General features: G+C 38.8%; 5 protein-coding genes across 9 annotated transcripts; 2 read left to right on the forward strand and 3 right to left on the reverse strand.

Annotated features, from left to right (window-relative positions):
* Positions 1 to 1,938: 1,938 nt before the first annotated feature.
* traf6 (TNF receptor-associated factor 6) lies at positions 1,939 to 14,410 on the forward strand. The gene is made up of 7 exons (XM_079590306.1): positions 1,939 to 2,255; positions 2,958 to 3,259; positions 8,974 to 9,124; positions 10,795 to 10,953; positions 11,347 to 11,418; positions 11,547 to 11,624; positions 12,023 to 14,410. Exons 2-7 carry the CDS (start codon positions 2,958 to 2,960, stop codon positions 12,890 to 12,892), a joined length of 1,632 nt encoding a protein of 543 aa, XP_079446432.1. The 5' UTR covers positions 1,939 to 2,255; the 3' UTR covers positions 12,893 to 14,410.
* LOC306986743 (proline-rich protein 5-like) lies at positions 14,249 to 21,707 on the reverse strand. Its single transcript, XM_079590321.1, has 8 exons — positions 21,556 to 21,707; positions 20,132 to 20,212; positions 20,006 to 20,054; positions 19,843 to 19,900; positions 19,659 to 19,759; positions 18,548 to 18,688; positions 18,364 to 18,463; positions 14,249 to 14,732 (listed from the first exon to the last, which is right to left on the reverse strand). Exons 1-8 carry the CDS (start codon positions 21,591 to 21,593, stop codon positions 14,533 to 14,535), a joined length of 768 nt encoding a protein of 255 aa, XP_079446447.1. The 5' UTR covers positions 21,594 to 21,707; the 3' UTR covers positions 14,249 to 14,532.
* A 5,236-nt stretch (positions 21,708 to 26,943) lies between these two features.
* Positions 26,944 to 50,898, reverse strand: trpm5 (transient receptor potential cation channel, subfamily M, member 5). Of its 4 annotated transcripts, none has more exons than XM_079597689.1 (28): positions 50,800 to 50,898; positions 50,204 to 50,244; positions 50,012 to 50,108; positions 48,507 to 48,574; positions 48,277 to 48,427; positions 47,984 to 48,164; positions 47,735 to 47,901; positions 46,749 to 46,926; positions 46,595 to 46,659; positions 46,286 to 46,471; positions 46,109 to 46,205; positions 45,880 to 45,998; positions 45,451 to 45,789; positions 45,230 to 45,373; positions 44,777 to 44,900; positions 43,537 to 43,682; positions 43,344 to 43,456; positions 43,148 to 43,246; positions 42,806 to 43,067; positions 34,056 to 34,174; positions 33,843 to 33,975; positions 33,587 to 33,761; positions 29,773 to 29,941; positions 29,126 to 29,304; positions 28,782 to 28,914; positions 27,924 to 27,996; positions 27,505 to 27,595; positions 26,944 to 27,339 (listed from the first exon to the last, which is right to left on the reverse strand). In XM_079597689.1, exons 3-28 carry the CDS (start codon positions 50,036 to 50,038, stop codon positions 27,227 to 27,229), a joined length of 3,651 nt encoding a protein of 1,216 aa, XP_079453815.1. In that variant the 5' UTR covers positions 50,039 to 50,108; positions 50,204 to 50,244; positions 50,800 to 50,898; the 3' UTR covers positions 26,944 to 27,226. The 4 variants fall into 4 exon arrangements, with proteins under 4 accessions (XP_079453815.1, XP_079453814.1, XP_079453817.1 ...); XM_079597690.1 differs by having other exon boundaries at positions 27,106 to 27,385; positions 50,800 to 50,885; XM_079597688.1 differs by lacking the exon at positions 50,800 to 50,898 and having other exon boundaries at positions 50,204 to 50,601.
* A 1,588-nt stretch (positions 50,899 to 52,486) lies between these two features.
* Positions 52,487 to 54,145, forward strand: cdkn1ca (cyclin dependent kinase inhibitor 1Ca). The gene is made up of 3 exons (XM_079595599.1): positions 52,487 to 53,226; positions 53,354 to 53,441; positions 53,647 to 54,145. Coding segments are annotated over exons 1-3 (624 nt in total). The 5' UTR covers positions 52,487 to 52,691; the 3' UTR covers positions 53,648 to 54,145.
* A 3,777-nt stretch (positions 54,146 to 57,922) lies between these two features.
* On the reverse strand, positions 57,923 to 98,547 carry kcnq1.1 (potassium voltage-gated channel, KQT-like subfamily, member 1.1). Of its 2 annotated transcripts, XM_079596311.1 has the most exons (18): positions 97,982 to 98,547; positions 91,189 to 91,279; positions 81,312 to 81,438; positions 81,104 to 81,182; positions 80,885 to 80,981; positions 80,042 to 80,182; positions 79,807 to 79,917; positions 79,625 to 79,720; positions 79,416 to 79,517; positions 79,108 to 79,246; positions 78,977 to 79,003; positions 78,666 to 78,719; positions 78,433 to 78,559; positions 67,884 to 67,959; positions 64,611 to 64,705; positions 64,333 to 64,379; positions 64,081 to 64,142; positions 57,923 to 59,799 (listed from the first exon to the last, which is right to left on the reverse strand). In XM_079596311.1, the coding sequence occupies exons 1-18, from the start codon at positions 98,254 to 98,256 to the stop codon at positions 59,584 to 59,586; spliced, it is 1,962 nt and encodes a 653-aa protein (XP_079452437.1). In that variant the 5' UTR covers positions 98,257 to 98,547; the 3' UTR covers positions 57,923 to 59,583. The 2 variants fall into 2 exon arrangements, with proteins under 2 accessions (XP_079452437.1, XP_079452438.1); XM_079596312.1 differs by lacking the exon at positions 78,977 to 79,003.
* Positions 98,548 to 122,190: the final 23,643 nt, after the last annotated feature.

The raw sequence follows: 122,190 nt of genomic DNA on the forward strand, positions 1-122,190 counted from the left end.
AGCAACTTCATCACTTCTGGTTTGACTAAATAAAGAACATGTCTGTGTTCCTGAGCCCTCTCCAACAGAGATGCTTTTATCAAAGCATTCGAACACACAATCCTTCTCTCTGTATATGTTAAGCCCAAAAGGTTAGAATCTGATTTTTTTTAATGACTGCTTGTTGCTTGTTTGAAACTTATCGGATGTGTGGTATTTATGTAAAAAAAGAAAAGAAAGGAAAGTGCGGTATACATCAGAATTGTTGTGTTTGACAAATCACAAGGCACTAGGCTAGCTGGCCAATCAGAGCATGCTGCTTTTCAAAATCATAACCAATTTCAATATTATTACTACTTTTAAACACATTAAATAATTGTACTGATCTCAAACATAACAGACACACACATGCGTCAAATGTCTGATGAGTAATTCTATTCGTAATGAGGATGACAAAATACAACCACATGTCAAAAGTGCCCGTTGCTGAAGAAACACCCAGGCATGAAATAGTCACTCCTGCTAGTGAGGAGGTAGGACTCAAGTCAAAGATGTGCAGTTTCTGTGACGCACAATTCAAAGGTGGACCTGAGGATTTGGTGGTTCACTGGGTCTCTTCTGGCTTTATAGCTATGCATATGAATAACCATTTGTTCATTTTATTTATTTATTTATTTATTTATTTTTATTTGATTGCTCTGGTATTTTAGTATGACCATATAAAATTACACAATTTAGCATTGTCACTATTCCGGATATTCCAGAGCCACATTTTAGTCCTCCCAATTCTGAGACTGATACACGGTTATACACGAATGACATTCCTGACCAAGACCTATAGACCTCACAACTGATGTCAGCAGTTTTTTTTCTTTTCTTCTGAGGACTGAGCATAAGTACATTTTTTGCCAGTCTGTTTGTAGCCTGATCACAGCCCACATAGTATGTCAAAGTTTGGGTAGGTGGGGGTCACACTGAGCTTCTATGTCACTTATGAAAAGCACATTTTATAAACAGCAAGGTCAACAACCTGCATATAACAAGGCTCCTTATTGACCAACCCCAGGATGCAGAGCACGCCTTCTTGCTCAAACAGAAATCTGTGCAAATGTTTACACAGACCTTTACTTTTAACAGACTTCCAGTTTTGTTTTGAGTGGTTAAGTGCAATTTGGGGAAACCGCAACATGATTTTGATCACAGATATGCCACAATGTCCTGTAAATACATTGAAAACAAGGATATAGGCCTAAGCATGAATGTGACCATTAATGTAGCAACACATGCCTTGTTTGCTTCCTATTTTTCTGTCACTCAGCCTTTCATAGTTTAGCCTACTTTTGAATAGCTTAATAATTTATTTTTAATTTTACAAAAAAGTTTTTATATTTATTTTTCAAATTAGAATGACCAGTGGATCATTTCAGCTATCCTCTTTAATACATTGGCTATTGTGTTCAGTCAAATATACCAAACAACCCCATACAACTAACAAATGGTTTATCAAAACATAATTTTTATATGATGGACATTTTAAACACATTATTGTAAGTGTCCTCTTTTTTTTCCTCAGTATTTTTTCTACAATACCCGATTGTCAATGAGTTTAGGCCATTATTGACTGTATAAACTATAGCTTTGTCCCAATTAAGAGGCTGCATCCTTTGGGACCATTTATGTTTGGGACACAGGCGGGTATATCGTTGGGGTTTGAATTTTTTAATGATTTTAAATCATGTGATTTTTAATGATTTTAAATCATTATGTGATTTCCTATTCAAATGTGAGGTTAACCTGATTAAGAAAATGCCATGTGGTTGGTCAGTCAACTGTGTTCCCTTTCAGTTAAGTTATCATGTGGAGCCAACAACTCTTGGATAGGTTTTTGTTTATTTTTTGGTACAATGTACCAAAATAGCAGAGTGATGTAATAATCTCAAGCAAGTTCTTTACTGCACTGCTGTCACCTTGGTGAATAACTTCTCGGCTTTGGAAATCAGAGGTAACCGCGCCATCTCGTGGATTTCAATATTCAGTTTAGTACTGCAGTAAAATCACGTCACAAAACTCGTCTTCTGCTCTACTCGGATGGCCTCCGATCTGAGGCCAACAGAGACGTCGACATCACGGTGATTCTCGCGAGGATACGGTTGGGAGTGCAGGTCTGGGATCAGAGTCACGAGGGAGTTTCTGGGCCAGTGACGTTGCGCTTATGCGCTGAATGTTTGGAGTCAATACAGGAAGCATAGTAGACAGCGAGGCCGGACCGAGCCAGGGTATGTAAATTAAAACTATTACGGAAGATTGTCATCTACAATCGAATCATATGTTAAACCAAGAAGATTGTGGTATTATAACAACAAAAATGTCAGGTTATAATGTGTGTTTCACAGGTGACGGCAGGAAAGTTGCTGATATAACGTTAACCGTCGGTTGAGACTGGTTAGCTAATTTCGCCCTTTTAACGTTAACGTTACTCCTATTGACTTCGAATTTAGTTTAATATTTAGATGGAAGATAAGTTTAACCTTTTACAGATGTACATTTTACTTTTACGATGTGCAATGTGGGTATGTTGGACTAAAAAAGTACCTTTCCACTTGTTAAGAGAGAAAAGTTTCTCCCACAAATCAGCCCCGCCCAGCATGCTCGTGAGGAAACAGTACTGCTAGCTAGTTTAAAGATGAATACATAGGCCTGTAGTTTCTCATCCCATGCCTTCCCTCTTTGCATTAGTATAGCGGAAATCCACCTAATATCTGTTCTGTGACCACATCCTCTGCAATTAAGACTTTGAAAGCCTACATATGGAGATGTTTTGAAAACCTAGAGGTCAATTTCTGTGTAACATCCAGATCATATGAAAAGCACCATGTATTTGGGGGGCCAGATTTGTGTTTTGCTGTTATGTGTGTTGTATGGACGAATATCTATTATTTTCACACATCAACAAATAACACTCTCTTGATGTGATTCAGATGGCTTGCAGCGACATGGAGAAGTCCAGCCTCGATGATGACTGCTGTGGGGGGGACGAATACACCAATTGTGCATTAGCCATGGAGAAAGAGAGAGATTCGTATCTGAGCCCGACAGAGAACCCCTCCACCATCAGTGTCTCTTCTAGTATTCCCCCTGACCAGCAAGGCTATGATGTAGAGTTTGACCCTCCACTAGAGAGTAAGTATGAGTGCCCTATCTGTCTAATGGGTCTCCGCTCGGCAGTACAGACACCATGTGGACATCGATTCTGCAACTCGTGCATCAGGAAGTCCATCAGGTTAGTGTATTTGTCACTTTCAAATTTGATCCTGTGAAGCCTACTGTATCATATTTGATATGCAAATTGCTACGGCCTCTAAATGATCAACATGACCAAAACTTTGCTGCAAAACCTGTTGCACACAATCTACTACTTTATTTTGTCTGATTGATAGTTTATACTTTTTTTAGTTAGTAAAAGTCATTTTGGTTTGATTCAAAAAATGTTTTACAGCATTAGGTCATGGTTCACATGTCTTTTTGCTGTGAATACTTTAATTAATTTTATGAAGAAAACAAAATTATTTTTATATTGTTAGTAGTATTTCAAGATAAACACCTACTTGACTAAAGCTACTTATTTAAAGGGATAATTTACCCAAAAATAAAAATTCTGTCATTAATTACTCACCCTCATATCGTTCCAAACGCATAAGACTTTTGTTCATCTTTGGAACAAATGAAGATATTTTTACATACTTATGGATTTGGTACGACATGAGGGTAAGTGATTAATGACACAATTTTTATTTTTGGGTGAAATATCCCTAAGTAATGTATTTTTGCTCAGTTTGAGCCTCTGAGTAAAATTGAGGTGTTTTTTCCTCCTCGGATTTGAGCTCCATATTCTCCCATATACTATATGAGCCATAAAGCCTGATGTATCAAATATGATAATTACGGAGCCCCTAAGGGACGTGGTGGTGGAAAAAATGTAAGATGGGATTTTTTTTTCATTCGCAAAGTTATTTGCGCGCACGCAAAAGCTGTTGTGAGCTTGGACCAAGGTTATAATCGTTAACGAAAACTAGGTGGGAAAAAACATAGTCGTTAACTGAAATAAAAATAAAAACGAGACATTACATAAAAACAATAACTAACTAAAACTGTAATGTGTGCTTGGCGAAACGAACTAAAATAAAATACAATGATGGAGTAAATGTCCTTAGTTTTCGTCTTTGTCAACGCTATTTAAAACACGCAACCTATTAGTTCAGCTGCATTTCGTTTCCCTGCTCTCCCCACACACACACACACAGCCCCTCCCCTCCGTGAACACCTCCATGAAACGTCCAACGTCTCCATAAAAACGAGTGTTCGTTGAAAGCAAGTTTGCGAAAGGTTGGTATCTCGTGAACACCTTTACAAAATCACACATTAAAAAGTGGTATAAAAAATATTTTTAATTCTGAAATCTGAATACAATTTTGTCAGTAGCTGCGTTTACATGGACCCTTATAATCGGATTGAAGGCTCAATCGGATTGAAAAACCTTCATGTAAACACCTTAATTGATCCGATCGAGCTCGATCCGATTGAAATTTCGATCGGATTGAAAGGGGTGGTTTATTCCTTTTGTAATCCGATCAAGAGAACATGTAAACACTTAATCGGACTGAAAACCAAATCTGAAAGGAATGCGCATGTGCAATGACAGCTACCGAGTTTATACAGTACGATTGCGACTCGCATTGTCAATGGTATTGGTGCTCTCACCCATGGGCGTCAGTTTGGTTTGAAATGTGCTGGGGACAGAGACGCATTTTTTTCTTTAAACACTTGCATTTTCCTATCAACAGTGGAAACAACTTTAAATACTCAATCTTTTCTGGTCATACAGAAAGGAATAATGCATCAGTCGCAAGTACTTTTATTTGGGTAAACTCACAATAACAAGAAAACGTTGTGCTTTTGTAAAATAAAATAAAACAAACAGGGCGCGCTATAATTATCTCCATGCGTGAACTGGAGCGCGTCTCAATAATAAACTGAAATACAGTGTATAGCCTCAAAAATATGATGAATATTTCTATATAAAGCTCGAAATGTCCACTTTTAAACTAAAAAATTTTAATCGAAAGCAAATACCGGCTGATTAGGCTGTAATCCATATGAAAGGTGCATTTCTCTCTAAAGGCGCATCCACTTTACAGCGGAGATGTATAGATATGTTTGGAGCCGACACTGATTTAGAAATATATATTTTATTAATAAACAATAAAAATGCCTCATTATTTTTTCAGACATATTATCATTAGTCTGCTTTTGCCGGTGCTTTGCGGCAAGATTTTTGCTTGAGCGCGGAATAGGCTATATTCCTCCATGCACCCAGTATTTAAGCAGAAATTAATATAAACGTGAGAAAAAATAAAACGAGCTCCACAGAACATAAAATATTCATTTTATTTTATTTTTCGTGTTCGCATTTATGAGGAAAAAACAATGTTACGGACGTGACTGCTCTGAAATCGGCACTAAAATATGCTTTAAAACATTCACAGACCTCAATCAGAAAGCACAAAGCCTTTCTTTAAAGTGAATTTCGTTTTGTAATAATTGTATCTTAATTTTAATCAATGTTTCATCAACCAATTGCCTGGATTTATTAAATAATAAGTAAAGCAAATATATCTATATCGCGCTCGTCGTCTCCTAATTAGCAGCTGGAGTTCGTAAATGTTAAATCTGATAAAAAAATAAATAAAAATAAAAAGCAATGGTAAGAGGGTGGCTGTTATGCGCATCGTGGAACGGCGGCGGGAATCGTCTAGTGGACTGATTGTGCATAACTGCGCATGTCTAAAACGATCAAATCAGATGTAAAGCTTGTGACATGTAAACGCGCACATCAACCCGATTACTTTATTTGTCGTCCATGTAAACACCTTGTTCGGATTCTTTAATCGGATTGATTTCATTCGGATTGAGCCATGTAAACGCAGCTAGTGTGTTAATGTCGACCCGAGAAGCGATTGCGCCTTCTTTAGAAAGTTAGTCGCAAGTTTAAGATAAAATGCAGTTGGGTTGTTGATGTCAAAACACTATATAAGCTGTGATTAAATATTAAATAATGTTGTGTCATTTTCGATAACTACTGTCATCTTGCCTGAAAAACAGAACAACCACATATCTGAAGCAACGAGGTTTTCTCAAGATCAATAAGAAATTTATTGTTTGACTGAAGTAAAGCCATCTCTCTCTTTCTCACCCACACACACACACACACACACACACACACACACACACACACACACACACACACACACACACACACACTAACAATTTGTAAAAGCAGTATTTGAAACAGCTGATTCATTAATGCAAGGTACTTGCATTCTTTTGTTTACCATGTTGGACACAAGTTGATGTAAACTTAACATAGAAAAGCAAACCATATCAGCCTCCAGCTGAGACGGTGCAGTATCTTGCCAGTTATCTGGATGTACTTGAAGTGATCAAAATATTCACTGTTAATTAATGATGTCAAGTACAACATATGCAGTATTGTATTGCTATTCAACTGCAATGATTTGCCATAGAGCTGCAGCACATGCGTCTAATGCTGGGCAGTCCAATTCATTGAGTAGCCTAGTTAATTTTGAGATGGTTCCTCTAAATGTGTTGACCCTCTAGAGTTTATTTTTATTTTTTCATGTTTTTTTCCCTCAGATTAAACTCCCTGACACTCTGACAGCAATTTATTGTGTGGCTCAAAAATGGGTTGAATACATGCTGTTCATGTATGTCTTCTTTAGTCTGTTGGCTATTTAGGTTTTTTTCCTGGCACACGTCACTTACACACTTTGCACTTACTGCGGAGTCTTGTGTAGACTGTTTACATATTGTGTGCCCATATGTGCATTTTATGTACTGGTGTTATTGTTGAATACCTATTTCTAAAAGTGTTTTTTTTTTTTTTTTTTTTTTTTTTTTTTTTTTTTTTGAGTTATTATTACACAATACTTCTTTTCTGACCTTTTTTTAATCTTGCCCCTGACAAATAACCCAAATTACAAAAAAAGACGACATTTAAATGACTAAACCTAATAAAAACTAAACTAAAACTAAGCATTTTCAAAAAATAAACTAGGCTATACTAGCAAATCCACTTTAAAAACTGAATCTGAAAACAGTCAAAACTAAATCAAAAGTAAAAACTACGGTAATGAAAAATGCAAAACTGTAATAACCTTGGCTTGGACAGGCACTTCCTGTTTAATGTCCCGCTGGCAGTGCTTCAGAGCTCCGTACGTTAAAGGGATAGTTTACTTTAAAATGGAATTTCTGTCATCATATACTCACTCTCAAGTTGTTTCAAACCTGTATGAATTTCTTTCTTCTGCTGAACACAAAGGAAGATATTTTGAAGAATGTCAGTAACCAAACAGTTAACTGGTCCCATTGCCTGCCATAGTATTTTTTTTTCCTACTATGGAAGTCAATTGCTTCAGTTAACTGTTTGATTACTGACATCCTTCAAAATATATTCCTTTGTGTTCAGCAGAAGAAAGAAATTCATACAGGGTTGAAACAACTTGAGGGTGAGTATATGATGACAGAATTTCCATTTTAAAGTGAACTATCCCTTTAATGGAGCGTTTTATAGTGTTTGAACTTGGACTAAAATATAAAGAAATGCGATCAGTGCTTAACTCCGTTCACAGAACTAAGTTCAGTGAAGTTGGCAATAGTTCTATATTCACATACTAATATATTCACGCTATTCAAAGTTCCCGAATATTCGTGAGTTAAACGTTGTTAAAACACAAACGACATCTGTTTACAATCACAGTAACCTAGACAACGAGCTACAACCCAATTTTTTTTTTAAACAAGCTTTAAAATATAAATGTGTCTCTAAACAGCCGATTGAGAGACAAGTCCGAATAAGGGGCCGTCTGCAAAGTGCAAATCCCTAAACCCTTCTGCACATTTTATATTATTAAACATCAATAGCTTCACTGTGACACTGTACCGTCACCAAATTCAGTTCACACATCTATCCTGCTGGTTATATTACAATACTTTATAATAATTATTTAATTAAAAATTATTTTTATATGATTATTTATTATGAAACAAAATCAACAAATTCACCCTTTTTAGAAAAAATATTCAATAACGTCACACTGTTATACAGTGTAAAGCCATCAAATTATAATTATTATGTGCAATTACTTCCAAAACTAAGTGTTGTAGCCTATTTACATTAGAGTATTGATGTGTGAACTTAATTTGGTGTGTTACAGTGAAGTTATTTAATATTTTTCATAATATAAAATGTGCAAAAGCAGTGTAGTATGACCAGTGGGATACCATTGATGTGTAAACTGAATTGGGTGGCACTACAGTTTGTAACATTGAAGTTAATGACTATTTTTGTAGTCACGTTTTTTGGGTTATATTGCATTCTGCAGACGGTCCCTTCGGACTTGTCTCTCAGCCGCTCCTAAAGATCCATTTAGCCTATATTATAAAGCTCGTTTTAAGTAAAATTTGGTTGTAGCTCTACGTTACTGTTATTGAAAATAAGTATAGGCTAATTTGTGTTTTACCAACGTTTAGCTCACGAGTTATTGATTCCGAGAAGTTTGAATCTGTGAATATAGGCTCCACCTTGAGTTAAGCACTGACCGCATTTCTTTATATTTGAGTCCAACTTCAAACACTATGAAACGCTCCATTAACGTAGGGAGCTCTGAAGCACTGCCAGCGGGACATTAAACAGGAAGTGTCTGTCCGAGCTCACAACAGATTTTGCGTGGGAACGCAAATAACTTTGGGAGGGAACGCAAAAGTTTTGTGTGAGAACGCAAAGTTTTTCAGGGGAACGCAAAAGTTAAAAAAAATTAAATAAAAAATTCTCCAATCATAAATGTTTTCCACCACCACGTCCCTTTAGGGGCTCATAGATGCTCAACAAAATATAACACTTTTTCTTCTGCCTGGCAGGGACACGGGGCAAAAATGTCCAGTTGATAATGAGGTGCTGCTCGAGGAACAGCTCTTCCCTGATAACTTTGCCAAACGAGAGATCCTCTCGCTCACCATCAGATGTCCTAATGTAGGATGCAGTGATAAAATGGAGTTGCGCCAACTGGAGGTAAATTTGCTGGTGTGACCAATACTGTATTCCTGCAGTACAAGAGGATGTAGTTTTAAGGACTGCAGTTCTTGGACTGCATTTCTAGGACCCCAGTTTTTTTGTGACAGCGCCACCTAGCCAATTCTACTCGAACAGAGACCTGATTCAAACTTCAAACAGCTGCAAAGATGACCAATGGGAGTTATTCTTTTTATTTATATTATCTTTCCACTTTATTTATAACATAAGAGTAGGAGCAGCCATTTTAAACTTGAATTTAAACTTAAATGTATTAACATACTAATAAACACACTAGTTTGTAGCGCAGTTGTTTTACCCTTTACTGAACTTTAAGTGGGTCACACATCAGACGTAAAGTGCCAGGCTTGCGCTGTGGCTAATGAATCGAGGTCTCGCACAAACACTGAAAATAGTCCTTCCAAGAAAACTGAATTTAAAACCAGAATATAGGGGCTCATATACTGAAATTAGGTTAAATATATCAAGCGGGTTACCAACGGTTGTGTTTAGGGGTTGGTTAGGACAATATATAATTTACATTTCAAGTCCCCCTGTAGTTAATATTTGTATCACTTAATACTCTTAGTATACGCAGATCCATTAAATGCAAATTAGCCTTGGCTCCTCTCAATCACACCATCTCAGAGATCCACTCGGTCAACTCGTCGAAGTATCAGAATGGTAATTTATTTTATGCATCGCTCTCTACAATGTCGGACACAAAACCGTAATTAATAAGATTAGCCTTTTCTGAGTGCACACGTCCGTGAGTATTCAATTAAGTTGTCTTTCACATCGTATTGCGCTTTAACTGTCAAATACACACAAGGTTATGTAAAAAACACACAAAGTTCACAAACACAGTCGGTTATGTCAGTGAACGTAAACATCAAGTAAAGAAATTGCTTGTGTATATTATATCTGTGTATTAAAGCGACAGCAGCGTAATATACACTACGTATTCGGATATTCGGATATGCATTCGAACATGAGGTGAAATATCCTTAATCGAACTATAAATAAACTATCCGGTTTTTAAAGTGCCATGTGTAGCGGTCTATGATTAGACCGTTTGTTTTTTATTTTATTTTTTGCCATCTCATCCAGTAGCGGGCGCTCTAACGTATTGTAGCGTAGGCCCATGACCAAATCAAGCGAATAATAGCCCCAGTATAGCACCGCTGTTTTGAAAATGAAAGATAACGCACAGAACGGCCAGCCTGAGCGGACAATTACGACCCCAATTCATCTAAAAAGCCGTGTCTGGAAATATTTTGGGTTCTACACCGTAGATGGTATAGTAACCGTTACAGATAAGGTTCTTCTCTCAACATTGACGCACAAATACCTGTGTGTGCTAGGCACGTCTGTGTGCGCTCCGAACTTGTGTTCTCTCTTTTGCATAAAAGGTCCCCTTTAACTTTCTTAAGAATAATTTTGAAATCTTGCCCCAGGTTTTTAAATATGGTTAAAAAAAATACAAGAACAAAAATCTGTTACAGAGCCTAACAATCTGACTTAAAATCTTGTTATTTATTAAAACAGTTCAATATGTTATGCATCGACGACTCGAGAAAGACCTTTCATCAATGCCATTTCAAACTGATTAGTCATAAACGGTCGTCATGGCGGCAACTTGTTTAATTGTTACATTCTTTCTCCCTCAGAGACACTTGTCTCAGTGCAAGTTTGCCACAGCGCCATGCCCTCAGTGTCTGGAGGCTGTTCGTAAGAGCCATCTGGATGAACACAAGAGCCAGCAGTGCTTACAGCGGCTCATGACCTGCCCTGCCTGCGCAGGGAGTTTTGTGTTTGCTACCAAACAGGTGAAAACCTTTAATTCCTTTTCACATACTGGGTATTTTAAGACTGGCGTAAAATTGTTTTGAAAGTAAATCCATAAGCAGGGATTATAAAAATGTTGGTATTCTATTAATATTTTTTCCCCTCATCTAACTTCATTGTTGTGTTAGTATTATTTATTTACTATTGAAGTATTAATACTTTGAATTAGGTTTTATTTGTATATTTTTTTGTTAATTTTAATTTTAGTTTGTTTTAGTCATTTTATGTGCTTTTTGACATTTAATAATTTGTTTTTTAAAATGTATATTTAGCTGTAATTAATTGTTATGCCAGTTTTAGTTTTATTCATTAAAGTTAACAATAACAACACTGTGTAACATTAGTGTCTAAAACTTTTTTTTCCTTTTGTGTAGATTCATGAACAGATTTGTCCTTTCGCCAATACAGTGTGTGAATATTGCGAAATGGAGCTTATTCGGGATCAGGTGTGTCAGAGGATTTGTCACTAATATGCACTTTACCTGAGGCACAACAGTAATTGACTCTGTTTGATACCTAAAATTATACATTATGGAACTATAAAGCTGAATGAATCTGTTCTTATTGTTTTCAGTTGGCATTGCACTGTGACACAGACTGTCTGAAAGCTCCTGTAGCCTGTACTTTCAGCACTTTTGGTTGTCGTGAAAAGGTGGGCCATGAGATTCCTGTTGTATAACACATTTCTATTTCAAATAGATACTGAGCTAAGCTCACTGGTCTATTGATCAAAGATGCCTGAAAAAAATTATATCAGTTTACTTTCCAGAAAAATACTGTTTACAACATTGATCATAATACATGTTTCTTGAGCACCCACCAGATCAACATACTGGTATTATAATTCTTTATGAAGAGTAATGTCTGCTGAAAAATCAGCGTTGCTTTTAAAATATATTAAACTGGAAATCAGTTATTTTATATTGTATTAATATTTCATGTTACTTTTTTGTACTGCATTTTTGTTCAAATAATTGCAGCCTTGTTGAGCAGAAGAGATTTCTTTTAAAAACATTTTAACCTTTTTAATTCTTTGGAAATGTGTTGCAGATGCCGAGAAATGAACTTGCCCAGCACATGCAGGAATTTACACAGATGCACATGCGCTACATGGCTGAGTTTCTGCGTAGCCAAACTCTCAATGGCTGCCTAATGCCGTCGGTTGCCGCCCACTCTTCGTCAGACGAACGTGGTGCCTCTTCCCGGGCGGCAGATTCTTGCCAGTGTAAACAGGAGCTGATAAACCTGCGGGAGACTGTCTTGGAGCTGGAGGGTCGGCTGGTGCGTCAAGACCAACAGATCCGGGAGCTGTGCATTCACAATGAAACACAGAAAAACCAAGTCACCGAACTACGCCGAAAGCTGAGCTCACTGGAAGAGGCCACCCGAGAGCTGGAAGCCCAGCAGTACCAAGGCATCTACGTGTGGCGCTTGGAGAACTTCTCACTCCACCTGCGCAACCAAGAGGCTGGTCAGCCCATAGTCCTCCACAGCCCACCTTTTTACACGGGCCGGCCGGGGTACAAACTCTGTCTCCGACTGCACCTGCAAACCCCCAGCGCCCCTCGCTGTTCCAACTACATCTCGCTTTTCGTGCACACTATGCAGGGTGAGTTTGACAGCCAGCTCTCCTGGCCCTTCCAGGGTACGATCCAACTGGCAGTGTTGGACCAGGTCGAGGGGCAGCACCATGTGGAAGTGATGGAGACCAAGCCAGACCTACAGGCGTTCCAGAGGCCCACCGTGCAACGCAACCCCAAGGGTTTCGGCTATGTTACTTTCCTGCACCTACAGGCGTTGCGGCAGCGTGGGTTTGTGAAAGAGGACGTGCTGTTGGTGCGCTGCGAGGTCACACCACGATTCGATGCTAGCCTCAGGAGGGAGGGGGTCCAACCCCGGGGCCCAGAACCTTCACTTTGAGTTCCTACATCGCTCCTGCATTCTCAAGTTCTCATAGACACTGCTGAAACGAAGAAAATACCAGCTAAACCTTTTTTTAGACTTTCATTATCAGGCTAAGTAATGACGGTTGCATAACTCCCAATGCCTGTCTGTTGTGAAAATGTTTTTATATACAAATGTTTCGCAAGACATTATAGTGCAGTGCAATCAATCAACAAACTTCTGTATGATTAGCAATTTCACTGAATGTCCTGTCAACCAAGCTAAAGGGTGTAAAACATTATGTAATGGTGCTGCTTATGCTCAGTGTTAGCTTCCACAAAATCATTTCACAAAACTACATTAAACCGCTCATTTTTGCTGCCTTACCCACCAACGCAACAGTATGTGCTGTGAGTTTAAATAAAATGTTTTTGCTCTTTTTTTTTTCTTTTTTTTTCATAAAGTACATAATTTTCAGTGATTTGACAAGATCTGACGATTCAAAGCATCAATAGTACAGAGCAGCACTGTTTACTGTGGCTCTACTGAATATGGTGCATCAACTTCAATTAACAACTTCAAAATGTGCATATACTTAAAAGAGTAGTTCACTTTAAAATGAAAATAACCCCATGATTTACTGGCCCTCAGGCGTATATGACTTCTTTCAGACGAATACAATCGGAGTTATATTAATAAACACCCTGATGCTTCTGAGCTTTATAATGGCAGTGGATTGCAAACATCAGATTAAAGCTCAAAAAAGTGCATCGATCTATTATAAAAAAACTCCACACAGCTCTTGGGGTGTTCATAAAGGTCTTCTGAACCAAAGCGATGAGTTTGTGTAAGAAAAATATTCATATTTAGCACGTTACAAAGTAAAATTCTAGCAAATGGCAAATCTGATGGTTGCAATCCACTGCCATTATAAAACCCGAAAGCGTCAGGGTGTTTATTAATATAACTCCGATTGTATTCGTCTGAAAGAAGAAAGTCTTATACACCTAGGATGGCCTGAGGGTGAGTAAATCATGGGGTAATTTTCATTTTAAAGTGAACTACTCATTTAAGGTCAATCATGTTAGTGAATTTTTGACAAAAATGGTATTGTCAATAGTGTAATAATGGATTAAGCACAAGTTGATGGTCATGGCCGCGAATCCACGTGACAAATTTGAACTGCCTGGGGAATCTTTACAGCCTCGCACAAAATTTTCCAATTGCGTGGATTTGTATTGAAATAACTGGAAAATTCGCTAAACAACAGTAAATGTGACCGCACATTTAATGCAGATGGCACCACTAGTTACCTTACTTAATTTGTGTCCAATGTTGGTTACAAGTGTGAATGTTCTACTTGCTTAATTGAAAATCATTGACAAAATAAGTAGAAGTATATTTTCTTTAATCAGTTGGACTAATGTATGCAAGTTAATCTGATAATTGAATTGACACTGGAAATCTGACAAAAATCCTTTTTCATATTGTTTTGTTTTTTTCATCAAAATATTCAGTGCTCAAATGTGTCTTTATAAATTATTGTTAATTTCATGTTTCTGTCTTTTCCTGCACTTTTAGTCCCCACAGATGCTTTCATAACGTGGCAGATTTCAGAGATGTGTTCTAGTCAATCTATGGTCTCTCAGCTGTCTTCTATCCCAGAATACATTCTGCTAGTAACTGAGCAGCTGAATGTCAGAATGAGCATTCGTCACGCTGTGGCGGCGTAGATTTCCCACTCGCTCTGGGTACACCTCCCCTTCCTGTTCTAATACAAGGGACAGCAAAGAGCCTTCAGAGATGTAATGAGTTATCCTTATCTCAGGATGACTCTGGTGTGCTCTTGTGGTGCTTTGTTCAACTTCAGTGCAGCCTAGAGGAATGTGAGAAAGTCAGATTTGTAGCCAATGGTAAAGTCTGTTTGGTTTAAAGGGATAGTTCACCCAGTAAACTATAGTAAAATGATCTTATTTACTCATCTTCATATCCCATGATCCCAAACCTGTATGACTTTATTACATGGAACACAAAATGTAAACAAAACAAAAAAAACATGAGACACTCTTTAACACAAAGTGACTGTGAAATTAGTAAAACATGGACTTCAGAAGTCATACGATAGTTTTGTGTGAGAAGATTGAAAATCTTTACAAAAAAGATTTTCAGAAATGTTGCCGTAGCAACAATTAAAATAAAGTTGTTAAAGTAATAACAATGTATAAAAAAATAAAGCTAAATAGAAATAAAATCCCAAAAGCACAAACTAAATTTAAATAAAAACGGAAAATATAAAAATAAAAGCTGTCAGTAGCCTATGTAAATAATACTAAAATATTAGTGAATTAATTAATTTTTCGAGTTAGATCTTTTCTGTGAATCGTTGATTCAGCTTGACAAATCTGAATGAATACAATGGCTGCATCTGAAATCTCACTCTTGAATAGGTAGCCTACTTTTATTTTTTAAGTAATTACTTTTTTAGTAATTTACATTCGCCGTATTGTCATGTGACCTGTCAGTTGCGTTGCTTCACTGCCTTTCATTACTCCTCCAATGGTCTCATGTGATGATAAAAAGCTGTGTCCATCGGAGGACGGACTTCAAAGTCCTCTTCAGTCATTTCAGACCGGAACATTTTCTATTTGTAATTTTTTTAAATCACAGCTTCATCGGAATCGTACGAAACTTGGTGACACTCACTTGTATGGCATTTGGAATGTGAACACAAAAATAAATTGAGGGCATGATTCGAGCAGGCTAAGTGGTCGTAAAAAAAGTCAAACTTGTGCTCTTCGGTCAAAAATGACCAACCATATGAAATGACCGGGAAATTGACAAAAACAAAAATTCTCTACAAATCGGCCACAATGCAGAAAAAAAGTGCTCAGCAATGAGGGGGTGAAACTAAAACATCAATAGTGCAAAACAGACCCACCCACTCTCACACACACATACACAATTATGAACTGAGGTTGAAATTAGATCAGATCCAGATGGATTAAGCTGTAATAATAATCATATTTAAATACTGATTAATATAATTAATAATAATACATATATTAATTATTAATAATTATAATAATAAGCTGTGATAAAGCATTCCTGTCCATTTTTGTCAACTTTGTATTGAATTTTAATGACTGTAGTTATAATAATGCTAAAACGTGTACACTTAACATTAAAATGTATTATATATATTTTTTATAAACCTTGACAAAAAGTATTATTTGAGAAATACATTCAAATCTACATCTTAAAAGTAAGTAATTTTGTCCAAAAACAATTAGAGAATTCACAAGCCTCTCCATAGAGAGCTATACAGGCATCTAGTGGTAACACCATGAAATTACATGTTTTATTTTATTTTCTATTAACAGATGGCGCTATTCTGACTTCAAAATTTTTATTTAAAAGGCCTTTTTTTCAATGGCAAAAATAAAGCAGAATTGCATAAATATTAATAAGTAGGCCTACCATCAAATCCTCTCAAAATACAAAAATAAATTATATTGGTTTTACTGGGGTGGAGGAAGTTTAATTTGTAGGTGTCCGATCACTTCTGACTGGGAAGATAACACGTGCTACACCCAAATGAGGAGTAAAGTGAGGCACGAGCCTTCAAATTTGGACAGCCTTCGTCGCACCGCGGTAAAGCAATGGACTTTATGCACAGCTACACTACACTACTTCCTGAACTTTAGCCAGCTCCTTTGTTTCCTGTCTGCCATTATTGGACAAACTGATTAATCCAGGTGTGTCTGATTATTGTTGTTGGTCAGGCACACCTGGGTTAATCAGTTTGTCCAATAATGGCAGTCACCGGTTTATGAATATTGTGAATTCTGATATAGCCTACTACTCTTTTCATGTACGTTTTTTTTTTTTTTTTTTTTTTTTTTTTGCCTTCTAGCCTATATAGTAAGGAAGTATGCGATTTCAGATGCAGCCAGATGCAAGTCTGAATGATTTATTCACAGATTCCATTTCTCGAGTTGAACTCGCTGACTCAATGATCCAGTCACAATGGTTAACAGCCCACTATGTGGATGATTATCCATGAATTAACAACATAAATTTGTGTGTGTTCGTCACACAAAGCTACTGTATATGACTTCAGAAGACTTGAAATGTCACGCATGTGTTGGTTTGGAACAGACATGTGGGTTTTGAACATGAGGAGTGAGTACAAAAATATTTTTAATGTGGTGGTGGACTAATATTTTGTTGTTTTGTAGTTGAGGAAATGGCATAATAGAGTGATGTAGTATTTTTGTAGCCGAAACCTGGAAGTTAGCATCACATTGGTTCCCTCTACAAAAACCCAGTAGGATTTTTCCATAGGCTTTTGAATTATCAAAAAAAAAAAAAAACAGTTCTGTGTTCAACAAAAGTTTATAGTTACACATTTTATTTCACAAATGAATGAACACAACTTTTATGAATTTTGAAGTCTACATACAAACCGGCTATAAACGAACTACACCACGGTCGCCTGACTTCAACATGTCCACCACCAAGCTTCTGGCAACTCTTTATTTTAGTCTTAATGAAAAAAAAAAATTAAATCTGAAAGTGCGAGTTAGAATAATTTGCAAGAAAAAAAGGTACGCAAGCTGTCACTGGGGCTGTACCCTTTGTAAAAGGTACACTTTTGTACCTTTTAGGCACGAATATGTACCTTTTAGGTGCAAAAATGTACCTTTTCGGGACGAATATGTACCTTTTTGGTACAAAAGTGCACCTTTTAAGAAGGGTACAGCCCCAGTGACAGCTTGTGTACCTTTTTTTCTGAGAGTGTGTGATGGAGAAAATGAGTTAACCTGTTCTGTGTGATGCTGTTTGATGTCCCAGACAACATCGGCACTCCCATTTAGCAACTGCCAATATGTAAAAGCTTTAAACATCATGAACAGGGCATAGGGTATTATTACTTGTGTGTTGTATGATGACAATTAGGCATGAAAATATCTTGAGCTTGTGTTCACCACAGACCTTATTTCAGGCTTTTAACCAAAAAAAAACAAAAACAAAAAACATTGACTTCAGGGCGATCGAACCAGAAGTTCTAAAATGCTTAATCGTTTCTGGGTTTTGGCCAACGCTATCTCACGACCAATTCGTACGAATTTGTACGAGTGATTAAAAGGTGGCTAATTCGTACGAATTTGTACGACCTCACTCGTACGAATTTGTACGATTTGTCTAAACCCACGTGACGGTTGGGTTTAGGGGCGGGGTCAGGAGTAGGTCATTCGTATGAATTCATACGATTTTGGCAAATCGTAAAATATGTACGATTTAGCAAAAAACGTACAAATTCGTACGAGTGAGGTCGTATGAATTGGTACGAATTAGCCACCTCGTAAAATTCGTACGAATTGCCGTGAGATCGGGTTGTTTTGGCCAACAAAAATACAACATCCCTGCAGCACTCTAATGTGAAAGCATTTTGAGATGGCAACAAAATAGATTCAACCACAATGAATCAATGTTGGTTTTCCTACTTGTGTGCCTGCAGTTCCATAGATAGGGTGTGACCACTAGCGCCACCAGACTTTCAAGCTGGCAATATTCCTTTGAAGGGCCTCTGGATTCCTGAATTCCCTACGCATACATAAGAACAAGACATGAAAAATAGAGATGGTTATACAGCTGGCTTTTCAGCATGGGTTTGCAGTTAACATTCACCTGTAGCACAAGGAGCATCTGTGTGATGGATGCTGGGATGAGAGACAGATTCTTGCACAGTAGGTTACCCAGAGACAGCTTCATTAGGACCAGATCCCTAAAGCCGAGGAGAGTCATCTGTCTCACTGTCAGCTCCTGCCCCTGCATACAAAGAGAAAGACACTGAATACATTTCATGCAAAATCCATCAATATAACTAAACAGGAAGTTTGCATAAACACTAAATCATTCTTTAAAGTCGATGTAATACTTCCCGTTTCTTTGCTTCTGGCTGTGACAGTTATTGTTTTCTTTGTACATTCTAAATTCTTTATTCTAACAGTACAATATTGGGGATCTGCAGCATGAGTTCATCCCATCACAGATATCATGATCACACGGGATGAACTGCAGCAACTGAAAGACTCTCTACCTGATCTGTGAATGCCCACACCGGACACACATTCACAGCAGCAGCATAACAACCTTCCAAAAATTAAAATCATCCATCATCCATCCAATTTACTCAAGTCAACAGCCTTCTCCCAAATTTCGTCAGGCGTGGCATCTCCCCAGTCAATCACTTTGTCCCACAACATCCAGTAGTCGTCGTCAGCCCACGAGATGCAGGACTGTAAAACACTTTCCATGTAGCTTCAAACTTCACAGATGCACAACTAAGACATGTATCGACATGTATAAAAAGGCCATATTGCTGGTCTGCTTCGGGGATCTAGCAGTGCTCATCAATGTCAAAATAACTGATGGTCAATCAAAGACATAGTTATGACCTTTGATAACAACACCTTGCGTGTTCATTACAGCAATCCACTGTTCTACAGACCCTCTTGCGAGTAAATCACTTGCCTATGTGACTTAATTTAACACACACACACACACACACACACGCACACACACATACACCAAACTTTTGAACGATATTGTATATAATACCTGTACAGCTTCTCATGTATCTGGATTCAAAGTTTAAAAGGTGAAGCTCATTTCAGGTTAGTCTGGTTGATATGTGCAACCTCTGGCCTTGTGGGACACTTTTGATGTTTCAAGACCTCACCTAAGTGTTGGAACCTATATTCTAGACAGGGAAGGCCAAGCTCACAAACAGATTTACCTGCAGAGGATATAAAATAGCCTGTAAAGTAGGTAGGATCTCAGAGAAAAATCTGTCCCACACCTGGGCCAAAACAAAAAGCTGTCTCTCTCCAGACTCTCCTAGGGGGGGGAAAGGGATCACGTTAAAGGTCTGTTTCATGATAAACACTCATGCACATACAGTAGATCCACTAGAGTCTCACCTTCATGCTTTTGTATCTCATCCAAAATGATCGATAGACCTTTGGTCAAAATCTGATTCTGCAATCAATCAAGTGAAGCGATATCAGCATGTTTTTCTTCTACCAGTAATCCATTTATTTATTTTTAACCAGAAAAAAAGCATCATGCTCTGGGAACTGACACCTGGAAATACTCTTTGATAAAGAAGCCCATATTCGCCCTTAGAAGCCACCTGCATGGATGAAAGCAAACAACTGGTTAATGTAGTTATTACGCATTTTTAAATGTGACTTCATGAAGTGTTTGTACCTGGTATTTTGACTCAAGGAGTACAGCTCATTCGGCTGTAGTTCCTCTCCCTTGAACACCTTAATAACAGCAGCAGAGATACTAAAGAACAAACAGCATTATGTATTTGAATGTTTTTGAAAATTTAAATAAGCCAAAAGAAATACAAGAACCTTTAAGGCAAATTCACACTGCGCTGACAAAAGGCAACAGACACTTGGTTGTATTTTGTCGGATTAGTGTGTTATCCCTGTCGGAGTCTGTTTCGCTGAATCGGACTTAGAATGTCTAAAAAAAGTGACGTGCCGTAATCTGGTGACCGTCGGCGTTGGACTGCATGGGCAGTGTGATTTTGGCCTTTATTAATATTTACATGTAAAAAATGTCTATACTTATTTGTAAGAGCAATGCTGAGACCCTGCTGGATGGTGTCAGTGGATGGAGCTGCTGAATGGAGGTCTGTTAAAGTAAGTGTGCAAAGAAGGAACTTTCTTTTCATAGCTCAGCCATGTAACATAACAAACTGCTATGTCAGTTCACACCAGGCCATTTCCAGGATTTTAGAGCTGTGTGAAAGTAGACAGGTGGATCTGACACATCACTGTTCGAGAATCTACTTCCTGTGGTGCACCAACTTCCTGTTACTAACTGTCCTGTTCTGTTTACATCAGTTCACTCATTAACCTCAAATCAACTCGTCACTTTGTGTCTTGTTCATTTTAGGATCTGGCACACTGACAACAGCGCAGCATGATACAGCAAAATAATATTAGAAAACTACAATACAACAAGAACAAAATAAGTTGTGGTGCAGTGCACTGTGCACATGCTCATGATGTGCGAGGATCAATGATACCCAGGCTTGAGTCTGATCTGGGTCATGTCCTGGTCATATTCTCCTTCTCTCACCCCCATTTTCCTGTTGACACTCTACGCAGAACCTGATTTCACCAAGTGCAACATGGATCAACATCTTTGTTGATCCTGGAACAGTATACCAATCAGATTTGAGGGACAAGTTTACAGTTTTTGTCAAGTTTAGGCTTACATCAAGGGTGCTACTCCATCAGTGTTATTCATCTATATAATTTCCCTCTGATTTTAAGGGATTACTGGGTATGACTAAATTTTCTGACAAAATATGTTGACCCAGGAAATGGAATGCGTATAACTCTGCAAAATCAGGAAGTGCGACACTGTATGAAATAAAGGCAACATATAGCAGATATTTTGTCTCACATTAATATATTGCTGAGATACATACAGTTTCCCATTGAAAGTTTTTTTCAGCTTTATTCTCAACCATTGTTAAATCAAACTATATAAAGTATTAAAAAAAAAACAGTATAAATAATTTACGATATTATAGATTTAGTCAAATATTTGGCACAGAATTCTTTGTTCCACATATGGTAATTAAGGAACAAAATAAATATAATACATACCGAGCCTGTCCATCACAGTGCAGAAACGAGTATGACATTAGTCCCTTTTGGCTTCACAGCAAAATCTAGAGCAGGTCTTCTTAAAAAACACTGTGGGTTCACAGAGTGAATGTGTGCTCACTTAGTGATATACTGACTGAAAACAAGACTTTTCTAAATTCTTGTTTTCCCTTGAGGCTGGCTCCGACTTCCCTTCCGCACATTGGGTAAATTTGCCTAGTCAACTGGTTACTGATTCATTAGCTATGAGAACGGTATTAGTCATTCATGATAATGAATAATCAGTGTTTTCCTGTGTGAAACTGTGTGATGTTTACACTCTCAAGGATGATAAGAATATCTATACACTACTGTTCAAAAGTTTGGGGTCAGAATAAAAAACAAAATACATACAATTCAGCAAAGGTTGCAAAAGTGACTTTTACAAAAAGTCTATTTCAAATAAATGCCGTTTTTTTTTTTTTTTCGTTTCATCAAAGAATCCAAAAAAGGATCATGGTTTCCACAAAAATATTAGGCAGCCCAACTGTTTTCAAAATTGCTAATAATAAGAAAGTGTTTCTTGATATTAGAATGATTTCTGAAGGATCATGTGACTCTAAAGACTGGAGTAGCCTAATGATGCTAAAAATATAGCTTTGCCAACACCGAAAAATTACATTATATATTTAAATAAAAAAAATATTACATTATTATAATAGATTTATATTATATATTACAATATAATCAAATAGAAAACTGTTATTTTAAATTGTGATAATATTTCACATTGCCTATTACTGTTTTTTTATCAAATAAATGGTGAGCATAAGAGACTTAAAACACATTTTAAAAAACGTACGACCACAAATTTCTGAATGGTAGTGTATGTACATCTAGTCTATTGAAATGAGGATGTCAAGAGCTCACACTATGTAGTATTCATACATTTCCTCAATGGTAATTCAATTGAAAATGGTAATTTTACTGAAAAAATGGTGCCAGGTGTTGATAGAATACAGAAAATTCTAATATTCTTCTAACTAGAAATATAATTACACAGTTTCAATTACTTCAAGTGCATTACAAAATTATACATTGAAAAAATATAGTTTTATTTGTATAGTAAAAGATATAATGATAATTATTATATAGTTCACCGATTCTTGAGATAAGGGACAAAAGTACTTTTGAAAAGTGACAATCAAAAAACTGATACTACATTAATTTGAATAAGATACCTTTACAAACACGGGTCTCATCTATCATACCATGAAAAGGAATAAAAGAGCCTCGTCCCGCCGAGACCGCCCTTCCAGAGCTTTTTCACGTCATGCCTGCCCAGCCTGAACTTCACACCACACCTGAGCCCTCGCCTCCAGCCAAGATGGTCGCCACCACGCCTGAGAATCGGTCTACGGCAAAGATTGCCACCACCGGAGCCCTCTGCAAGGTTGGCCGTCGCCTCGCTGCCCGAGCCCTCAGCGGAGATGGTCGCCGCTACGCCTGAGTCGGTTCCTGAGCCTGAAATCCCACCCAACCTCCCTCTCCCGCCTCCTCTCATCATCCAGCCAGTATCCTCATCTCCTCTGCCTCCTGTCAGCCCCATCACTACACACCAGTGGAATGGTGGGCTCGCTGAGACATCTTGGATAGTGGATGCCTGGGATCCGACTCCAGCCACCGCGTCCAGGATTCCACATCAGCCCATCAGTCCACTAGCTCACCCTTGGCTCCTACCTCCTTCATATCCGCCATGGCCCATCAGTTCACCAGTTCCACCAGGCTTCCTCGTCCCCCCGGATCCGCCTTGGTCGCTCGTCGACCTTCCATCACCTCTGGACTGCACTTCTCTGGCTTCGCCTCGTCCCTTTGTCCCCCCGGCTCCATTAGACTACTCACTCCCTTCTACTCCTTGGTCCACAGTCCCTCTGTCTCCACCGCGCCCTTCTGTGTCCCCGTCTAAACCCTGGCCCAGCGAACTTCTGTCTCCTCCCCCATCGATTCTGCCTCAGTCACCCCTAAAACCTCCTGCCCTTCAACCTCCATGGCTCCTCCCTCCATCGGCTTCACCATGGTCATGATTCTTCCCGCTGAATACACCTCCCTTCTGCCTGGACCCTCTTCTTCTCCCTGTCATCTGCCTGCCATCTCCAGCCCTTCCATTACCCTTCAAATTGCACAAATTAAAAATACGCCCAATGGAAACAAGTAAATTTCGCGAGAAATCCCATTTATCGCGAAAAAGTTTTTACGCTCGCATGAGGTAGTTTTTCAGGCAATTCGAAAAAGAAACATTTTGCAAAACTGCACTGGAAACAGTTTTTGCGTATTTAGTAACCTGACGTGGATGACGCGGTATGTTTGGACCGAATACGAGACATATTTCTTTATTAAATTCATAAAAGACAAAAGAATAACGGGGAATACTGGATTCTAAACCTCAGAGAAATGCCACAATCAAGACCTCGAAGCAGATATGAGGGAGGAACACCCAGAATCTCCTCATATGTGTCACTCACAGTATAAGAGTCTTTCCTTGCCATTAATGATTGGATAACACGCATACGTCTCCTTCGATTAATAATAATAATGGCTAAATGCAGTGGCTGGGATATACATACCAACGTCCGTTGCCATGATGCTTGTAATGATTATCGCGAGAGGAAAAAAACTAGGTTTTAGTCACATAACATCGGTTAATGGAAACGCTGTCATTTTGCAATCGTTTTTTTGTCGACATTTAGAAAAAGAAAGAAAAAAAGTTTTGCGCAAATCTGTAATGGAAATGCGCCTACTGTTAATTCTTTCTCTCTGGAACTGTTTCTTTGTCTTTGCAGTTTTGCAGGTTCTTTGTCTTTGTCTTTACAGTTTTTGTCTAGCCATGTCTGCCTACAGTACAGATAAAAACAATACTTTTTATTAAAGTTATTATTTGGCATTTGGGTGATATTTAAATCAATTAACATGTATACTTGGATCATATTATCATGTTATGTAGTTGTTATACATTACTTAATGAGTATTTGGGAGCACTTTTCCACTCTGTCAGCTTACGTCAACACCGTCAGACAAAATATCTGACAAACAAGTTTAACGTCTGACGGAGTTCACAAAACAACATGTTTTTTCAACTTAATCATGTCTAATAAATGGTAGCCATTTTGATTTTCCTCAGTTGCCAGCTGCCACTAAACTAAACCACCAAAATACCAACTTTCTTGATAAAAATCATCCCTACTTTGACGACAGTGTTGACACATAAAAGCTGTGTGACCACAGGGATTTAAACTTTTTTTTTTTTTTACAACTTACGAGACCATGTGTTGGACTGCTGCATCTATCAACAGAAATAAGTTAAAGGGGTCATGACATGGTTTTTTTTATTTTATTATTATGTTCCCTTAGGTGCAATTATAGTATTACTATAGTTTTTTTTACAAAAAACTTTTAAAATGTAGTGATTTATGACCTTTTCCCACCCTGTTTCTCATCCTCTGATTCAAACAGTCTGTTTTGGGGGTGTTTCCCCTTTAAGAGTTCAGTGTTAACGCCCACTGTTATGATTGGCTAACGTCAGTGCCTATGCATCAATTATTAACGCCCCCAGCCAGAAGGTTTGCGGATTCGGCGCAACTGTTTAATAGTGGGTGATGCATGCTAAGCGATGGCTCTTGCAATGATAAAACCTTATTATGTTTGAGCCGGAATCAGAGGAAAATGAACCATCACCACAACAACGAAGACTGGATCAGCCCGTGTCCACATGGAAAGTGAAACTATTTTGAATTAATAAAAAAAAATTAACCCGAGACACTTGAAAACGGATTATTGTTGCATAATTATCCTATAGCTTCATTTGCTAACAGTTTAACATTATTTAACTAATTCCAATGAAATGATAGGGTGTACCACGGACAAAAATGCATGCACAGACAGGCCATCTTTGAAGATGCAGCATTGATAAAGGCAACATTTTTAATTTTCTATCACATGTAGGCCTACTAGAAAGGCGACATATTTTCAAGATTCTCTTATACAAATGTGTTTATATTAGCCATGGTAAAAAGTAAGTTTGCGTCGTCGTTATTGAGCCCAGAGAATAGTCGGCACGGACTTATCTTTGAGCAACAGTTTTCTGGCAAAGCCAAGCATCATATTGGGATTTTTTCCTCAAAACAGTCATCCTTAAATGTACAGAACACTGCCGTGACTGGGACGTCCGCAAAAAATAAAGTGCATCCATTTTTCCCTGACGACTGAATCTTTCAGCGTATTTAAAAAGTAGTTTAAAGTTTTAAATACATTACTTACAGTTTGCGTCGTCAATGCTGAGCCCAGAATAGTCGGCACGGACTTATCTTTGAGCAACAGTTTTCTGGCAAAGCTCAAAACAGTCATCCTTCAGAACAAACGCTTAAACTAACACTGCCGTGACTGAGACGTCCGCAAAAAATGAAGTGCATCCATTTTTCCCTGCCGTCTGGATCTTTCGCAGCGTATTCAAAGATGTTGTTTGTCCACAGCCAGGAACAGCACATCTGCGGCATCGTACTTTCCCTGTACACAGACCCACTCGCTGTCCGTCGACTGAACACTTGTGAGGCGCGCAGCGCGCGGGCGCGACAACGATACGAAATGAGCGTAGTTGCCTTGCGCTTTAAGCGTAGTTGCCTTGCGCTGGAGGCGGTCTTATGCAAACGCTGGTACGTCACTTCGTACCGTGACGTCACTTCTTACCATGGATCCAGAACGAGCTGTATTTAGAGCTTGATTAAATAAATGATTCGTTTATAATGGGGAGGACGTCTTAAGCTATGAAACTTGCAGGACGTTTTAATGGTACAAAGACCTCTTATATACCAAAAGATCCAGGCAAATTTGGTTTCTCATGTCATGACCCCTTTAAAGGAGGTCCTCAGGGTTAAAGCTGACCAAAATATGCCTGATTTATTTTGAATTTGAAAAATATCTGACGAAGTTGATATGAATTGATGACAGATTTTGAGAGGCTGTTGTTAATATATAAAATAATGCAATGTTCACTAAGTATTTTCTGATATTTTATTAAGCAATCCAACTAACCTCATATTCATATTTGTGCATTTTAAAACACTTTCTTTTTGCAGTTTGATACTGTGACCTCTACGGAGGACGGGTTCATTTGCATACACTCTAAAAAATGCTGGGTTGTTTTAGCCGTTGGGTTAAATTTTTTAATTACATTTTTAACCCAACATTTGGGTTTGTCCATATTTGACCCAAAATTAGGTTGAAACAACCCAGCATTTTTTAGAGTGTAGGCTTTCATTGTACAGTGCCAGTATTTTTTTAAATGACTATGCAATAATATAAATATATACAAAACTAAGGGTCTAAACATACACAATCTTTCAATATCCAACTTTTAAAGCCTTTAAATTAAATAATTTATTGTTTTTAAGGCAAAAAAAAAACATTTTGATGGAGGACATGTTTTGTCCCTAATTTCAAGAATCAGTGAGTTCTGTATAGCTACAAAAGAGGTGTAGGTTTAATGTACAAGGAAATCACGGTAAAATCAAAATATTAATCTGCACAGATTTTGTCTTTAATTTTGTTGCATGGTGTCTCAATTACAATGACATACTATAACAACTGATATCCTATTACTAGTTAAATAAATTAAAAAAAGCATAATAACATAGCCAGATCACTGATCAATGTAAGGCAGTTTCTTTTCGGCACCATATGCTGAAAATCCTGATGGCTGCTGTCTTTTGGCTTCCTGTGGTTGTGGGTTTCTGGAGCTGATGGCAATGGACCCTGTGAAACACACAGGTAGCGTAGTGTTACCTTGAGAGGACAATGACTGTGAGACAATAGAAAGAAGACACTCAGACAGAGTAAGAGAGAGAACAAATAAGATACAAAGATAAGGAACAAATCACAATATGAGGAAGGGCAACATAATAGTAAAGGAAGCCTCACGTGGGGCTATAGGCACGTCTCTGTCACACTTCAGAGTACTTTTGTGGAAACACTCCGCAATCCAAGACAACACCTCTCCACAATACCTCACCTACAGATAAAGTTACATGTTCAGTAAAGTCATTTGGCAGCATGAACTTAAATGAGAAATCTCAACAGTTATTAAAGTTGACATGAAACGGAAGTTGCAAAAGTCTTTTCTTCCCTATTGTGATGTATATCAGAGTGAAACAGCTTCTCGAAAAAGAAAATATCCATTGGGATCGTCCAGTGAATCATTGGATCTTTGTGGTAAAGATTACGAGGGCACATTAATTTTTTTTTATAATAATAAAAACTGCAGTATTCCATAAAAAAATAAGATTTGTCAATTTTGATTTCATGGTGACTTTAAGTCAGCAGTTACTCCTTCACTTCACCTCAGTCTCAACTGTTGCCATTCGCCTTTCTTGATCCTTGAAACCCCCGACCAACCTCAGCAAACTCTGTACCCTATAAAATGATACATGCAAAAAGTAGATTATAATAGTTATTCATACACTCATTCAGCATTGACTTGCATGTAGCAGAAATCTCAATTTAAGACAATGTTTTGATACATGATACATTTCCATATTGATTATAAAATACAGTCCATCACGATATTTTTAAGGACACAAAACTCTGGACTTTTGATATCAAAGTCTACTAAAGGAGGTAGAGACTTTTTGCATTTGGATTTGCAACTATAGCCTTCCTGGCGATGTTCTGTTTAAATCTAGATCATATACGTACATCTCTTTAGCCTAATGCTTCTCATAAACTTGAAATTTAAATAGTGCCAAATACATATGATTATACTTTGCCTAAAATCCTATGAACTGCAGCTATGCTAATTCCTCTCCTTTTGCTTCCCTGTTTTTACCTCAGGTTTCTACCACAAATTGTGCCAGCTCCAGATTGGAGCCGACAATTACGTCAGATTATGGCAACTTTGGATCGACACGCAAAACTTTCAAATATTATACTATATACTACCCTAGCATCACAATTATTACATTTTATTAGCTTAACTAAACATATGAAGTTAACCAACCACATAACATGCTATATTATAGCTCTATATTACTGCTATATGAACATTACTTTGATACACTTATATCTGGCTGGTAACAGAATACTTCCTAAATTGTAACAATGAAGCAAGAATTCTCTGCTTTGAAACAAAAAGTATTGTGGAAAGTGCTATACAAATCCAAATCCATCTCATATGTGTATAGCGTTTAAACGTGACTCACTTTGAGGAAGTGTATCTGAGTCTCTCTCCACTGCTCTCCCTATGCTCTCGTTCCAGTTTAGCCAGGTAGTTCTCCTTCTGCACCGTCTCCCATGTCATCAGCTTCTGGTCCAGGCCAGCTGGTAGTTCCCTCTCTGACCACATCAAGAATAGAGGAACAAAAATTTGAACACAGATTCTTTAAATTATCTTTGCTTTTCCCGTTCCACTGCTTTAATTGTTCCATTTTGTCCTGTGCTCTTATTTTAGACTGGAGTTTGATTGACTTCATCAGAAGTATTATGAATTATCTAAATAATCTGTGCAGGAAGTAGGCCTACACAGTCAGTGTGACGACTTGCTTACCCAGCAGATCCTGCTTGTTTTCTGTCGTTTTGACGAGGCTGAGGAGAACTTGAGAGATGTGGCTGATGATGATGAAGGGTGGGGCTAGTGCCGGGCGGCTGTGGTATTCAACAATCAGGTTATAGCGCTGAAACTTCCAGAAGATGTCCGCATTCTCCTGCACCACCTGGAAGGTGTAGCTGCGGAGAGGTGACATGTTTGGTTGCATTTCAAATAGCATTTTGTGACATTGCTTATGAGAAGAATTGTACAAGCACGCACACACTTTTACTGGAAAAGTGGGTTACACTTTATTATGATGGTCCCCTTCTGAGATTCTATTGATTATACGTAATTGTTCACCTACATGTCAATTAACTCTCAGTAGAGTATTAGTAGACTGTTGGGTTAGGGTTAGGTGTTAGGGTTTGGGTTGCAAAGTTACTTATAAAAGTAAAAAGTGTTAGCAGATATTAAGCAGGCAGTCTACTTATACTCTAATGAGAGTTAGTTGACATGTACAGTAGGTGCAAAGTTATTTAAAGTTATCAAAATGTGTATAGTGGAACATTGAAATGTTTTTTTTAAATTTAAAATTGTATTTTACTTTTTCACAGTGAAGAATCTCCAAATAGAATCTCCCAGTTTTGTATTAGCAGAACTCTGACCTGAACATGGCAATAAGAAGGTTGAGCAGCAACACATTTGTGACCAGCAAATAGATGACGAGCAGCAGAATGACCAGCCAGTTGGCGTATAAGTTTGGACAGGGTGGCAGAGTCCCTAAGATGATCTCCTGCACATCAGTAGTGCAGTTATCGTTTGACATCTTTGCCGCTGTGAAGATACATGGAGAAATATAGTCAAAAATAAACTGCAATAGCTCCACCTAAAGGTCAAGTCTAATAACTACAAATAGATGAAAGAACAAATGTTGACAGAACATTAAGTATTAAACACTATAAAATTGATATCTAGTCAATTTGGTTACTGGTATTTACTTCAAACCAGTGTTTTTATTGTTAAAGGGATAGTTCACATCATCATATTTACTCACAAGTTGTTCCAAACCTGTATGAATTTAATTCTTCTTCTGACCACAAACAAATATATTTTGAAGAATATGAGTAACCAAACAGTTGATGGACCCCGTTGACTTCCATAGTATGGAGAACTATATATATATATATATATATATATATATAAAATATCAAAATATCTTCTTTTGGGTTCAGCAGAAGAAAGAAACTCATACAGGTTTGGAATAACTTGAGGGTGAGTAAATTACATAATTTTCATTTTTGGGTGAGCTATCCCTTAAACTAAAACTATTAAATATATTTAAAAAATAATTATATTATTAAAAATTATATATAAATATTAACTGAAAAAACTCAAACTTAAGATTTGAAATATTGGGTAACGCTTTAGATTACAGCCCGGAAAGTACTGCGTAATTACAATGAAATTACAGTGTAACTTTCGGTAATTACAGTGTACCTATAAAGTACTTATGTGTAAGTATAGGGGAACAATATGTAAAGTCTTGGGAATAAAGGGGTAACAACCAGGAAAATACTGCGTAATTAAAACTAAATTACAGTGTAACTTTCGGTAATTACAGTGTACCTATAAAGTACGTACGTGTAAGTATATAGGGGAACAATGTAAAGTTTTGGAATAAAGGGGTAACAACCAGGAAAAAAAAAAAATATTTAGGCAAATTATTAAGTATTTTAGAACTACGGGGTACTTATACTATAATACAATCTTACTTTTGGGAGCAATTTAGCGAGTAGGCTACATACACTGCACCTTTTTGTAATGTATACAAATACATAAAGGCTTTTTTCAAATTACGGGGTAGCCTATATATCAGTGCATTTATAAAGTAGGCAAATTTGTTTTTATTGCAAAGGTGCACTGATTAAGTTGTTTCAAGGCAAGTAAAACTATTGCAATTTTTTTTTTTTTTTAAATGCTGGGGAAATATACTCTTGTTTCATGTAGTTACAGGGTAAGTATGACATAGCGGGCCGTAAATTAAAGTGGTGCTTCTTACCCTCTTGTTTCTTGTAGTTACAGGGTAAGTATGACATTGCGGGCCGTAAATTAAAGTGGTGCTTCTTACCCTCTTGTTAGTTACAGGGTAAGTATGACATTGCGGGCCGTAAATTAAAGTGGTGCTTCTTACCCTCTTGTTTCATGTAGTTACAGGGTAAGTACAATAAAAACACATGTAAACACACAATCTGATATCACTTGGAAAACTTTATTTGAAAAACAACTTATTTTAAAACGGATTTACAACACTTTCTCTTGCTTGGTTTCCTCCTCCTCTTGTTCCTCTTCTTCTTTCTTTCCACTGATAAATCTTAAGAAGGAATCCCATGTCTCTTGCTATTCTGTATTATGTGTTAAAAGAAAATACAGTACAGAAATGTCCTCACCATTTACTCATCTTTTACCCTCATGTCATCCGAGATGTATGAATTTCCTTCTTCAGATTAACACAAATTTTTTTTTTAGAAAAATATATAATCTCTGTGAATGCATAATGCAAGCCCATGTGTTCCTAAAAGTTGACATCAAACAGCACATACAGCAATAACTAAAGTAATCCATACGACCCCAATGGATGAATCAATGTCTTCTGAAGTGAGACGATAAGTGTTTGTAAGAAAAATACCAAATATTTAAACATTTTAAAGACTATCGCTTCCGTTCCGACCAACTGTCACTTGCGCGTGCATGAGAGGGTTGAGTTCACGCTTGACACGCGTGACGTAAGCGCGCCGAGAAACCGAATGTCGATTTTTTTATTTTTTTTATTTTTTATTAATGCTCACAACAAAATACAAACAATAACACATAATAATAATGAAAAACAAACAATACAGAAGAACAGAGACGGCAGTTTTCGCGCGAGTTTCACATCTAACTCCCGCGAGAACGTAATGAACGCGTGAAGCTTCACCAAACACGAAGCCAAGCCGACTCTCATGACATGCACTCGCTGGACGCTGGTGACAGTTGGTCGGTAGCGAAAAGATGAGTAAATTACGAGAACATTTCTGGGTGTACTGTATTTTCTTTTAATACATAATACAGAATAGCAAAAGACTCATTCTTAAGATTAGGCTAATCAGTGGAATGATAGAAAAAGAAGAAGAGGAACAAGAGGAGGAGGAGGAAGTAGGAAGCCATGCAAAAACGTATACTTTCTGTCAGGACTTTAGTATTTAAAATGAAAAGTTGATTTTAAAAAAGGAATAAAGAATAATAAGTGTAATATGTTGTAAATCTTTTTTGAAATAAGTTGTTTTTCAAATAAAGTTTTCCAAGTGATATCAGATTGTGTGTTTACATGTGTTTTTATTGTACTTACCCTGTAACTACATGAAACAAGAGGGTAAGAAGCACCACTTTAATTTACGGCCCGCAATGTCATACTTACCCTGTAACTACAAGAAACAAGAGGGTAAGAAGCACCACTTTAATTTACGGCCCGCAATGTCATACTTACCCTGTAACTACAAGAAACAAGAGGGTAAGAAGCACCACTTTAATTTACGGCCCGCTATGTCATACTTACCCTGTAACTACATGAAACAAGAGTATATTTCCCCAGCATTTAAAAAAAAAAAAAAGTTGCAATAGTTTTACTTGCCTTGAAACAACTTAATCAGTGCACCTTTGCAATAAAAACAAATTTGCCTACTTTATAAATGCACTGATATATAGGCTACCCGTAATTTGAAAAAAGCCTTTATGTATTTGTATACATTACAAAAAGGTGCAGTGTATGTAGCCTAATCGCTAAATTGCTCCCAAAAGTAAGATTGTATTATAGTATAAGTACCCCGTAGTTCTAAAATACTTAATAATTTGCCTAAATTTTTTTTTTTTTTTCCTGGTTGTTACCCCTTTATTCCAAAACTTTACATTGTTCCCCTATATACTTACACGTACGTACTTTATAGGTACACTGTAATTACCGAAAGTTACACTGTAATTTAGTTTTAATTACGCAGTATTTTCCTGGTTGTTACCCCTTTATTCCCAAGACTTTACATATTGTTCCCCTATACTTACACATAAGTACTTTATAGGTACACTGTAATTACCGAAAGTTACACTGTAATTTCATTGTAATTACGCAGTACTTTCCGGGCTGTAATCTAAAGCGTTACCAAATATTGCACTTGCAAGTAACTGCAATAAGTCAAAAAGTTGAAGTACTACAATTACTAAAACTTATAGGAAATATTATTTTTTTTAAATAACAAAAATGTCAAAATCACATAAACAATTACTACAATTTAAACTGAAATGAAAACTGAAAATATACAAATAAAAGCCCATTAAAAATATTGATAAATACTATAATAGTATATAAATAATACTAAAATAACACTGCTTACAAAAACAATGAGCAACAATGTGCTCAAAGCAAGAACATATAAAGAATATATAGTGTACCATCTATTTCCTCTAGAGGAATCTGTCCAAATATATGTAGATACGGGCGGTACAGTGCCCTGCGGAAGACCCAATCGATGCGCGGGTCGTTGGGGTGCAGAAGTGCCTGTGTCGTCACTCCATACGCTATCAGCCATACGGTCAGGAAGAACAGGAAGAAAAACACGTCCTTGATCTGTAAAATCATTTAAAAAAACGCATGGGGTTAAATAGATGTTTGTTCTGTCTATAGTTGTTCATTTTAAATCATTTGTACCATTCTCTCCACAATGATGATTTTGGGCCCAAGTTGCTTATGAATAGCAAAAATGTGAATGAGTCTTAAGGTGAAAACCATGAAGTCCAAAGCAAGAACAGTTCGTCCAGCATCATAGGTGCTTGAGGCCATCCTTAAGACAAAAATAATTCAAATGAAGCACAATGCTACTCTTAATGCTGCTCACAAAACAGCACTATTTGATCAAAATACCTGCATGACAATCCCACCACGAAGAGACAGATGGCCACCATGTCACATTTGTTCCAGTTATCCTCCACATATAGCTTCATCTTCTTCAGAATACTCATGTCCTCATCCGTGAAGAAACTCTGTGCATCAGAGAGTGTCAAATATCATACATTGAATGGCAGCTTTGCACAATATTGTACTCTGTTGTTCTCAAAAAAAAAAAAAAAAAGGTTGTGGACTTTAGGAGGTCCAACTAATTTCTCCCCTTAAAATCCTCCTTTAAGACCAATATAACACCAAGAAAAGGTCTCAGCAAATAATTTACTGATTGAAATGCTCAGTGTTTAGTCCTGATGAACCAGTTCTACACCTCTGTCATTGAATCTGTCCTCTCCTCATCCATATTTAGTATCATCACACATGAAGAAGCCACACCTTTGTTGATTGGCTGTCATATACATTTCCTCCAGGACTCAGACAATGAGTAAGAGTCTGGAAAATGGGTAAGTGAGATTACCAATGAGTGTTTACATCCTGGTCACCACATCTTTTCGAATCTCTACCCTCAAATGATCATTTCAGATCCATCAAAACAAGAACAAAAACAGTATAATCCCCTGAGCCGCAACTCTTATAAAGAACTTCCCAGAATCAGATATTCTCCTTAACCCTTCTCCCGTTTTTGTTGGCACTGTTTGTTCAGCTGCTTGGGCACACTGACCACTTTACTGGCAAACTGCATTTGGACCTGTTATTTCAGATGAACCCATACACTCCACCCTGTATGTGTTCATTGTTAGTATTGTAGTGTGTATTGTATATATTGTGTGCATTTTCCTGCACTGTATTGTAATATATTGTAAATGTCATATTGCATTGTACTGTTTTGATTAATGTATTTGTGATAAATACATTTCTATATGATGATTTAAAATACATATTATTAACAAGCATGTTGTCTGTAATCGAAACATGCCAATGGCTAATTTATACTGGACAATGAATTGTATTATTATTAAAAATCTACATTTAAAGCAGAGAAATTACAGTTCTGCACCTTGTTCGCTACTTCAATTCAAATCAATTTTGAATTTATAAGTCATTCCTTATTCCAATCTTAAAGGTGCTGTGCAAAAGGCTCAAGTGATGTGAGTCTGGACAGAGTATGTACTGCGAGTGTTCGCTCAGACCACGCCCCCTTTCCGACATGTTGCGACATGCCCTAGCTTGCAGAGAACGGCTGTCAGTTTAGTTTCAGTTTCATCGGTTTATTAGTTAAGCTTCAGATTGTGTTCGTGTGCGTCAGTGATCACAAGTAAGTTACAATTATATCATATAGATAAGGTAATATTAGCGATATTATTATGGTTGAGTTTACAGTCAGTGATAGCCTTTATCTCTGTTGTATGTGTAGCTTGTATGGCATTCTTATTGTGGTTCGCTTTTCATGACATGTTTAGCACTGTTTATTTAAGTGAATAAGGAGAGTTATTAGCCTCAATTGTGTGTATGTTAGTTAACATATATGTTTATTTCCTTTCTTTTAGAACCACACTTACACTGTAAAGTTCATGATAAATAGTGCCTGTGCATCTGTATTTCAAAGCATTTATAAAAACCTTCAACGAATATTCCTGCCTTCCGTGTCCTGACTAGACACCCCATATTGGTGACTAATTTTCATAACCAGTAGAGCCCCATTACAATTTATGGTCCTTCGAGCCGGATTAGAGTCAATGATATGGCAACCAGTAAAGAAGGAATCAGCCTCCCTGTTTCACCTGTGCGCCCCAAACGCTCAGTGCAACGCCCAAGATATCTGGATGATTTTCTAGTTGAATATACAGATCAGCATAGCTTAGCGCAGATGCACAGGCACAAAGAGGAGAGGGAGCTACTCAGCCCTGCTAGAAGCATATCAACAATGCAGAATGCAAATGAAGCCATTGTTCATCAGGCTTTGGAGACAGCACGGCAACAGAGTGAAACGGCTAAGAAACAAACAGAGCTTTTGGAGCTTTTCCTACAGCACCATTCCCCTCAGACCTCAGCTCAGTGTTCAAGGAGGTCATCACGGCATCAGACCCCAGTACGCCAAATCTACCCAGACAGAGGAGGTGAACCACAGCCTTCCCCAGCCCTTGCTCCTCACCACCACAGAACTGAGGATCACCCAAGTGTAGCTGCAGAACTAACCCATCAGCTAGAACAAATGACACTTCCTCCGTCTCTCAGCCGAGTCACTCAACTCCATCCGCACACACTCGATCCACGCTATGATGTTCAGGCTATCAAGCAGGATATTGAACATGATCCGCCAGCTCACCTTCAGACCAGCTATCCCAAAGGGTCACCCCAGGGCCCACAGCAGTCAGTAGGCTTGTTCAGAAATGCCTCATCACATAGCATGCTCTCGTCCTACCCCATATCAAGTAATTGTAAGCCCAACGCAGCCGCACCCGGCAGCCAACACGGGAAAGGTAGGGAGCCTCATTTGGAAAATCCACATCTGGTGCCACCTGAGCCTCATATCTATCTCCCACATGTGGCTCCTCCCAGATCGCTACATGGAAATCCAGCTCTCGATCAGATGATGCCTTTACCTGTGCACCAGTCAATACATCAGCCTCCTTATGTACCCCAACCCTTCTACCAAGGAAACCCAGCCATGTTGGCCCAATATCCCTCCACCGGGTATCAGTATGCACCCCCCAATATAGAAGGACCAACATTTCCTGACTTCACCAAGGAGGATAGGGCTCAATATGTGGAACTACGCCTTTCCCTTAGCACACTCCTGCATCCTTCTCAGTCTGAACATTACAAGTATGCCATCTTGCTGAAGCATGTCAAGGTTCCACATGCACATCGCCTCGTGCTGGCTCATGCAGAGTCTAATATGCCCTACTCTGAAGCTCTGAAAGCACTGGATGAACGCTATGGACGTCCATATCAGTTTGTGCTGAAGGAGATAGAGGACATGGAACACCTACCCCCCATCCGAGATGATAGGGCTCTCGACGAGTTCTCCATCAGAGTGCAGTCGCTTGTCGGGATGCTGAAAGCTCTCCGAGGTGAAGGCCATGAGGAACTCCACTGCGGCTCCAATGTGAAGCGTCTTCTAAGCAGGCTCCCCAAGCACCAGCAAGAGCGATTTCGTCGTCAACAGTATAGGAAGGACCCTGATAAATTGAAGCTAACGCTCACTGATTTTTCAGAGTGGCTGAAGGGAGAAGTCAGATGCTTGGACATTGAGCCCTCACTTCATGCTCACAGTGAGAAGGACAAGAGAGAATTCAAGCAGCAGAAGTCCAAGGTCAAGATCACTACTGTTATGCATGGGACAGGTAGTTCCAGTAACCATCCAGTCAACATGCCCTCCCAAGCAGCTCCTTCTGTCCGAACCCAAGGGAAGGGTAAGATATACTGCCCTTACTGCGAGGCAGAACACTACCTCAGCCAATGTGAGAGTTTCGCTAAGCTTACCAAAGCAGAGATGGTGGATTGGATTAAAGTCAAGAGAAGGTGCTGGAGATGCGGACGACCTCATCTAGCCTCTGCCTGTGACCTCAAGAAGCCGTGTCGCTTTTGTAAGTCAAAACACCTTTCCGTTCTTCACGAGGTCAACCAGAAGGAGTGAGAACGAGCCCACCATCACATCGACAGCAGAGACTCACTACCTGGATCAGCCAAATAGATATAGCCAGGTACTGTTAAAGATTGTCAGAGTCAATTTGCAATACCAGGATAAAGTGATTGACACGTATGCAGTGCTGGATGATGGCTCTGAGAGAACCATCTTGCTTTCATCTGCAGCACGCCGCCTGGGAGTACAGGGTCAAGCAGAAGACCTCACACTCCGTACTATCCGCCAAGACATCAAGATACTGTCAGGCTCACGTGTGTCCTTTACGATCACTCCAGCTTCCCAACCAACGAAGAGGTTCTCCATTCAAGGCGCATTCACAGGTGAACACCTAGGCCTCTCTCAGTACAGCTACCCAGTTACCCAGCTCCAAAAAAGATATCGACACCTACGAAGTCTGGCAATCCCACCCATCGATGGAGCTCAGCCAACCCTCCTGATTGGATCGGATAATGCTGATCTGATCGTTCCGATTGAACCAGTGCATCTGGGTCCCCCTGGTGGTCCTGCAGCAGTCAAGACTAAGCTCGGTTGGACACTCCAGGGTCCAGCAAAATACCTACAGCAACAGCTTCCAACCACACAGTGCTTGTTCACCACAGTTTCCTCCCCTTCTGTTGAGCTGTTCAGTCAAGTTGAACGGTTGTGGCAGTTAGATACACTGCCTTTCAAAAGTGAGAGGTTAGTGACCAGATCCAGACAGGACAAGTACTCAGTGGACTTATTAGAGGCCGAGACCACCCGTGTAGAAGTAAACGGAGTGCATCGGTACGCTACACCCCTTCTACGAGTCCCAAATATGCCCAAGCTGCAAGTTTCAAAGGAAGTAGTGATGAAGAACCTGCGAAACACAGAGAAGAGGTTAGTACAAGACCCACTGCGTGCATCTACCTACCAGGAGGAGATCAAGAAACTGGAGATTGCTGGGTACGCCACCAAGATTGACTCCTGCGAGGTGGACTCATCAGAGGAGTCGTGGTTTCTGCCCCACCACATGGTCAGACACAATGGCAAGGAACGGATTGTTTTCAACTGCAGCTTCCAGCTTGGCAGACAAAGTCTGAATAACTACCTCCTTCCTGGTCCAGCCTTAGGACCCTCACTCCTTGGAGTCCTCCTGCGCTTCAGAGAGCATCGAGTCGCAGTAAGTGGAGACATTAAAGGGATGTTTCACCAGGTCCGCCTGCTGGACAGAGACAAGCCCTTGCTGAGGTTCCTTTGGAGAGATCTAAAAACGGACGAACAACCATCAGTATACCAGTGGGAGGTCCTGCCGTTCGGGACGACGTGCAGTCCCTGCTGCGCGATCTTTGCTCTTCAGAAACACGTCAATGAGTCAAGTCAACCAGGGGAAAATGTCCGCCACAGTGTAGAACAGTGTTTCTATGTCGATAACTGCCTGCAGAGTCTACCCACCGTAGTAGAAGCCAGAAACCTTGTGACGAAGCTTAGAACTCTTCTAGCTGCAGGTGGCTTCGAAATTCGCCAGTGGGCCAGTAACCAGCCAGAGGTGATTCGCAACCTGCCCAAGGAGGCCAAGTCTGACAGCAGCGAAAGATGGGTTTCTCAGACGCACGGTGAAGCTCAAGAGATGACGCTAGGCCTTAGTTGGCACTTCATAGAAGACACACTTCATTACAGGCATCGCCAGGTTGCCCCAAGCCAGACGACCATGCGAAATATCTATAAGATACTAGCAAGCCAGTATGATCCCCTAGGTCATATCCTGCCCTTCACAACAAGGGCCAAAGTTTTGGTCCAGAGACTGTGGGCCAAAGACCGCGACTGGGACGACCCAAACTTACCGGTCGACCTCCTGCAAGCCTGGACTACATGGGAAGAAGAGCTCCCTCAGCTCCCAACAGTCAGTCTCTCCCGGAGTTACTTTCCACTGGACGTGGATGTAAGTGCCATCACCCTCGAGCTTCACGTCTTTTGTGATGCATCAGAGTCCGCCTATGGGTCAGTTGCTTACCTACGTGGTGAGGATCCTCATGGCCATGTCCATGTAGCCTTTGTGCTGGCACGCTCAAGAGTGACACCGAAGAAACAACAGTCAATGCCACGCCTTGAGCTCTGTGCCGCCCTTACCGGAGCTCAGCTTGCCCAGATGATCCAGAGAGAGCTCACCCTTCAGTTGACGGACACAGTGCTATGGTCTGACTCCACTACAGTACTTACCTGGATACAGTCAGAGTCCTGCAGATACAAGGTGTTTGTAGGGACTCGTGTCTCTGAGATTCAGGAGCTGACGGATCACCGGTCATGGAGGTATGTGGACACACAGAATAACCCCGCAGATGCTATCACCAGAGGGATGACACTATCCAACCTAGCCAAGCCAAACCAATTCAGCCAAGGTCCTGCCTTCCTTCGGCTACCGCGTGAGAGTTGGCCAGCCACAACTTCTTTCGTGGAGGTCCCAGATGAGACAGAGATGAAGAGGTCTGCGTTCTGTGGCATTATGTCAGTCATTACTGCTCCAGAGATCCCAGCCGCTGAAGACCATTCGACCTTTGAAGATCTCCTTGAGGCAACGAGTAGGTCACTGCATGGGGCGGCCTCTCAGTCAAGCGCCCTCAGTGCAGATGACTACGCAGAAGCAGAACTCCGAATCCTTCAGAGAGCGCAATATGATAGCTTTCCAGACGAAGTCAAGTGCGTAAGAACAGGGAAAGCACTTCCATCCAGCAGTCGGCTCTTGTCACTTGCTCCAGAGTACGACGTCTCTAGGGGCCTTATCCGAGTAGGCGGTAGGTTGCGCCGTTCTACTAGTCTGGAAGAAGATGTCGTACACCCAATTGTGCTAGAACCTAAGCACCCTATTACCAAACTCATCATACGACAGTATGACAACAAGTTACTCCATTCTGGATCGGAGAGGGTCTTTGCAGAACTCCGACGCAAGTTTTGGATCCTCCAAGGCCGCGAAGCTGTGCGTCGTCATCAGAGATCCTGCCCGGAGTGCCAGAAATGGAGAGCAAAGCCTGCTATTCCTAAAATGGCAGATCTGCCCCCTTGTCGTCTCCGCCTCCTGAAGCCTCCATTTTATTCAACAGGAGTAGATTGCTTTGGCCCATTCCAGGTCAAGCGAGGTCGGAGTACGGAAAAGAGATGGGGAATAGTTTTTAAGTGTATGACCACCAGGTGCATTCACCTAGATGTGCTGCCCAACATGGATACCGACTCATTCCTTATGTCACTCAGAAGGTTCGTGGCTAGACGGGGAACTCCCTTCGAGCTTCTCTCTGACTGTGGGACTAACTTCCGCGGAGGAGAACACGAGCTCAAAGCAAGTTTCGAGGCCATGTGCAAAGAGCTGCAGACCAAGTTGGCTAAGCACCAGATCCGTTTCCAGTTCAACCCACCAAATGCACCTCACTTTGGTGGAGCCTGGGAGCGGGAAGTCAGATCCATTAAGGGTGCACTCTATGTTACTCTGGGAGCTCAGACAGTGACCGAAGAAGTCTTGCAGACAGTTCTGATTGAGGTAGAGGGAATCCTCAACTCCAAGCCACTGGGCTATGTGTCGACAGATGTAGCCGATGTGGATCCCGTAACCCCCAACTACCTCCTCATGGGGCGGCCTGACTCTTCGCTTCCTCAAGTGGTGTACCCTGAGTCTGAGATTCTCAGTCGGAGAAGATGGCGGCACAGTCAGGTGTTAGCTGACCAGTTTTGGACCCATTTCATCGGAACTATTTACCTTTCTTGCAGTCAAGGCAGAAATGGCTAAAGGACACAGAGAACCTCACTGTCGGTACAGTGGTGATGGTAATTGACCAAAGGTTACCTCGCGCATTGTGGCCCGTGGGACGAGTCACAAAGACCATTAAGAGTGTCGATGGTAAAGTGAGGACTGTTGAGGTGCAGGTGGACAAGAGGACCTACACCAGACCAGTGGCCAAGCTCATTGAGCTGCCGGCCATCCCGGATAATGCCTCGACAACAGCTCCTGTGGATAGTTGAGCCTTTCCAGGAGATAATTCACACCGTGAATTATGGGGCGGCTGTGCAAAAGGCTCAAGTGATGTGAGTCTGGACAGAGTATGTACTGCGAGTGTTCGCTCAGACCACGCCCCCTTTCCGACATGTTGCGACATGCCCTAGCTTGCAGAGAACGGCTGTCAGTTTAGTTTCAGTTTCATCGGTTTATTAGTTAAGCTTCAGATTGTGTTCGTGTGCGTCAGTGATCACAAGTAAGTTACAATTATATCATATAGATAAGGTAATATTAGCGATATTATTATGGTTGAGTTTACAGTCAGTGATAGCCTTTATCTCTGTTGTATGTGTAGCTTGTATGGCATTCTTATTGTGGTTCGCTTTTCATGACATGTTTAGCACTGTTTATTTAAGTGAATAAGGAGAGTTATTAGCCTCAATTGTGTGTATGTTAGTTAACATATATGTTTATTTCCTTTCTTTTAGAACCACACTTACACTGTAAAGTTCATGATAAATAGTGCCTGTGCATCTGTATTTCAAAGCATTTATAAAAACCTTCAACGAATATTCCTGCCTTCCGTGTCCTGACTAGACACCCCATATTGGTGACTAATTTTCATAACCAGTAGAGCCCCATTACAGGTGCACAAGAGTAAAAATGTGAAAATCTGCTAAACCTTGTGCTGTTCTATTACTATTATATTATTTATCAATATTTTAAATGAGCTTTTATATTTCATCTGGATTTTGATTCATTTTGTTATTTAGTAGTAGTTTTAGAATTTTCTGTTATGTCATTTATATATATATATATTTGGATTTACTTAAAACAAAACTTTATTTCAGTTTTAGTTTAACTAGTTTTAGTTCATAAACTTATTTTATTTCAGTTAGTTGCCAAGGTAAATTTTCTTAATTTAGTTTATGTTTTTCATCAAATATTTATATTTTATTTTAGCTTTATTTTAAATGAATGAAAATAATTTGAATCGTTCTGAGGAATCATCATATTAGAATTATGTTTCTGGTCATTTTGGATAAATCAACCTCTTCTATAAGCTGTATCAAAAGAAAACCATACAAGACTGCGTAACCATACACACAAGCACAATATAAAAACAACCACACACACACACACACACACGTTAAATTATAGACCAAAGACATTTAGTCGTACTTGTCGGATTTCTTCCAACACCAGGGTAAAGACCCAGAAGTAGAGGATGATCTCAGCTGCAGATGGGCCGTTCGGTGGTGGGGGCCGGAAGTCCAGGAGGAGCACGTAACTGAACAGAATGAGGAAAGCAAAGTACATGATGACATTCCCCATGAACACAGTGACCGGAGCACTCCAGAAACGATTCCACCGTCGAAGCACAACATGAATGAAGGTTGCACTGCATGTCTGGACTGCAGGGTCACCGCCACCTTCAGCGACACTGAGGAAAAAAAGTTATTTAAAAGGATACTTAAGCTTTACTGTAGTTTGTATCTATTCCAGTATGAAATAGAGACTTACACTGGGTCCTCGTCTGAGAGCAACAAGGCTCGCTCTGTTTCCAAACTGTCCAGCTCGTCAAACGGCTCCCCGTCACCTTTGCTCACTTGTTCCGTTGCACTGTGACACATTCACACATTATACGCTCATAATGCTCAATGAATCAAAAATATGTTTAAATGCCATACATGGAATTAATAACAGCAAATATCCCCACTTGAACTTGACGAGACTGGTCCAAATGAGGGGAGGGATGAAGAACGTGAGCACAAGTCTGGAGATGGCAGTGTCTGTCCTCATGGCTCCCCACCAGACTTTGGTCAGCAGGGCCTGTGCAAGACAATCCACGTAAAGTTAATCATAGGGATAAGGCTGGCATGAAAATGCAAGAATTAGGCATAAGCTGTTACCTGGACACCATCATGAGCAAAAAAGCATTTGGCATCTGCCACAGTGGCGAGATTCAGGACGGTTGCTTTGCTCCAACAGCGTGTTTTTCTCACCAGGAGGGAATAGGCTCTGTCTTCACTGTTTGAATAACACTCACTGAAAAGATCTGTCAGAATAGTGCAGGTATCAGAACTGAGCGTTCTGGTAGTTACAATTAATATAGGCTCTTCACAAAGCTTAAAGAAATAGTTTATCCAGAAAAGAACATTTTTGTGTAATTTACTCAACCTAACGCTGTTCTTAAAGCTACACTGTGTCATTTTTTAAGTTGATTCTTAGCAAAAAACACTTTGTTCTTTCAAAATGACATGTGCTCATTAATGTATAATTACTTCTACCAACTAATCAAGTATTCTCGTAAGCGTAGAATCTGCCATTTATAATACATACGGGTGAGCTACTCGAATAGCGGAAGCCATGTTGCGCCTCCATCTTGAAAATACATTAGCCAAAGAGGGACATACCTGGAAATTCAAGCTTCGCCTTTCGCGTTTTTACACTCAGTGGCACCGTGACGAATGTGAGGGGGAGATTACTCGCGACTGCCGGCAGATTTGAAATAATACGGCCACCGTGGGAGTTAAAACGCCCTCGGAATGGGAGGGGCTAGAAAGTAATATTCAGTTGGTAGTCATATACGATACCGCTAGATGGGAGTAATTCCTACACAGTGTAGCTTTAATGTGCAAATAAACCTGCTGAAAAATCCAGCATAAACCAGCATGAATTCCATGTTGGTCCAGGCTGGTTTATGCTGGTCTAACTAGGGGACCAGAATAGTTATGCTGTTCTCTAGCACAACTGAGCTGGTGAAGCTTGTCTCAGCATGTACAAAACACTTATGTTGGTGACCAAGCAATACAGGAATTTTCAGCAGGGAAAGTTCACCCAAAAATGAAAATTTTGTTATTATTTACTTTATTCACCCATATGCCATTCCAAACTATGCCTTTCTTTCTTCTGCCAAACATAAAAGAAGGTATTATGAAGAATGTTGGAGGACCATTGTATAGACAGTTCTCAAAATATTTTCTTTTTATGTTCTGCAGAAGAAAATAAGCCATGCAGGTTTGGAATGACATGAAGGTGAGTAAATGATGACAGAATGGTCATTATTGGGTGAACTTACCCTTGAAATGTTTGACTGTTTGGGTTCTCCACTTGCAGTGAGTCTGTGGTTGGTAGTTGTGTGATTCTCACCCATAGCAAACTGCTCATACTTGGCATTCTTCATACTGCGAGCAGACTCTGCTTCAGTAGCCAGATGGGCCATTTCCTTCATGATCTTGCAGCCCACCAGAGCAGCTGCCACGGCCTCCGGGCCCTAAAACACACAAATGCCTATTAAAGACGAATGTAAAATAATACATTTAATAAGTACTGTACATAAAGTAGAAATGAGCAGAATTATTAACTGCAAGAATGCAAAGACAAGCAGTGAATTCATTCAGTGTTGATTCTCAGCTTAACAGGACTTTTTCCATGCAAATTGCTCTTCGTTAATTGACCCTTGTAAAGTTACAAGGTTATAGCTTCTGATAAGGTCTAAAGAACAAATTGTGAACATGCAAATTCAATTCAATTCACATTTATTCACAAATGGACTTAGTTCATGGAAATGAGCTTATCGCTCATATCAGTTTATTGACCCACCATGGCCCAGAAGTAGTTGGCCATTTCCTGCCTATTCTGCAGAATAGCCCAAATGAAGAGGTCTCTCCAAGGGTGCTCACAACGTCGGTCCATGTCTGGGAGGTTTTTCTGGCTGTGGAAAAGACGGCCTTTCCCCATCCTGTCCTGCAGCAGATACACATCATATAGCAGAATGGTAGCATGGTGTGTTATGTGTAAGTGCATGTTAAAGGCCCACTCACTGCTGGAAGTTTTTGGTAGAAACCCTTACAGGTGTCATCAAGAAAGTCTTTAAGGACTTTGGAGACCTCGTGGAAGGTGAAACGAGGCCTGCGGTCACCCGGTTCAGTGTAGGGGTGTCCTGACACCCGTTTGTTGGCCAAATGAGCCTGTTTCACTTGAAGCTTTTTCAGGAGCAGAGTGTGAATGAGGTTTTTCTCGGACACAGAGCAGTAGAGCTCCTGAAGACGGCCATAAGTTAGGAACTCGTTTATGTTCACACCGTTATCAACAAACAGACGCACAAAGTCAGGTTTGTCATTTATCATTGCCTCCATCATCACCTCCTCCAGGTCCTGCGCCTAAAAGAGAATAAAGAGATATTGTGTATAAGAATCCAAAACAAATATTGATCATTTAAAACGCACAAAACAATATTGTTTTATTCTTACACTCCATGCCACATCTCCACTGAAGATCTCACTCTTAGCAATGTCCACCCTGTTCCAGGCCACAGCCAGTTTCAACTCATCCAGGAAGTCCTGCGCTTCCTGACTCTGACTCTTACACGCTGAGCCCAGACAAAGACAAGAACAATTACAGACTCACCAACATCAATATACAGAAATATAATTGCTCTTAGTTGTTTGCTTTAGTTAGTATAATATAATGATTCCTCACCCTTAACCAGGGCTTTGAGAATTACTGTGTCCAGTTCGGAGTCCTGTTCTGGGTCATGCACTGTCAGCAGGTGACCGTAGTCCAATATTCTCTGGATCTAATAGACAAAATCTGAGACTTTACACTATATATAAACGAAAACAAAAAACCTATCATAAAACAAAAGTTTTCCATTACCAGTTTGACCCAGGAAGTGATTTCAGTGCTGTGTAGGCCCTTAGAGAAGGTGTTTGTCAACAGCTCTTGGACCATATCAGCATCCCAGCATCCTTTGTCCATCAGGGTCACTAAAATATCAGCGACTCCTCCTGAGCCAGCTAAAATCAGCCAGGGTATTGAATTCTGAATATTCTTGTACATTTTCTGTAAGACGGGAATAAAAGTGGATATTACCAACCTGGGAGAACAACATGCCACAATAAAACGCTTATAATATACTGTATAAATTCATTAGATATGTTTTATTAATAAAATGTTAAGAGTGACCTGTAATATCCTTGGCTCTCCATGGACCAGAAGACACAAAACTGGGATTTCTATACTGCCAGTGCCTGTTAGAACAATAAATTCAATTGAATCTCAGAGCACGAGAAGATACAAATTGAAGAGACGGTTGAAAACAAACTGAGTCTTAACTCACCCCCATATCCTGTGCGCTGCAGAGAGATGTGTTTGAGCATCCTGACTCTCATCTCACCCGTGGCTCCAGGTCTCTGAGGGTCCTCGTCCACCAGGATCAAATGGGAATGATTGCAGTCCAGGGAATACACTGCACCGTGGGGAAGATCCTCATACGGGTACTTTGCTGGATGATCAGGCTAAACGAAAATAAAAATGTAGAAAAATTAAACAATGTTGTCTTATAAAAAGTCATGTAAAAAGTAAACATTAAAATCATTAATGAAGTTATAGAGTTGGAGTTGTAGGCCAACACGGAAGTTAGCAAGCATCACCCTGGTTCCCTCAACAAAAAGCCAATAGGAATTGTATGCAGAAAATAAGCCCTGTGACCAACAAGGTTTATGATTTTTCCACATTTTGTTCATCAAGATAATTCTCACAACTTTTGTGAATTTTGAAGGCTACACATAATTAAAAAGCTAAAGTTAAGCAATAAACACTAGAGTGACTTCAACGCGACAATCCTTTTAATCTTTATTTAAAATCTACAAGTTGGAAAGTTCGAGTGAAAATGGTAGTAGTAGTTGGGATCTAATGGTTAGAGAGTCAGATTGGTAACCCGAAGGTTGCTGGTTTGATTCTCAATACAAGCATGAAACAACACAGAACCCCCCAATCGCTCCCGGGGCACCACAGTAAAAATGGCTGCCCAATGCTCTGGGTGCGTGTGTTTACGGTTTGCAGTTTGTGTTTGTTCACTACTCACTAAAACTCATATAAAAAACATATTGACTTCGGGACAATGGAACCAAGTGCAAAAAATGCTAACTGATTTTCATGTTTTATAGGACTCATTTCTGGAGCTCTCTATTGCATAATAAAATGTCCACATGCCTTTTTCATGCAACTAAATCATATGAGATAAACGAAAACATCAAAACGTTGGGGTAATTCAGGTTGATTGGGCCAATGAACCTGCATTCACCCCTCTTGAGAAGTCCCCACCTTTGCAGACAGCAGCAGCTCTCTGTTCTGAATCATGTTCCAGGGAGCAATTCCAATGGCCACCACTCGCACCTTAGAGGAAGTGCTCGCTAGAGAGTGGTCTCTTACGGCCTGACCCAGGTTCTTGGTGATGCCAAAACGCAAACCACTGGTGAGGATCCACGCCCCTATGTAGGTCAAGGGTCAGAGATCTGTGACAATCGAAAAGAGATTATGATTTTTGTTTTTAATGAACAATCAATAATCCACCTGTGCTTTGTGCCGCCTTCACGAGGCCTTTCCTAAGTGTGTCCCTCAGCCAGGGCTTCAGCTGAGCCACTTCATCACCTCCCATTAGTGCCACCACCAGATGAGGAGGGGCCAGACCCCACTGCTTAGTCAAAATCTGATAGATTTCGGCAGGATCTGTGGAGCTGTTCACCCTGACAAACTGGACTGACAAATGAAGTCTGTGAATAATGCGCACAAGCTTAAACCCATCAAGAACAGTGATGATTTTGAGTAAAAACAAAATGGTTTTGTAAAAGTCTGTCCTTATATACCTTGCCCTTGGTCCGACTGACCCCGACAAAATCAATATCTCCCAAACGTCCGGCCGTCCAGTGGGTGTTATCGGATCTCTCATTGCTCTTCTCTCCAACACGAACAACGGCCTCTGTAAGTGGGTTGTAACACCGACATCCCACTGGAGAACTGCAAATAGGGGCAGAAAAGGTCAAGCATTTTGAACTGTTAAGTATTTATTGGTGATAAGTCGTGCCACCAGTCTCACCTGTGTTCTTTGGACTCACTCAACAGTTCCCCACAATGCAGACACCTTCTGCCCTGCCGTAACACCCCCTAGAGACAGAATTAAAATGCATCTGTATTACAGACCATTCAGGTGCAGCCACAGGAGCGCTGCTCTGCTCAGTGAGGAACTTTATGTAAAGCAGAAGCAATTTTCATTTTCTTTCTTTACACAAATGCAAACTTTCCCTCCCTCCTGGTAAAGGCCGAGCAACACATGAATTGGGAAACTGACCTGATTTTTTACCAACCTGAGGTTAAGTAAGAGTCAGCCAGAAAGAGGTGAAAGACAAAACAGAAAAGAAAGACTTTACTGGAGAGACTGTATGAAGTTTGAATATGGAAATATGCATAAACATAATAAAACACCCTTAATTGTTTACTGATAGCAGGCACAATTTATCATCCACAGAAGATCTCAATGCACTTGTCCTCTTGGACTTATTTGCATCCTGGTCAACAGTGATTCGAGGTCAGTTCTCCTCATGTGGTTGAAGAGGCACAGACCGAAAGAGTCATAGTAAAAGCAGTCAGGAACTGAAATGCAATGCTATAAAAACATTTCAGGAGGTTAACAGCGTGTGATTGATGTAATCAGATCTGATTAATGTCTCTTTTTAAACAATTAGTTTTTATCCAAATGCCACGAGGGTTCAGGTATAACTGCCACCTTGCCTGCGTAATGCCAGCCCTTTTTATTGTGAAACCTCCAATGTCCTAATGGTTGCCCATTCATTTCATTGTTTTCAAACAAGAGACATTTAAACACGCAATTACTCAGTCAGCCAGCAGTCGTTGAAAAGTAGTTTTAACTTTATATAAAAAGATTATGTTAAATTGATTCTTGGAGGATGTGGCCAGGTGTTGATTTAATGATTTTTGAATAGGCTACCAATGACTTGTATGCAAACATGATTGATGTGTGTGGTTGTGCGTGGTTGTGTGTGGAGAGCTGCCCATGATTTGACTAGGGAAAGGAATGGAGTGTATGAGAGATGAAAAAACCATACGAAACACAGCACACACACACAATTATTTGCATTAAAGGTTACACAAAGAAATGACATTATATCCATCGGGAAACAAATCTCCTATACAATGACACTTTGTCAATTAATGATGTTATCATTATTTAACGTTTTCTACTAAATTGTCGCTTTATCTTTTAGATCTATAAGAAAATTTATTTTCTTCAGAGTCCAATTCTTGTAGGCTACTTGAAAAAAGTCAATTCATTAAATTTACAAAATTAAACCAAATTAAACAATTACCTTGACATTTTAGAAACATGGCTGTGGAGGTATAATAATTTGACATGCTAAACTTAACAATCAAAATGATTGCCTTAGATAAAATATTTGCTATTTATTTGATTGCATCTTTATTTTACTATAAAAGTATTTTTGAGAAACTGTTTAGCAATTTATAAACTCCACAGAAATAACCTGCAATCTGACGCCAGGTTTTGCGCTGAAAGAATTCACTTACCAGAGGAGTATCCTGATGCCCCAGCATGATATCTGGATGTCGGTTTTGCGCTTGGATCCTCTGAGCTTATAGTAGGCCACTACCGGCTTGGGCAGCTCTAGAGTGCCACCAGGAAGTGTATCAGGAGGTTTATTCGGACAAAACCACTCCCTAACCAACCGCTGCTACATCATGCTCAGCTCAACCACTTACCTGCCTTCCTCCGATCTCCACAGACTCCACCATAAACATTCCTACAGGAAAATATCTTCAAAATCAGTCATTTCCATACTATTATTTTTTTTCTTCCTATATTTACTCATTTGCTTTGGACTTTTGACATTTTTAGGCTAGCAGTTTTACAATGCACTGGCTGGCTAAAATTAAACGTGGTGATTAACACAATGTTGTTGTTTTGTTTTAAAATAATACTTTTCAGAATTTAGAAAAAAGCCATGTTTTTAAGAATAAAACGGTAGATGGCATGAATGATAGGCTAGACTATGAACGAATACCCCTCTGTACAAATCCTCAGAATAAAGTCTAAATGGGAATACATTTTGAAAGTTTTGTGTAGGCCTAATTGTGCTATAGAAGTAGACATTTCTGGCTCAGTATGAGGGGGGGGAAAACTATTTAGAGAAAGCGGCATTTAGGCTAATTGAAATCTACAGGTGCAAATGGATAAAGTGCACTTTGCCTAAAATGTCTATTTTTGGATGTTTTCTTTCTAGTCTGAAAGAAGTCCTGTTATGAAGGTGAAATAACAAAAAAATCCCTTGAACCAAAAAATGGCTTTGCCTGTTTACATTGCTTATGAAAATGTATTTTGTCACCAACTGAAGGTCCAGTGTCTCTGACGTTATGGCTCCAGTTTTAGAACAGTTGCTCGAATCAACCACTGGGTGTCAGCAACTCCAAGGAAAATTGAGCACGAAGATCAAGAAGAATCTTGAGGTCGTCCTTCAAATCGGTTCTACAACAGGCCGTGTTGTCTCATGAAGCATATCAAGAAGCTGGTCTGAAATCAGTTTCCTTTATATCGCCATACAAAATAGCCATCTGACTAGCCTACTTGCAGCATATAACTGCATTTAAAAACGCGATGTTATACATAAGGTTTTTTCAAATTAAGAATGTATCTGGAAAATCATATCATAATGTGGAACGAGATACTTTACATATTAGGCTAAAGTCACAGATGTGGAAGTGGAATAAATAAGTGTAAGTAAATAGACCTAACGTTACAGCAAATATGCAATGCTTGGGTTGCGATGAGAAGACAACATTCACCAGTTGGATGTGTGCAGCAATCGTTTTTGTTGACATTAGCCTATCTTTGGAAACTTTACATAGCCTACATTCTGGATAACGTAGGCCTATTTATGCAACACTTAATTATCATGTTTTGTTTGGGTGGTTGTAGTTGGTTGCGAGTTAGGCCTTTTCGCCTGGGTTCTTTGAATTTCGTTAAATTTTCGTTTGCGAATTTTCGTTTCACAAGAGTGTACAGCATAACCGTAAATCATAAAACATATCAAAATAAATGTATACTAGTAGCCAACATATTAATATAATTATTAATAATATATCGGGCCAGCTCTCGGCTGTCCGTTTGCAGCATCAGCCATCTTGCGGATGCCCATGACGTCATCACCGCTCGTGTGTCGAGTCACGTTGGTTGAGTTTTGCGCGCCATTGGTGGACCCCGCCCAGATCAGGCGTCGGAAATGCGCTAGAAATATTTTGACTCTGAATTTAGATTCAATGTTTAGATGTGTGCATCATTTCGATTTCGATATTATATTCCGACATTAAGTGTTAATGTCGGAATATCGAAATCGAAATAAATTTAACAAATAAATATAACACAAATAGGCTACTTTATGTATGACTATTTAAAGTAGCCTAGGCTAGGCTACTTTATGTAGGCTAAGTGGCAAATTAGTAACAATTAAAAAAACATAAATTTAACAAATTATGACTAACCCTGTAAGCATTGAAACTGTGGCATAGGAAAACACCATTTGAAATATTTGTTTGAAGTCTAACTATAAATGTAGTTTAGAATCATGCAGCAACATTCGGCGCCCATGGCATTAAAATATGATTCCATTGAAGCAAAACTATAATTTGCATTGAAGTAATTAATGTACTGACCCAGACATTTTCAATGAATAGTGGCTACTTCAGACTAAACCCAGGGAGACCAATTATTCAGAATATTCAAATGTGTATAATAATAAATAGCCTATTAATGTCATATCATAATAAAATTTGTATTGTTGTAATATTTCTGTTGCATAAACTTTAATTTATTGTTATTGTATAGGCCTATTATAAATAATATGGAGAGACTATGATGTGTTTATTTTTTTTCATTTATTTAGGAGGGTCTACATAATTCTAAATTACACATTGGTAGAAATTACGTTTTTGTTTCTTCTTTTTTCTGAGACAATAATTTATTTAATGGCTTTTACGCATGGGCCATAATTTTCGGACTGTGGTTTTCTAAATGAGGGGGTGACATTGCTGATACTGGTGGGGGGTTTATTACACAGGGCGTGGTGTCCGTCTAGCCAATCGGAGGCCTTTGCTCGTACAAACGCTGGCCTTTAACCACCGGCAGAGATATAAACAGACTACAAACAACACGAGCTAAACAAGCGTCAGCTCGCGGCATTGACTTTCAGGCATCATGGCAAACGTGGACGTATCAAGCAATCTGGAGCGTCATGTTGCACGGAGAACCTTTCCTCTTCTCGCCCGCACAAAGGTCTGCCGTAACCTTTTCGGACCCGTAGATCACGAGGAGCTGCACTGTGAAATGACACGCAAACTCCAGGAGATCTCCGAGCGAGACCAGACCCGGTGGAATTTTAACTTTGAGACCAACTCGCCTTTGCCTGGAGATTACGAGTGGGAGGCGATTTCAGAGGACGCTATGCCATTTTTCTACAAGGATAAAGTGCAAAATAAGAGAGCTCGCGCCGCGGCGTCTGTTAACGCAACAGGAGACGCGTCCAGCACTGCTGACTGTGGGTTACACGGGATTTCCAGGAGTCCGGTAGTTCAAGAATCCGCGGAGGTCCCAAGTCGACCCAGCGAGCTTAACCAGGAGAACCTCTCTGGTGCACTCAACTCAAAACCAGCTCGCGCTTCAGTCCTCAGAAACAGGCGAAAGAGGTCACTCATCCCAGAGGCCCCCAGAAACAGCACGCCGCAAATTACAGGTAAATGCACTGAAACGATTTAGCCTAAATAAAAAAATAACGGGCAATTTAAGTGTCTCGATTTTTTTTTTTAAATGTGATCTTCAGCGAAACATGTCTAACGAGACATAACATTGATTTCCACCAGACTTCTTCCCGAAAAGAAAAAGGACCCCGGAGTCCAAGCAGGATGAACCCACCAGCATTGAAGTCACGCCACGCAAAACAATAAGATGGTACGTATCCACATATAACTGTCTATGTCATTGCATTGGTATTATGATAATAACAATTATCATTAGCCTACTGATTTCATTAAAAAAAACGTGTAAGTGATTGGCGACTTTTTCAGTTTAATTCACCTCCATTTAAATGTCTGTCCCCAGTGTAAAGCTGCAGTTTGGAACAAATGTTAATTTTGTCGTTTTCTTTGCTTTACAGATGTTTGCACTCCATGCGTCAGTCCACCTGTGTTTATCTGCAGAGCGGATGAAAGAAAACAAGGGGACGAGAGACATTCACTCTCTCTCTCTCTCTCTCTCTCTGAACATATGTAGCAATACAGAGACTTTGTTGCAGTGTTACAATGTCTAAACGGTGCAATTTTATATTTCTTTTGTTTCCACATGTGTAGCGGGCTAGGCCACAATGCTCTAAATAGACTAGAGCAATACTTTGTTTTTGATTTTATTGTTTTTTAAATATACTAACTTATTTTATTTATGTTCACAATAGTCGGTTACTCTATTATTTACAGTTATTGTTATTGTTTTTAATTATTTCGGCCATATTTTAAGTTGTTTTATTTAAGTTTTGTATGCAGCATCATGCAAAGAATGTTTCTGAGCCGTGTTTGTTAAAATATATTCTGTAGCTCACGTTGTACCTTTGAATCAAAGTGTAAATTAAATTATATTTTTGCTAACCTGGTCGCATTCACGTGTGTTCTTGTGAAAGTCACATAGGTAATTGCATTATTGTGGATCATGGGATGTGGGTAAACGGCAGGGAAAAAAATATTTGCCCTACACTTTTGAGGCGTCAACATTTTGCCCGTGACAAAAAGAGTAGAGTTTGGCCTCTAAACAGGAGGGACTCAGCTGTTCCGCCCTCTGTGTTTGTGGGGAGGGATATGCGGGCAGCTGCGTGCTATAGGGAGGATTTAAATGCCATTTTCTTTCCATAATGAAGGAGGCAGGTGCCCTTGGAACCCCGCTTTGTCCACATAAGACCTTCATTTTCAGCACCCTCTCAGCTATCCCGCTAATGAAACACTTACCAAGACTCGAACAAAATGGGCTCCTTCTATTTACACGCCAACCACCTGCCTCCCCTCCCCTCCCCCTCCCCCCACCTACACACTATCTGTGAATAACATTTACTATAGGCTAGATACCACCACACGCCAGATCTTTATAATGTCATCGAGTTAGGGGAAAAGCTAATGGAAAAAAACGAGAACAATAAACTATAGATAAAATATATTCGTGTCCAAAACGAAATGTAATTGTGAGCAAAATAGGTAAGCTAAATAAAACTTGCATGTATAGTTAAAACTGGAATAGGCTGTATCCAGTTGGATTTTTAGATCATTTTTTTTGTTGTTGACAATTTTACTTTCGTTTAATTTTACCAGGTTATCATTTCTACTTAAACGTACACGCTCTTTAATTATGCCACATTTGCTATATTTTAAATGACGAATAAAAGCAATAGACTATCAAATGTCAAATAAAATAATAGGTAACACTTTATTTTTGTGTCCTTGTTTCACGTTACATGTAGTTACTGTAGTAATTGCCTATAAATGGTGTATAATTGCATGCAACTAACCCCAAACTAAACCCTATTCCTAATCTTAACCTATAAATAGACATAAATGCTATTACTCAGTAGCCTACTTAAATGTATAATTACACTGTAACAAGGACACCTTAAAAAAAGTGTTACCAAAAAAAAATAGTAGGCCTATGAACAGCTATAGTTTGTATTTAGAGTAAAAATATTTGAAACGGTGATCATAGACTGGAAAGTGACCGATAGATAAAGCTGGAAGAAATTAACAAATTAGTTTATTCTTTGGATTTTACACTAAAAACAGGAAACTTTGGGCCTTTAACAACTCACATTTTGTCAAAAAAAAAAAAAAAAGCTTATCAACGATCTTTTTATAGGCGACTCAGATTTCCCCCCTTTCATTTCTGTCGTTCACGTTTGGGCTAGGTGAAGAGTGCCAGTGTTTCGCTATAGATATAGCCTTTCTCTAAAGAAGTTTCCCTTTTCCATGACCATCTGGCACCAAAAAAGGCGAAATGGAACAAAGGCAGCTAAAGGCGTAAGGCGAAGCGAGTGCCATCGCATTCACCTGCAAATGAGGCTTTGTGCTCTCACAGAAGCGCTCGGTGCTCACAAATCCTGTTTGCTTTTGTTTCTAGTCCGTATCTAGTCGTGTGCGAGAAAACAGAGATACTCCAGTGCGTCATGACAGCGACTGGCCATCATTCAAATGAAGAAACGAACAACGTTTGGAGACAATTGCATAAAGATTGTTCGGTAACACTTTAAATAAATATGTAAACATACAATGTGCATGTAAACTTAATTAACAACAATAATAGGCTAATAATAATCATCAATTAGCCTTTACTATTACAAGCAGGCCAAAATATAGGCCTACATAAGGTAGCCTAATAAATTTGTAGTCCCAACGCAGAAGCTCCCGGCGAGGAACACATTTTGCATAAAAGTAGGCTACATAAAAATAAGCCTTGTGATCAAATTCTTCTAATTATCATAACGAATTTTTATCTTTCGCGTGTTAAAATATGATATAGCCTACCTTTGAGAATATAGGCTACTTCTAAAACATCTATGAAATTGGCTTAATATTACACAACCTTGTTTCATAGGCTAATTATTAATGAAAAACGTGGATTTTAATAAACGAAATTATGTGACTTGAAATGTGAGGAATCCCCCAGGGTTTGACTGGACCTCATTATTTGAGCTTTTACACTTAAAATCATTATGTCCAGATTGACAGGGTTTCCAATATGTTCCGTTATAGCTCAGCTGGGTTTCCTGACCAGATGGATTACCTCCTCAGGCTCATGGGACCGCGACTTTTATCAGCAAATCCCACAGAGACGCATTCATTCAGCCCATGCAGTCTGTACATCATTAAATCAAGTTAAGAGTTCAATTCGAATCCTTTTATTCTGACTGAAACATTGGTTAAATCATGCTCGTTTATTTGACAAAAAAAAAAACAAAAACAAAAAAAAAACAGGAAATTCTGTGTCTGAATACAAAATACGCGGCATTAGCCCCACTATTAAAAATAAAGGTTGACATCTTTGGTTCAATGAAGAACCTTTAACATCTATGCAACCTTTCCATTCCACAAAAGGCTCTTTATAGTGGAAAATGTTCTTTATATTATTAAAATGTTCTGCAAACAAACAAAAAGTGGTTATTTTTAGAACTGTGGTTCTTTGGGGAACCCAAAATGTCATCACTGCGAAAGACCCTTTTTAGAACTTAGTTTTAAGTATAAACTACTAAATATGATCAAGTAGGCTAATTAAAATAAATAATTTAATTAGCCTTGTGCGATCTCATGAAAGTGCGTATCTATAGGCTACCACGAATGTTATTTCTCGTACCATTTATAAGCCTACGCCAAAAAATAGTGTTTGCGTGCATATGATACGCACTTTATGGCGTGTATTACGCACGCATTCCCCACCCCTAATCCCACCCAAGGGTTTTCAGTGCTTAGCATATGCACGAGAATGGCACGAGAAATAACATTCGTGGTATAGATACGCACTTTCATGAGTGTTGGTAAATACTATGACTATGATGATGTCTTTAGATATTTTTTTTTTTAACCCAAAAACTACACTGTAAAACATTATTTTCATGATTTATCACAACATTTTTATTTTTTTGTCAAATCAACTTTAATTAATATGCCGCGATAATTAATGTGGCAGCCTAACAGATAAAATAATATTTAAATAAAATAATAAATGATTTAATGAAATAAAATAATATTATCTCCTTCCTTGTATTAACTCAATGAACTTAAAATTTTAAGGCAACCGGGTTAGGTTAGGTTACTTTTTCAAGTTAAACCAACAAATATTTTTCTTCAATTTTAGTTAATGAAATAAAAACAAAGTTATAAAAAAAGGGAGTCATACTTAACAAATTCATGTTCCCCACTTAATTGCAGTTCGTTTATTTATATACAGAACGTCACTTTCCCAACATTGCTACCCCTTTTGACACAAACACCTGCAATTTGCAGCAAAACCATCAAGCCATTCATCTCTGTGTTGTAGCCCTCTCCATTTCAGAGCTGTTTCTCTTTCACTAATAAAACCCATAAAACTAGCGGAGGCACTGGCAAGCTGTGTCTTCAAGGCTGGATACACCTCTATGGGTTCACTAGCTTGGATTAATGGCATTTGGTCCCAAAGTTTGCTCAGCGGTCCCAGAGACAGTGACAGCAGTACGTCCTTTTAAACGTAACAAAGGCTTATCATTTATCTGGCGGCATATGGGCCAGACCCCCTCTGTAGCAGGCCTGCTCTATGTGGTGTCTGCCAATACTGTTGTCCTGTCCATTCCATTGTTGACATAGTTGTCCTGCCATGAAGAGGTATACTCTGAAGTGTCTTATTCCTCTGCCCTTTTGGGACATTTTTTTGTGGAATATGGCGTGGATATAGCATATGGCGTATGGTTTTATTTAATTAAGATGAAGTCAAGAGGAAGCCGACATCCTGGTTTGCCACGTCAGCTTTTCTGAGATATAATCCTATGCCCTCGATTGCGGTAGCGAGATAATAAAGACAAAATTGTCATGCCTTTCATGAATATGTGTGACGGAATGTCTGATTTGTTGCACATATTACAGGTGACAATGGCCCATGCGAGAAGCTGTGCGCGAACAAAGGCGGAGTGGACAGCCGTGTATAAGGTCAAAGGGTGCGCATGTAGTCATCCCCATAGCAACAATGCCCCTCACCCCTGAAAGCAAATGTATGACAATAAGATCAGAGGTCACGGTGCTCCCCATATGGTCGTGTGCTGCATAAGTCATTGATCTGTCGGGATGCTCTAAAGGAATTCTGAAAGTGTCACCGAAAGACTTTTAGAAAAAAAGACAACAACTGCTCCTGAAGGCCATAAATGCCTCCACACGGGCATAAATAGCACCATTCTGGCCTGACGGTGGAGAAAAAGAGCGGGAAGCCGAACTGCCCACACACTTGTGTTTGAATAGCCAAGGCGTTTGACCCCCACGGAAACATGGTGGAAATTAAAGCACTGCAAACATGAGAAAGAAGAAACAAGACCTTTACTTATGAACAGTGAGAAAAAACGGCACTTCTTGAAAATGGGTTTTACTAGTACAAACAATCTTATTTGGAGGCCAAATACAAAGGCAAAAAGTTTTCGTCATCGGTGTCATTGGTTCTTAAGCTCAAAAACTTATCAAAGTCATTTGCTTGACTAAATTCCTTCTGTATTTGGCGCAGACGTTTTGGGGCTGTTTTTGCTGTAATGGATTTTACTGGAGAACTGAATTAGTAGTGTTGTTTTAGGATACAGTATTTATTTCACAATTTAAAAAAAAAATAGAACATTCATATTAGTGAATGAACATAAATAAAAAACCTGATTGCGAAGACGATAGTGAAAAGTCTTTATCCAGTTGAATTTAAACACAAAACTGTGTGTTCTAAAAAGCTTATTAGTGATTCATAAACACAAGCAGCACACATTTTGTTCCTGTCAACAGTAACCATTTAAAGACATTTGTCAATAACACTCCAAAATAACATCATAATTATTCACATCCGCACTCCTAAAAATAAAGGTTCTTTATTGGCATTTATGGTTCCACGAAGAGCCTTTAACATTTATGAAAACTTTTTTAAAGAGGAAAAGGGCTCTTAAAAGAATATTATAAATGTTCTTAAGAACTGTTCATTAAAAGATTCTTTGGGCAAAACTATGGCATTGCTGCGAAAACCCCCTTTTGGAACCCTTATTTTTAAGAGGGCAAACCGCTCACAAAAGTATGGAACTCTCTTCTTTTAAAAGAGAACGACTGGATAATCAATATCAAAAACTCAAGTCTACACAATCGTATGCTAAAAATATGTATATTGCTTTACGTGATGCTTTGTAAGAAATTCGACCGTCTGACAAAATATAAAGATGAACAGAATTAGTCAGACAAGAAGATCTTAAAATCAGCTGATGCTAAACCTGAGCCAGACCCAATATCTTACATTAACTCCAGCCAAAACTGATCGAATATCAGGCACTTTGTGATTTAGTGGTCCTTTAGCTTTAGACTCAGCTGTCCTCATGAATAACAGTTGGTGTGGACAGTTGCTCCAAGCCCGGCAGGCTGTCCTGTCTGTCCGGCACTGACAGGCTGAGGGTGGCCGGTTGTCGGTGGAAGCTGCCACGCTGCTCCTTCCCTTTGGCCAGATCCCCCCGTCTCTCCCTCGCCAACATCAGGTTGAGAGATTCGGCAATGCTGTTAAGTGTCCTGTCCATGTGTGTGATCTGTGGGGAAACGAGTGTGTGGTCTCAGCACATCTTTCAAAACACTGTCTAAAATAACGTCATCATGGTGTCTGGGTAAATAACGTCACAAACAAGAGACGATGTGTCCATACAAGCCGTAAAACACCAGCAACTGATAAAAGGTCCCATCTGTATAAACAGTCAGAATAAATCCATCCTTATATATGCTGTAAATGAGATTAAACTTTGATCAAAGAGGTGTTAATGAATAGTCGAAAAAAGGTCAGTTAAATGTAAAGATTAGGCCATGCTGTTTTGATAACTGAATCACATGGTTGAACTGAGTGGAGACTATAATACAGTCAGAACTACACTTATTTGAAAAAATCATGACATCTTATGCCATATGTTCATATAATAACTATAATAAACCATTTTTAAACATGTCAGAGCACACTGAAAAATGTTCACTCAGAAACAGACAGTAAATTTCACAATTAATTACAAAGAAATACCAAGTAACACATTGAAGTAAAAGTGAACTTTTAAAGCAGAAAGACTAACATTGTATTTTCTAGTAAAACGTAGTTCAATATTCTAACTTCAAAGCATTTTTTTACAGTACTGTTTATGTAACTGTCTGTGTGCCCAAGAAGCTATACATATTTTAAAACCAGTGGGAATTGTTGTTAAATGTTTAAAGGGATTCATGTTTGAGAGGAAGAAAACTGTCAGAGAAATACTTGTAATTCTTCATTTTACAGTTGGGGAGCCAAATGTCATTCCGCTGGGTTAAAGCTAAGTGACGTGTGGAGCCAGGGCTGTCTACACCCCATTAGAAATAACCAGACGACTGTCTCCATGCTGGACCACAGTTTACACAATGATAGTGGCACCACAGTCACATACAAACACATGGACACATGCACAAACATATAGCGTACGGCAGGAGACTCGCGCATGTAAACATATGCAGTCGCTCCCCATATAGACATGAATGCAAACATGCACACTACGAACCACAGAGAAAAAACAAGATCTTGAGTCGAAACTCATAGGGATAGTTCACATAAAATGAAAATCCTTTCAACATTTACTCACACTTACGAGTTTGTCATAATACTATAAAAGTTTACATTTACTGGTTTTACTTGCAAACCATAGAACTAGTTTATTTTAAGCTGTCTGTGTTACAGTGTGGTTACACATTTAAGTACAGAGTAATTAATTAACTACATACTTACTTTAGTGTTAGTGAATTAGGGTTAGTTGCATGTAATCAGAGGTGGACAAAGTACACAACTTCCGTACTTGAGTAATAGTACAGATACTGGTCAAATATTACTCCATTACAAGTAAAAGTTGTAAAAAACGATTTTTACTTGTCAATGCATTGTTTTATTATTGTTGCATGTAATAGGTAAAGTACCTTATGCCTCTTAATCTATGCCTACCTACCCTCATATCATAATCACATTTAGTTCTAGAACACAGTTCCAGTTCCATTAAGATTTTTTAATCTCAGTTGTAAGTCGCTTTGGATAAAAGCGTCTGCTAAATGACTAAATGTAAAAGTAAATGTAAAGTTCCAGTAGTGGGATTGAAGAAGTGTGCTCAATAACGTCCACAATGGTTTCGGACACCCAAATGGCTGTTCCCAGTTTTTTGGCTTTTATGAATATGTTAGCCTTACTGTTATCTATAAGCTAGTGTGCTCCAAAACAATGACAAAATTCGCATTTAGAAGACCAAACCCAACGTTGAAAATTAAAATCAGGTTGATGTCAGAATCCAATGTCAGATTGATGTTAATCTCCAACGTTGGACAGACGCTGTATTGTGGTTGAAAATCGGGTTGACGTCAGAAACCAACATCAGTCGAGTTCTGACGTCAACCAGACTTTCATTTCAACCAAAATGCAACCCAAATAATCCCTGACGTTACTACTTTCTACTGAAGGACCTTGACAGAAATGTAGTGGAGTAAAACGTACGATATTTGTCTTTCAAATGTAGTGAAGTAAAAAGTTTCCAATTATACTCAAGTAAAGTACAGATACTCAAAAAGTGTACTTAAGTACAGTACTCAAGTAAATGTACTTTGTTACTGTCCACCTCTGCATGTAATTATGCAACATTTATAGTAATTACTATAGTAACTACATGTAACATGTAACAGGGACACTGTAAAATAAAGTGTTACCCTATTTAATATTAAATACTAGAAAGCCATTCGAATAAATTTGAAGGGGAAAAAATTACATTATAAAGTCATACAGTAGCTACATTGCTCCTCATAGTCTAAACAGACTGAATGTATTTTAAATATTTGTTCCAAAAAAAACATTTACAGCACTGTTCAAAAGTTTGGGGTCAATAAGATTTTTTAATCTTATTGACTTTTTAAAGATTTTTTAAAGAAATAAGTTGTTACAAAAGATTTCTATTTCAAATGTATGTAAATATATTTAAAAAGTATTAGCAGCACATGTTTTCAACACAGCTAATACATATTTATTTAGCAACAAATCAGCATATTAGCATGATTTCTGAAGAATCATGTGACACTCAAGACTGGAGTAATGATGCTGAAAATGTAAAATTACATTTTTAAAAATATTAAAATATAAAACAGTTATTTTAAATTCAAATGATATTTCACAATAATACTGTTTTAAGCATAAGATGATTATTTATGAAACATTAAAATATCTTACAAAAATCCAAACGTTTGAACAGTAGTACATGATTAAATAAATTTAAAAAAGCTTAAGGTAATATTAAAAAAAGGGATGACCTAAATGTGAAGAGAATCCAGTCAGAGTGGAGGCAGAAGACTTTGTTAGTGATGCAATAATGAGTTTCTACAGATGGGTGTTTGCATAAAAGTTAAGGCTATTTGTTCCTGTTTATGCCAGACACTGCCTGCTTCCTGTTTACCACAGAATTATGGGAAGAAGAATGACACTGTAAGGGGCAGGGTATCCTGTCCACAGCCCACAGCTAATGAAACATTTTCAAGCAGTTCTTTACGACGTGTCCTACTGGGAAATACTTGTAATTTGGCTACTCACTGCATCAATCACTAGCATTGTCATAGAGATATGGCTAGCATGATGAAGACAATAAAAGTGAGTCAATGAGACCGAAAACAATCCTTAAGTCACCTAATTTTGACTTTTTGTAGGCAGCAAGATGAAACCTTTTTTTTTAATCGCTCCCTAAAGATATGTCAGCTATGAAAACAAAAAAATATTTTTTTTCCTATTCTTTCTCAGTAAAGAATTTTAAACAGGTTGAACAGGCTTTTTTCTGGCATTTCATAAAATGAGTCAATTTGCTAGTTCTGAGAGGGAGAAAGAGAGCAAGCAAATCTGAGAGACAGAGAGAGATCATGTGAACAAGTGTGTATGCTGTTTCGAGTTCGTGTCTAGGATGAGAGCTGTTTGTAAAAGGATTTATGGCTGGAGTGGCAAATGAACAGGAGTAGACAGAGTGTTTGTAGAGCTCCTGAATCCCTGTCATTCTATTGGCCATGGGAGGCCCCACACACACACACACACACACACACACACACACACACACACACACACACACACACACACACACACACACACACACACACACACACACACACACACACACACACACACACACACACACACACACACAGTCAGAAAGCTGTTCTTTTTAGTCTTAACACCCTTATCAGCACACATCACTCATGTAGAATGTTTGAGAAGTCTTCAAAAAGTGATATTTGATTGAAAGCAGAGAAAGATTTCTCCAGGGTAAGGCTGATGAATGGAGCTTACAGATCTTTATCTATAGAATCCTCGCTTGAACCAACGGTGTTGTGCGCATTTGCACGTACATTAAAGACCTGGAACTTGTTATTATATTACTAATGATTAACTTGTTGGAGCCGCTTGGTTTCTACACTTATTGCTAAATTTCACGAGCATGTGATATTGTCTGAAGAGATATTTCAGATACTGGAATCCAAACAAGCAAATGTGAGAAAAAGCACAGATTTTCCTCAATAAAATGTTGTTGGCTTTTTTATTCATCTCTATATTCGGTGGGCCCATTTTTCTTTCTTTATTTTTTTTTACAACTTTTGGCCTATTGTGGTTAACGCACAAAGACGTTTTTACAGTAAGCAATGTGAGTTTTTGGGGTTTTATTCAGATACGGGAACCCTCGATAGTTATAAAGGCAAAGCATGTTTTCCAACACAAAAAAAATGGTTTAAATGTCTTTCTTACTAACTTTAGCTAAACCCTGCTCTGGCTGTAGGACAAATATTCAAGTGCTTACCTTCTCTTCCATCCTGTTGAGTCTGGAGCCAATAGTGTTTGTGCCTTTGTCTTTCAAGCGTTCTACAGAAGACAAAAATAGAGCCAAGAAAAACATAATAAAAACCCTCCATAAACACGAATGTGCACTACGACTACAACACAACAATAAACAGCAACATTAAGAACAACGAAGGGGTCAAACTGTAGCAAAAACATGGTGTGGGGTTGAGGAATGTGAGAGCAGAGAGGGTAATGAATGACCTAGCTTTACCTGAACTTGTCTGGAAGAAGGACAGCTTCCCTAAGGACTGATCCAGTCTGTTATAGCGTGCGGCACGTGAAATGTTCATGTACAGAAATGGCAGATGAAAAGTGAGAGGAATAGTGACAGAGATGGATGTACTCTTAACTCCCCAGCTTTATTTACCCAAAGGTCATGAAAAACTCATTTATATTGCTATTATTCCTATAAAATGTCATGCATGTAAGTAAACACTTTTCCTAATACGCTTAACTGCTGCTAGGTGATAAAGTGAGTCCTCATCCCACCTTCTTTGTAGCTCCTTGATGCGCACCATGAGGTTGAGATGACCCTGAGAATACTGCTCAATGACATCCCTCACATCGTACGGCTTACGCGCTTGCTGCAAAAACACACATACATACAAAAACCAGCCGACATGACATCTGCACTCGTCACTCACTGTATTTGTTTTTTTTGTCTGTGCATATAGTTATTACTTAGATCTGTTTTTAATAAATAGAATATATTAATTATAATAAAATGCTAATATATAATAAAAGATGCACTTCCGTTCGAAAGTTTTTATTTACATTTTTGAAAGAAGTCAAAATGGCTGCATTTATTTGATCAAAACAGTACAGTAAACAGTAATATTGTGATGCAAAGCTGAAGCTCCAGCATCATTACTCCAGATCTTCAGTGTCACATGATCCTTCAGAAATCATTCTAATATGCTGATTTGGTGCTCAAGAAACATTTCTTCTTATTATAGTTATTTATTATAATAGTACCATTGCTGCTTACAGTAATATTTATGTGGAAACCGTCAGTGTTGGGGTAGTTACTCAAAAAAAGTAACTAGTTACTAGTTACTAGTTACTTCTGTAAATTGTAATGAGATTACTTTACTAGTTACTGCATTTGAAAAGTAACTTCACTACTTATTACTTTACTTTCCCGTTTCTTAATTTACCGTGTAGATACATGGACAAACATCATAGCCCTATCATCATTTAGCCTGCATGTCCGCATAGTGTTTATAAATGTAGCCAATAAAAATGGCATGTAAAACCATATAAAATAACTATCCCTGTCTGCACAAAGAAATATGCCTCACTGTAAAATCTACAAACAACAGGATTATGTCCGTGGTGGTAGACACATGATCAGGGCTGGACAGAGATAAACATTGTATTTTATTTTGACGGAAACTGCAAACTGAAACTTTCTTCTCCATCTGTATTTTGACCATAGACCGTATATAAGAGATTTTGACAGATACACTGACACTGCACGCTCGCTCAAAGCCCAAAGGGGGAGGCGTTTAAAGATGTGATTGGGCCAGTCCAGTGTCAATCAAGAAAATAACCAATGGGCCAATCTACGTGTTTCATGGGCCGGTCTGTCAGAAAAAAAACGAATGCTGACTTTTTTTAACCAATGCATTACACCAGCACTTACCCAGCGCCGCCAATTAAGCAAAACAAAACGAATGGGCCGCCGATGTACGAGTTTTATGAGCCGTTAAGACAAACGAACAAAAAAGTTTTAGATGCATCGGATCGGCCCAAAAAGCCGTGAATCTCCCGGTAGTCCCGATGTCCAGTACTTGCCTGCCAGGGCATAGAGTGAATTTCTGGCAAATATTTTTGTCCTTTCGAGCAATAAACTGAAAGTAATGTGAATATCGCCACTGGCCGAAACTCGCGTCTCCGTCTCCATCTCCATTCCTCTCTGTCCTTTGCACCAGCAGCTACGTCACTCAAATCGATCTCTATGGCAACGGTGCCCAGGCAAGCACACACACACAGGCGTGCACGCACCACTTCGACAGATCAGAGCTTTACACACATGAAAAAACGGCTTGGGTAACGCAGGAAAGCGCGTTCCTATAGTCTAGTAAAGTAGTATAGTTACTGATATTTTTAGTGTAATGCGTTACTTTACTTCGTTACCCAAAAAAGTAATATCGTTACTGTAATCCGTTATTTTGTAACTCGTTACCCCCAACACTGGAAACCGTGATACATTTCTGTCAGGATTAGATGAAAAAAGTTCAAAAGAACAGCATTTTGTGAGATAGAAATATTTATAGAAGTCCGTACTCTCATTTTTTATCAAATTAATGCATCCTTGCTGAATAAAAGAATTTAAAAAAAAACTTAATTACACCAAACTTTTTAATGACAGTGTATATATATTAAAATAAAACAAAAAAATATATAATACATGGACGTATATATATGTAGCCTATATATATATATATTTTTTTTTTATGTGCATACCTATATTTTATTTCTTTTTATAATACAGTTTTTATATTTAAAAAAAATAGGGGTTTTAAGATTTTTCTTATTTCATCATTTCCTACACATGCCTTTTCTATGAAATCATATTAATTGAGAGAATGCATTGTTTGTACTTTTCATACTTAAATTTTCACAGTGCAGGACTATTCAAATAACTGCAAAAGATATATATATAATTTTTAAATTCATTTAAAGAATTAATTTAAATACACTTTGACTTTCCCTCTAGACTCATCCATTTTTATGATCAAATCTTGATATGATCTTGCCTAGGGCCCCACAAACCCACTGGTTGGCCCTCATGTGAGTGAAGCTTTATGAATAAAGTCTGAAAGAATCAGTTCATCATAAGGGTGAACTCGGTTGACTTGATACAACCAGCCCCAAATCAAGCGAGCCCAGAGGGGAAATATTTCCTCTTGATTTTCACCTTTGAGGAAACCGATTCACATCTGCTGAAACCAAACGAACACCCTGATCAAAAGCTTCATCTTTGCTTTCGGGGCAGATTGAGCAGGTGATAATGCTTATAGCTATTTTAATTTATTTGAACTTCCTGACTAACATGGGGAAGATGTGTGAAGCTCCAGTTTTTGAGAACTTAAGCTCAGTTTGATCAGCGTCGGTGAAATAACCAAACATTCACACATCTCCGGCACAAATGACCCAATTCAGGAGAAGCTAGAGCCGTTCAAAGAAGGGTAAACATTGTCATGACATCAGACACAGCAAATCTAGCCAGCAGCATCTGACAAACACTCCAAAGTGTGTGTTCTGTGTCGCAAGAGTGTGTGAGAGGAGGGGAGAAGGACTTGGAGAAAATAAGGGGATTGAGAGATGACTGAGGCAAGCGGGTCAAATGAATGGATGGCGAGAGGATGGGAGGGTAAAGAGAGAAGACAAACAAAGTGCAGTAACGAGTATCAAGTGTCGCACAATCGCACAAAGGAGGAGAAAGTGTGTAGGACAGCTATTAAGGTAATCCTCTGACATTAGCCTGTATTTTTGAGGACTCAGGGAGAGCATCTGCTGTGACTGAATGAGGCCCAACACAAGGTCTTCTCTTCAATATGTGTTCAAAGACGCCTTATTCACTACACTGAAATTGATCAAGGAATGCTCATGATTGGAAACGTGAATTTGAAAGATTTTTTTATAATCCAATATAAATAAGCAAAATAGCTCTTGACTTACACCACAATCAAGAGAAGAAAAATCTGCATTTCTGCTCATTTAAAAAAAAAAAACTTAAAAAAAAAAAAATCTTACCTGGAACTTTTTTTGGGCCACAAAGTAGTACATTCTCTGGATCACACGAATGGCTGCTCGATGGGAATCCCGCAACCTGTGTGTTTATGTGTTGCGATTAGTATTAAGAAAGATACTTAACATTTTACATTTACATTACATTTAGATTTTTAAAAGGAAAATCGAAATTAAACTTTATCACCTTGCAGCAGTTAATTCACATAAAAATGTTGTCATCATTGACATTGACCCTCAAAACATTTCATGACTTTCTTTTTCTTCTTTGCAACATAAAAATAATTAGGAAAATGTTGTTTTGCCTCCATACAATCAAAGTCAATATCCTTCTAAATTTCCATTAAAATATCCTCTTTTTTGCTTCTGCAAAAGGAATGATGTCATACAGGTTTGAATGACATGAGGGTGAACAAAAATTAAATTTTTGGATGAACTATTATAAGCAAATAAATATTTAATATTATTATATATTATTGTTAGTCAACCTAATCTCACAAGAAAACGTAAGTATGTTACAAGGTGGCAATTTCCTATTTAAAAAAAAAAAAAAAGTATTATTATTAGAAAAAAGTAAGCAGGTTAAGGTTATGTTAGGGTTAGAGTAACTAACACCCCTAACTCTATCCCAAAAAAGTACCAATCACGAAAACGTACGAATTAGATTGCCATGAGATTGAGTTGTTAAGGTATATAGTGAGGAAATGAGAACTAAATCTTAATATTTCATGGTCATAAATGTGGTCTCTGGCATGTTGGTTGTATGCCACCGCTAACTAACATAGCACAATCACTGACCTTTCACATTTTCAATATCATTTGCAAAACAATCCTATCAGTCTCTGCTAAGCCTTCAGGTGCAGCCCTGAGCCACTCCAGATGCTGTTTATGTATAGGACTTTTGCAAGTGGCCATTGAGCACAAGGGTCACGACCAGGACACAGTGTCTAAGAGAATATACAAGGCTCTCTCAGCTTTTCAAAGCTTTCAAAAACCACAGCACTGAGATTTGGTGGGGTCGGGGGGAAGGGTATTGACTCCCAGGAGACCCAAGGTTATAGGGGAATGGAACATTGTCTCCAAGAAAGACAAAGTATGAGAAGTACTTTCCCTTGCATGTCGGCTCCCGCGTGCCAGTCTCGATGTGATCCATGCCTGTATCATGTTAGCATGCTAAGGCTCGTGTCTGTTGCATGTCACTCTGACAAAAGACGGAGCACACTCACACAAGTTCTTTTAAAATGCATTAGCAGTAGACTGGCTGCAGGCTATCAAGCCTCATTGACTTAATGGACATGGCTGGCTGACAGTTTCTGGTTTCTCCCTGGCTGCGGGCTACAGGGAAATGAGGGATAAGGCATATGCCGTGCTCCAGGCAACTGCCAATTTACTGCTCTTTGGTGCCATACTCTAGACTTCAACCAGCATCCCTCTGGGTAATATTGCCAGTGGTTAAATAGCTCTGAACATTATCATACCCACAGCAATGCAAATGTCTGTTAAGTCAGCATTAAAAGAGGAGGAAAGGTGGTAATGGAAAACTCCAGATAACAAAAACTGAAGCTATTTTGTAGTCTTAGTATATGATCTATGTCCATGCATATAGTCAAACATTTGGACACAGCTAAACTCTTAGCTATCATTAATTTAACTAATCAAAACGAATAGGCCTATAACAAAAATGGAGGAGTTATGCTGCAACCGACAATGTTCAAACATGTTTAAATCAAAACTGCTTTTTCTTCAATCTCCGGTCCAACTTATCTATTTAAAAAAGAACAATTAAAATATCAGTTTTGTAAATAAATTAATATTATTAATAATATTAATAAATGCCACATCTGAACTAATTGTGAGTATGTAAATATTAAAATATTACATTTATAGCAACCTCAAAAAACCTTTAGACCATGAGAAACATTCACTCGGGTGTGTCCAAACTTTTGGACATCCTTTTTAAAATAATTTTTTGAAAGAAGTCTCTTCCGCCTAAAGGCTGCATTCATTTGATAAAAAATACAGAAAAAAAAGTAATTCTGAGAATTGTAACGACACTTTCAAATAACTGTTTTCTATTTTAATGCATTTTAATTGATCATTTATTCCTGTGATGGCAAAGCTAAATTTTCAGCATCATTAATACAGTCTTCAGTGTCACATGATCCTTCAGAAATGACGATACTTTGGTGCTCAAGAAACATTTCATATTTTTATCCATATTGAAAGCATTTGTGCTGCTTAATATTTGTGTGGAAACTGTGAGGAAATAACTTATTTTTCATGTCAAGTGCCGAACGACTCTTGAGCTATAAATGTTTATGGTATAATAATGATCAGTTTCACCGTCACATGCATCTCAGAGCTTAATATGCTAGGGTGGTTACATTTTGATGGAACATCACTCATTTGAAACTACAGAATCCAAACTGATCAAGTTGGAATCTGCCAGCAATCTGCACAGAGTTCAGGAATCATACCTCCCTGGCTGTTTGTCATTCCAATGGAGCAGGGAAAGACGACAGAAAGAGAGAGAGGTGGGGGACACAAGAGATAGAACATGGGAACCACCCCATCTGTCCCTGAGGCAGTGCCACTTCCTCTCTCCAGTCATGGTTACCAGCATAGCAACGCTGGTCTCATGACCTCAGCAGGGTCACCATCTGCCTCTAGTGCTGGCACAAAGCCTGGCTAATGGCGAACACTGGTGGAGACGTACGCAAAGGAAGAAAGACTCCCACTGGGACAGAGAGAGAAAGAAAGAAAGAAAGAAAAAGATGGAGAGAGACAGACAAACCGACAGATAGGGAGAGATAGAGAGAAGGAGGGAATCATATGAGGTCTTCTTTCCGCCGAAGGCACAGCAAATCTCTCTTCCATTCCCAATCTTTTTTTTTTTTGTTGAGTCTGCTAAAAAAATTCAGCCAGATGTGAAAGTAACTGCGTATCCACTGGAGGGCCACCAATGACACGAGTAGTTTGTCTAATCAGCATTGTGCATCAACGCTGCATTTTGTACCTTAATGTACTGACACAGTGATTATTACAAAACAATGCGTTAACATAAACCCACAAGAAGAATATTACAATCAACGCTTCCTGTGATAAAATTATTAAAGGTATAGTTCACAAAAAAAAAATGCTCATGCCGTTCAAAACCTGCATGACTTTCTTTCCTCTGTGGAACACAACATTTTTGTGAAGAAAATGTTTTTACTCTTTTTTTCCATCCAGACAGTAAAAGAGGTTCTAAACAACATTGGACCCCACTGACGTTCATTGCTTGGACAAAAACTGATTATTTTTTCAAAATATACAATACAAGTTTGGAATGATATGAGGTTGAGGGTAACAATTTTCATTTCTGGCTGAACTATCCCTTCAAGGAATTTTACCTACATGTTAATGTACAGACCATACATTAAATCTATTGTAACCCCAAAATCAACCCATTTTGTGACGTTTTTAATGATCAAAAGACAAGCCAAGGTCTGAGTTTGCGTGCTTTGTCCATGTAAATAGCAAGTGATGTCAAATTTGTGACAAAAGCCATCATAACCGCACCAAATAAAGATCAAAGAAGTACATCATGGGACAGGAAATAAACATGCCATTAGTAACATCAACACTTCAGGCCAAAGGGTCTAACTCCCCACCTCCAATTAACTCTAACGGGGTGTGTTCAACAACATTTGGTCTGAGGAGGTGATCTCGTCTGGAAAATGACATCAACCCTTCTGTGCATCTACTAACACTCATTAGCGGAGGCTAGATGAGAGAACACCTGATCCGAGGTCAGCGACCGCTCCAGGGCAACATGTGCAGCATCTTTTGTATTGATTAGAGCTACACTGATTTGATTCTGTGGATGGATAGCAAGAATTCAGAGGGGAAGGAGAAGCTTCAGAGAGGATATATCATTGACTAAATTAGGTCTTATATAAATCAGCATCAAATAACTGAACCTGTAAGGGTGATATGAAAATGTAGTGGCATTTTATCTGGGGTGTTCTTGTGTTTTAGGTGGGAAAAAGTGCCTGTTATTTGACCTCCCTCTAAAGGGCCTCAGCTAATCTGAGTGTAATCAAATGTAGATAAACAGGAAACATAACAATCACCGGGCTTCACTCTAATCTTATCACTAAAAAGCATCCACTCTCTCCCTCTCTCTCTCTCTCTCTCTCTCTCTCTCTCTCTCTCTCTCTCTCTCTCTCTCTCTCTCTCTCTCCAACATGGCCTCCGTGATACTGCAAAAAGACAAACTTAATCAGACAGTTGCATGTGTGACTAAAATGAGAGCATGCAAAAATTACAGAAGGATGAAAATAATCCATTGTATAATCTATTTTTTTTATTACCATTATTTGTATGTTTTCAACGTTTTAACTTCAAGCATTAAATACAAAGGGGTCAAAAACTACAATTTAATTTATTTGTATTTTTTTTTAGAGGCGTTTACCCAAAGTTTCTTACATTACATATATATATATATATATGAATATATATATATATATATATATATATATATATATATATATATATATATATATATATATATATATGTATATATGATATGAATATATGTAGTTTGGGGTCAGTATGCTTTTTTATAAATAAATTAATAATTGTATTCATCAAGGAGGCATTACATGAAATTTTCAGATCATCCCTATCTCTATATCTTAAAACAACTTGTTTATACTTTTAATTTTTAAGTTAATTTAAATTCTTTGTTCATTTGTTTATCTGTTAAAATGTCATAGTTTCTCATTTATTTATTTAACTTTGAGTAAACTTTATGTTAGTTGATGGGTCGGTGTGAGTTGGTGAGAGAATTTGTGTATGAATGAATTGTGTATGAATGAATTTGTAGGTATATCTGTAATGTTGTTAATTATTGTTTATGATTTGTCTTTTGCATTCTGTATTTCTGTTTATAGGACCCTCTTGAAAATGAGATGTTGCATCTCAAGAGGCTATCCTTTAATAAATAAACCTATATAATAACACGATTTTGTTAATAACAAAATACTTTGAACTTTCTATTCAAAGAAAATATTCCGCTATTTTCTCAAAAATATTAAGCAGAACAACCATTTTCAACATTCATAATAAGAAAGTCTCTTGAGTGCTAAATCGGCATATTATAATGATTTCTGAAGGATCATGTAATGATGCTGAAAATTCAGCTTTGATCACAAGAATTAATTATATTTTGACCAAATAAATGCTGTGTTTGTGAGGATTAGAGACTTCTTTTAAAAAACAAATACTGATTTTTAAAAAAGCAGCAATTAATTATAGTGGGACCAGCTATTTAAAGTTCAGAGACTTTAACTGCATGATATAACTTACAACTCAATTACCCGAAAGAAACGGCCTGCATACTCAAAACCTCCCCAATGTTTTGTTACATCATATGATAAATCACAAACACATGTCAATTACCACAAAGTCCCCCACTGAGGCCATGTGCACTCTTGTGACTCGTCTCAGCGAGTCAAAGGATGAAGACCTTTGTGTGGCGGTGTTGCGCCACAGGCTGCAGGATTGTGGCACTATGGCACTAAAAGGCTCATGGGGGCCCTGTGTGTCTAAGAATAGCTCTGTGCAAGAGGAGGGGAAGAGCGCTCTGATTAGCCACGATCTGAGAATCGCAAGCTTTAGAGGGCTCTGCTGCGCCGTACAGGACATTATCCCAAATATCAGCTCCGTCTTCCCCCTTGAGCTCAAATACCTAAATGACATTTTAATAAGTGGTCAGCTGAGATAAAGGCCACTGAGGCAGTAATGACTGATAATCGCTGACCAGCGGCTGGACATTGTACACTGGGGTAAAGACCCTGGGTGGAGTCTGGGCCGCTGGCCAGAAGCCATCACACACACACATGTGCACACAAAGACGTGCGTGCACAAGATGCTCATACACACACAGCAGGGGTTCCTCCGGCTTCAGCCAAGCAAAGATCTCTTTCATCCCGAGCATCAAAGCGCCAGGCAAATACGGAGAGTATTAGATGTCCTTATGAGGAGTGACACACAGGGATGTAGCATTCACTCTGACATTGAGTCCTCTCCGCTGCTATACGCCATGACTAAATGGCTTATGTCCCAAACTTGTGGCCTCATATGATCCTAAACATTACAGCAGCAAAGAAACTGACAGCGTTCATTTCAGCGCAAGTCCTTATACATCACCAGGGGCCTCAGTGCCTTTTGTCATATCATGTTGCCAGCTAACAAAGTCACTAACTTAGCCGGGTCCTCTGAAAGAAACCCGATATGGCACATTGATATTAATTTCACCAAGTGAAACGGAAATATTGGTGCTCGTAGACAACAAATGTATTATTTGTGATTTTGTTGTTGTTGAAAATGCTGCTTTAAGCGGTAGATAAATCTGCCATTTTGAAGGGACTGTTAAAAATTGTGTCATCATTTACTTATCCTTTTGTCGTTCCAAAACTTTATGTCTTTCTGTCTTCTGTGGAACATTATAGTAGATATTTTAAAGAAGGTTTCAACTGTTTTTGCTCATACAATCAAAATCAGTTGGCTTCATAACAACACTTGACCCCATTGAATTGCATTATACTGCATGTAAATAAAAAAATATTTGTGTGTGTGTGTGTAAACAAAATAAAGTACACTCTTAAAAGTAAAGGTATTGGTATCTATGGTTCCCTGAAGAGCGTTTGACATCCATTGAACCTTGCACAAAATGTGGAAAAGGGTTTTTCAGATTCTCAAAATGTACTTCACAGATGAAAAATTAAGGTTCTTTGGGGATTGGGGAACCAAAAATTTTTTTTTTTCACTGTTTTTCACTGGCATCACTGTGAAAACCTCAAAGTCAAACAGGTTTGGAACGACATGAGAGTGAGTGAATTATTATTATTATCATAAATGTTTTGGGGTGGTGAACTATGTTAGTCAGATTTGTTTTTTTTTAAAGCACTGTTGCTGGCATCCGCTGCTCACAGGAATTTGTCTGAATAGTTGTCAAGTTCACCGTGTGCAGTGTTCTGTTACAAACTTCTACAGAGAGTCTTGCTGGGCTCTTGGTCTGACAGCAAATGAGAGAATCATCTGGGATGTGTTCTTTCTTGCTGAGCAACTCTCCCTCTCTCTCTGTCTGTCTTTCACTGCTTGGCTGACTCTCGCTCCATGTCCCTCGTTAGCTCTAACACACTGTAACGAAACACAATTACTGTTAAGGGGGGAAGAAAAGGGGCCGTGACGGGCAAGATAAAGAAACTTGTGCTGGCAAGCCGCGCTGAAGAGGCATTAGTGAGCCAATGTTTCTGTCCCATTCAGCACGCCTTACACTCTGCCACACACTCCAAATCACACACATTTACTCACTTCTAACAGGCGAACGTGAGACTATGCGTTTCGGACTGGAGAAATATTTCCATATAAATATATCAATATATATGACAAGCTGAATCAAAAATACCTTTTGAGTAAAAGTGACACTCAAAAATAAATAGTAGAGCAGTATGTTTAGCTCTTAGAAAAATGTGTATATAAGGCATACATACATACAATTTCTGTGAAATTGCCAGCATGGAGATTATTGCTCTGGAAGACAAGAGTGTTTCTAACAAAAGTCACTTTTGCGTTCTTTAGCCCAGAAGCCCATTACGACTAGGGCCGCTTGTCAATCAGGCTATTGTCGGCGTGCGTAGAGCTGCAGACAATGGCTCTTTGTCTCTGCACCAGTGTAGACGGCCTGGCTTGGCCTCCGCCACTAGAAGTCCTTCTCTGTTTACTGAGAATAAATCAATCTTTTCAGCCCGGGTCTCCTTTGGTAAACCTCACACCACAGCCCTACAAGACTGCAACAGCAGATACGTGCGAGTACAAATGGGCACTTTCAGACGCACCTGCGTTTGCTTTGATTTCATCTTTATACCTGTGTCGCTCTGGACGGGGGTTTATTTTCTTTGATCCAGGCAGCTGCCGAAGACGCCTTTGTATTTGATATGAAATAACAACTGTGACTCTTTCTACCAAATGGCTTGATTCAAGACACTTCAAGAGGTTTGAAATGACAACGTCTCACTGTGGCAGAAACAGTCCTGTTCTTCATCAAGGTTTAATAGATAAAAGTGTGTAGTGTCCATATTGTGTGTGTGTGTGTGTGTGTGTGTGTGTGTGTGTGTGTGTGTGTGTGTGTGTGTGTGTGTGTGTGTTAGGAGCGCAGCGGTCAGAGATATGTTTCTGTGGCATTGTTCTTCCCCCACCCCCAATGCAGCCGAACTGTTTCAGCTGCAGGCACGAGGAGGCTTTTGTGCCTCTCCTACCTCTTGAGTTAACAGCCTGGGTCAAAGGTCAGAGCAGGACAAACGTCCTAAGGGAGAGGAGAGGAGATGAGATGAGAAGGAGTAAGAGGAGAAGAGATGAGCCGAGAGGAGAGGAGAAGAGATGCAAGGCGGCGTTATGGTTCTGGACTTTTTGAGTCCCCACCCTGCTCTGCTGGACATAAACAAATAAACATGCACTCACACCCACACTGAGCAGGACAAGAAAGAGAGAGAGGGAGGGAGAGAGAGAGAGAGAGAGAGAGAGAGAAAAGCCAGCTGTTGCCATTGCATCTCAGTGTGAGGCGAATGAAAGCTCATTAAACTTCAAAGATCAAATGAAAGCTTGTAGTGACAAGGCTCCTTTGTAGAGGAGATGCAATATGTCTCCTAAGAATGAGGATTTAGAGAGGAATCATACTTAAGACTCGAAAAATATTAGATCTAGCTAATTAAAATGTAAAATCTCTTTTAAGTTGCTTTGGAGGAAAACACCTACATTTTTCCAGATGATTACATTAATTGAGATTTGAGTGTGCACTGAGATTCTCAGTTGCACACTCAGTGTACAAGCAACTTGGTAATTGTATCAATTCTGAGATTAATATTATCACTTCAACCCTATCAAAGTCAATATGAAAACGCAAGAATAGTGCAAGTGAGAAGAAAACTAAACCTAGTCTAAGATATCTCCCAGATTGTGTTTAAAAATATACTTTTGATCCCACTTTATATGTGTCTTTAACTACTGTGTAGTAACATTTGAATTAATCATTTGATACACTGCGCTTGTTGTGTACATACATGTTTTACATTGCACTTATATTTAAAAAATACCTGCATGAAATTGCAGCTGTAATTAATTTCTGTATGACACTGTTGAGCCTACACAGTAACCCACCCTTAAGCCTAACCATACCACCAAATTTGACCCTAATCTTAACCGTATCCCACCTCAATAGCAGCAAGTGTTTTGAAATACAATATGAACACAATAAGTACATTGTACAATTGAGGAATTCAGATGCAAAAGCCTCTAAGTGCCATCTGAAATTTTATTCTAAAATTAGCATTTTTATCAAGCTCGTATATTTAAGTTTAGTAATTTCACTTTAATGACAATTAATAGGTAATTTCCATTGCCATTAAAGTGAAATAACTGAACATAAACATACAAGCTTGATAAAAACTATCATTCTAGAAGAAAATTTCAGATGGCACTTAGAGGCACTTGGATCTGAAGTCTTCAATTACTCTTTTTAATGCAAGTAGCCTACATAGTGGAACACACCTAATGCAAAGTGTGACCAGACTTTTCTGCATTTGTCTTTCTACATCACCTGTATAATACACATTAAAACGGCATTAGTATGATTTTGCCAGTGTAAGCCAAGAGAAACATATGCTTTAATCTGACAGGAGAAGGGTTTGGTCTACAAAAACACCTCCACTGCCCTCTTGTGGTTTCTCAAAATATATAAAAGTTTGTAAAAAAAAAAAAAAAAAAAAAACTGAATGCTTTTGAATTCCACATAATAATTTAGAGTATAATAGAGGCCTAAGGTTAGATGCTGTAGAGTGGTGGATCCCATCCCATCACAAATGGAAATGGACACTAATCTAATGGACTGTAAACCCCCAACAGAGACATGGTTCATTAGATTATTCAGAGACGGGATCGCTCCATTGCCTGCGTAAGTAAATGGTTTGCAGTACACACAGGCTCTGCGCTGTTCCACATGCTGACCAGCTAATGGGGCAAAGAGATTCTGATAATGACCCTCTCTCAGGCAAAACACAGCCTGCAACATAACCACTCTTCATGGGAATGCTGTGGGGCTCAGAAATATACACTGTGCACTTCTTCTAGCCATGTTTTCACTTGAGGTGGGTGGGCTCAGAGAGCTGAGATCTGTTCCAGCAGAGATGGCGCATATGTGTTAAAAGTGTTTTAAAGATTTGAAGTGTGAATCCAGTGACTGCAAAGATTAGCAGGATGATTGGACCCCGTTTGTATTTACCAAATTGTGAGTGTGAACTGCAGGAGTGTGCTAACTCTGACAGGTTAGCATCAAGCTAACACTTTTTTAATTGCCCATCCATTCAATATCGCATGGCATATGGAGGAGTTCTGAAAGGTTATAAGTAGTGGAAACTTACTGAAACTTAAATAATTGACTGTCTGCTGTCTACGGTCGGCAGGTAGACTCGGTTTAAATTGCGTGCGCTAAAAATGGTACGTTCTTACTCACTGAGACACATGAGTGACTGCAACGAGCGAAACCTCTCGCTCCGGCTCAGTCTCCATATCATCTGCGATGCTGCTGCACCTCTGGAGTGTGGGGCGAGAAGACACCTCGAAAATCCCAGGCTTTTTCCCTAAAGACAGAAAACACACACATCATTTCAGAATGAGAGAGTCCTGTCTTTCCAATGGAAAACGAGTTACATTTAATTCTAATTTCAACTTGTTATGTTACCCCACCTGGAGGTGTAGAAAACTGGAAAGAGGACAGAGAGTTCCAGGATGGCACCCGTTCTGTGAGGAGAGAGATCAAGCTTGATGCTTTCACACAGCATATTTCAAATAGAACCATGCGTGTACATTTTATTTCATGCTTAGAAATTATGCTGTGATAGAAATTAATATTTAAAGAAACAAAATGCTATTTGGTTAATTCAGAGTCAATATTAGACATTTGTCTGTAAAAAAGAGGGAACAATTAAAACAGGCAGGTATAGGGAATAGTAGATAGCAAGTGAGTACAGACAAGACAGACACTAACTGAAGCTCACCACATCTTCTGAGTGTGTTTGTCCCTTCTTTGAGAATGGAGAGGTGAAATAAAAGATATCAGAGGAGAGATGTGAAAGGTGAAAAAACAAAAAAAGAGGTCAACAGTATCTTAGTTTATGGTTGGTAATACCTGAATGTTGAATACTGCTCACTGAATCTTGTCCTCCGTCCCTTCCATCATCTAAGGAATCATAGGTTATAGATGGTACGGTGGGAGAACTCAGCCCATCATCCCTGTCATTACTCTTAATTTTCTTCCTCATCTTCATCTGTCCGAAATAAAAATCGACAAAAACTTGACCTCTTTTCTGGTACAAAAGTTTAAAACCACATTAAAATCTTCTTTTTTTTTCTCTTTTTTTTCATATAAAATAAAAGTTATGATTTTTACATTCGTGCTTGCAAATTGTGCAAGCATTTTTAAGTTGGTAGGCCTACCTTTAATTTAGGGCTAGACCATGCGTTGTTGAGGTTCTTCTTCACAAATAACTTGTAGGTGGCAGAGTCAGGGTTCTCTAAGGCAAAACACCTCCATGATGCCTTTATCATGAGAATAAAAGAAACAGGTTAACTCTGGAAGGTCTGACTATCCTCATGACTGACAACTAATAAGCAATATTACATTTATAAGCAACAGCAAGGCACACCTGTATCAGACATGCAGCTGCAGGAATTTGCCTGTTGAAGTGTTTTTGCCTCTGTTTCTGCTGTACCTTCAGAGCAAACCCGGAGCCTAGGATTCCCTGTGGGGAAATACTATCATTCTTCTCATACACTTGCCTGCTGTGCGAGGAACAATTGCTATGGCTATTAAATCTCTGTAACTTACAGCAGGGAGGGCAAAGAAGGAGATAGCAAAGACAGAGAAACATGATGCAATGGTCTTCCCTATCCAGGTCTGAGGGACCTTGTCTCCGTAGCCAATAGTGGTTACTGTCACCTGAGCAGATGTACAGAAAAGACATTGACATGCAACACCCATTACTCAACTTGATCCAGTTCATTGATGTATGCCTTCAATTCTCCATTGTGTCAGTGAAAGGTATGGGTGGGGATCTACCTACCACACCCCACCACAGAGCGTCAGCGTAGCTGCTAAACTCTGTGAAACCTCTATCATCCACGGCATCCTTCTCTGCCAGATACACGAAGTAAGAAGAGAAGATGAGCCCAAGGAATCCGATATATAGAGTTGTGATCAGTTCCTAGAAAGAGAAAACACTCACTAAAACTTTCACTTTTATTACCATCTTAAAAATAAAGATTCTTCAATTGTGTTTTTGCAGCTCTAGTGCTGGGAACTGATTCAGTTAGATTCATTTGGGCTTATTTTAGTTATTTTGCATACACATTCACATCTCATTATGAAGTGCTATCTCTGCTAATGCTGAAGTGTGGTCATTCTGAAATATTTATTAAAATAATAATGGCTCAAAAGAGCCATTTATTTTCAGAATCGTGCTTCACTTGTATGCTTTTGATTCGCTAAAAATGGCTTTAACTCAACAGAAAGACGTTTCTTGCCGTTATTTAGCATTATCAGCATTTTCAAATCAATATGGTGACCGTTCAAATGAAGATGAATCTGTTAAGATGCATTTATTTTTAAGAGTGTGAAATTTCAACGATTCCTACACTATTTTAAACTATTAAAAAAACACTTTTTGCGACGAGGTAACTGTAAATGTATTATCTTTTTTCTCCTGACTGCCATGCATGTCCTTATAATTTTTCTTCGTTGAAACATCATTGACGAGTTTTTTTCTTCTTTTTTTCTTCTGTTGGAGCAAATGGAAATGCAAAAATAATATTTGCTTTGGTCTCCCGAGTACCTCTATATAAATTTCATGCAGTCATTTTTACTTCCGCAGTACGAAACGTTAAATATGAAAAGGCATATGCGTCACCTGTCGATGTAGGAAGACCACTGATCCAAGCAGCCGCCAGGTTCCTCCCTGTCGATCCACATGCAGCATTCGCAAGATTTGAAGGAAGCGGACTCCTCTGTAAAAAACATCATGTCATGACTTCAATACAGGAGAGTTACAGTACATCTAAGCCTGCTTAATCCCGTACCACAAGGGACAAAGATACTTCAGTGACATATATTAAAACCTTAACCTTACCTTACAGCAGAGGTGGCAAAAACCTGACCATTAGAGCCAACTACCAATACAATAATGGAGGCCACCACCACAATCAGGTCTAGAACGAGAAAAACATGCAAACATGTCAATATAGCAACAACAGAATCAAGCTTAAAACAACCCTGCTTTTATGAGTGCACTAGAAAATACAATGTAGGGCATTTTGAAAATTAATTCACACACTCACCAATAACAGAGATAGGCTTTCGGGCAAAGCGAAGCCTGCCCATAATTCCCACATATTTACTCCGGCATCCTGCTGACCACAGACGTACCACGTACTCCACACCAAAGAACACTACCAGCACAAATTCCTGCAGAATGAAAGCGACAGACACACTGTGCTTACACAAAAGAGCACTAAAAGCATATCATATCATAGTGATATTATGTGCTCATGACAATGAGAAATGATTTAGCTGAAACATAATGTGAGATTTACTAGAACATTACAACGCAAGTATAAAGAGCTAATTGATTCAACTGAGACATAATGTAAAATTCTGTGACAACTCTGTAAGTATAGAGAAGTCATTTATTTGAGCAATGAGATGTCTGCTTTGAGAATGGGTTTAACAATAAAGCTTTATAGTGAGGAAAATGAGAATGGCTGTCATTGTGGAGCTCCTCGGCTAGATATTCCTCATGAGCAATATATTGCCTTTTAAAATATTTATGAGGTATGTCTGGAACAAAATCCTCCACTGTTCTCTGTGCACCTATTGCAACTTGATGCTGCAATCCCATGACCGAGATATATAATGACAGCTCTATGGACAAAGAATCCATTGAATTCACCATATTTGTAGTTTGCATGAGACAAAAGATTATAAATTATTTGGTCATGCATCATTTGGAATGTAGTTTGCAATGCATAAAGCACAATAATAATATACATGGGATGCATGTAACAGATGCATATTAAGAATTCACAGCCCTGACACAGGGTTGTGTGAAAACACACACGGGTGGTTCATGGTCATGGCCAACAACAGCAGTTGCCCTTGTCTCCTTCTTAAAGAAGAGAAAACAAAAGAAGGCTGAGAGTCCGCTGAGCGCAGGCCCTTTGAGAGCTGCGAGGAACCAGACATGTATGAGTTATGAGGCTGGCCGTGAAGCCCTCTGTCACATAAGCAGTCTGGAGAGCTGGATCCAGGTCTGAGAAGAGGCTAAGAAGGAGCTTGGTCAGCTGCCTGGGGACGGATCCTGGCACAGAGCCGGCCAGTTCGCTTGCCTAGCCTGTCTAAAGCGCCTCCTAAATGAAATGAAATTACAGGCACTGCCCTGTCCTGTGGGAACAGACAAAACATGAGAGGTGGAAAAAGTGAGTCGAAACAGCAGAGGTCACAGCACAGGAAAGAGGCTGCAAGCAACTAGACTCAAAGTAGGCCAACTCACTGTCTACAATGTCAAATGCAATTTAAAAAAAAAAAGTGGAATATTTTAGGAACAATAATCAGCTATAAAACATGGCCTGTTTTCTTTGTTCATGCTTTTCTGTTGCCATGGTTTTTGCCCGCATGTGTCTCACCTGTGTCTTGTTAATGATCTTGTTCAGTCCTATAGTTTTCCCTGTGTATATATAGCTCTGTTTTTGTTTTAGGGTACGTTTACACGACAACGATATGCTTAAAACTCAGACGTTTTTCCTTTGAGTTTTCCGCGTACAGACATTGTCAAAACGACTAAAACGCTGTATTCTGCTGCCAAGCCATTAGATGGAGATGAAACACTATAGATTGAACACGCATGTGCATGACATCATTGTTTTCAGAGATCCACGTTTTTTCTTTTGTTTACACGGAGACCGTTTTCAAAAACTTGCACTTTGAAAACCCGTTTTCAAAAGTTTGCCTTTTCAGGCACCCAAAACGACGTTGTTGTGTAAATGAATGGCCAAAACACATAAAAAGTTTTACGTTTGATTTGAAAAGCGGTGATGCGTAAACACAGTCCCGTAGTCTTTGTCAGATTTCATCTATGTTAAAGTGGTTGTTTCCTGTGTTTTGTTTCATGTATTCTTGGAGATGTGTTTGTTTTGATTAAAGAACAGCATGCGATTAGATCCTGCCTTTATTTTTCGTTTTTATTTCAATCCATTGCTGACACTATGTACTTAACAATTTAATACAATATACTAATATAACATCAAATGGTTAATAATTTGATGCAATATACCCCTAATCTTAACCCTACCCTTATACTTTTTAGAATGTTTTTAAAATAGTAAAAATAAAATGTTTTTCTAACACTAACTATATGTCAGATTAGCAAGGCCTATTTTGTTGTCTCCATGCTCCGGGTTTCTCTGTGCTATCTAATTAAATCTAGGCTTGTGATCACACTGACCAGCTGGCATATGAAAGGTCTGGGTGGACGGCCAGTGGGCGACAGAGGCCATGGGATCAGTTTTGGGGAGGGGTGGTATAGGGTGAGAGGAAACAGGACCCCAGATGCAAGGGCCTCTCTCAGTTACCATGGCAATCAGATATCCCATCCAGAACGCAGCTGGAATGCGGTCGCTATGGGTGAGCAGAGGAAGGGTTCACTGTAATAACAGCAAGGGCCAGTTGACCCTTGTCCTCAATCTTATAAGATTACATTAAATATTAAAAATGGACTTACTATGAAGCACGTGATTTGGCATTGAGTGACTTTTTCTGCTCCAGCCTTTTGTGCTTGAGCCAAAGCAAACACTTGAAGTCTGATAATAAATAATAGCATTAACAAACCCCTCTTCAAAAGAAAGACACAAAGCAAATATATTATTGGTGTGACAGTGCGAATTTGAAAGGAACTAATGTGTTCTTAAAAGGATAGTTCACCCAAAAATTTAAATTCTGTCATCATGTTGTTCCAAACCTGTATGAATTTCTTTCTTCTGCAGAACACAAAAGATAATATTCTAAAGAATGTGGATTCCCCCCCACACACACACACACACGCACAATTAAAAAAATTGTGTCAAAACTCAGTCATCCCTGCAAATTAAGACCATTTTGCTAATGTTCCAATTAAGAACGTTATGAAAATGTTATTTTTGAAAGTCCTTTTTTTTTTTTTTGTTATTTAAATGTTAAGAAAACGTAATAAACATATTTTGCCAACATTATGGGTGAAACGTTTCTTTTGCATGTTCTGAAACATTAAAAAAATAACTTTACATGACCGTCCAAATAAAATGTTTCATGAACGATGATATAAATAATTTGTGCTAACATTTTGGGAACATTATTAAAGACCAGGGGCCAGATTCACACAAATCTTCTTAAGAAAGAATTTAAAGGGCTATTTCACCCCAAAATGTAAATTCTTTCATTAATTACTCACCCTGGTGTCGTTCCAAGCTGTAAGACTTTTGTTAATCCTCGAAACACAAATGTCATTACTTACTCACCCGCATGTTGTTCCAAACCTAAAAATACTATGGAAGTCAACGTCTGGTTACCACCATTCTTTGAAATATCTTCTTTTGTGTTTAAAAGAAGAAAGAAACTTGTATAGGTTTGGAACGATATGGGGGTGAGTAAATGTTGACAGAATTTTCATCTTTGAGTGAACTATTTAACTCTTCTGACTGAAACGTTACACATTAAAGCATTGTTTGAAAAGCAGTTGTATCTGTTATCTCAGGCCTTTACATCCTGTCACACACAACAGAAAGGCATTAGCTACTGTGTTGGGGGAAGGTAACTGACTAGATGCAGTGTCTTATCAGTGCAAATGAGATAAAGGTGATTTGTCCAAACACTCCGAGCACCACAGGGTTAGAAATGAACATTTAAAACTTTGTGGGTTCCCCTCATTACAGTGAATATCCCTTTAACGCAAATAATCACAAAAATGCACTGGATACTGTTTAGTTTCTATTAGCTGCACGAATCACAAAAAGCCTTAAAGCTCTTTTGACCCAGGGTTAAAACATTACCGCAAATTGTTAAAATACAGCAATAAATGCTCATTACACATTCATGGTGCTTTCAAATAGAAAACATTGAATCATTATAGAGGCTTTTGTTCGTTTTCAGTTTTATTAGCCATTCATGGTGGGCCTTGGTTAACACTGACAAAGAGAGAGACATCTGTGTTCTGTCTAATTAGGGGAGGGTTATATCTGTAACGGATAATTGCCTGGAGAAGGAGTTAGCACCCCGTGGCAGGACTACTGTCCTCGCAACACCTAGAGACTGAGCTTGAGGATGTGTTAGCACACTTAGCATATGGAGGAAGTTTGGTGACAGCTATGACACTTTTTGGGGGACCGGGAAGCATGTGAGCTCCCAATCCTCGGGTGAGAGATTTCTCAGTGCGTGTGGTGTCGGGTCAGTCTAGTGTCCTGTGTGACTTCCAGCACCCGTGTGTGGCGCAACGTCCTGTGTGACTTCTGTCGCCTACCACTGTTGCGCAGGTAATGATCAACCTCTGAGGCTTCACCCCAGAAGTGTGACACGCACAATAGTCTTTTTTCCTCACAGAATAGGCTCAGTTAATAAGTGTCAGCAGCATGTGTGTGGCTGTAAGTGGTGCTAATGTGCAGTAGCTCTCCAGTGCTTACAGTGAAACAATGTCATGCTAATATAGATTAACAGGGACTATCAAGACTATTAGTGGCTGACACTGGAAAAAGTGTTGAACAATTGATCTAAGTTAATGATTAATTTGCACTTAGTAAGATTTGCCTGATAAGCTTTAGCTTAATTTACATAAGCACTTACTCAGAGTTAAAAAAATAAGAGTATTTGGGGATCTTAACCATGATATCCTACCTCTGCTATACCAGTAGAAAGGGGGTAAATTATGCGTTGTATCGATTGATTTGTTCAAAAATACATTAAGAATTAAATGTGTAAATTTATTTAAATTGCTGAATTCAAATTTATTTTTATATTAATTTTGGGGCTTGAACTGTTCTGATGTCATAACAATGAAAATAAAGCCAATAATTGAAAAGAAAACATTATTTAGTAGTTCTTTGGTATAATCTTTTATTATTTTTTCCCCCAACAAAATGCTCCACTGCCAATTAATATACAAAACCTCTTTGTCCGCTAAATCAAAGTCATGTGTCAACCAACAGAAAATTATATCAAAGAGAATCAAAATCAAAATCAATCAATCGGTTAAAATATCAGATAATTTGACTTTTTTATGTTGTGGGTTCACAAAAAATATTTTTTTTACAATGAAAAAATATATTTAAAAGAAAAAATAATAATTAGAAAACACGTTAGAACACCGTTCCGTCTTTTATGAATAATTACACAGGAACAAACGAGGAACGCAATATTAGCATTCTAATTGTAACAATTAAACTATGATTAACAAATCCATAATACTGCTCAGCTAAATGCAGTAGTTTACTATTAACTAATCAATAATAACTACTATCAATGTACTATGTACAGGCTCATAATTAATGTGAATAATGCATAATGTATAATTAATTCTAAAGTGAAGATCATGGTAACCCATTAATAATGAAAGGAATTACTAATTATTTGTATCGGTATACTAAAGTGAAAAGCCTGATCACTCCCTAAGACTGAAGTCATTGTAAGCATTTGAGGTTTTTGTAACGTTTTGGATAGTAACTGCTTCTAAAGTTTTTACTTCAGAATTAATTATACATTCTGCATTATTCACCTTAAAGGGCACCTATTATGGAATTTTGAAATGTACCTTTCATGTAGTGTGTAACATAGATCTAAGTGAACAAAAACATCCTGCAAAGTTTGAAATATGAAAGTGCACCGTATATAAAGTTATTGTCTTTCAAAAGTAAGAGTCGACTCTGAGTCATTTTTATGAATCGTTAGAAGACCGAAGCTTTTTCTCTGACTAGATGACGTCAACTTGTCAACTTATTTGAATACGATACGCCCACTTATTGCGCTCCAAGGCCAGGGAAAAATATCATGGCGACCAGACGCTGTGTTCTGAAGTGCGACTCAAAAGCCAACTTTTTTCATCTGCCCAAGGAGAAGCATTTGAAGACTAAGTGGATACAATTCATATATACAACTATACCACAGAAGTATAGTCCGAGCCTTGTGCTTTGTTCGCGCCATTTTGAAGACGATTGCTTTTTAAATGCACTCAAACTTGGATTCGCGAGCCGGCTGATATTGAAGGAAGGTTCATTTCTAAGTGTATTTGCATCAGCTTCCTCCTCCGTATCACAACCTGTAAGTGTTATTAATAATTGTTGCTTTTATGTTTTATGTAGCATGCTTAATAATTATTTTGTTTGTTGTGTAAGCACTGTTTAGCTTCTAGGTCTTCACTTCAATGACAATTGTATTGAGATATGTGAAGTGTTTGTCGTTGTTTTCGGAGTTGTCTTAAAGAATAGAATAATTGTCACATTGTTAATGTGTTTTCTGTTGGTTCCATGGACTTTTAGGTTGTTTTTCTCATTCAGTGTTTTTCTTCATCTCTGTCGTCATTTTCATTAGTTCATTTTCATCACCTGTCTAGTTAATCAGTTAATCACCCTTCATCATCATCACCTGTCGTCACTCGTTGTCATCTGTGTATTTAAGTTCCTGTCTTTCACCCTTCAGTTGTCGGTCAATGCTTATGCTTATGTTTGTGTTTGCATATGTTATTGTGTATGGAGAGTGTTACCCTTGCCTGTACCAGTTTTGTTTAAGTTTTATTATAGTAAAAGTTTGAATTGGAACTTTGGGCCTCAGCCTGTCTTCATCCGCACCATACCCTTGACAATAATACCTCGTAATAACGTAACGTTTTTTTTTTTTTTGTAAAAACGTTATGTTTATGCATCGGGCTAATGCAAACAAAGACTGATTGTGCTTTTACAATATGAACTCTGGGCTATGCTCGCTAACGTAACATTAAATTCATTATCTTATTTTTAGTTTTTTACTACAAACTACAAAGCAGTGGATTAATCATTATTATAACACGATTTAATTGATAAAAGCATCATTGTACTCCGTGTTAAACAGTAAGTATTATCTCTGTAAACACTGCTGGGTCATCTGACCAATCGCAGATTAGCGTCGCGCAAAGAAGGGGTTTGGAAAAACGAGTCGTTGAACGAATCATTTGGGAGTCAGTGAGCAAATCAGGTAAAAATAAATGCATATTATACGACAACAAAAGTGTTTTTTGTCATTGCATGCATGTAAAACTGTTGTTAGGGACTCCCAAAACAACATTAGGAACATTTTAAATGTCATAATAGGTGCCCTTTAATTATGAATCTGTATTCTTAGTAGTCCTCTGGGAGCCGAGGTATGAAAAAAAGTAGTTATTGATTAGCTAATAGTGAACTACCACATTCAACTGAGCGCTACTTACTAACTATTTATCAGTGTTTCTTGTATAGTAGTTACTAGAATGTTAATATTGCATTACTCATTTGTCCCTGCAGTTATTAATTAATGATGGAACAGTATAATAAAGTGTTACCAATAATTATGTGGTAACACCCTATGAAATTCACCACATGAATATAAAGACTATATCACAAAGAACTTGGCACGTGTGTTTTTTTATCATGGACACTCTTACATGTTTGTGACCTAAACATCTTATGTGCTGTAAAGAATCATACATTTTGATCATGGTTTAGCGAGCAGTTTGACTGTCTTGAAAAGCTGTAGAAAGGGGCAAGTCTGCTTTTGTCTGCCTCAACAGCTGTGAGACGCAATGCAGAGGGCCGTGCCTCATTAAAATAGGGTGTGAACGAGGGGGGTAGGGATGACATGGTGATTGGGTCTAAAGGAAGATTTCATCCCTTAAAACAAGTGTTCTACTTCCTGTGAGAATACATCCTCCTCCCTCAAGAGACTAGTATCTACCCATGCTAAAAGTATGCTATTTGATTTTGGATGATTGTTTTTTAACACCGAACAGACAACACCTGTTGTAAGCTTGGTTCAGCTCAGGGCTGCAGTAGCCGGATAGCTAATCCGAAAGGGCCTTTTCTGCATCAAACCCTAGACTCCGCAGAATTAACTTGTGATGCGAGGCATCAGCTAATGAACACGAAGCATAGATTTAATCCCATTAGCCGGTGGTCGGATTGACCTCTGACATGCAGTCACTGGGTTATAATCTCTATCCCTCCCTTTCTCCTTTTTCTGCCGTCCTCAGACAATTGATTTTCTTTTGTCTCTGTTCCTCGACCTGTAAACAGGCAGCCTAAGCTTGCAAACAGGCATATTGCATGGGGGAACATTGGCTAATATGCACATATGGCATTGAGGCTCTGGACCTTCGACACAAATGCTTGCTATTGTTTTTGAGGATGGTATTGATTATGTTCATATTTAACATAGCCTCTGTCAGGAGAAAATGCTTCGGCGAGCACATTAATTACTCGACAGACTGTGATCTGAATATTGATCAAAACAAAGCCTGAGATGCGCTAACAAGGCCTGAAGCAATTAATGCTTAGCAGGAACACTGCTATGGATTATTGAACAAAGTAAACAGAATGATTTAAGAATGCCAGCTCAAGCTGCCATTCTAGACAACAGAACACCTTCATCTTCTGTGAATTGAGCTGACTGTGTGATGTAGACTTTGCAGTGTCTGTTTGCTGAGAGGGTTATCAGGCCTTGAATTCATTAAGGCAGGGTTAGTACTTAAAGCAAGGAGTGTAAGGAGGGCTGCCCAAGAAAATCTCACTGACTTTTGCGCATTTAAATCTGCTATGTACGCATTTCACCTCCCTTTTCTCCTTGGATCGACCAGCTTTGCATGGAGACCTGGAATAGGCCACACGGATAGTTTACTGTGCTTTTTGGAGCTTGACAATCTTGACAATCTTCTCATCCCTCATTCTTGTGTTCCACAGATAAAAATGTGAGTAAATGATGACAGTTTAAATTGTTGGGAGAGTTCTTCCTTTATATATACTGTACATATATGAAGACATCTGAAATTTTAATTTCAAGCTTGTATATTTAGGTTCAGCAATTTCACTTTAATGACATTTAATAGGTAATTTTCATTGCCATTAAAGTGAAATAACTGAACATAAACATACAAGCTTGATAAAAATGATCATTCTAGAACAAAAATTCAGATGGCACTTAGATGCTTTTGCATCTGAAGTCTTCATATAAATATATATATATATATAATGAAGACTTCAGATGCAAAAGCCTCTAAGTCTGTCTAACGTTTTTCTTTAATATTAACATTTTTATCAGGCTCCTATGTATAAGTTTCTACCTAAGTGCCGACATTTCTGAATGGGCTGAGGCTGGGATTTATTGAGTTTAAAGTGAAAGTATTTGATGAACGTATACTATGTGCGGAAAGCATTCCCTCAATATTATTATCTTATTTTTGACATAGGTGGCTTTTAGAGGCTTTTTCATCGGAGGTCTTCATATATATGCATGTATATATTTGTATGTATATATATTTTCATATATATGTATGTGAGATTTTCTTTTTGACATAGGTGGCTTTTAGAGGCTTTTTCATCGGAGGTCTTCATATAAAGGCATTAACCACTGCTAAAATGATTGGCTCCATTGTATTAAATTTGTTTTTCTCCATCTCTGAACCACGTTGAAAAAAGAACCTGCTAAATAAATAAACAAACATAAATAATGTGAGTGTTTATTTTTTTCTACATTAGATGATGGGGGCAAAAAATGTAAAGCCACTGGAACATGCAAAATGATGAACTGCTGCCCTCTGCTGGATAAAACCAAGGGCAGAGAACACAACGCAGAACACGCTAAACAATGAGCTACACCAAAAGGCTATGTTCATTTTTAACATAAAATCTATATCATCTTCAAAAACAATAGCTATTGTTTGTGTCAAAGGCCCAGAGCCTCAATGACATATGTCCAGTCAAAGTTGGCAATATGTCCCCATGCAATATGCCTGTTTGCTAGTTATGCTGCCTGTTTACAGGTCAGAAAACAGACATTTGAATCAATTGCCCAAGGCCACCAGGTATTATAAACCTTAAAAAGCAGCACTGTCATTTAGTTTCATATATATATATATATATATATAAAAAAAAAAAACTATTTAACACACTGTAAGTCTAAAGCAGTGAGACTCACCACCCAGAATAGTGTTGCATTAGCCAGTGTTTGATAGTCATCAATGGTGGACAGCACACTGAGGATCAGGCAAGAGAGCACAATGAGGAATCTGCAGGGGGAAAGGAAGAAATGTCAATATGCCATTTTAACATTTAAAAACTAAAATGTGTGTGTGTGTGTTCTTGTTTATGTGATTTATGAGGACACAAATTTGGTTAATGACATGTGTATTACACTGGTATTACAACTTAAACGTGGTTTATGAGGACATTTCATGAGTCCTCATAATTCAAATAGCTTAAAAAACATAAAAAACAATGTTTTATTAAAAATATAAAAATGCAGAATGTTTCCTGTGATGGATAGGTTTAGGGATAGGGGCAGTGTAAGGGGATAGAATATACAGTTTGTACAGTATAAAACCATTACGCCTATGGAATGTCCTCACAAGTATAGCAAAACAAACTGTTGTGGTGCCCCCACAAAGATGTCAATATCCAAAATCTTTGTCCTCGTGGGAACATTGTTGGTCCCCATGAGGAAATCAGCTTATAAATCATACTGATGATAGTGAGATTTTTTTTTTGAGAGAGAGAAAGAGAGATTAAATAGATATTTTCTTCATCCCTCTTTAGTTTAGGGTGCAATTCACAACTAAATTATTAACTACAACTTTTGCCTAAATAAACGTCTAATTACTGCTTATTGATAGTTAAATTTAGGTATAGGGTATAGATTAAGGGTTGTAGATTATGGTCATGCAGAATAAGGCTTTCATATGTGCTCTATAAGTACTAATAAACAGAAAATATCCTAGTAATTTGCATGATAATAAGCAACTCAGTTTATGAAATGTATCTTTTCTCGGATTCACAGACTATAATCTGTTCAAAGAAATCAGAACATGCCAAAAATATATTCTATAAAGGGTTCAGTTTCTAAACCATTGCAGAATCTACAGTAATACTGTAGATTAAACATAGCTATTACAGTATGGTCATCATGTGTACTCTCAGTCTAAACAAACAAAAAGTTATGTTGGAGAGAAAAGAGTTTGTTCACAGACAACTATGCAAATAGTATATTCTCGTGGGCTTTAAACTTGTTGAAAATTTTGTTTTAATCATAATTTAGTAATCATTACAGTTTTTCTCAGTCGCTTTGGTGCATTTCTCACATCACTATTTACATTTGCACAACAGTTAGTTCAACCTCCACAACATTTAGTCATTTGTGCACATCATAGTAGCAGTTTCTCATTCCTTCCAACAAATTGCAAATGTTTTTGGACATGCATCAATTGCTTTCATACAACTCTCTGCTGTTTTCTAACATTATCATTTGCTTATGTCATGTCATTCAAAATTAACTACTTGTGAATGCTGAATAGTCATTCCATATAAAACTAATAGTCATCCTTTCATTGCTTGAGTCATTAAATACAAAAATGTTGAACTAGTTGTCAAAATCTGTCAAATTTTACATATTTTTTAAAATAATTTTTGAAAATGTCTCCTAAATTGAACAATTTATCTTGAATCTCAACTTTCACTGATGCGAAGGGGTGTGTGAAGCATTAGTTGCAACCAATGATAAGCCACTTCTCTACAATCAATGTAAGAGCTGAATCCCATAAACCCCCACTTTACAAGCATATATGAACCAAGCAGGACATAGTGTGACAGCAATGGAAGGCCAGCCTCGTGGAAGAGGGGTGAGGGTGAGAGTGCGAGTGCGAGTGCGGGTACAGGACGGGGAAGGGGAAGGGGAAGGGGAAGGGGAAGGGGAAGGGGGAAGGGGAAGGGGAAGGGGAAGGGGAAGGGGAAGGGGAAGGGGGAAGGGGGAAGGGGAAGGGGGAAGGGGAAGGGGAAGAAGAGGCCAAGTACATAGGCGGATCCCTGATGAAATCAGGGCTACAATTGTGGATCATGTTGTCAATCACGGCCTCACAACGGCTGAGGCTGGCTGAAGGGTGCAGCCAAATGTAGGGAGAACCACTGTAAATTCAATTATTCAAACATTTTGTCGGGAGAACAGGTGTGTATAAATGGCATATCCCCAGTCTTGCTCCATACAACATACAACATCTGCTTTGTTAGACACTCTTTACAGGGACATAATCTACTATACTAAGCCTGAAGCCGGCCTGGTGGTGGTGGCTGGAAGCCTGAAGCCGGCCTGGTGGTAGTGCCTGGAAGCCTGAAGCCGGCCTGGTGGTAGTGGCTGGAAGCCTGAAGCCGGCCTGGTGGTAGTGGCTGGAAGCCTGAAGGCGGCCTGGTGGTGGTGGCTGGAAGCCTGGAGCTGGTTTTAAAGATGGCTCCACTACAACCGGCAGGCCCAATCTCAATCCACCAAATATGATTACAGTACTATGTATGTTGTATGTTCAGTTCCAATATGTACTGCAATATTGTTTACAGTTGTGCACAGCTCTACCCAAAGGGAGTTTATGTTTGTTGTAAGTAAGGGTGTATTTTTTCTTTTGCAAAATGCTGTGAACAAATTAGAATTGCAAAGAGCATATGCTGTAAAAATGTGAAACATTCAGTGTCTTGTACTCAGTAACCTCACTAAATACAGTAATGTGTAACTTTACTGTATTTTTCAAATGGCTGTGCAAATAGTATATAATGCTGTCTTGAGCATTTTCAGGTAGTGTCACCAATATCTGACTTTTTTGCATTGAAATACATTTACAGAGTAAACTGTCATAATGAAAACATGACAAAGCCATTTGACTATCTTGTTCATAAGCAATGGTGTCACGACTTTTCATCTTGATGACACTGACACTTTCATTGAAATGAATACTTGCTTTTGAGGAATGAGCTATCTATTTTGAGCAAGTGACACGCTTTTGCAGGTTATCAACTAGGTTTTGCAGTTTGTACTAATTGTTTTGAGAACTGCATTAACTGTTGTGCAAATGTAAATATTGATTTGAGAAATAAACCAAAGCGACTGAGAAAAACTGTAATGCCAACATAAATTAATAATTATTTCCAACAGCATATGAAGGAGAAGACAAAAACAGTTTTTTGGTACATGAGGTGTGAAAGTCGTCTATTGATTTAATTAGGAATACATTTAATCTTGTAATTAAAAATGTGTTTTAATCTTCTCTGAAATACACATCGCTAATATGCAGCAACAGCTATTTCTCCATGTTTGTTTTTGGCAGTGATGCTTAACCCATTACAACTGCTCTATCAGCTCTATCAGCTCAATAATTCATCAGTCTGACTGCATTAACAATAAAAATGAAACACCAAGAGGTATATGAAGCCCAGCTGCCAGACAAACAGTGCCCAGCTGTTGCCTGTCATCACAAATTCAGAGGGAGGGACCAGAGATGTAAGTAAACATACACACATAACCGATGGCTGCCTGACAAATATCTATATGTAATTAATTATTACTGCTGAATGACCTTGAACCTGCCGCAAGCAGTCTGTGAGAGAAGTTACATGTCAATGAACATGCCACAGGCTACCGTACAATGCAACAAATAATTGATCTGCCAATCCGCAGCGGTTAGTCAGGATAATAAACACAGCACAGCTCACAGCAATTAGAGATATAATAAACAGAAAATAATCAGGGCAACGAGGAATCGTATTTTGAGGACTGGAGCTAAACAGAATCAAATTAGCATGAGGCAAATTTTAACTATTCATACCTGCAGATACCACTGAAATGTATAATATTTAAGCAGTTTTGAAAAATTATATTTGGAATCCCTATAAATATTTGCCTCTTCACTGGTGTCTCTAGCTGTAGTGGTGTTCAGCAAACTAGTAGCCTATTTATCAGCATTGTGCAGCATTCAGAATCAAATGCAGAATGCCTTTTAAATTCCAATTCAGTTCCAATATCATTTAAATGGAAGTAGCAAACAGGATGCAGAATTGCAATCCGAATTTGAGTGTAAGGAAGTGGAGTTAAATTGAACACTGCATCTTATAAATTTGGCAGATAGATAAGTGACTTATAATGCATTCAAGGGATATCAAACCCATTTTTTAAACCCGTGACCATGCTATGCTGTTTCAGCTACAGGAATTCTTGAAGTGAAATTTTAAGAAATAACCGTCATTTTGAACCAGATAATGAAAGTTTGTCAAGTCATTTTTGGCTTGAAAAAGCCTTGTTTTAAAGTTTTGAAATTGTTTAAAAAGGCTTGAAGTTTGCCAGATGGAAACAAATACAGACACACAGACCAACGCTATAAAGATGGACGGACGGACGGACGGACAGACAGACAGACAGACAGTTTCCTCAATTTCCTGCCGCAGATGACAGTGTGGTCAAGTGGTCGACTAGTGCTCAAGGCCATAAGCAAGCAAAGGCAACAGGTGGGGATGAATTATGCACTGAGGAGCCCGGAGAGTCCAGTTGTGCCCTTAAGCGAGGCAATTAACCTCAATTTGCTCCATAGGGGCCATCACAATATTAGTACACCGTAAATCACTTTGAATAAAGCGCATATGCTACATGACAAGCCACCAGTTAATTACAGACTAACCTCCAACCCTCAGCCTCATGCTCATCATTCTTACAAACACATTAAATCAAAGTATCATTTAAATGATCCACGATTTTGTCCAGTTTTTGTCCAGTGATGCAGCATCTGACACCCTCACACAGATTCCCATGTTCTCTTGGCATCTCTGCCCAACACCACTGAGTCACAGGGTTACCAAACCCACAGGGCCCCTGCTGAACACAGTCACCTCTGCAGCCAAGTTTAGCTGCCCGCTATCACCTCCTCTCCTGCTAGAGATATAGACCATGAAAGGAGTTGAGTCATTCTGACTATTACAAAACAGCTACATTCTGCTGCAAAGCATCCTTTTTATTCATTACACTGTAATAATGATTCTTAGATCCGTTAATACTAAACAATAGAGCCAAAGATTGATTTACTTGATTTTGAGCTTTTTTATTTATTTACTTTGGCTATACAAAATTATAGCAGTTTACAGAACATCTCAATGCTGCTATAATACAACATAATCTTATTGTTTTTTATTCAATGGACTTTCAGCTTTTACTTTTTTTTAGTAAAGTGTAGTACATAAAGCAAGGCAGAGAATTGTCTCGAATCTAGGTTAAACCAAACCAACAAGAATTGTAAGTTAGGTAGGCTAGATTAAATAAAATGGTTTAGTTCCATTTGCCCTCTTCACTCTGTCACAGTTTAAGTCCAATGATGAAGAGGAAGGTAGAAATAACGATAGTCTTTATTAAACATAAGCCAACTAGAAACAGTGTGCCATGCACAAACAATACCGGACCAAGAATGAGTGAAGGTGAGGAACTTTAATACTCTAAATAATGAACAGCTGTGATGATTAAATTAATATGCATTGGAAACTGATTATGGCGGGAAAAGAGGAACAAAGCGTTTTCTTTGATAGAAAACGAAACCGAAACAAAGCATAACTGTGACAATATCATGCGTGCACTAGGGCATGATTAATTAATATGGTTGCATTGTTTGACCACTTGCCATTTGTTGTCTTCTTATTCAAAACAACTTACATTGAATTTAAAGTACACATTTTGTCAATTCGTGCGTTCAAAGCATCATGCTCTACTGTTTGAAGTACAGGAACTTGCTGTGTTTCATGTACCAAGTGTTGAGGTCACCGTGTGAGTGTTTATCACCTCACCAGTATTCATGTAATAATGAGTAGGCTACTCATGTGATGTCATCATTCTCTTTAGTTCAGGACTACAAGCACATTGTTCTCTAAAGCCATGTTCACACGGCATGATTTTGGCCGTCTGAGACAAAGGATGAAAATCTGAAGTCGAAATGATGTCAGTGTCAGAAGATTTAATACACAGTCCTGCAGAGTGGCTTCTCCTACGTCACCGTCAAATCAAAAACCAATATGAGTGCAGAACCTGATAACTGAGACAACAACATTTTTATTCATTTTTCTTATCAAGACAAGCCATGATCCAAAATAAAGCTAGAGATTGTTTTTGTTTGCTAGCCACCATTTCTATCCCGCATGTAAAAGCAGCTCACAGTCAACGAACGGGTTTTCTGTTGTAAAACTCCAGACAAGTCTTATGTCTTCTTCCATTTTTTGTGTCTTGACTGCTGTACAGTCTGACATGAATGACAACTGATATCCTGTGTGACATGGCTTACAGCGGGGATAACATTTGTACAGTCTGACATGCAACAGTCTTAAATTATAAATCGTATAGTGTGCATCCGGCTTAAGGCATGCACCCAGGACATTCCTCATAGATGGAGCACATAATACTGAAACAAATGTAAAACCATGTAAATAAAGGGAACTATTTACATAGACCCCTTAATAACTTATCATATACTTTAATATAAATGAATTTGATAATAATTTAAGTATTTAAGTAGATAATTAAGTAGATTCATTCAAAAGTCAAAAAAGCTTTGGCAGTTTTTTGCTATTACAAACACCTTTTTTTATACAGGGTATCATTCTCTTTCTCTTTCACTACTGGTGTAGATTAATATTTAAAACCTTAATAGAAAAAAACATCATTGAGTTGTATGTTAAAAATAATAAACTGCAGTGCAATGTATAAAATGTAATGTATAAAATGTAATAAAATGCAGTTTTTGTATGCTGAAGTGCTGCTTGTTTCATGCTAAAAGTAAAAAAAAAAAATACTATTATCAAACATTTACTTGAAGTGCCTCTGGCAACAGTAAAATAATTTAAAACATAAATAGGCGTTAATCTAAAAAAATGGCATGATGTTGTAGACTATTTCTCATTATCTGTAACAATCAGAATAAAATACTTACACTGAAAAATGATATACAAAGCATTTCCAACCCGATGGTCTCTCCAAGAAATTATATACACGTCCTTGAAACAAGGACCTAGAGAGCGTGGGACGGGTTGCGCTGTACACGGACATGCGGGGATGGAGGTGAGATGCCTGGCGCTGAGTGATCACTGAGGTCCTGCCGAACCGCACACTGTCACTTCGCACGTGTGGACTTTCGTTCATCTCCAGTTCTGCAGGTCCAATAGTCCATGAAGGCTCTGACGCTGTACTGTGAGGTGGAGAGGTCATTCTGCTACTGAGTAGAGACTTTCACGCCTGATCTCTCACTCAATTTAAAACTATATCAACTTTTGGTGTGACGGGATCAGTGACAGATGACTTGGTCCAGGTTGTTATTCCTTGCTTCTCTTGCGCTCAAAAAAAAAAAAAAAAAAAAAAAAAAGTAGAAAGCACCTTTTGCATCGCTTCATTCGTGTTTCATGGTGAACAGCAGCATCCTAGCGTGAAGTGCAGCTGGCAGAGAAGTAGGCAGCATAACGACTGAAGCAGCCCAGCAGCAGCACTTGACTGTGTCTACCACATGCAAATACTCATTACTCAACAGTGTGAGTGACGTACCAGGAAGCACATGCCATCGCCAACAAAGGTAAATTACGCTCAATATCAATATAGTGTATGAAGTAGGCTAGGCTATTCTAGTGCGTTTCTGTAGACTGAATTCAATGCAATAGAAATATTATTCTAATATTAATCTTAAATGTTAATCTTATAAAAAATATAATATTAGCCTACACTATGAATATTAAATAGTCTTCTAGAATAAAGGGTTGTAGCCTAATCTAGATGGAGTGGGTCGCCTCCTCATGGGCAGCGCCATGTTGACATCACATGACCAGCTGTGTCATGCAATCAACTTAATTACTAATAAAAATGTGTTCACTTATAAAACTTTCCCCCCCTCATCTCTTATGGCGCTTTTCCATTACCAGTACCAGCTCGACTCGACTCAGCTCGTCTCAGCTCAGCTCGGCTCGGCTCGCGTTTCGCTCCGTTTTCCATTGCATAGTACTTCCACAATAGTACCTGGTGGTCGTCATAGCGACGCGACACACACCCGCTACCCACACACACAGGACAATGGAGGAAATCGAGTGTATGCTGTTTTACATAATATTAGTAATGGGTATATCACGCAATCTCTGGCAAAACTATTTAAAAATGCCGGGGTTATTCAGGATACTCCGTCTGGCGCGTGCAATGATGGCGCAGTGAATAGTGACGATTCTCGCTGACCAATCAGCAGTCTCCCGTGTGTCACGTCACGTTTTAGTATCGCCTCAGCTCGCCTCGGCTCGCTTAGAACCTCGCCGGAGGTGATACGAAAAAAAGTACCTGGAAGCAGGTACTGGTACAACTTTTACACAGTGGAAAACCAAACAAAGGCGAGTCGAGTCGAGGTGAGGCGAGCCAAGGCGAGCTGGTACTGTGCAGTGGAAAAGCGCCATTACATAAACCCACATACCATCTCCAACTAGTAAAAGCACAAAATACCAGGGAAAAAAATACATGAATCTAACAGTTTGTTTTGTGGACTACGAGATGGAGAAAGACATGGACAAAAAGTAGAAAAAAGATAGATTATTGGTGTGAAATGACAGATGGTTGCCAATATTATTAATTCATACAAATGTCAATATAGTTAAAACTCTTGGTATTATTGGAATGATTGAGGGTCAGATGGACATTAAAAAAGCTTTAGTGAGTAAAAAAAAAAAAAAAAAAAAAAGGGCATGTAGGCCTATGTTTGAACAAAGGTGAAGGTGCAGTTTCATTCAGCATGACCTTGAATTGCTGCCTCACCCTTGAGATGTCAGGAAGGTATTGATTTACTGAGACGCAGGTTTCAAATACTGTCACATGGAAGTGAAGTGATGACAGATACTGTTGTCAACTAGATATTAAGATTGGCCAGAGAGAGATGAAGGCAGAGATCCTCTGAACATAGCTTATCCTCAAATACTTTCAGTACTAGGCTACAGAGTGCAGACAATGACCAGACTTGCTATTAGGTCAGAGAACTTGATGATCTCTTTCTGTTGATGCTATTGAGGAATCTCGCATGTGCTTTTTCAGAGTTGCGTGAGAGAATGACTGTGAGGGAGGGGTGTAAAATGCTGAAGTGGAGTTAATGTAATTACAGTACTTAAGTGTAATGTTTGCTCACTGGCTAAATCATATTTTACATATAATAACTGGAACAGACACGTCACGGACCCTTTGAATTGTGTGCTTTTTATTATTATTTTTACCATTTCACACGCATAGTCTCGTGAGAGTCGCGAGACTTGCCCTAGGGCTATGGTGTCCCTTTTTGGACATACAGTCAGGATGTTACATCTCCCTTCTTAAGAAACAAATGGCATTACCTAAACACACATAACATTAATTCCGTGAACATAACAATTGTGCTTAATGCATATATAAGCAGTCTGACAAGTACAGTCTGTGGCCATCATTAGTGTCATTTCTGTAATGTAAACAAGTACAGGCAGCATTTAAATTACATAAGACGTGGATGTAGATAAGTCATTGGTTTTCTAGTCAGAAACAATGTTTTGATTTTTGTATGATTCAAGTAACTTGAAGGTGAACTAGTTGTGAAAAGATAGAACAGGCAGTCAAACTGATTTCACAGTGTTTCCGAGGTATCGGGTAAGTAACAGGTTTGTAAACACATTTTCTCTGGGTTTCCCCTTTTTTTTAAATTTTTTTTTTTTTTTTTTACAAGAGACAGAAACAACCGTTTAACTACAATTTATTTATTTATTTTTTTAGGGCAGTGATCCGCCTACACCCTTTACATTATAAGTCAAGGACTTGTCTTGGCCTGGAGATGCGGCCAAACCTTGTTGTGTAATTGGGCTTTTGTTGGTTTGTTGGTTGCGGGTGGTCCGCAGGTTCAGGTTGTGGTGGCTGTGTGTTATTGGTGTGTGTTTCTGCATGCTGTGTGTCTTTAGTGTCTGGAGCATCTCTGCTTTTTGCGGAGGTGACAACGGTTGCGTCGTAGAGTTTGTCCATCTTCTGGAGTGCTACCTGTGGCTGCAGATGTCTACTGGTCGCTGGGAGTATGGAACGTAGTCGTCGGCTCATCAGAAGCTGGGCCGGTGACTGGAGGTTGTCCACTGGAGTGTTCCTATACTCCAGCAGAGCGAGGTAGGGGTCTGTGTTTCCGGCTTTTGCCTTGTCCAGGATGCGCTTTGCTGTCTGGACAGTCTTTTCAGCAAGGCCGTTGCTCTGTGGGTAGCGTGGACTTGTGGTGGTGTGGGTGAAGTTCCACGCGTTTGCGAAGCAGTGGAACTCCTCAGAGCTGTAGCATGGTCCGTTGTCGCTGATGACTGTCTCTGCGATGCCGTGACGGGCGAATGTGGACTTGAGTTTGGCGATTACTGCAAGTGAGGTGCAGCCGGTGAGTTGCTCCATTTCAAAGAATCTACTGTAGTAGTCTACAATGACGATGAAGTTTTGAGTGTTCCATGTGAAGAGGTCTGTGCCTACCACTTACCATGGTCTCTCGGGTCAAATCATGTGACCACAGGGGTTCTTTGTGGTTAGCATCACGTTGTTCCTGGCATATACAGCACTGTTCTACAATTGCTTCTATTTGTTTTCCCATTCCAGGCCAAAACAGGAGGTCTCGTGCTCTATGCTTGCTTTTCTCCACACCCATGTGTCCTGCGTGTATGCGCTGGAGCATGCCTCCTCTGAGGGTCTGGGGACCTATGATTTTCTCACCTTTGAAAAGTATTCCTTCCATCTCAGAAATCTCATCTCGGTGGTTCCAAAATTCCTGGATGCCGAGCGGGCATTTCCTCCTTTCGTCAGGCCATTCATTCTGTGTGGCTTTTCTGAGTGTAGTAAGCTGTGCATCTTGTGCTGTTGCGTCCTTGATCTCCAGTAGCTTGCTGTCACTCACTGGAACAGTACTTATGAGTGTATGTACCTGTGCTTCCATGCTTTCCATAAGGCTGCTGTCTTGGTGCTCGATGGATTTCCGGGACAGGGTGTCGGCCACTGGGATGTCCTTTCCGGGCCGGTGGATGATGTGAATGTTATATTTCTGGAGCTGTAGTATCATCCTCTGTAGCCGCGGTGGTGCTGCGGTTTTCGGAGGATTGCTTCCAGAGGTTTGTGGTCAGATTCTACAATCACACTCCGGCTATACATGTATTCGTGAAAATGCTTACAGCCGAATAAAACTGCATACAGTTCCTTTTCTATTTGGGCGTAATTCACTTCGGTGCTGTTGAGTGACTTGGAAGCATAGGCGATGGGTTTTTCGTCCTGGAGCATGACAGCGCCGAGGCCGCATTTTGAGGCATCTACTAGGAGTCTTAGTTCTTTTTGTGGGTCAAAGTACGCAAGCACAGGGTGATCTGTTATCAATTTTTTCGTCTGCATGAATGCTTTGTCGTGGTTTTTGTCCCATAAAAATTCACTGTCCTGCTTCAGCAGTTGGCGTAGTGGTGCGTTTATCTCGGAGAGGCGTGGTGCGAATCTGGCCAAATAGTTAATCATCCCGAGGATGGTTTCCAACTCCCCTCTGCTTGTGGGTGGCTGCATTTCTCGTATTGCTTTCACCTTCGCCGGGTCTGGCTTGACGCCTTCTCGCGAGAGCGTGTGACCGAAGTAGCTGACCTCTGATACACTTATTTAGCATTTGTCGGGATTTAGCTTTAACCCTCTTTCTCTTGTGCTCTGTCACTTTGCAAATTACGTTGTTCTCTTCCATCTTGTCGAGCTCTTTTTTCAGTCTGTTTCGCAGAGCGATCGGTACTCTTCGTGGTGGGTATACTACTGGTGTGGCGTGTGGGTCGACATGGAGGTTGCACTCCCCTCTCATATGCCCTGGAAGACGTCTGTATATTCTTTAAGGAGGCAGTCTGTGTCTGTACATGGTTTCACTTCTTCCACGGCCACAGCCAGTATCAGTTTGATTAACTTGAGGTCTAGACTAGCTCTCATCCCTAGGATGGGAGGTGCTTTGGTGTCTACTGTGTAGAATTTGAGCACAATGGAGGTGTTTTTATACTTGCACTTTAGACAACAGGTGCCCTCCACTTTCAGGAACTCACCACCATAGCCGGAGATCTTTTGGGTGGTTGGTTTTTTATGGCAGTATCTCTAAACCGTCTTTCAAATGTGTGTACGGGAATTGCATTGGTCTGTGCGCCAGTGTCAATTTTGAATTTAACTTTCTGAGTCCCGATTTCAATTTCAGCATAAGCTTGTTTGTTACATTTTCCTGTGTTTTCACTTGTAAGTCTACCTGCTTCATCTACCTGCTCATCTTCAGTGTCTTCATCCATAGTGTGAATCACTTTTCTTGTGTGTGTGTTTGTGTGTAGTTTTGACTTACAGACTTTTGCAAAGTGATTGCATTTTTTGCACTTCATGCATTGCTTTCCTTTTGCTGGACAGGCGCCTTCTTTGGTGGTATGCAGGCCGCCACATCTATCACATTCTCTTTGAGCTGTGGCGGGCTCTCTCGGCCTGACTTTGTAACTCGTGCGCGTTTGTCTGTGTTCCGGTCTTCGGGCTATGGCGTGTACAGCGTCGTTGTTGGGGTATTTGCTTTCCACCATCTCTTTGAGTTGGACTTGTGCTAGCTCATGTGATCACGCGATGTCGATGGCTTGATCTAGTGTTAGCTCCGTGCCGTGGCTGAGCAACTTCTCCCGCACTCGCGGTGAATTTGTAGCGAAAACAATGCGGTCTCGCACCATCTCGTCACTGTTGGGGTATCCACAGTCCTTTACTAACAGCTTCAATTCCGTGACAAAGTGTTCGAAAGTTTCCCCATCACCTTGCGTTTTCTCGTGGAAACGATATCTTGCGTATATCGGGTTAGACTTTGGTGTGAGATACGCTGTGTACTTATCGTAGTATGTTTGTAGTTTCTTCGCTTCTTCGTCTGTTAGCGTCCATGTGTTGAAAATGTCGCGCCCTTTTTCCCCGATCCACAAGAGGAGATAGCTGCATTTGTCCTGTTTACGAGAGTGCCACGCCGCATGCGCGAGAACTGAGAAGATGATGCAGATGGGTCTCGATGTAGTATTTAAAATGGCTCTAAAGTGTGGATTTCCTGAATATCCGAATCGTGAGAAACCAACGAGAAAAACATAAAAGTGCTTTACCGCTAAATGAATGGGTTACCTTTCACACTTTCCCATCAGATGATTGTGTGCGTCATCTTCTCAGTTCTCGCGCATGCGTCGTCTCCTGAACTCACATCGAGGCTCACAAAGAAGAAAATTAATAGTTGAATAAAGTCGTTATTTTTGTTTTGTTTTTGAGCACAAAAAGTATTTCCGTTGCTTGATAAACTAAAGGTTGAGCCACTGTAGTCGCTTGGACTATTTTAACAATGTTTTTACCAACTTATTTTCTGGGCAGGCAGAATGAAATTACATTGAAGCCTATGAAGGAGTAAGACAGCTCTCACATTTCATCAAAAATATCTTAAATTGTGTTCCGAAGATGAACAAAAGTCTTACGGAGTTGGAACAACATGAGGGTGAGTAATTAAAGAAACTTTTTTATTTAGAGTAATTAGATTAACTTTAAAAAAAAGCAATGAGATAACTGTCATGATTCTGCCTTAGTGTCCTTGATTTTCCCTGGTCGTAGGGCAGGATCATGACAGAATCATGTTTTGGCCAATTGTTTGGGCCATGTGGTTGTGTTGTCTCGTCATCTAGCCCCGCCCTCCTTGTTATCCTCGTTTTGTCATTATTGTTTTACCTGTGTCACCTGTTATGTTATCATTAGTCTCCCTATTTAATCCCCTTGTGTTTGCTGTCCTGTGTCGGTTCATTGTTAATCATACCTGTGAGTACCTTGTGGAAAGTCTTGTTATTGTGAGTGTTTATTAGAAGTAGTGTTTGTTTATTGTGAAGTCTTAGTTTTGTCTTGTCAGCCTACGATCCCTTGTCCCGTCCGTGTTTTGCCCCCTCGTGGGTTTTGTTTTCCTGTTTTTGTACATAATAAACCGTGTTCTGTGACTACTGTTTGCAATTGGGTTAATTCCCTTCTTCACCTTTCCAAAATCATAACAATAACTGAGTCCAGTTTTAGGGTATGGCTTAGGCCTACATGACAAACTAAATGTCATGATTAGATGTACTAAAGTCTTTCCTTTGCATTTTTCGTGTATAGACGACACCATTGTCAAAACTATCTCTGTTTACCCACGAAAACGACTAAAATGCTGTTGCCTATACACTGCAAGGTCACTATGTAAAGAAAGACTAGCCTACGCGCCTATAGACTGAACACGTAATATGCATGCACATGGCATCACTGTTTTCACAAATTAAAATGTTTGTGGTTTACACGGTAAAGACGATAAAGGTATTGGTTTCAAAAGTTTGCGTTTTCAGGTCCCCAAAGCTCTGTGTAAATAAACGGCCACAACGCATACAAAGTTAAAATATTTAGTTGAAAACAGTGTTGTGTAAGTGGCCCCTTAGATTCCATATGCCAAGTCTTGCATCATATATGCTCTGATTTTAGGGAAAAAAGTTTTGTAGGATTTTCTTTAGATACATTGTTTTTAAGGTTTACCTGCATGCTTTAAAAGTGATTCAAGTTTGCAATCCCCCTAGTGTTATTAAGTAAAGGTATTTCTGAATGTGGCATCAACTGTTTTTAAACTCGGCTTGCAGTATTTTGCAATGTACAGCAGGGAGCAGCATTTTCACTGACCTTTCTTCTCTCCCTTGTCAAAACAGCAAAACATTATCAAATTTTACAATTCCGATCCCTCACTGGCTTTGAGTAGACACCTTTAAGTGAATAAATTATTAGAGTGGCATCACTGAAATCATAGGTTACTAAAAATCTAGCAAGAAACAAAGTAAATCCTAAATGCTATCTCCTTCAAGTGAAATACAGCCCTTTTTCCACAGCCTAGAATCTAGATACATCCTGGAAATGTTTTCATATGGAACAGTAATAAATTGACATTCATAAATGGGTTAGGCCTTCTCACATACTGCTCTCTATACGTACAGGCTCCAGATTATTTTATTTCTGAAAGGAAAAAATGAATTCACCTCATGCCTTCCCCAGAATGTTTTGGAATAACAGGACTTCTAGTGTAATCTGTTAGCATTTACAAAAAAAACAGACCCCCCCCCCCCCCCCCCATTTCATTAACATTAGTTAATGCAATAGCTAATATCATGAAATGATGAACAATAGTTGTACATACCTTTTTATATGAATATTTATATTAATTTATCTATATATATACAGTTTGTCTTTGTTAATATTAATTTCTACATTACTCGATTTTCACCAATTTGTTTAATACTGAACTTTTTATTGGTACTTTTCCTGACCTACTTTTTGCCCCCAAAGACCGAACATCAGTAATATGAGCTAGAATGGTGATGTGTTTCCCTTTGCCTGCAAGCATGACTTCAACACAGGCTGTAAGCTTTAATTGGGCCCATCTGCTTCTTGGATCCTCCACAGAGCCCTCTAATGGAGGTAAACGGAGGTATTGGATCTAAATGGCAGAATATGGATCTGTAATGATCCATTTTGCTTGAGAGACAGGGAAGAATGACTATTTTAGTCTTTTATGTGGTTTGTTTTGATGTTTGGAGCAGATGCTAGTGCTACCTATGACTCCCTGCTGAAGAAAAGAGCTCTGGCTGGTGAAATGTCATGAACACTTTCTTTATATGGTGGATTTAATGCAATGTTTTTGAGCACCGACCATACAATGAACTGTATCATAAAGCACCTATTGGGGTGCCTATTGATTGAGCCCTGCAGAGCTCAAATTCATTACAGCTGAAGTGGCTTTTGATAACTTGTTTTTATGTATTGCCTAGAAAAGTGCTTCTCTCTAACTGAGTAGACTCTGTCGATTCTCTGCAACATGAAATTAACCATTGCCAACCCTCAAGCGCGTTACCTCTCTTCACTCCATCACACCCTGAGGGATTAAACCCCTCGCTTTGCACGACTTTGTAAGCGTGGGTGTGTGTGTGTGGATGGCTGAGTTCTGCGGGAGTCTAAGGTAAAGCAAGTCGTGTTGAGCTCCTGCTCAGTGAAGTGAGAAAAAAAAATCACTGGATATTTTTATCCACAGTGCTGGATTGAAACAACTGGAATGAGCTGGAAGTGAATGTTGAATCTTCATGAGATAAAGAGATTCTGTTATAACTGATGAATGCCCAAGAGTATCTTTGATCAAGTTGGTGGGTTACTAACAGATCTTCTATCCTGGGAAGAACAAGTATATTTGCTTGGGAATTCAACGGTGTCTGCCTTTTATGCCTGGAATCATTGATCTTCAATGCATTTTATGTCAGCTATGTCAATGATTGGCCGGGACAAAGTCCCTGGGGCGGTCCGTGAAGCTGTACAAAACCTTGAATAGGTACTGATTGAAAAGAGAGGATTCAGTGCTGACATTAGGAATACTAATGTAGTTTTAGTTTTTTACACCTGCAATGAATTGGAACACAATAGCTCTTCAGTGCGCCCTTGCTTGTCTGTCTTCTCATGGAGTGTAAGTGCTTCCACCTCTACTCACCTCTCAAATGACGTAGAAGCAATATACATCCAGACTAATGGCTTATAAACGCTCTTTTATCGACAAGTCACCGTGTTCGAAGTGCACTCCGGAAAAAAGGCATGAAAGATGGTGAAGTTGAAAGAATTTTGTATTGAAAGAAGTTGCACGGTTTCTTAGACCATTGCGAATAAATAAAATGCATAATTAATCAAATGTAATAAGCAAATGAGTACTTTTCCTGTGAATCCATTACAGACAGTGATTAGTACCTAAAGTACTAGTAAAAGCTCAATATTTTTTCAGATCACATGCAGGAATTATGAACATTTTAAAGGGATAGTTCACTTTAAAATTAAGATTCTGTCATCATTTACTCACCCTCAAGTTGTTTCAAACCTGTATTAATTTATTTCTTCTGCTGAACACAAAGGAAGATATTTTGAAGAATGTCAGTAACCAAACAGTAGTCTGTACCCATTGACTTCCATAGTATTTTTTTTTCCTACTATGGCAGTCAATGGGTACAGACTACTGTTTGGTTACCAACATTCTTCAAAATATCTTTCTTTGTGTTCAGCAGAAGAAATAAATTAATACAGGTTTGAAACAACTTGAGGGTGAGTAAATGATGACAGAATTTTAATTTTAAAGTGAACTATCCCTTTAACATTTACCAAAAAAACAAAACAAAACTGAGTAACATTTCATTAACATTAGTTAATGCAATAGCTAATATGAAATGATGAACAATAGTTTTACATAACATTTTACTGTATATTAATATGTATAATAATTTCTCTATATATACAGCCTGTCTTTGTTAATACTCATTTCGCATTTATAATGGATAGTTAATATTTCACGCTGTATAAATTAAGTTTGTGTATTATGAATTTATATAAATATTAATATGAACAATAGTATATTCATAAATTCGTTTTTTTATGAAACCCATAATACCAACAAATTTAACATTGTTTGAAAGTGTTACATTTAAATGTTCTTATAAATTAATAATATCTAATTGTATTTATATTGCTCTAAACCTGCTACACTTTTGGTGTGAGATATTACAGCATTATTTGTGTTGCTATATGCTTCGGTCCATTTTTAGGCTTCGTCTAAATGGTTTCCAGTATTTGGTTCCATTGATTTTTCTATCTCATAGATACTATGTTTAGACCCACTGTAAAAGTATCTTATGTTGAGTAATTGCTCCTTTGCTGGTGTTTCACACAAACATATGTACCAGAACACATTTGTGTTGACAGAATGACAGGGACTCTTCACCTCCCAAGAGCCAGGAAATGGAAGAGTTCACCATTTTGTGACATCACACAGTAACCGTTGACGAGAGACAAGGATAGGCTGGTGAGTCACTCTTTCCCTCCAAGACACTTTTTATTCCATGCTGTTAAACTAATGGGATCAGCACAGAACTACAGCGACTCTGCTGAATATGCCAGTCTCAGACAGATCAGGGGTACGGCTCTCAGCTCACGCTACTGTCACAGGCGCCGTTGTGCAATGCCACGAAGTGACTTATGGGTCGCGAATGAAACATCACGTCTTATGTGGCTGGGGACGGAATTCTTGGAGAGAGGTGATCAATCTCCAGATCCATGCAAATGTAGCCTTTGTTTTGTTTATGCCTCGGGAAATTCTAAAATAAACAACATGTGATGCATAACAATTAAGAGCTACTTTGCATCCTGTCTGATATGACAACATGTAAACTAATCTGCAAAAGGAAGAAACGTGGATTTGCACAAAAACAAACTGTGAGGAAGTTTAGATACTTTACCCCAGACTGTGGTAGAGAAGAGGATGATGACAAAATTGGAGTTCATAATAAAGAATTCTTCATACCCTCTCCACAGTCCGCTATCTTGAAGCACCTTTAGCCGTCGGCTTGTTCCAGCACTCTACTCTAAGAAACACTACTGGGAATCTTTCCTGCCTGCTTCCATTAGGCTGTACAACACTCTTTCCTTCTCACGTGCTTCCACACACATTACTCCTGCAGTTCCCCTAGTCAGAAGTAATGACATTGAACAAGGTCACTCTTTCCCATGCAAGAACCCATTAATGGATAACACATTCATATCTCTGACTGTAATGTATGTAGTTCTTCAGCACTGCATGTTCCATCTTGTTTAATTACCATAAGAGGATATATATCTTGTGGGCTTTACCCTGCACCTGAGTTTCCCGCAGGGATCAATAAAGCTCATGTTGAAAGCCTTACATTGTAACAAATGCGTGTGAACTAAATGATAACATCAGACAAATGTTCAATGTTCTGTATTCATACTATTTTTCATAAAAAAAAAAAAAAAAAGACAAAAATGAAATAACATAAAATATTTAAGTGATACCACATGGCTGATGTAAGGGCGTGATATTTCTTCTATACAACAGTTCAAATAACAAGAGATTAATATTGAGAAACGTACACTCTAAATACAATATTACCTGCGGCTTTGTCAGTTTTTGCTCCACTAAGTAAAACAGTTCCAAATAAAGTCACAGCAGAATTGACCATCTAAATTATTCGGTGTTGGGAATGAATAAGAAGAGATGATTCAATGACCCACTTATAAGTCACTTGTTTCTTACCTGAATTAACCAGTTTAAAAAAAAAAATGTAATCATTTAAATTAAATACTATCATGTTTTTCATTCCTGAATAAATCAGTGTTTTGAATTTAAGCGATTGAATAAATGCAAAGAATGGACGATTCAATGACAGTTCAAAAAACATGAGATTAGTACTGAGAAACTTAAATTCTATCCACAATATTGCCAGCTACTTTGGGAAATTTTGCTCTTCCAATAAAAACAGTTCCAAATAAATCCATAGCAGAATTAACCTTCTGAATTAATCAGTGTTGTCAACGAACCAGAAGAGGGGATGATTTAACGACTCATGCGTAAGCCACTTGTTTTATCCCTGAATCCTGGATGAACCAGTATTCCTAAACAAATTGGCTAAGTGAATGGTTCAATAATTTGGAAGACCTGAAGGAATCAGTGTTTTGAATTAATCACTCATTAAAACAGAAGTACTCATTAAAACAGCCACTTGACACCACTTATGGTGTAATGATGTAGGGAAGAGTCACTAACGAAAATCACAAGTAAAAGCTAAATTGTTTCATTTGAATAAGAGACTTGATCAACCAGTTGCAGTGATTTCTAACTTTATTTATTTTTTGATTAAAACCATTTTGCAACTTCTGAGAGTGGTAAAAGATGTGATCATGTTTAAAGTGCGAGAGCTAAGCCCATGAATTTGATGTCTAGATAACTTGCCATCAAAGTAATCTTGTGATAAGGGCAAGAAGTGACATTTAGCACATGACAGAGTTTGTCATGCTTGTTGCCCTTCTGGAGACCTCATCTGAACGTGCCTCTGAAAGTAACTAGACACATTTAGATTGAAAGCATGCCTTTGTTCTTCCTCAGCCTTAGCCCATACATTATTAAGCTGCATAGATTATCATAGAGAAGATCTGTGAAACATCTTTGTCACCATATACAAAATAGGTTCCTGTGTTATCCTGCTGTCCTGTAAAGTCTGGTTTCAATTTTTGATGATAAAAAACCCCAGAGTGGCCCAATGATGGTAATGAGTGAATAGACACAGTGTGCTCTGTGATGCCCTTTTGCATTCTAAATCAAAGTGAGCATGTTCTGATGAATACCAGATGAGCTTTGGCATCTTTCAGCATGCACACCGCTTTAATTAATGCATAAAATGCTCTCTAGTGGTAAATGCAATTATTTTTGGCAAACCAGTTGCATCATAAACTCTGTGTTTTCATATTGTTCTGTTTATTAGAGAGCATAATTTATGTTGCTAAAGCCCTAAATGGAGGAAATGACAGATCAATGGGGAAAGGAAACCCCAGAGTATACACAACAAGGGCTGCACTGTTTGTTGAAACCCTGATATGTGGCAGTGAACTGTTTCTAGTGAGTTGTGGGGCTCAATCTGAAAGATTCATTGTGAGATATGCCAAAGAGGAGCAGATGAACCTGTCAACAACCCGGAGAAAACCAAAGCAGAATGGTGCAAATTTCGGTGGACAGACCCTGAGTTCTGTCAGCCAGTATAGCAACTTCCCACTGACAAAGCTATGTCATGTCACAGATAATGAGAAGAAGATATTCATGGCACTCTGCATAGGATCACAATCATTGCTTAGAAGGCTTAACTATTGAGAGGCATGAAATGATATAGGGTCTCTCTGTTTAGAGTCTGAGGGAGACAAAGATTAACAAAAGACAAGTATCTTTGCTAAGAGGCACAAAAGAGGATTAATGTGGCTTGAAATTTAAAGTCTACTTTTAGAAGGATACAGAAAAGCTTCACCTGTATGCTTGTGAAATTAGACCAAAATATTGTTCCAAACTGGAAAAGAAAGTAATAAGCTCAGACAAGAATGAAAATGTGCCTGTTTTATGTACGCCAGGGGGCATTTCAAGTTTTAAAGTGGATATTTTTCCGATGTTAAAAAAAATGTCCCTTCTCAGCTTAAAATGCACAACTATAAATAATCCATTTGTAGGCTGAGTTGCCCTGAAAAGTGCCCTGAACTCTATCATAAAACATGCTGTATGCCTCGACTTTGGCTCTATCAAATATGTGCATGTGTTTTGTTAGTTGAGCTGTATGCGTGATGGGCGGCGCCATGTTAGTTTGTGTCACGGATCTGTTGGATTTACAACACGTCAATTCCTCCACTTCTCCCGAAATACATGAAAGTAAGTAAGGCTGGTGAACTGGGAGAAGAATAGGGTAAAATGTAAAGCTACTTACACAATGTGTATCTGATATGAATAAAAGTGTCGTCTTTTGTAATATAAAGGATTATTATTGCCGCTTCCACAGACATCAGTGTGTATTTTAACTCAGCGCCAGCCAACGCACCAAAGCACGTTTGAATAGAGCATCACATTCCTGCCCACAGCCGGTGCCGGAAGTAAGAATTCAATAAAATTTCTCCATTGGGGTATAAGCCATAAAAATGTAACCATACATGGTAGACTTAAAACCAGCTACGGCTGTACTAAGCGATTGTATATGCTCATATAAACGCCAAAAGTTCATGGGGCACTAACCTTGTTTTGAGATAAATGCCTTTTATTCGCGACGTCTTGGATAAGTACTTTATTACCCACAATCCTGAACAATCCCACAGTGATGCATCTGATTGGTGGAAGTCGTGTAACTGGTTAAACCCCGCGGAGGTCCGTAAAGACTGAAGATCATTAATAAAAAAAAATGTTTTTAAAATGTGTTGCGTTTTTGCATGGTAGACTTATCAGTCCAATCATCATCTCCTTGGCTGCCATGATGGCTTTTTTCAAGGAGGAAAACAAAAGTGTTCAAAGGGGTGAAAACCACTTCAAATGGGGTCATGTAGTTGAGTGTAGCGTGTCCGAGGGTCAGCTTGTGGGTTTTGTAAGGGCCAGCATGAGGGACAAGACCTACAAAGTTGTGAGTTTTGCAGGGAGGTTGGTAACGTTAGTTAACATTATCGTTCACTTTAGCCAGGCTACAGTAGCCTTCATATGGTACGAGTCATACCAAGCATTTTATGATGCCACTTTCAAAACAACATTTAGCCTAGGCATACCTCTTCATGCATTTACTGAACATTTGTGTAATAATTCATGGCAAGTTAATAAACTGAATATTATGGTGGTCCAAGAGTTAACTGCTTTCACACACGCACACAATATAAAATACACGATAAAATACACAATGATAAATATAAAATTCAATACACAATACCTATATAAAACACTATTATTTACAAGATTACTACTGAAAGAACTGCTATTAACTGCACATTCACTATAAAAAATTCCCTGGAGGAAAAAGTTTGCGTGGCCGTCGTCAGATTTGGAAGTCGCTCAAAAGGCTCTTTCGCAGTTGTGGCTTCAGTCGACTTCAGTTGTGTCTCGACTTCAGTGTGGCGCGGTGGTTTATGGGATGAGTAGTTCCTTCACTTTGAAATGAAAATATGTACACAGTCTTGTACCTTTTACTTTTTTGGGGATTTTCTCTTAGTTTTTTCACTCGAAATTATATGTTGTATGCTTATGAGGTTCAGCGGTAGCTGGTTATCCTCAGACATACTCTAAACCTCTTTAGATACAGATTTTTCCAAAACGTCAATGGGAGAAATTAATGGGAAATTTACTTCCGGCAATTTACTATGTGATTTTTAATATTTGCATTTTACTTAAAAAGTGCAACTCAAGTAGCCTAATTCAGATAATCCATTTGAATGACAAACAAGTCAGCGAAAGGGGATTTAATAAAGCCAACGCCACTTTTTCTACTCTTGTGACATTCAGTCTGGACTCTGGACGGTGATCCATTTCTTTTCGCCATCCATACAGCAGTGTGAGTGATGAATATGTCTCTCTCCAGCACCACGGGGTAGAATTATTGTCCTCCTTTTCAGCCTGTTACTTTTCACAAGCCTGCAAACAACACTCATGCCTTCGCACTGTAATTAAGCACAGCTGAGAACCAAGCTCTTCTTTCAGCATCTGTATCATAGCGCAGGAGAAGAAGGTTGGCCCGTGCCTCTTTTCTGTTCAGCTGTCCCTGCGGTGACATCTGCTGCAGTGGAAAAGGCAGAGTGTCTGGTCCCCGCTCTGCTGGAGGACTCTCATTACTAACACCATACTGCCACTATGCCTGGAGGCTGTGCGAGCTATGGAGGCCCCTGCTCTCTCTTTCCCCCCCGTTCTTCTCTCCCCTTGCACCCCCTTCCACTCAGAGGAGGCTGTCATCTGTGATGCACCATTCAGCTCCGTTGCTTCAGGGCAGAGCCGGAAAACAATGGCAAAGCTTGACAATGAAGTCAAAGACCCCGCAATTGCTGTTGGTTTGCGTGAGTAAACAAGGGACCCTCAAAACTTAGCTGCGGTAATTATGTCTGTCATCTTCCTGTGCACTGTTTAAAACCTTAACCAGAGTGAGCTGCTCCCCCAGGCTGACCTCTGACAAACATAGTTTGGCACTAGTAGAGAGTAATGTTCCCAGACAGGTGTTTCCTCCATTCCAGGGTTTATGCTTTTCCTGCAGAGTGATGCCCGACGACAGGGTACACACATTACATGAAGTGAATTAGCTAGAAGTTGAATTTAAACTATTTAGTGCGGGTGCAGATGCAGAACCCAGATAAACAAACATTTATCTCAGATAAATGGCTGAATTATAGATAAGCCATTTAATATTAATTGACTTCAACTGGGCCAGAAATTATTTTGCCACTGTATTGCTTTGGCAGGGCCTCTGGTGTGATGCCATGATTCTTCGCTCCATTATTAACTTTGTCAAAATTAGCTGTGTAGATTTTCAGCTATTTAGATCCATAATTAATATTAAAATGAATTAATGATATTTACAATGGTGTAAAAAAAAAGTTTGGGGTAAATAAAAAAAATAAAAAATACAGTAAAATTTTTTTTTAATTTCTTTGATGGTAAAGCGAAAGTTTTACTAGCCAAAAAATTAGCTTGAAAAACAGTTCTTATTATGTAAAATCAATGTAAAAGTCTTTGCTGTCACTTTTTATCAATTTAATGCATATTTGCTTTATAAAAGTATTTCACAAATTTATTTTCCCATATAATATTTAAGCTGATAAGGTTAAGCGTATTTGGCTTGTTGTCCGCAGTGGAGGGGCTCAAAGAAGCAGCTTCAACTCAAGCTTAGATATACCCGCCAGTGGGACTAATGCTTGGATGATGAGTATGGTAGCAAGATGCCTAAAATATGTTGGTGGAGTTGGGGAGGTGGAGGGATCCCAAAACAGCTGATGCCAGAGCAAGGTGAGCGTCTTCTTATATGCGCCGGCAGTTAATTGACAGATTACGTGGGTTCACTCCTCCCAAAATTACATTGTGAACTTACTGACCCCACACTTTTGAGCGGTTGTGTATTTTTGCAGGACATATTTAGTTTATTTTGACAATGTGAAATTAATATTTTTAAAGATCTATTCCTTATTATGATGGATTTTAAAAACTATTATGTGTAAATAAACAAGAGCAAAAACAACAACAACAACAACAATATTAAAACATATATATTTTTACACATTGCTTTTATAATGTAATGCACTTACCCAGCTGGCCATACTTGAATTATTAAAGTATTAAATGGTGTGCCCAAGAGGACCATTATTATGATAGCCACACATTGTATTATTTGGCCCTGTATGACTTTAGACTTTTTCACACTTTGATTAGAGTCACGTCTCTTTTCTCCCTTTTCCCTGCTTCTGAAAGCACATGTACAGTATATTTGCAGGCCTGCCAGTGGCTAGTTGTATTCTTACCACCCACCAAGTACCAGATGTTTCACCTTGTCAAATCTGAGCTTTCCCTCTTGCCAAGAAATCTCTAATGCAGGATGTCACCTTTAAAATTGAACATTTTGACTTGGAAGCCACGTTTTCAATTGAACTTACACTAGATTAATTGCATGGACAGTCCCCATGGAGCAACTTGGCTATAAGTGCTTTTCTCAAGGACATATTGACGGCAGAGATGGATTGTGATGTCAGTAACCCTCCAGTTGCTGGCTCACTCCCATTACCCAGCAGGGGAGATCTGTTTACAACAGGCAGTCCAGATCTAGGTTTAATTCTAGGTTATGGCAATCTTTATTATTCCTTCTAGTTCTATTAATGATACCTGAGAGGCAGAGTTCTTTATATCCATATACCTGAGAATGTGAGTGATGAGACTCATGCAAATCAGCCCGGTTTTGCCAAACCCCTTGTGAAAACATGGGAAGAAACTGATCTACCATGACAAACAACTCAGTTCTTGGCTGTTTCCTTGAACTGTTGGAACTCCCACACTGTAGGCCAATCATTATCTATTACATGACTTATGAAACACATCTAGGACAATCAAAATAAAACTCATTCTCCAAATTCGTATTATTTAAAACATCCATTAACAGAATTTTGGCGAGAGCTGCACTGCTATAATGTAATTTTAAATGTACTTTTTTCAGGAGTGCTCTTATAACAGTCCAACAGCACTGGGACTTTTCACCATTTGTATCACTCTTTCTGTAGATCATATCATTATGCATGTAGGTGGCAAAAATTACTATATTTTATGAGTGAGTCTTTTGAAATATTCAACCAATTCATTTAACAACTGAATTATTCAGAAATGACAAACATAATGATATTTTAAGTCATTGAATCATTCACTCAATTTTACCGGTTTAAAGGGGTGGTTGATTGCAATTTCACTTTTTTCATAAATATATATATAATGTTGCTGTTGGTACATGAACAGTATTTCATAAATCTGGTGCACTTTGAGAGTTCAAAATTTAGATCTCCAACCCATATTTAGTGTGCAAATTGAACAAAGTCAGTGCATTGACTTGTACCTGAACTTTAAAGAGGACTCAAACCTCTTTTTTCTTCCGTAAACACCTCTTCCATTAGGTCTTCCCAGGGCACAGTCAATTCCAGTAGGACCACCTGCCTTGATGATTCTGAACGGAGGACCATGTCAGGTCTAAGCTTGGTCGTGGTGACGGTTTATGGGAATTTGAGCTGCTATCCCAGGTCGACCTTTAGCTGCCAGCACGCCCCCTGTTGTCGCATCCTCACCATCCTGCTGATGCATCTTTCCTCCACCCCTGCTTGGATTTCTTCTTGAACCAGTTGACGCCTGTCCTTTCCCCGTGCCTTGTCATATCGAGGGATAAGACCTGCACATCCTGACTCAACTGTCCCCACCAGCACTCTGTGCCGCAGCCGCGCTTCAGCCTGGTGGACTGCCTCCTGAGCCCTTCACTTCCTACACGTCCACACCTCTATGCCAGCCGAGGAGACTTTGGTATCAGTGGACTCTCTGTACAGCATCATTAGAAAGAATAATGAACATAGCGATAGCTTTGATTCAGTAAGTGATTGTTGTCAAAGTTGCATTAAATTATTAAAAGTGGGGCCAACCACTGTGGGAAGGACCCCATTGAATTGAGGCGGATGAGAACTGAACTGAATTCTTTAGCCACTCAATACAGTCTGCAGGACTCATTGAGACACATTTGGCAGAAGTTCCCACGCTGCCAGATGGTCTACTAAGGGAACCAGTCTCTCGAGACTGGCCTCTGGTGTATTGCGAGTAGTCAACTCGGGGCCCTGAACCAGATGACCGGAAGGGAACAACGGAGCTGGCTCCTAACCTCCCCAGAGGATGTAAACCAGTGTCGCAATGTCCCCGGGTGGAGGCTCAGACCTGAACCCGCTGGAAACCACTGCTCCCCGAAGCATCAAGGGTGGTGGGGTTGGCAGAATGGTCCTGTGAGGGCACAGAGAATAAAATGGCACTGTATAATGCGTATCAGTATGAGTAATCTGGGCGCGTGAGTAAGACTATTTAAATACGAATCCTGCATGTTCTGCTTGTCTCTGTGTGAAGGAATGGCGTAGACTCGCGGTTTCATTTATGAGGACACAAATGTGTATAATGGTATGGGTATTACAAAGAAAACACTTCCGGTGTCATCATAAACGAAATGGCTTAAAAAACATACTAAACTGTGTGTGTGTTTTTTTAATTGCAGAAAGTTTTCTGTGACGGGTAGGTGCCCTCAACTCTATCATAAAACCTGCTGTATGCCTTGAGTTTGGCTCTATCTGTTTGACTGACCAATGGCAGACAGTAGGAGCTTGGAGGAAGCTGATGATTGAAAACAATCATTATTTTTGCAGATCTGTTTAGTGATTCTAAAGACACCTTTTCTTTATATCAGAAATGACAGACTGGAAGTCATTTTTTTAAAGTAGATCTAGTACGGCGCTGTGATCCGTATATTGATCAGCCCTTAAAAACCTACTGTTCTCTTTCAAACATCTTTGTTTGGATTTTTGTGTGTGTGTGCGTGCGTGTGTGCGTGTGTGCGTGTTCATGCAATTTAGATGCATCAGTATTAAAACACCAACTACTTGTGTGTGTTCATGCACTTTAGATGCATCAGTATTAAAACACCAACTACTTGATAATGAACAATTTGCCCTGAATATGCAGCAGAAAATGTCTTTAAAATGGCAGGCAACTCAAATTTGACATAGGCTACTGTCAGACACAAATAATCTTGTGTAAAACACCTGTGATTTGGCCAACGCTGGGTTTGACAGTTATATTATTTACCAAGGACAAGATGACATGAACATCTTCTCTTTTTCTTTGGTATTTAAGTGGGCATTGTGATGAATGTCTATACCTCTTAGATATAAAACATCCCTAATCCCTCAAGTGCAAGAAAAAAAATAGAATAAAAAAACTGTAAAACTTACTAACAAGACCAGAACTTAAATCAATAGCCCAATTGCAAGGAACCTGATGCTCCAGATAAAATATACTCTATTTACTATGCAGCAGTGAATGGATCTATCTGAAAACATGTCCGTAATAATTTATCTTTCCAGGATACTGTGTGTTTTAGGGGAGAAGTGTTGGGAAATTTCACACAAAAAAAGATAAATAAATAAATAAAACAAACAAAGATTATTAATTGCGTCTCTAAAATTGTAATCAGATAATGTTGCTCATTATTTAATGGAAAAAGTAATTGCATTATTAATTTAAGTCAGTTATACTGCTTTTTAATTTAAAAAAAGGAATTTAATTACATTAACTAATAACTTTATAATCCATTACACTTAACATGATTGGGAATCATTGGCAAGGGTTCACAAATCAGCAGCATATGCACACTCAAAGCAAATAAAGGTGCCTTTTTAGCAAGTATCTTTTCAACAATATGGCACAACAAAACATTATCTAAACCAAGAATCTTCAGTGAAGTATGATAGTTTCACGTATACTTTTCATACAAAACCATTTAAGCTCATTGCAATCTGTTTTAAAGTGCCTTGCTTAAAGGCACAATTGAATTCTTAGAGCAACTTACCACAGGTTGCTCCAACATGCCTTTATGCCACTGCATTGTAGCACCAGTGAGTTCAGTTTTTGCCCCATGGTTCATTTTAATTGGATATTTTATACGACATGCACAGTTGAGCTACTTCATTTATCAACTGACACACATAGATGTAATGGCATAATCCCTGGAAGACACCACTTACCAAGCCATGCACCCCACTCTGAAGCATGTAATCTCTCTCGAAGAGGAGAGGGCTCCTTCTTGCCAGCATATTATTAGCAGGAGAAAGCTTTTGTTTGAGGAAAGCAGAAGGGAGCTAGGCATTAGGAGAAGCGTGCTGATGTGGCTGTCATTGATTCGTGGTGCTTGCGATGTCTGCATCTGGGAGCTTTCACGAAAATGTGCCCATGTAAATGGCAATGGGAGTGACAGGTCTAATGAAAATAGGACAACATGCATGGAAACAACCCAGTGCTCACAGCATGTGCGAATCACAGGGGGGCGAGGGAGGCTGGATTGAAATCTAAATTAGAGGAGACGGACATCCCTGAAGGATGTGTTGATAGAGTTGCTTATGAGTGTGTGAAAAAGAAAGCCTGGGAGGACATTTTTTGAAGGGGACATATGGCTGATTCACTTACATCCCACACACTGGTTTTTACACAGCGTGGGTGAGGCCTGAACTTGTCACTGCAGGAGCAACCCACAGTGGGAAGAGAGGAAAATCAATATTTGCTCTCGGCAACCATGTCTCCAGCCCATGCCTCCAGCATGTTCTGAAAGGACCTTTAGAGTCCTCCACTATCCTTGAGATCTTTCTAACACAGTGTCTGAAGGAGTGCAACTTCTACAACCATAGTGTTGAGATACATTCCATTTTAGTATCTAAACTAATATTAGTCCATAAGTATTACTGCGTTTGAAAGCCAACACACATTTTAGGGGAAGGCAACATGACCCAAATCTTATATCACAAAATGAGTAATTATAAAACTATATAGCTTATCTATCATCAAAATTGGTATCACAAATTTATATATAGGCTATATTCAAAAGTTTGGTATAAATATATTTTTTTGTATTGTTAAAAATGCTCTGATGATCTTATGCTCACCAAGGCTGCATTTATTTTACCAACAATACAGTAAAAATAAATTATTTGAGATATTAATACCATTTAAAAAAAACATTTTTTTAAATTGTCATTTATTCCTGCGATGGCGGAGTTGAATTTTCAGCAGCTATTACTTATTATTGTTTATTATCGGCATTATTAATAATGGTTCTTATTATTATCAGTGTTAAAATTATTTTTGTGGAAACTTTGATATATAGAAAGTTCAATGAACAGCATTTTTTCAACTTTGATAAAAGCAACAACAACAAAAAATTCTGGAGCAACAAAGATTCCCGGAGGATCATGTGATACTGAAGACTGGAGTAATGATGCTGAAAATTCAGGAATAAAGCCTAGTACATGTACTGTAAACGTACATAAAGGGAACATATTTTGCCCCTTTTTACAAGATGTAAAACAAGTCTCTGATGTCCTCAGAAGGTGCATGTAAAGTTTTAGCTTAGAATAACCCACAGTCTTAATAGTTAATGGTAAACAAACTTGGCTAGCTGTCCTCACAGTTTTTTTAACCAGGACACTCATATTTACGCTAATTGTGATAGCATGTGAGGGCATCATCAGTGAAAACAGGCAGAGACAATGGTAGCTTTAGCAACATTAGCCATATAAAGTGCCAACAAGATCTTTCAGAAAGGCAATTTGGAAGGACTCACAACATATGATGTGTGATACTTACTTGATCTGGATCTGAAGTTTGCGCACAAAGCATTGGTATTGACCCATCTTTCAGAATCTACCTTTTTGAAAAATCCTGTGTTGAAAAGACTCTCATTTGTGAAGCATTCCAGCGCTAAATGATTGGTGCAAATGTATAAGACTTTAGTGATTTTCTTCAGGACTTTTCCTTAAAAAAAATTGGGCTTCTCCCTACAATGATGGAACTATAGGGGGGGAATCTGAATCAGCTCGTTTAAAGAGACTGCTTTTGATTTATGGGAATTATAAAAACAAAACGAGTGGATTTTTACTATTATAGGCTGGTTGTTCTCACACATTGCGGACACACATTGGTGTTCAAACACCTTATAAAAAATTAATTTTGCATAGGTGCCCTTTAATGATTCTGTGTTGGCGAATGAACATCGAAACTGCAGTCACTTCTGATTCTCTTTTTTAATTTGAGAATTTAAATGTTTAAGTGTTGTCTGCAGTTTGTTATCATGTGACAGACAGGACTTTTGATGCAAGGCGTTCATAATGAGGGATGCAGTCAAAAGACAGGAACTGTCACAAGAGTAGCTGCTCAAAAAAGGGCTGCTCAACAAAAACCTTTTTCCCTCTGGATAAGTTGCTTCTAACACTTCTTTGTGTGATTTTGTGAGGCTATCTGAAATGGCTGATGGAACTTTCTGTTGTCTCCTACCGCTTGGAAAGCACTGGTGACCTTTTATTCAATACAGCATGATAACTGACTGCTTTTTTTTTAAAAGCGGGGATATACCTTTGCTGAAATAAAATCCCCTTTTTCTAATGCATTCATTTTATATTTTCTTGCTTAAATGGCTGATTGCAGTCAGGTAATAAGGTGGTTTGCCTTGG

Source organism: Phoxinus phoxinus, assembly GCF_949152265.1.
Source record: "Phoxinus phoxinus genome assembly, chromosome: 2".
Lineage (NCBI taxonomy): Eukaryota > Metazoa > Chordata > Actinopteri > Cypriniformes > Leuciscidae > Phoxinus > Phoxinus phoxinus.

What these genes read in the sequence shown, in the direction of transcription:
- LOC306986743 (XM_079590321.1), bottom strand. Translation starts at nt 21,593, where the DNA reads ATGTCATACTCGTTTCTGCACTGTGATGGACAGGCTCG. An exon ending in CACTGTGATGGACAGGCTCG is followed by an intron (nt 20,213 to 21,555) that starts GTATGTATTATA and finishes TTTGTTCTTTAG; the next exon opens with TATCTCTGCTGCTGTTATTA. An exon ending in AGATGCTCCTTGTGCTACAG is followed by an intron (nt 18,464 to 18,547) that starts GTGAATGTTAAC and finishes ATGTATGCGTAG; the next exon opens with GGAATTCAGGAATCCAGAGG.
- traf6 (XM_079590306.1), top strand. Translation starts at nt 2,958, where the DNA reads ATGGCTTGCAGCGACATGGAGAAGTCCAGCCTCGATGATGACTGCTGT. An exon ending in TGCATCAGGAAGTCCATCAG is followed by an intron (nt 3,260 to 8,973) that starts GTTAGTGTATTT and finishes TCTGCCTGGCAG; the next exon opens with GGACACGGGGCAAAAATGTC. An exon ending in CTTTTGGTTGTCGTGAAAAG is followed by an intron (nt 11,625 to 12,022) that starts GTGGGCCATGAG and finishes AATGTGTTGCAG; the next exon opens with ATGCCGAGAAATGAACTTGC.
- trpm5 (XM_079597689.1), bottom strand. Translation starts at nt 50,038, where the DNA reads ATGCTGGGGCATCAGGATACTCCTCTG. An exon ending in AAACAAGCAGGATCTGCTGG is followed by an intron (nt 28,915 to 29,125) that starts GTAAGCAAGTCG and finishes TGATGTGGTCAG; the next exon opens with AGAGGGAACTACCAGCTGGC. An exon ending in AGACGTGCCTATAGCCCCAC is followed by an intron (nt 27,340 to 27,504) that starts GTGAGGCTTCCT and finishes TGTGTTTCACAG; the next exon opens with GGTCCATTGCCATCAGCTCC.
- kcnq1.1 (XM_079596311.1), bottom strand. Translation starts at nt 98,256, where the DNA reads ATGACCTCTCCACCTCACAGTACAGCGTCAGAGCCTTCATGGACTATT. An exon ending in GCAGTCACTCATGTGTCTCA is followed by an intron (nt 67,960 to 78,432) that starts GTGAGTAAGAAC and finishes ATAAACACACAG; the next exon opens with GTTGCGGGATTCCCATCGAG. An exon ending in ATCAAGGAGCTACAAAGAAG is followed by an intron (nt 64,380 to 64,610) that starts GTGGGATGAGGA and finishes ACGCTATAACAG; the next exon opens with ACTGGATCAGTCCTTAGGGA.
- cdkn1ca (XM_079595599.1), top strand. Translation starts at nt 52,692, where the DNA reads ATGGCAAACGTGGACGTATCAAGCAATCTGGAGCGTCATGTTGCACGG. An exon ending in CAGCACGCCGCAAATTACAG is followed by an intron (nt 53,227 to 53,353) that starts GTAAATGCACTG and finishes GATTTCCACCAG; the next exon opens with ACTTCTTCCCGAAAAGAAAA.